Genomic DNA, 144,179 nt, shown 5'->3' on the forward strand with positions numbered 1-144,179 from the left:
TTGACGGGCTTATGGAAGATACAAAATTCAAATTCCATCAGGAACATCATCCAATGTATCAATCTGCCTTGAATAATGACTTTATTGATCAAAAATAATAAGGCCTGATGATCCACATAAAAATGAAATAGCTTGCCCAGCAAATAATGTGTGAATTTGGTAGCATTGAAAACCATCCCTAAGGCTTCTCTTTCAGTAGTTGTAAATCCTTGTTCAGCCTGACTGAACCTGCGACTGGCAAAGTATACTGGATAATCAGTCCTTCCTTTGGGCTGAGCCAGTATTGCTCCCATCGCCACTCCTGAAGCATCGACATGTACATGAAAAATGATGTCCCAATTCGGTTGTTGAAGAACTAGCTTACTGATAATAGCATTCTTAAATTTTGAAAACTCTCCTCACATTCATCAGTCCAGCTGAACCTGCTGGTCTTCTTTGTAAGTTCATACAAAGGTAATGCCTGGAAAGTAAACTTACGCACAAATCTTCAATAAAAATTGATATATCCCAAAAAGGAGCTTAACTCTTTCACATTCCAAGGCGCCTTGGCCTGTTGGACACACTGGATCTTGTCATTGACCATTTCTATACCATTCCTGGATACTACGTGTCCTAGTAGCTTTCCTTTCCAGACTAAGAAAATAGATTTGAATGGGTTCAAACAGATCCTCTTTTTCTGACAGTGTGTTGGCGGATACGCCGCAACGGATGCCAGCACAGCAAGAACTCACCTAACAAGATTTGTCAGCTAAGGACGAAGCTCGACCCACAGGCGCAAGGAAGCAAGCATAGTGTTTGCGGGTACGCCGCAACGGACGATGGAGCACAGCAAGAACACAGACCAACAAACTGTCAATCCGAGGACGTAGCTGACCCGACTAGGGCATGGAGGAAATCTCTGGGTTGTTAACCCTGAGCTAGACACTAACAACACTCTACAGTCACTGATCCTACCACAACACTACCATAAAGCAAAGAAACAGACAACGCATCCTACAAAACACTACAAGCTCGAAACAGTCTCAAATCATATTGGAATGACTCGAAATCGGAGGGCAAGACTCACAAGGACATATCCTATATGGCCAAACACCTAAACCCTGAAAACCATAACTGTAAGACCTCTAATCGCTATCGCGATAGACTCAAAACATTAATTTCCAAAGTGTCCAGAACTGATCTACAAAGACATCAACACGAAGAGCTTCTCACCCTAATTCTAACGACTACTTGATCATTCAGATCGGATGTCGTTTGAGGTACTTACTACCAAATATAGCTCCTAGCAGGCGGGCTCGCGATGTGGTCCTCGGCTTGCATTGCTTGCGTCGACGCGGAGAGCTCCTCGATGCTAACATGCTCCTACTCTCATATCTTCAATGTGATTAGTCTGCGCGATGGTGTGTGTGCGTGAAGCTCACTACCATGTGCTGCAGAACCCACGACTGTATATTATTTGAGATAACGTAATGTGTTCTTTACAAAGCCTTAGGTTTCAGCTTATATACAAAGCCTTCAAACCTAATGTCCGGCCAAATGACTTGAATTGTCCCTAAGCTTCTACATAGCTTAATTACAAGAAACTAAGCTGGCTTTTCTCATTATACAAGCATCTGCGGCCAAAATACAAGTGCCGATTCAAAATATGAGGTTCCCATAAACATTAGAAAAGTGGCCGTAATGGCTCAAAATAATAATAACGGGATATTCAATGACGTCCATGAACTCGTATCTTCATGTTGCAGCATCCATCTTCATCTTCATTACTTCATCACCATCTTCATGTGGAATCTTTACAAAATCTTTGAGGAATCTTTAATGGAATCTTTATGGAAACGTTGTTGAAAGGACTCTCCCCCTCTGAATTCTTGTCATCCCTGACAAGACCCTATGTCTTTGCTGGCCTTGACAAGTTCTTGATGTCTTGGTGTTGGTTGAAGTTGTTGTAGCAGCCTCTTCTGCAGTTGGTTGCTTTGCGTGATGTTAAAGCTGCCTTGAAGTTGTACCTGTAGTGTATCTAAAGCCTAGAACTCTCCCCCTCCGATTGGTTGTTGTATCTTGAATTACATGAGGTTGTATCGACCTGTTGGTGCAGCAGTTCGTTGTCATTGTAGCTCTAGTATGCTTTTCCTGTGGTTTTTATCTGGAAGTCATACGTGTAAGTTGACTTGAAGCTTTGTCAAGCTGTTTTTTGGCCTCTCCCTTTTGACTTGTCAGTAGATTTGCAATTAGTAGTGTGGGGATATCGTGGTTCTTCTTGTTTTTGTTGTTATAAAAAATAAAAGATTAAAAGTAAAATGTAGCGTATATACAAAATGAAGGTCTTGGATACCTGGATAAGACTAAAGGGAAAAACCCAGTGGGAAAAAATGTCTTTAGTCATAATTAAATGTGAGGCTATATGTACTTAGGTTCTGATGTTAGGCCATATGGCTACTAGTATGGGCTTGATATACATGGATAAGTGTTAGTAGCTTGAAGTCAGAGTCATTGTTGTTGAGCAAAGGCTCATAAAACCTGTTTCCGCTTGGTCATCGCCATTTGGTTGTGTAAGTGCATGGGTGGAATAAAAAAGAGTGCCTAATGCATATGTCCAATGATGGGACATCTATATGCGTGCACAGAGTATGCATGTTAAACAAGATGCGGTGCGAGAGAAGAGTATTGATGGGTTCCTCATGGAGTTAGTGTAGCGAGCAAAACACATAGCATGAGTTCTTCAAAAGCTTTCACTACTCACAAGAAGGGTTTTTGCTGTCAAGGTTTCTCCACTCTTCCTCACTGTGTCAAGTGCGTGAGTGTTTTTTTTTTTTTTGGACTACTCTGCCTTCTCCACCTTATGTATTATATGGACTTTGACTGTTATGCTCACCTCTTCCAGCATGAGCGACATGAATTTATGTATGCTCAAGTCTCCATCTTGAGCTTATACCTATTAGCTAGACTCATAGACCACAAAAAAATATTAACTTGAAGCTTGGGTCTGACACTTTGCTCATTTAGTGGCTTAGCTGTCCGACTCTAGACTCTTATGTCATGTAAGTTTAATGGCGTCTTGGACATACTTGATCGCGGCCTGAAATCCAATTCCATATGCTTTTGATGTTTAGGCCTTTCTCGTTAGTTTCTGTTTGAGATGCCATGTTGTCCAATACATTGGAATATATCTTCTCTTCATTCCTTGATAGAAAATTGTGGTCGCTTGATGAGACAGGTATTGATGTTGAAGCAATGGTTGATGAAGTCTTCTTCTTCCAGATAGTGTTCTTCAAAACTATGACCTCTGCATTTACCGTTGCTTTCTTTTGGTTGTTAAGAGACTGTAAGGAGTTGTGTATCTTTCTTGTTGTTGAGCCTCAATCGCGGATTTTGGAACCCACATTGTTCTTGGGCCTGGTGTGATGTCCTTTGCCACTTGCCTTGTTTCTTCTTTGACTTGATGGTACCTTGTCTTTAATTTCCAAATATGGCTGTTACTTTTGTAAAAGCCTTGCTCTTGTAGTAATTCACGAGGGATCCATCTATAGGTTGTAGTACTCTTGGGTATAGTGTGTGGCTGCTCTTGATTTCTTGATGTTTTTTGCTTTTCCTGGGTGATTCCTTGATAAGCTACTACCTTAGGTAACCAGATTTGAAAGTTACCCTCATAGAATCCTTGTGCTTCAAGTAACTCGGCTGGAATGAATCTTTGGACTTTCTTGGAGGTGATCTGCACTTGACTTTGTTGGGTAGTCTGGTAGAATTCTGATTTCATTACCCAGACTTGTCGTATGGTTTGTCCAGTGGAAGACCTTCTCTTTTTCTTTTTGTACCTATCCTTTCTCATGGTTGAGTTATGTGATTGACGTTGACGGCTTTGTTGATTCCTGACTGAGTGGTTGTCATGGGATGGATATCGCCAGGCTGTTATCTTGGGCTTGTTGACCCAAACATCTGAATTTCCTTTCTTGTAGCCTTGTGCAATAATTGACTCGCTTGATGTGACCCATCCTGTTACCTTTGCTTGTTGAGGTTGTTCCTGTGATTGTATCCAAGTTGGATCATTAACTTTAATATGTGCCTTAGATATTAGCACTTGGTTGACCTGTTTTGACTTCCTTTGGAGACTTTCGGGCGATGGAAACTTTGGTTGATAGACTTTTTGCTTGGGTTTCCATTGTTTTGTGATGGTTTGGCTTTTGATGTAGAGGCTTTGTCTTGCACTTGCATTGGCTGGGCTAGAGACTGTTTAGCTTTGCCTTTTTCAATAGCCAAGAATCTTTGAACTGTTGTAGGCTTGACCTCTATTGCCACTTGATAGCTTGTCGTGATGACCATTGTTGAAGATTCAGGCTCGTCTTCAAAGACTTGTGTCCATGGCTTGGAAAAAATCAAGTGTGTTCCCATTTGTCGAGAATCTACCACCAAGAATTTTGTTTTGACATTCTGTGAGTGTAGTTGGAGAGTAGCTTCTGCAATCCCCATACTTATAACATCCACTTCAGGTGAGAGATTTACCTTTATCTGAATATCATAAAGATTTGTCTTACCTAGAAGTAACCACATGCCATATGACATGACATTAGTCGTGCAATTTGTATCAATTTCTGCCATAAAATTCATTTTGACTCTGTCAAAAAGTTGATCTTCTTTGGTACTAGATTGCCTGTGTTCTCTTGAGTGACTTGAGCAATCTTTGGCGTGGACTCCTTGTCGTCTGAGGTTCCAATGGTGAGAGATGCATCATGTGGTGGTGATTTGCATGTATCACTTTGGATAGCTCTCATACCTCCCTCCTTTGTAGCAAGTGTAGCAATACCACCCAATGATATTGTAGACATCATTGAGGTATTCACTTCTTGCCTATCTGACCCTTCATTATATGAATCACAAGCAGGATCACCCATAGAGTCATTTGTCTTGACTTTGAGTTCATCATACTCAGATTCTTCATCTGTCTCACACATAACCCTTAGCATGTAGTAGGGGGCTATGTCATACCCATTCTCATCGCAAAATTTTGTTGGTGTGGTCTCATTAACACAGACATCCAAAGTAGCCAATATCTGAGTCCACTCTAGCGGTTCTAACACCTCTTCCGGAAAAGGTTCTCTTATGTAAGCATCATCTTCTAAGACCCTCTCTAAGGCATTCTCATTTCTCCCAAAGTCACTACACTCCGATGCTCCGCACATCCAGATTTCTTTCTTTTTGCCCATCCACAGATGGTCTGTTGATCCACTTTGTGTTGCAGAATCAAAATCTTCCACAGGCGTTCTAGTTACATCTTGGTAACGATGATTTCTCATATTTACACGTGTTGTGGTTTCAGCATGTCTCAAGTATAGATAATCATAACCCCAATCTTGTACCATCTTAAGTTGTCTCATGAATGGTCTTCCAAGGATGATTTCATAGTTATTTTTCTTGCCAAAGTCAACTATGGCAAAAGTATGCGCATACTCTATACCACAAGAAGACACCACTATCACTTCTAGCAATCCCATGGGTCTTTCCAAATGCCCATCAGCTAACCGTAATTTTATTCTGGTTGTTCTAAAGGCATGCCTACCCCATTTCTCCCATATTCATTTTGTTGCTATGGCAATTCCTGCTCCGCTGTCAAGTATAGCTTTCGTTTCAATCCCATTGTACTCGACAGGAAAAGTGGCATTACCATCTTCTCCTTCATAGTGTTCTCCTACTTTGTTCAGAGGTACCGATCTTACATTTGATCTAGGCTTCTCGATCTCATCTAGCTCTTTTTCCAGAAACCTTAACGGGCTTTTAATCCCAATTTTTTCCAAGCATTTTCCTATATCCGTCAACATACTTGGCCTGATTTTCAAAAGTTCTGCCAACGTAATTGTGCACTTCAGTGGCGTGGATAGCAAGTCAATCAAAATTTTTGTGTCCAATTATTTTGTCCCTCCTAGCCTTCGTGATGGAACTCTCACAATCTCAGACTTTGCCTCAAATTCTCCCATGTACTGTGGCAAAGTTCTTAACGATGCAGGTCTACTATCTTTGGAGGCTATCGATCCTACATCACCATAATATGACCTCGCATCAACACTCATTTGTGGTCTATCTAATGTGATTTCAGAAAATGGTGTTGGTCCAGCATCCTCTTCTCTTTTTCGGGCATCTTGAACAGCCTTCCATAACTTCTCTGTCCACTGCTCCTCAACTATACGAACATAGGGTGGGAAATCCCTCATTGATTCATCTGTTGTATTTTGGACTACCCTTGAGTCTTGTGACCTTGGCAGTGGTTCTTCCCTATGATCCACTTCTTCTCTAGGCAATTCGTCTACTTTAATGCTCTTGTCTTTGTGCACTGGGGTGACTATCCTATCCTTCACTTCTGGTGGAGGTGGTTCTAGCAATGCTTGAGCAGTTTCAATGAGCTGCTTACACATTTCTAGCCTCTGCTTCTCTAGTTCAGGATAAGGATAAGTCATCCATCTTTGTTCTAAGGTCTATCTATTTGCCAATCTAGTCTCATAAGCCTGTAAAATCGCATCTAAAGGCTCATTCACTTTGTCCAGTAGGACAGATCCTCCTGAACTAGCACTCTTGGGTGCTTCAGCTGGTTTAAGGGTTTCAGCTTCCCTTTGCTGTGTCTGTTGCTCTTGAGTTGTTTCCAACTCAGTTGTAACAGCCTTTTCTTCTTCTTTCTCCCTTTCTAGTCTCGCTTTCATTCTAGTCCTTCTTGCTCGTCTAGAGTTTCTACGGCTTTTGGAACTCTTACTAGTCTCTCCATCTGTAGGCTTCTGCTCTTGCACTTTTGCTTGTGCTCTTGTGACAACGTGTACTGGAGCAACTTGCTTACTTTCATCTTCTTGTAGTTTAAGCACCTGTTCTTTTGCAATTGTTTCTTGCTCTATTGTTGTTGTCATCTCTCCTTTTGTTGCGGCTGGTTCTTTCTCCGATTCGCTGGTAGAAGGAAAGGTAACATGTGGTTGCATTTTACCTTTCTTTCTTGGATTCTTAGGACAATCCAAAATCGTATGTGACTGCACACTCATTACAATATACATTTATCATGATATCCTGGTGTGGACAATCCTTAATCAAGTGATCATTACTACCATATCTGTCACATGGACGTAATGGTTGTTGTGGCAATACTTGATATTGACCTTGAAGTGGCCTCTAATCTACCACATTTCTTTCTATTTGAAGCTCATGAATTACATATGCATTTCTAGCAGCTATGGGTATTTCACTTAAGAACACTTGCTCCGCGACAGGATGATATCTAGGCGGTTGAGACATAACATGCTCAAACCCTGGTGGAGTCTTAGGTCTATAGTCAGGACAATGTTGCATCGTATGGTCCCCTCCACATGTCATGCACTTGCATTGTTGAGGAACTCTATAGGCTGGTACTCTGTCAGAGTGGTTGATGCGTTGCATCACATTCTCTATGATTTGCTCCTCAACATTTACTTGGTTTTGTCCTAGATTCCCTCTTTGATCCTCAAGATCAGCGGTTTTCTTTTCATCACTCGCATCATTCATCTTCTTCTGACCATCTTCATAGAATTTGCAATTGTCAACTAGGTCAACTGCAGCTTTGGTCACCTCTTCCAAGGTTTGGTATCTTTTTACGTATAGGTCCTTTTGGAGATTCTCATTCCTAAGCCCTCTGATGAAGCATAGAATCTGACGTTCTGGCGTGGGTAACTCTTGGGTAGGACATCTAGCAACATATTGCTTGAAACGCAGTATTGCATGATGCAATGTTTTTGTTTGGCCTTGTTTAAATTCCTGAATCTTAGGAAGGGTGTTATGTTTTATGCCCCTCTTGGTGAATTCTTGAACAAATTCATCCAACATTTTCTCAATGGTTGTGAACTCTCTCCGGTTCAATAGTTCAAACCATGCTTGTGCATTATCCTCCAATGTAAGTCCAAAACCCTCATACTGCGTGTGGAAGTCCTCTACTCGTTCTGCTCGTAGGACTTGCTTGAAAGCCGAGACATGGGCGTATGGGTCTCCTATGCCATTGTACTTTCTATTTACCCATTTTCTTAGCTGATATGGTCTTATACTTTGGGGTGCAAAGTATGGAACCATAATCCTCTCTAGTATCGTTTCATCTCTCGTTATTGCTCTAGGAGGAAATCCAGGTGGTGGTCCCCTCTTTGGAATTCTCTTAGAGGTTCCTGTGTTCGGTGGATGTATCTGAGGTCCTTCATTGACCAAATATCCACTCATCTCTAATTTGGTTCGCAGATTTGTGCTTTCTACAGCTCTATATCCTCGTCCATACTTGTCAACAAATAAAGATGTCCATTGTCGGTCGACCTCGTATATATAGACATATAAGAGCTTGTATTCTGTTAGCTCATCTCGGTTAGGCTCTAAGCAACTGTAAAGGTTGAATTGATCTCAATTAATATACCTATATAGTCCTTCACTTTCATGGTTATACGTCCAAACTCTCTCCACAAAATTGGTCTTTATGTACTGTAGGTTTGGAAGATCTATTCTGGGCGGGTGCTCATCTATCCGTGCAATCCATGTGCTTGTATAAGCTGAGTCGGAGTCTGATGTAGACATGACTTCTAGGCTGAATAGCTCTAGCTTGCTGTAGTAATACCTCTCTTAGTGTGTTCAAGTGTTTTGGTCAGGGAAAATCCAAAACTATGTCCAAAACCGTGAGCGTTTTCTCACAAGTCTCTCAAATTGTCGGTTTTAGACACCCCTGACTTCTGGATGCATTTTGAGGCCTTAAACAGCGTTTTTTTCAAAATTGACGTATGCTGTTGGCAACCATTTCGGTCAATTTACTCTAAGATCTGTAGTGCTTTTCTCAAGCTATGTTTTGATAAAAAAGTTTTGGAATCGGAGTCCGTATGTGAAAGTTATGACCAAAACAGTGAGATGTAATTTAAGTTGCTCTATCTGATGTTTTTGCAAGTGGTCAGTTTGAGCCCAAAATTGGTGTGTGCACTCCTTAGGCAATGATAAACCTAGTGGTATACTTGGTTTCAAAAAAAATTCTCAAAATTTTTCATGACTTGTCTATCGCGATAGACTCACCAAGTACCCCTTGCAATGTCCAAATGCACTCAAACTTTGTGTACAGGGTATAATGGGCCTTCTGAACCCAAATATGAAGTCAGATTTGAATTTTGATTTTTCTACAGTGAATTTTTGAGTCTATCGCGAGAGACTCACCAGAGTGTTACTGGGATACAGTTTTTCAACTATTTTCACAGATTTGAGTTCCCCCTTCTCTTGAGATACTACTCACCAAGTTTCAACCAAATTGGAATACTTTTCCTTTGTAACTTGCATCAAACAACAGTCTCTTTTCTGATCTTGTGAAGTAATCCTCTTAGATGCACTTACAATACTCCAGATTTACTCAAATTTTAACCATAGGCTCACAAAAACATGTAGAACAAGGCCCTAAGGTCAGTTTTCAAAATTTTCAATTTTTTGTGAAAAAGCCTCAGTCTATCGCGATAGACTCAGCAGATTCTTTAGTTTTGAAAATTTCCCAGATTTCTCTTCACCACTGTGTTCCCTATGCTCTGTACACCTTGCTCACCAATTTCCACTTGTTTTGGACTTTTTCTTAGGTCTCTAACTCCAACTCTAGAATTCTGAGTCTATCTGATCACTAGAAAATAGACTTAGGATGACTTCCCAATGTCCAAAATCCACCAAATTTTGTGTGTAACCTCCTGAGAGGCTAAACAAGCTATTCTCTAGAGGGTTTTGAAAATTTCAATTTCTTTGGCCCTGCTTTGAGTCTATCGCGATAGACTCAACAAGTACCCCTTTTATAGGTCAAACTTGAACTTTGACTATACCACTGTGTTCCAACACCTCTCCTTAGTCCTCCTACCAATTTTCAAGTGGATTGGACTTTTACTTTGTCAGTTAGACCAGATCTGGTGTTTTCTACAAGATGAATCCTCTCAAATGGTCTTAGACCCACTTTCTGATGTCCAAATGACTTCAAAATTTTTATGTGTCCTTGATAGCACCTTTCCCAGCTATGCCACAGAGGTTTTTGAAAAATTCAGTTTCTATCACTGGGTTCTTAGTCTATCGCGATAGACTCACCAAGTATGCCAAAATGACACTTTTTTCAAATTTTCTCTTCACAGATGTGTTCCTTACCCTCTGTAGATAATGTATACCAAGTTTCACAAGGTTTGGAAATTTGGTCAAGTCCCTTTACCCAATTTGACTCTGAACTTAGACTCTAAACACCAGACTTGAGGTTTAGTGGTCAAGCAGGTGTCCAAGTACACTCAATTTTTGGGAGCGGCCTTGTATTGTTGTGTTTTACCTATGGTATGAGGGGTTTTGCCTGATTGTGAGTCTATCTCCAATTCACTAGTCTATCGCGATAGATTGAGCAAAGAGCCACTGGGAAGTGATTTTTTTCTCTGTTTTTGGACAGTTTGGTTCCCAATGCCCTTAGAAGCCTATCCCCAAAGTTTCATTCAATTTGGACTTCTTTTCCTTTGGATTCAAGCATTTCACAGTTCACTTCCTTACACTCAGAAAAAGCAAATTCCCACTTAGATGCACAAGCACTGATGCAAATGCTTTGAAATTTCACATACAAGCTCTAGAGAATATGCAAAACAAGGTCTTGAGGTCAAACTTTTTTTACAATTGCAGATTTGGTTTTAGATTTTTATTTTTTTTGGATTTTTGGGAGTTTTTTTTTTTTTTGGATTGGACCAAATCTGTGTTTTCCCCCTACCTTAAGGTCTCCAATGCAAAAACAAGCACTCAAATCGGCTTTCAAACGACCATTTTAGAGCACTTTTACCATAATCAGCACAATTCCGCCTTTTGTGTTTTCAAGCACATTTTCATGTCAAAATTGCTCTAGATCAACATCAGATGTCCTACACTACCTAAAGTCCTACTTTGGATGGTTGAATGGTTGTTTTTGCTTTCTAGCAAGCAAACAGCCTCCTGCTTATCTTTTGCGTTTTTCTTTGCGTTTTTTTTCTCTTTCAAGTTCTTCACAACCATAAGTCACAACCACACACACAAACCATAAAACCTAATCTAAACACACAACAAAATAATATAACCATACCTCAACCTCATGGTGGACCACCTCGGTGAGACGGAGCTCCCTGGCTATCCCTCAGTCAAGAGATCCGCTCTCTGACTTCCCACTAAGAAGGCAAATGGTGACAACACTCTAGAAAACTCTAGAGAAACGTTATACTATCAAACACGAGTGATGCAGTCTATGCTAGTTTAGGCGCTTCGTCCCCGGCAGCGGCGCCAATGTTTGCCGGTACGTCGCGACGGACGATGGAGCACAGCGAGAACACAGACCAACAAACTGTCAATCCGAGGATGTAGCTGACCCAACTAAGGCATGGAGGCAATCTCTGGGTTGTCAACCCTGAGCTAGACACTAACAACACTCTATAGTCACTGATCCTACCACAACACTATCATAAAGCAAAGAAACAGACAACGCATCCTACAAAACACTACAAGCTCGAAACAATCTCAAATCATATCGGAATGACTCGAAATCGGAGGGCAAGACTCACAAGGACATATCCTATATGGCCAAACACCTAAACCCTGAAAACCATAACTGTAAGACCTCTAATCGCTATCGCGATAGACTCAAAACATTAATTTCCAAAGTGTCCGGAACTGATCTACAAAGACATCAACACAAAGAGCTTCTCGCCCTGATTCTAACGACTACTTGATCATTCAGATCGGATGTCGCTTGAGGTACTTACGACCAAATATAGCTCGTAGCAGGCGGGCTCGCGATGTGGTCCTCGGCTTGCATTGCTTGCGTCGACGTGGAGAGCTCCTCGATGTTAACACGCTCCTACTCTCATATCTGCAATGTGATTAGTGTGCGCGACGGTGTGTGTGCGTGAAGCTCACTACCATGTGCTGCAGAACCCACGACTGTATATTATTTGAGATAACGTAATGTGTTCTTTACAAAGCCTTAGGTTTCAGCTTATATACAAAGCCTTCAAACCTAATGTCCGGCCAAATGACTTGAATTATCCCTAGGCTTCTACAGAGCTTAATTACAAGAAACTGAGCTGGCTTTACTCATTATACAAGCATCTGCGGCCAAAATACAAGTGCCGATTCAAAATATGAGGTTCTCGTAAACATTACAAAAGTGGTCGTAATGGCTCAAAATAATAATAACGGGATATTCGATGACGTCCATGAACTCGTGTCTTCATGTTGCAGCATCCATCTTCATCTTCATTACTTCATCACCATCTTCATGTGGAATCTTTGAGGAATCTTTAATGGAATCTTTATGGAAACGTTGTTGAAAGGGCGTCCTTTCAACACATAGGGTGTCAACCTATACTCAATCGACTATTGACTACTTCCTACATAGGTCTCTACCCAATGTCTAAGTTACAGCCTTCAAGAGTACACAAGAGGAGATTCCCTACAACACTTTCAAGAGCCAAATACCCATCAAACGTTCTCGAAACGCTATGGAACTTGAGGGAAATCCTATTAACACCAATAGGTCGCTCTCCCTAAGGTCCGTGACCAAACCCCAACCCTAAACACCCGGTGCAAAATCACGTAGGATGTCTGACAGGTTGTTGCAGGTCGTCGTTTTCGAAAACTAAAGTGCCTAATGTGTAGCTCTACTCATTGCGAACGCGTGGATATACTGAAATGCAAAAACGAAAAACGTATGCTCACCGAATCACCAGATATAGCTTGTGGATCAATCTCGCGAGGTCGGGCCGTACACACGCAATGTAGGTGTTGGCGCATAGCTCTCTCCGAGGGCAACACGCTTCACTTCTCCGCACTTGATTCTAACCACCAGTGTGCGCGTAGCGTCAAGATAAACTCTCACTCTCTCTCGTACACAAAGTATGCTCAACTCACACAGACAAAACTTATAACAATGACAATAGTTTTTTTTGCATTAAGGTCAAAAGTGGTATAAATACCTTACAATCTCAAACCCTAATGTTCCAATTTAACCATTTACTAAGTTTAAATGTGAAAAATGGGATACAATTTGGAAGCTTCTGCAAGCCCCACTATTTACAAAGGTGAAATAACAGTTTCTTCTCAATTAAGGAATGATTACAAAGGAAATAAGTATCCCATCGGGTAATCATCCTCCGTTGGGTGTGTCCAGCCGCTAACACTCCCCCCCTCCTAGATCATGTCGTCCCCGACATGACAGTAGAGCTGCTTCTTCAATGTAGGCTTTCGTGCATCTTCAGAATAGACTCATACCGTGCATGTTGGGCCAGTAATGTAGGGCCGAATATTTTTGTATCGATGGTGAAGAAACCAGTGTAGAAGGCTTCTTCAAAGGCCTGGAGATGGTACGAGGGCAAAAACATTATTCGCTGGTAGAGGGCATGTATCACCTCATGGGAAGGTTGAGCAGATAGTTCATACGCACATCTATATGTGTCTTGGAAGAAAAATATGTTGTCTGTTTCTTGTCCAGGTCTAAAGATCCTAAAAACTGCCATAAGGGTTTTACAGATCTTCCTGAGCATAATGCAAGAGAGGTCAGGCAAGCCAGTGAACAATTTAATGGCGCCCGTTAGGGTTTTCACCATGTATTGCTCACTCATTCTCTCACCTTCCTTTCATGTCGAACGACATTTGCATCTAATTTTTGAATGGTCATAGACTTCAATACCCTCTGCTCCCACTCCATTGCTTCTTTGGCGGTGTCTTTTATGGCCGCTTCTATTGCCTTTTGTAGATTGTCTTCTTCTTCTTGTGTCAGATCCCGGGGCTCTTGGGATGGTCCCACAAGGATGTCCTCTTGTATTGTTGTGTCCACTGGATCTGACACATTGTCTATATCAATTCCTTCCATAGTTGTTGGCCCTATGCTCAAGTGTGGCTCTTCAGTCTGCTATTGGCCTTTTAGCTCATCAATCTGCTTTTGATATGCTTTCTTTTCCTGTTCAGCTTGATACTCCATGGTCACTCAAAGGTCGTTCAATTCCGCATTGGCTTTTTCAGCCTCTTCTAGCTTCTTCTTGGTGTCTTCATTTTCAGTTTGCATCTTCTTGAGATCCTCGTCCATCTTCTTTTTCAAGGCTGCTAGCTCATCTTTCATGGCCTTGTTCTCATTCTCCAAACGGCTTTGCATTACTAGGGAGCTCTCGGCCAGCATCAATCTTTGTCTCTTCTCTAGTGTCAACTCCTTTTGGAGTTCCTTCATCTGTTCTTCATACATATCCTTCTCTGAAGCAGTGCTAGTTGAGGTAGCGGCTCTGGCTCTGCCCGGAGATGCCCTTAGCCTTTGGATTGTCTGATCTTTCACTTTCATCCGGTTCTAGGCATTTTATAGACCGTGGGTATGAGATATGAAGTGATTTAGATCAAGAAATGTTGTCCATAACCCAAAATTTGGCTTGCAAAGACTTCTTTGCGTTTTTTAACAATTTTACAAGTAAAGGATGGTCATTTTGGCTCATACTTGATTTTTGGCATGTAATAGGTGTGCACACATGATAGGTGAGGTGAGGTGATAATTTTCAAGCAAAACTGATGCAAAAGTAAATGTAAATAGTGACAAAATCGTTGCAAAACCTACCAATTTTGACCTTGACATGTTTCATACACCTAATACAAGTCCTAAATTGAATTTGGTCAAGTTTGGTCATGCCGGTATCACTTTGTGCTCTGTCGACTCTGAAATCGCCGTTTTTGTGACTACACTTCCTGTTGGGTTGGTTGTCAACTTTGAGGCTTTGGACTTGTCTGCAACATAGTCGTGAAGCAACCTGTCCAATTCTGGCTCATTTGGAGTCAGTTTGACCCCATATGTCGAATTTGACGCTTGTAACCTTCGAGCCGTTTTTTGCTTTTCAAGGGCTTTGCTTGATGGATTTCACCAAACCAATCATATACATTGATTCTGGCATTTGCCAAAAACCTAACTTTTCTATTGGGGAACCCCTCGACCCCAGTCGAATGGTCATCTGACGATATAGAAAGGTTCTATTATGTTAGGGCATGCTATGGTTCAAATCCCATCTGATTTGGTCAAGCTGATAGGCCGCTGTGGTCAGTTTTAGGTCGTAGGTCTTCGTATACTACTCGGTTTCTAGGGTTTTTTTAGGGCTTTAGACTAGCTACCAGCCGTAAAAAATGGATTATCATCGAGTAAAGAACTTACCCCTCATGTCTTGTGTGAAACGGCGTTGAAAATGGTCAACTATGGGCTAAGTTGCACGAAAGAAGCTGAAATCTCTCTCTGAAGGCTCCAAGTGGAAATGAGGTGGTTTTAGCCTACCTTGGATATCAATACCAGACTTCCCGGACCAAATTTCCCCAGATTCCCCCGTTAGTCCTACTAGGCCGTGAAATCTATGCTAAAAAATTCCCTGATCGGATTCCTGTAGCTCATTCTGCAAGAATTTTGCAAAAGTAGGCCTAGCCGCCTAATTTAGGCTTCCCGCTTCCATCTTTTGGTTTCATTGAAAATTTTTGTGCTTGTCTACCTTGTCTTTCTGATCACCATCGTGTCTTCCATTTTTCCATATGAGCTTCCCTGCTATTTATTATTAACTTTTGACATGTTTATTTGAAAAAATCAAAGAAAATAGCAAAATGCTCTAAAAAAGTGAAGTAAAAATCCAATAATTAAGAAAATCCCTTGAAAAGCACATCTTTAATGTTTTTGTTGGATTTTTCTCTTTTTAAGCCTCATTATCAACAAAAATGATGAAAAATACCCAAAAAATGACTATTATTGATGATTTTCTGATAGTATATACACTATTTACACTCATTGGGAAGATATTATCAGTGCATTTTTCCTTGATGATGAATTATAAGGGCATTATTAGGTGATTTTACAAAAAATCACACGCTACCATCAAACTTCTTCCACCCTCTTCAAACGTTGCCCTTAATTACTTAATATTTAGTACTTATTGCCCTTCCACCCCTCCTAGATGGCGTACTCCGGGACGACTGTGTGCATGGGTGGAACAATTGTGTCTATGCATAGCCGTGGTTGGATCTACCATGCTATGAAGACTTAGTGCCCTTCCACCCCTCCTAGATGGCGTACTCCGGGACGACTATGTGCATGGGTGGAACAATCGTGTCTATGCATAGCTGTGGTTGGCTCTACCATGCTATGAATATCAATGCAATTCAAACCAATATGCTGTGCAAGAGCGACGTCCTGAGTAATTGACTCAAGAGTTTTCAATGTCGAGGTTTGCTGCTGATGTCTTTTAAAGAGCAAATCTTGTAGCTTGTGTGCTCTCTTTTTTATTGTACCATCTGGATGCTTTAGCACACTGGTTGCTTGAGCTGTTGGTAGCACTTTTGATTGTTGTCGAGATTTTTCTCACCATTGGTAGCTTGGTCAGCTTGGTGCTGCATGGTGTGTTGGAGTATTTTGAGACTTAACCCACCATTGTTTGATTGGTTTTGCGGTTTGTGGAGAAGATAAGTGCTCCTTTTTCTTCCAAACCATTTCCATGTTAGATTCCTTGCTCGGAGATGCTTGTCTCTGTGTTTTAACCCTTGGAACCTTCCTTTGTTTTGTCGGTGAAGTTTTAGGCACCCAGATTTTAATCGGCTTATCCTTAAGTTGTGCTTTTGGTACCCAAATTTGCATGACTCCTTGCATGCTACTTGTAGCATTTGATTGTCGAGGGGATGGAGAAGAGTGACTACTTTGTGGTTTGGTCTACTGATTTCTCCTTTTCCATTCCTCCTTGCTTGGTACAATTGGAACAATGAGTTGCCCTCCTTTAGGTGATAGCTTTAACTGATTCGTATCCCAATCTGGTACTGCTTTGTATGTACGCATCCAAGGAAATCCAAGAATCATCAATTCATTCATGTGTTCATCTGGAAAGCATACCGTACTGATGAGGACATGAACATCCATGTATTATCGCGTTCAAGTTGACTACTCCCCATGTCGGAGTTGGCTTCTTGTTGCATCCTTTGATTGTCGCTAATCCTGTCGTCAATGCTTGACTTGTGTCCTGCTTGTATGTGGAATAACTGACTGCATTTACTCTAGCTTCTGTGTCGACCAAGCATTGGTGCTATGATTGTTGAGTTGTACTTTGATGCACAGGTCCATTCCATCTAACCAGTCAACATCTGTTGAAACTGCGTCTTTAGGTAATTCCCATTGTCGATCATCTATTTCCAACGTGTTGATGGGAATCGATATTCGTTGATTCTTGAGAGTAGCTTTCCGCTTGAGTACCCGAAGCCTAGCTTCCTCTTGGGCTTCATCAATAACCTGCTATCGTCTGATCTTCCTTTGTTTGGTTGCATGCATTCTCTCTAGCAATTCATTGGTTAGTGGCAAATTGTATTTCTTTAAACGACATCCACTAATCCAATTATCCATTGGTTCACCATCTAGGGTGGACAATTTTACTCCTCCACTTGGAGATACATCTTCAATGGTAAATGGTCCGTTTTCCTTTTTCTTAAACTTGGGAATGTGTTGTTTAAGGGAATAGACTAAAACTAAGTCCCCTTTCTTGAAGATCTTTGTGATTAAGTGGGAATCAAAAAACTGTTTTTGTTTCCGCTTTTGTGCATAGATATGAGCTACAACAGTTAGCCTTTGCTCTTCTAACTAACAATTTATGTCCAGTCCACTCAAGATTTTGTGCTACCCTTAATGTCGGCAATAGAAATTCTATTTGAAGTATGGCATCAAGACCATAAACAAGGTTAACGGGTGTAGCATTTAGAGCTGTTTTGAATGAAACTCGATAAGCTCATAGAGCAGCATGGAGATTCATTTCTCAGTCTGTCCTTCTTGAACTAACCACTTTAGCTAGCACCAAGCTAAGAATTTTATTCGTATGCTCAGCTTGTCTGTTTGCTTGTGGGTGATAGGGAGCTGATTTGTTATGGATGACCATAAACTCATTAAGCAAATACTCTACTACCTCATTGAGGAAATGAGTTCCCCGATCACTGATAATTTCTATTGGCAGTCCATATCTCGTGAATACATACTCATATAAGAATGCAGTAGTGGTTCTGGCATCATTCTTTTGAGTTGCTTTAGCCTCGGTCCACTTGGTCAAATAGTCCGTAGCTACATTGATATATTGAGCTTGGGTTCTATAAGCAGGTGGTTGTATTGGTCCAACAAAATCTATACCCCATTTTGCGAATGCAGTTTTATGATGATCTTTTGGGTCAACCAAAAGTTGATGTATCCGGAAAAGCCATCTAAGAAGCTGTAAGCTTCTTTTCTTGCAACTCGTTCTAAAACATGCTCAGTATTTGAAAGAGGAAAGTTGTCTCTAATGGTAGCTGCATTCACCTTTTTGAGATTAACACACTCGTAATTTTCCATTTTTCTTGGGTACTACCACAATTGGAGACACCCAATCTGTGTGTTCAATTTTGTAAATGAATTCGGCTTCCTTTAATTTTTCAATCTCTTCTTTTATCTTCTTGGCAAGTGTTTCATTATACGTGTATGGTCTCTGTCTACTTGGTTTCACATCATCTCTCATGGATATGGTATGTTGACAGATTTTTGGATCAACACCCTTGAGATCCTTGTAAGACCAAGCGAAGATATCTTGGTATTCCTTTAACAAGCTCTGCAAAACCTTTTCTTCTTCTTCTGTTAGGTCATTCGCAATGTAAGTAGGTCTAGACTCTTCTCCTGGTTCAGCCAGGTCTATCCTTTTGGCTTTTTCATGTTGGAAAATATGACGTAGCTAAATAGATATTTGAGTAGATTACTTAATGGAGAGAGATAGATTTCACACACAAGAGATTATAGAGTAGAGAGAGAGAGAGAGAGTACACACGATATACGTGGTTCACCCAATGTGGGCTACGTCCACGAGAAAGCAGCCACTCAATGGCTTTAGTACTTCAAAACAAGAAATAGTTTATACCCTTAATAGAGCTCCCGCCTTGCTTCACTCTCACCACCTCACACCCACCTTATTGCATCAACTTCACACTATGAAATGTGTGTAGAAATGGACTCCTTTTATAGGCCAAAAGGGTTGCCCTCTCTCATGAGAGGCAGCCATGTGTAACCGCCCTTGTGTAGATAAGTCCAAATCGGACCCTCCAATCCACCCATGTTTGGCCGCCCTTGAGAAGACAAGTTCGCTTTTGAATTTGGCCACCGGCCATCGGCCAATCGGCCAACTGATCAATCCTTTTTTGACCACTTTTTGGTCGCTGTCCAACCATAATATTTTGGCAAAAAGGAATATTTCCGTGAAGGGAAAAGGAATATTCCCCTAAAGTTGCCCTTGAATTTTGGCCGTGAAAATTTTGGTTTCCAGCGAGTGATTTTTATTTCCGATGAGTGATTTTCCTTCACGCACGATCGCTTCTTCTCATAATGGGGGCCTTACAAATGTGCACTTTTACCACAAAAAATTAGGAGGGGTAAATCAGGCTCAATACTTAACATTTCAGGCCCTTCGTAAGACTCGCCTTGTTTCCGTAGTTCCCTAACAGGTTGTTCAACTATGATTTTCTGATCTTGGAGAGTATACTTTTTGTAATGGGATGGAACATGCATTACATCCTTACCATCCTCTTCCATGGTTTCCATTTCGGTTGTGTATATCTCCTTTAGAGCTTTTTTCAACTCTTGATATTTCTTTTTCTGCTTGACTTTGGTCATGAGTGGTTTCTTATCCTGTGAGTTTTCTTGAGTAACCTTCCTTGTTTTTCTCGATGTTTGAGACTTTTTTGAATTTTTGTTTGAAGGATAGCTACCAGTTATTTTGTCCTTGACACAATCATTTGTATCTATCTACATCAGGAATTGTGTTTTACTGGAGACCGATGGCATAGGTCCTATTTTCACAATTCCGGTGACTCTTTTTTGTCTACCACTTTTGTCTTCTTGATTTCTGGTTTGGAAAGTCAAAAAACTTTTCCTCCCCTCCTTTTAAGAATAACTTAGCTCTCGTATGCTCTTTTTCAGACCCCGAATCTTCTGAGGTAGCTGAGTGTTCATCTAACTCATCAGTTGCATTGTAATAGAGATCTGAAAAGACTTTTTGAGCTTTAATTAAGTCTTTCGGTTCCTCATTTTTGTTTTCAATGTTGAGGATTGAAATCATTTGGATGGGAATTATTTCATAGCCATCCTCATTGCAAAATTGAGAAGGCATAGACGTAAAATGCTCTGGAAAGGGTTTAGGTACGTAGGCTTCGTCTATGCAATCCCTTTCTAGGATACATTCTTCTCGTCTTAAGCTTCCATTTTCTGAAGCTCCACACATCCAAATAGGAGGGTCTTTGTTTAACCTGGATGGGAGTTTAGTTTCAACCGAAGAGACTGAATCAAACTCTTGGATGGGTGTTTTCAAGACATCTCTATAAGTGTGATCTTTTACATTGACTCTTGTTATAGATCCCACTTGCTTCAAGTACAGATAATTGTTTTCCCAATCTTGGATAAATTGTACCTGTCGCATGAAAGGTCTTCCCAATATGATTTCATAGTTGAGTTTTTTCCCAAAGTCTACTATGGCAAAAGTGTGTTGATATTCAATTCCACAGGAATTGACTATCTGTCATAAAATCTAATATCTGACCAACCCAAATGATTTTCTCATATTAAACTGATCATTTAATGTGGGAGAATAAACGGGAACAAGGGTTAAGATATAGATGATCTTATAGATCTATTTAAGCACGGGGCCAATGGTAAAGGGGCCCATATGAGAAAAGGTCTATCAAAGAGAAAGGTTAACTAATGGAGCAAAAGACCTTAGGGTTGTCTTCATTAAAGCCTCCAAAGGTAAGTGTTAAAAGCTTTAGCACATAGTCTTTAAAATTTTACTCTTTAGTCACTAAAGTCCAAGCAGGCAAGGGGGTAGCTTGCTTAAGCTAGGGCTGTGCTTAAGCAGGGGGGCTGCCTGCTTACCAAGTTCAAAATACTTGCTATTCAAGAGGGGGCGAGCCCTACAAAGGGGGGTGTAGATAGTAAGTGATCACCTCACCAAGGACCCATACCTTTATGAAAGGAAAGGGGCCACTTGTCAAGTGTAGAGACACACTACTCAAGCAGGTAGGGGGTGTGCTTAAGCAGGGGCTGTGCTTAAGCAAGGGGGGTGCTAGCTTAGCCTCACAAAGAGAAAGAAGGACACTTGTCAAGAGGCTACACACCTTGCCCCAATGGGAGCCCAGCTCTCTCTCTCTCTCATTTGAGTCTCCCACAAGCTCTCTCTCATTCATTCTTCCCTTCACACACTCTTGTGAAGCAAGGATTCCATCTCCTTCTCCAAGCTTGAGACGTTGAGTGCCTACTACCACAAGCTCTTGGCTATGGATGCAAATCCACACAAGAGAATGCTTATGCTTGCTTACCAATCTCTCTAATCTCCATTAACTCTATGCTAAGCTATGCTACAAGAGCTATGAGTGATTGTGTGCAAGGGGTTATTTCTTTGTAGTAGAGCTACTTCTACTTCTACTTCTCTCTTCTTCCTCACTCCCTGCTAGTTCTCCTCACCTTTCATGGTGTTTGAGGTCTTGGGATTCAGGCTGGGCATTTTTCAAGATCATGTTAATCATGTTAATGAAGTAATGTGTTAAGTGTTGCTCTTTCTATCCAAGCACTTTCTTTCTCACTATACATCTACACACTAAAGAATACCCAAGGAAATGCTCAATATGTTATTTACTTTCCGCTTCAACTCAAGTTAAAAGGCTAATTCCATTACATTGGTATCAGAGCATTTGGTTTCTCTTTTCTTGCTTAAGAAGAGAGGTCCTTAAGTAGCCTATAAATGGTTGATGTTGTTAATTATAATAGGGTAAGTGGAACTGGGATCTAATATCGGTTTTCTTAAGCCCACTATGTGGGGGATGGTGCACACCTCGGGAGCTTTGGACTTAATAATGGAGTCTTTTTAGACTTGCCTACGGCTTTACCAGTATTGAGCCATAAGAAGTCCGAAAGGAGCTAGCCCTTGGCAATTCTGCTATGTTAGACCTACTCCTCTACTCTCTATAATTAACCACTTTGAGCCGTGGGTGTAGATACTTAAGAGCCGATTTTCAAAGGCTAAGAGGAGTGGCAACTAAGGTTTTGAATCGCCAAAGCATACACTAAGTACATACATAAATTTTTTAACATGGCTGACAATAATCAAGAGGGTAGAATGAACATAGATAGTTTTGATTTTGCACATGAAGGTGCTAATGATGATGCTCCCATGTTTGTGAATTATCTCGTCACTAGGTTACAGCAAGCTATGGGCAACCTTGTTTTGCAAGCCAAAGTTACTCAACAACTTCGTGCTTATGGAATTTCCCTTCCTCTCCAAGAGGAGAGAGAGCTTAGGAGGACTCTTGAAGAGACCCCCAAAAGAAGACTCTCTCCCATTAGAGAGGAGGAACCCAAGAAGCAAGAAAGCAATAAAAGTTTAAGTTCCTCTGAAGATGTGGCTCCACGAAGACGGCGATCTAGACGATCGTCTACTCCTCCCAAGAGGAAAAGAGCAACCCATAGTCCTTCTCCTCATCACTCTGAAAGGCAAGAGAGGAAACAAAGGAAGAAAAGGGCTAGGAAGAGATCACCCTCTTCTCCTTCTTCTTCACCTTCCTCCTCTTCCGATGAAAGTTATGGCTATTCTCCTAGAGAATACAAGAGGGGAGGACATCGCAAATCATTTCCTGCATGGCGAAGGTCACAAAAGCTAAAGAAGTTCAAGGAGGGAGGAAAGAGTATCTCCTTTCTCACCTACGATGGCACCTTTGGCGCTACCGATAAAGTGTTGGCCTTCATCCAGCAATTTGATGCGGCCTTTGGGGATGAGGGCTTCACAGAGTCCTCCAAGCTACGCCATGTAGCTACGCACTTCCAAAAATCAGCTCGTCAATGGTGGGCTAGCCTTCGTGGCAATGGAGAAGCCCCAAAGACATGGAAAACTCTACGAGTTTCCATCATGAAGCAATTTCTTCCAAGAGATACTAAAGATAAAGTTCTTACCGAATGGCGCGGCTTGAAGCTTCTCTCTCATGAGTCTATCAACAAGTATGTAGAAAATTTTTGGGATTTACATCTCAAAGCTACTGTCTTTCAAAAGATAGACTTTGACGAGCAAAGACTGCAATTCTGTGCGGGATTACCTGACGAGATGGCCGAATACATCAACTCTCAACGGCCCGGTACTATTACCGAAGTAATCCACCACACCATGGTTGCTTCACGCATCAATTTCCATCAAGGGGCTAGACGTAATGTCAAACCCATGGAAAACAAAGATAAAAATGATGCAAAGGGGAAAACCAATGCTCAAAACAATTCCCAAGTCACTTCCAACAACAACAACAACAAAAACAATCGGTCCAAGGAGAAGGGAGTTTACAAAGGTAAAAACAAACTCTCTCCTGAAGAGCTTGAAGCTTTTCGCAAGGACCATAAGTGTTTCAAGTGTGGGGAGCAAGGACATGGCTATCGTTCTTGCCCCAAGAAGAATACTCGCAATGAGACTCCTAGGGCTTCCACCATCAAAGCTCCAAAAGAGGATGCTCATTGCAAAGGATCATCACTCTCCTATGCTTGGGGAAAGGTAAGAGAGCATGATGCCTTCATCTTGTTTGACCCTGGCTCTACTCTCAACTTCATATCAATAGAGTTGGCCACCAAGTTGGGCATTCAAGCTTTTGAGATGGGAGATATAGTAGTGGCTGATGCAGCTTTCAAGGGACAATAAGCCTCCGTTACTCCCTTGATTGGGAATTTGAGGCTTCATGTCCAAAGCTATGTCGACAAAGAAGACTTCTTCATCTCTCCTCTCCAACATCAGGATGTTATCCTAGGGGCACCATGGTTTGATCGCATGGCTGCCAACATGAAGTTCCCTAAAAGGAGAATTTACTTCACCTACAGGGGAAAGAACATGTATATAGATGCTAGTGAGTGTGGTTGCACTATTCCACTTGTAAATCCTCTTGCTTTTGATAAGTCAATGAAGAGCTCAGTTTCTGCGTACATGATTTTTGTCAAAGAGTCTCTAAAAGATACTAATGTTTCATCAAATGTAAATGATAGGAATCAAGAAGAGTTAGACTTATCTAATTTTCTAAAAGGATTCCAAGATGTGTTCATCGATGATATCCCTATGGACTTACCTCCAAAACGAGGGAATGATGACCATCGCATTGAGCTCCTTCCTGGAAGCTCACCACCTAACAAGCCTCCTTATCGAGTCTCACAAGCTCAACAAGAGGAGATCATGAGGCAAGTACAAGAGCTGGTAGACAAAGGGATGGTGAGGCCTAGTTCCTCTCCCTTTTGTTCTCCAGTCCTTTTAGTGCAAAAGAAAGATGGTACATACCGTATGTGTGTGGACTATCGAGCACTAAACCATATCACTATCAAAAACAGATTTCCTGTACCTCGGGTAGAAAGTCTGTTTGATAAGCTACAAGGCTCTACCTAATTTAGTAGGATTGACCTTAAGAGTGGCAATCATCAAATAAGGATAGTGGATGAAGATATCTTAAAGACCGCGTTTCGCACAACGTTTGGTCTTTATGAATATCTAGTCATGCCTTTTGGCTTGACTAATGCACCAGCTACATTCAATCGTTTAATGGAGAAAATTTTTAGACCATATCGCAAATTCACTGGAGTGTTCTTTGATGATATCATCATCTACTCCAAGTCTTTGGAGGAACATAAACAACATCTCCAAGTGATTTTTCAAGCATTGAGAGAGAACAAGCTTTATCTCAACCAAAAGAAAAGCGAATTCTTCCTTCAAGAGATTCAATACCTAGGTCATATTATCTCTCACGATGGTATCCGTATGGATCCATCAAAGTTAGAGGTAATAAAATCATGGCCTAACCCAAGAAATCTACATGAGCTAAGAAGCTTTATTGGTATGTACGCATACTATAGACGCTTCATAGCAAAACTCTCTCAAGTAGCAGGACCACTACACGACTTAACTAAGAAGAACGTTAAGTTTGTATGGACTGCTAAGGAGCAAAATGCTTTTGAAAAGCTCAAAGAGAAGCTTACTTCCCAACCAGTCCTCGTGCTTCCGGATCTCTCAAAGCCATTTGAGGTCCAATGTGATGCTTGTGGAGATTGCCTTGGAGCAGTTTTGCTTCAAGAAGAGCATGCCATAGCATATGAGAGCCGAAGGCTCAATACTGATGAACGAGTCTTGGGCATTTATGAGAAAGAGCTTTTAGCTGTTCTACATGCCCTAGACACATGGAAGCACTACCTATTGGGGACTCCATTTATCCTACGAACCGACCACCAAAATCTCAAGTATTTCATGACGCAAACCAAGATTCCCGACAAACAAATGATGTGGGCAAATTTTCTTTCGCAATTTAATTTTCATATTGCTCACATAGCTGGTAAGCACAATCAAGTTGCCGATGCACTTTCACGACGACCAAAAGTTAATGTGGTGTCTATAGCTACTCACAATGATCTATCCTCTATGATAGATGAGTATGCTATTGACCCTGACTTTAGAGACATAATGTCAGCCCTTGCTTTGGGGAAGAAAGAGGAACCATTCACCTTGCAGGATGGTTATCTTCTCCATGGCAATAGGCTATGTGTTACCCATTCCCTTCGTGAGAAAGTTATGTATGAATCCCATGCTCCTCCATATGCGGGGCATAGAGGTATTCAACCTACTCTCCGAGGAGTGGCGACGTACTTCTATTGGCCTACCATGAAAGTGGACATACAAGAGTATGTTTCAAAATGTGTAGTATGCCAAAAAACCAAGTATGATAGAGGAAAGCAACCTGGATTACTCCAGCCATTGCCTATTCCAAATTCACCATGGGAGAGTATATCCATGGATTTCATCTTTGGATTACCCAAGTCTATCCATGGGAATATAGGAATATGGACAATAGTCGACAGGTTTAGCAAGCAAGCGCATTTTATTCCTGTCAAAAAGACTATTAAGGCACATCAAATGGCAACTCTCTTCATATCTCAGATTTTCAAGCACCATGGATTACCCACATCCATCGTGTCAGATAGAGATCCTAGAATGACCATTAATTTTTGGAGAGGTCTCTTTGAAAATCTAGGAACAAGATTGAATTTCTCTTCGGCCTATCACCCACAAACGGATGGCCAAAGTGAAATAGCCAATCTTACGATACTCGATCTACTCAAGACTTATGTTACCGAAGTAGATCAACGCTCACAGTGGGAAAAGTACTTACCTCTTGTAGAGTATGCCTACAATAATACTGTACATACTTCTACGGGAAAAGCACCTTTCGAGATCATTGAGGGAAGACCTAAAAGTCCCTTGCTACTCAAAGTACATGGGAAGATCTTCGCCGCCGATGAGTATAGCCGTGATCTACAAGAATCTTTTCAAAAGATTAGGGAGGCTAAAAAGCTGCTGTTGATAAGCACAGAAGAGCCTTAATGTTCAAAGAAAATGATTGGGTCTTACTCAAGTTTCCTAAGGCTCGACTAAGGCAAACGACGAGCAAAAATCCTACGGGCCATCAAAAGTATTATGCTAAACTAGCAAAAAGATACTATGGTCCTTTCCAAATCTTGAAGACCATCAATGAGACGGCTTATCAACTCAAGTTGCCCAAACATTGGCTTATACACAATGCCTTTCATGTAAGCCTACTTAAGCCCTACAAAGGAGAGCCACCAACTGAACCAATTATTGAAGACCCTCCCGAAGTTGAAGACCAAGAAGAGGTGTTACAACCCGAAGCTGTCCTTCGGCATGAAGACAAGGTACTACGACATGGTAAGATTATCCGACGGTATCTTATTAAGTTCAAAAATTATCCTTTTGAAGATGCTAGATGGATGCAAGGAGTACAGCTTAAGGATAGTATGAACCTTGTCAATGCTTACAATGCTACATTAGAGTAAGCAAATGTACAAATTTCTTTTAAATGAGTCATGTTTTTTGTCTTATAAGACTAGTCCTCTTTTTAATTGTGCACAAAATTAACTAGTATGCATGCTTACAATCATGTTTGTGATGACGACGTCTCTCAAACACCAAGTAGAATTTGTCACTCTACTCTGGGAGAATGAAATGGACTAAAGAGCAGACATGCTTGCGGCAGCTACGTCTTCCAAGCACCAAATGGATTAGTCATCCATCTTGGAAAGATGTCGTAGGGTAAAAAGGGATCCTCTACCCGCTAAGTAAAATTGACTAATGACTAAGGCTTTATCTCTTCTACCTCATAGTCGAGGACGACTATGATTTCAAGAGAGAGGTAATGTCATAAAATCTAATATCTGACCAACCCAAATTATTTTCTCATATTAAACTGATCATTTAATGTGGGAGAATAAACGGGAACAAGGGTTAAGATATAGATGATCTTATAGATCTATTTAAGCACGGGGCCAATGGTAAAGGGGCCCATATGAGAAAAGGTCTATCAAAGAGAAAGGTTAACTAATGGAGCAAAAGACCTTAGGGTTGTCTTCATTAAAGCCTCCAAAGGTAAGTGTTAAAAGCTTTAGCACATAGTCTTTAAATTTTTATTCTTTAGTCACTAAAGTCCAAGCAGGCAAGGGGGTAGCTTGCTTAAGCTAGGGCTGTGCTTAAGCAGGGGGGCTGCCTGCTTACCAAGTTCAAAATACTTGCTATTCAAGAGGGGGCGAGCCCTACAAAGGGGGGTGTAGATAGTAAGTGATCACCTCACCAAGGACCCATACCTTTATGAAAGGAAAGGGGCCACTTGTCAAGTGTAGAGACACACTACTCAAGCAGGTAGGGGGTGTGCTTAAGCAGGGGCTGTGCTTAAGCAAGGGGGGTGCTAGCTTAGCCTCACAAAGAGAAAGAAGGACACTTGTCAAGAGGCTACACACCTTGCCCCAATGGGAGCCCAGCTCTCTCTCTCTCTCATTTGAGTCTCCCACAAGCTCTCTCTCATTCATTCTTCCCTTCACACTGCAACTTCCAATAACAACTCACACTTGATTCTTTCAGAGAGAGCAATGTTTTGAAATCCACCTCAGATCTTACTTACCCTACTCTTAGATTCTCATGCAATGGGGTTGTGGAAAGTGTCCACAAACACTCGTTTTCTCGTGTTTTTTATGTTTTTTAGAGCCTTGATCTTAAGACTTGTCTCGTCTATCAATCATTCTCCAAATCCTAATCTAAATCTACAATTCTACAATCCTAAAGGTACTCAGCAAGTACGATTACTTCCAAGCTACCTCTACACAGCAAAAGACGACAATCTTAAACTATGCGGTTTCTAAAAGAAAGTTTTAAACTCTAGGCAAACCTAGAGGAAGTTAAAGGACAGCTACACAAGACGCTCGTGTTTTTCCCTAGTTTAGGTCTCTTCGATCCCCTGCAGCGGTGCCAAATGTGGGACGCACGTCTAACCTCACCATCCTATCTTATTGCAGTATTAGTGAGAACCACGATTAATTTGTCAAACCATGGGACGAAGCTGACTCAACTAGTGCATAGAGGCTACAAGAGGTTGTCAATCTCTCGAAAAACAACTAGCAACTCGCATCTAACTCAAGTGACTGAAATCACCAAAATCCAATCGCTCATCGGCAAGCAAATCACATTCGTTACAGCATCAAATGACATCCAAACGTAACGAAACTTCTAGGACATGTTTATAGGACCTAAGTACACATGCTTATGGTCTTAAACCCCACTTTAGGTCAAGTTCCAAAATCATGATTATTAACAGCAGTGTATTTTTGACCTAGTTGTTTTCGACCCAGAATGCATCAAAATGCTTAGCAATGATGCCCCAATACCCCGCCTATGCTTAGTTTTTGATTTAAAAGTGTAAATTCTTAGTTATGATGAAATTAGGCCGCGGGTCAGCGACGCCAAAAGCTACGAAATACTGTGAATGGCTTATGTCAATGCGTAGAGCTCTTACCTACGGTTACAATGCAACAAACACAATCGCAATGTGACAACCGGAGAGGGAGTAGGAAGAACGAAAAGGAGAGAATTGAGCGCCGTTAGCTCACGCTGTGTATTTCTTATCCAAAAACTTACAAAAATTGGATTTTATACCTTAGCCAAGGTTTTTGGGTGGTCAAAACTAATAATCCGGAGTTCTACCAAAGCTGAGTAATGACTGGCTGATACAATCTAGAAGCTTGTAGCCCCGGCTCATTAATTACAAAGTTTATCTGAGAAAATAGGAGTTACAATATTCTCGATTTATCAAAATAATAAATGTTTTACAAAGAGAACTCCGAAAAATGGTGTCCGTGTTAGCTTGCTACTAACAATCCTCAACTGCATATTCTTTAGCACTACAATGCAAGGCTTGCTTCATGAAATCCTTGTGGCTAGCCTTACTTGCATATGTTATTGTAGCACTACGTTGTAAGGTTGTGACTCATGAAATCCTTGTGGCTACTACTAAAGGCAAGAGGCTTAAGCTTAAGTTTGAGCTTCACTTAGATATGTTAGTATAGCACTATCATGAAAGTCTAGCTTCATGACGTACTTTTAGGATTCGTGCAAGAATAGAAAAACACTTAGGCTTGAACTTAAGTCTAGCCTCATGACATCCTTCTGGTTACCAATGCCAAGAGGCTCAAACTTAAGTTCAAGCCTCACTTGCATATTCGAGTGTAGCACTAGCATGCAAAGCTAGCTTGATGACATACTTGTGGCTACCAAGGGGATAGAATAGCACCTTTAGGCTTGAGCTTAAGTTCAAGCCTCAAGTGCATAAGGGAATAAAATATCACTTTTGGGCTCAAACTTAAGTTTGAGATTCCTCTCCATATGCTAATGTATCACTAGGGTGCACGCCTAGCCTCATGACATCCTTCTCGCTGGAAAAATCGTAGAGCTTCATTTTTGGGCACAAATTTAATGTAGCACTAACTTGCAAGGCTACCCTCATGACATCCTTAGGGCTAGCAAGGGCACATAACAACACCTTTTGGCTCAAACTTAAGTTTGAGCCTTGCCTACACATGCTAGTATGTACTATTTAACATAAACATGTGCTCCTCTTTTAAATTCTAAAATTGTTCTTTTTTGTTGTTTCAAGAATGGAGGCTTCCATGTACCAAGCATACCAGAGCAGGGTACACAAGTCTTCACACTCGATGTTCTTGGAATGTCCGGTCAAGCCAAAACTACTGCTCCAATAATAAAGGTTTGCAAGATTTTTGAATTAACAAAAGAAGAAGGAGTGAAGTGGTTTGTGGATACCTACGATATAGATGCAAACTACAAAGGTGGCATCCATCAATATTTGCCATAAGGTGACGTGAAATATGGAGACATGGGGATTATTTTGGGTGTGAAAGATGATGTGGATGCAACAACAATGCCATGCTTTGCATGTAATGTGCTACCTATTAAAGTGATCACAAAGGCAAACAAGTTTTGCTTATCATTGGGCACTTTTCATGTAGCAGACATGAATGGTAGCAAGCTAGGAAAAGAAAATTCTATTATAAAATAAGGATTGAAGATCTCCAACTTTCCAAATCAATAAGACTCAAGTGTGGATTGTGTGGAAGACCTAGTGAAGGTAGTGAAACATGCAAAGTGAGACTTAAGCTTACCAAAGAAGACTTTACCTACAAAGAAACCAATAGGGGCACTATCTAAGAAAGTTGTGGAGAAGACATGGAAAGCCATAGATAGGAGTGCACTTGCAACATCAAGAGGTTCCCATGCAAGTGCTCCAACACATGCACAAACCACCATTAATTTAGAGGAGCAAGAAGGCTCACAAGAAAAAGAAAGGCAAAGGATGATTCTACTCTTGAAGAAGATAGACAAAATCTAGCAAAGAGGAAGATGAAAAAGAGTACAAAAGACAAAGATGTTTTTGAAGAGGAGTTGATGGAAATGGAAACTCCATCCGAAGGTACCAAGGCACTTACCTCCTTAGAAATCAAGAAGGGATTCTATCCTTTTGGGATTAATAAAGTCTTTAGCATTGATGTGACAAGGTGTTTTCCTGCTCCATTAAACTATGTGTACAGAAGATTGAATCTAGATTGGGTCAGGATTTTGACTTTAGACTTCATTCAAGAATCAAAGCAAAAAGAGAAGATATTGGCAATTTTGATGCCTTGTGATCCTTCCAAAAAAATCCACTTGACAAACTTGCCAAAGAGGATGTTCACAATGTTGATTATTGGATCATCTTTGGATAGCACTCCATTAGTGTTGCAAAATGTTTGTAGGGTGCAAAAGCTGCAAAGGTTACCCCTCAATTGCACCAACAATTCAAATATAAACAATCAAAGATTAGTCTCAATTGCCCACCGAACATCTCTCGTGAAATCTCCAAAGATGCAAATCTATCTGTTGCAAAGTCAATGCAAAAGGAGCCATTTCTTAACCAACTTATTCAAGCACAAGCACAATGGCATGCACATGGGTGTCCTTCTAAGCCAGCACCTGGTGTCAACCAAACCAAGAAGGACTTTGAGTCTTGGAAGGTACTTGTTTTATATTATTTGAAAACATGAATGTGAGTCTTTTATCAATATTTATTTTTAAACCAGAGTCTATCATAGGCTCAAGCATGCCCTCCATCTACTCTTTTGGAACTTAAAGTGAGGTTTGAACTTAAGCTTTAGTGTCACTTGCATATGAGGCTCTAGCATTAACAAGCGAGGCTCGAACTTAAGTTTGAGCCCCACTTACATATACCATGTATTTTGGACTTTGCATAGATGTATGTGAGCATATTAGTAAACAATTCAATCTGGCCAGGCTTGAACTTATTAAGTTTGCATCTCAACCCCACAAGTTAGTGCCTTGTCAATATTGATGTTGAAATTTTCAATTTTGCAGATCTTTGTTGAGACCACAGAGCACACACTTCAGAAGGGATTTGTCAAGACCGACTTGCACTTTCTTTTATGTGATGAGGATATATGGAAGAATTGGGTCAAGACTAGGAAACAATATGCTTGAGTCTTGCTACCAAATACAAAGGGAGAAACGATCAACGAGGGTTCCAATGAAAATTCTAAATTCTTAACTATGAAGGGTGGTCAGATTTGACAAGCACTTGGCAACAGCAATGCTAGCACCTACATTGTTCAGGTGCATTTTAGGTCTTGAGAGTAGAGAATTTCTTGAACTACAAAATGAAATCCTAGACAGAACCATCTTGCTAAAGAAGGGCAAGTATAACCCTCATAGAATAACCATGGATGAGATGGCTTGGAAGTTAAAAATAGATCGAGTGTTGAAAGAAGAAATAATATCATTCTTCTTTAATCTGAAAAGGGAAAAGTTATATTGGGAGCAAGTTTATGAGAAGTACAAGCTAGGAGAGCAGGAGTATAATAAAGTGAGGAGCTATAGCCATTACTATGTCAAGGACTCCCTCAATAGATCAAAGAAGAACCCACCATCACTTACAAAAAGTGTAGTAACTCTCCTCGATCATCTTTATAGAGCTAATATGGGCATCATATCTCAAGATAAGTCTATTCCTTGGAGAATCAAGGGGGTGGGCTTTGATATGGGGAAGATCAAAGACTTTTGCAATGCAGAGCATGCACCATCAACATCAGCAACACAGTCTCCTTTCACAGAAGACTCAACAATGGCTGCATAATTTGTAGTGGAACCAGCATTTGCAGTGGAACCACCCACTTTCTTCTTAGCCTCTTTGGCCTTCAACTTAGGACACGACTTGATCAAGTGATCATTAGCTTTACAATAATGGCAACGCATTTTCTTTTTGCCCTTATCACCAGAATTTGCAGACGAATTGCTGCCAGCTGAAGCATTAGGAACATACATTTTTTCATTCGCAGCAGAACCATAAGAAGTGGTTGTATTGCTGTTACCACCCTTTCTCTGAGAAGCAATAAAAGCCTATTGAAATGCACGTTGCCTAGTCCTGTTTTTCCTGGAAAGTGACTCTTGCAACAGCAACGTGCATAATGCATCAAACTTGACAACTTCAGGATTTCCTTGGGTCATAAGTCTCCAAGTACTAGCAAAAGTCTAGTAAGGCATCAAGAACAGTCTGCACAAGGGAACTGTCTGAAATGACTTCACTTGCAGAAATAAGTTGCTCATTGATATCCTTGACACTAGCAAGGAAAGTGTCCATATCATCTTCCTCATGCATAATCATCGACTCCAGTTATTTATGTAGCAAAGCAATTTTAGCTCTCATTGCGACTTGCATAAAGACCAGCCAAAATATCCCAACTTCCAAGCCGATTTTGCATATTTTGCTGAACGGATGTGAGGAACAACGGTGTGCTTCACAGACAACGCAATCAATGCATGATCTTGCACATCCTTTACATCCCAACGAGCTTGTTCTGATGTAGGCAAAACAACTCTAATAGCAGCAATCCTTGCAGCAAGACCTGCAACATCCTCAACATCGCCTACATCCTCAGAACCAGGACGTACATCAATGCCCTGCACAATATTCTAGGCACCCTTTGACACAAGAACGTGTTGCATCATATAAGCCCACATATGGTAATTGTCCACATCCAACCTGTCCTCAGCAGCAAACATCTTGAAGACATCTGTGTTGTTGTCAGCCATGGTAAATGTTGCACCTGATGTGAAACCTGCCCAAAAATAGGAGAAACGGAGCGAGAACAACACGTGCTATATAGCACAAACCATAGAAGACTGTAAGGCACCTGTTATGCAAAAATTTGCACTAACAAAAATTCGACACAAAATGACAAAATTGCCTATGCAGACCTGTCTATAGTGGAAACAAAGGCCGAAATGAGCCCGAATCAGAAATTTGAGCAGGCTGAGCTCTACGAGCATACCCAAAATATTTGTCGACCTACGAACGCTTGCCAAACCTCACTATAATCGAAGAAAGTGAGCAGGCATGTGTTGGAGCAGCTGGCAACTAAGCCCGGGAGGATGTAACCTGCTTTGATACCAATTGTGGAATTAGGGTTGCAGAGAAATGCACACAGCTTGGAGAAGATGAAGGAAGCTCAAGGCACACAATAGAGAGTGTGTTACTTAGTGTGCAATGGAAAGATAGATAGCCCTAGAGTGATGGGCGTATATACAATGCTCAGGGGAAAAACCTCCTAAAGAGGGAAAAAATGCCCCGACGGTCCTAGTGTGTTCACACACATCACTACCACATGTATATGGTAACAGCAAGCCGTCTGCACCTGCCACGTGGCATTGGGAGATCCCATATGCGGGTGCACTACGCTAAACGGTGGGGTATATATAATGAAACGCTCGCTCATCTTGGGTATCACAAAGGCGCATGGGCCTTGGGAGCGTGGCTATGGTGTCTGGCCTGTGGCGCTGCGCGCGGTGTCACATTGGGCATTCGTCGGTGGTCGTGGGTGGTGCTGCCTTCGCATAGCATATGGTGACATGGTGCCCTTGTGGCGGTTTGGTTCCCGCACCCATTCGGGCAAAACCCTTTTGAGGACAAGAGTGGGGTGCCTTCGGTGCCCCGCTTGGGAAGGGGTGTTCATGCTAAGCTTGGAGGAGAAGGCAAGCCCGTGAAGGGGTGCATCACATGCAAAAAGGGATGGGCTAAAAATATAGGAGGGGAACGAGTGAAAGGGGACTCCCACACGTCAAAGGGAGGTCAATTTTTTGCATGAGGGAGGACCAGTTTGGGAGATGGAAGAAGAAGGAAGAAGAAGAAGAGGAAGCGCTCCCCGAGCACAGGAGGGAAGGTTTTTTTGGGCATAGGGCTTGCGAAGGAAGCCTCTGACGGTCGTGCAGAGGAATTCTTGAGGACTTTGCAAGCCGACAAAGACCCTTTTGTTTGCGTTCTTAAGAAGGAAACCATGCTGGGGCGACATCAGTGATTTTCTAAACCCCTTGTTGCTCATCGTATCGGAGACGACTAATCCGTGTGATAGCAGAGGATTCTAGGAGTTGTAGTCACTTTTTTTGTCGTTAATAGAAGAAATCCATAGCCGAGTTTGGTGTCATCTCTTTCCCCTATTTCCCCCTTTCGTCTTTGCTCTATCCCTACTGTGTGGTGCCGGTTTGAGAAGTGTGTGCCTCTCCGGACATGTGGTGTGAGTGGGAGAGAAAGAGAGGGTGGTTTGTGTTGTGTTGGAGCTCACAGCAAGTTGTGCTAGTCCAACGGTTGTGTGTGCACGGTTGTGTGCAAGATTTGTAGACAAATTGTCAAGTTTCGAAGGTGAACTTTAGTGGATCAGGGTGCAGTGATTATCCTGTCTATAGAGAGGTTTGCGATTTTGTGCCGGGTGTGTTCCCATTTACTCCCATCCATCGTCATCACAGAGCCACATCTTCCAAAAAAACTTGGAGATACACTTCTTTCTCTTTCATAGGATTCTTTCTCTTCTATCACCAATGAGAGTCTTCTTTTGGAAGTCTCTACAAGAGGCTTCCTAAGCTCTCTCTCTTCTTGGGAAATGTTCAGAAGAGCACGTTGAAGTGCCAAAGAAAATTGAGGAGGATAATGGTGGTGACCATGATGATGGGAGTTACGGTCGGAAGTGTCTTTGTGGTGCACATGGTTCGAAGCTATGGGGAAAACGGCAACGTTGCACTTGCGGATAGCCAAGGTTGCCTACCAAGTCGACATGAGGATGATGATGAAGTGGAAACCAAAGAGGTTGGGAATTTTCCTGGTGCTCATGATGTGCTAGATGTTGATCAAAGGGAGGAACAACTACCATTGCCGATGGATTGCCATGGTGAAGCCATGGATATAGGTTGTTTGGACTAGGTATGCCTTGAAAGCGAAGTTGATTGGGGATTTGATGATGTCAAGGATGCCATGGGTGAAGGTATGCAGATACTTGTGGATAGAGCTTTGACCAGGATACAGGTGATACAAGGGTTATCCCCTCCAAAAGAGGAGATTTTGCTAGTGAATAAGCAATGTGCTATGGATGTGCCGGTAGGGAGGTTCAGGTACATCCATTTTGAAGGATGGTGTGTTTGGTGATGCTTGGTTTGAGGATGCTTGTTTGCCATGGATGCATGGAGTGTTGAAGGTAAGCCATGGGAGGCCTATATGCATGACGGTCTATGTGTTGGGGTGCAGCACTATGGAAAGCTGCTACAAGTGGATTGAAGAGAGAAGTGCCAGGTTTTTTACCCAGGTGAAAGACATGATGTGATGCACGGGGTGGGGCAACCCACTTAAGTTTTGACAGTAGGATACAAGATAAGACTATATATATGGTTTTGGTTTTGTGATAGTGTGTGCCAGTGATTGTAGTTGGTAGAAGAATAAAACAATTTTTTGGTTGAGCATGAACGTCCAACAGGGGTTTGGGCAATGATGGTGCAGCCAAAGTGTGTCAATCCTAGCAGAGGGCACAAGCATTGATATGTATGCCAACAAGTGCAGGGCAGAGTGCTAAAACACATGGGAAGAGCCTGGGCAGGCAAGTGGCAGCGGAGATGTATGCTTTATGTGGTTTTCTAGACTTTCTGGGCTCCAGAGAGGGCATGACAGGATAATAAGTGAAAGATTTCCAAAGTTCTAGATTTTGGCTCGAATATGTAGAGCTTGAAGTGTTGAGTGATTTGGTCCAGACAGCTTGTCAAACGGAGCTACAGAGTGCAAGATATTTGAGTTTGAAGGTGCAGTGCATTGTAGATCTGAGGCAGACAAGGCAGGTGGAGATGGGTGGTCAGAGCTAGTTTTAACATATGGATGTGAAGAGCTCATCATGTGGAGCATGTTGATCTTTTTAGATCGGCAATCGGAGTCTCAATGGCCAAGTTACGAGTGTTTGAGGTTTTGCTAGGGACCAGGTCTGTGTCAATTTTCCCGCTTTGGAAAGCGTGCCATTAGAGGTTTTTTGAAGCTTGATGAGATTTTCAGGGGTAGTGGACACTACATGGAGCTAGCAAGAAGAAGTGATGTGTCAATTGGAGCTGTGGATGCCATAATACGGCCCGCTGAAGTTTGGATCAATTGGCGATTGAGATGGACCTGATGTTTTTTTTTTTTTTGCCAAGTTGGGGCGCTCGGTTTGAGGTCATCATGAAGTCAAAGCGTGACCGAGCTGGTGGAGCTTGTCAATGAAGGGGTGAAGTTTCCGTGCAAATTTGTAGATCGGCAATCGAAGCACCATGCAAGTAGTGACTGTAGTAGAAAGAGAGGAGAAAAAAGGATTTAGTTTTAAGGTTCTATGATTTCATATGAATTTGGGAGGCCTTGGAGGTGGGATCCACGAGGAAGTGCCACATGGCCCCATAAAGGTCCCACATGTGCCGTGAGCAGGGCTGGACACGGGCTTTATGACCTGGAGGGGGTCTCCTCATTCAGCAACGTGCTAGGAGAGAGAGAGCTTTGTGCTCTTGGCGATGGAGATGTTGTCTCGAGTGCTGCTAGACTGCAGTCGTTGGCGGGTTTTTTTGGATGGAGATGGCAATGGGCGGTGCTGCCGCCTGTCGGCAATATTGGCTGGAACTATTCATTGATGCTGCAACAGTGGTTGTTAGCCATTGAGAACGGGTGCTGATGTGTCAATCGTAGCAAACACTCCCGTGCGGCCCGAGTTTTTATATTGAAGGCAAGGGTGGTTTCTCCCTTGTCACGGCACTGTGACAAGGGGACCCTTTCCACGAGAATTAGGGATCAAGCCAAGTGCCAAGAATAGGAGGGTGGCTTCACTTGCAGGCAAAGTCATCAGAGAATAGCAACAAGGGGTTGGACATGTAAGCTAAAAATAGGGGAGATCTCCCACGCTTAAAAGAGGCCAATTTTTTTGCATTCGGGGGGTCTCTCTTTGGAAAAAGACAGAAGCAAGCTCAAAGAGGAGCCCTCAAGATGAATTTTAGGACAACAAAGAGGAGCTCTTGGAAGGGAGTTTGTGGAATGCTTTGGAGCCAACAAGGGTGCCCGATAAGGATATTTTTTCTTGCCGCTCTCAGTGAGGAGAGCCGTGCGGAGGCGGAGCCATTGATTGCCAAGCTTTTGCGCTTGTCATTCGATGTTGTGTCGACGGATTCAATTGTAGCGAGTGTTGCATGGTGTTTCTAGAAGGTTTTTTTATCATAATTGAAGCAAATCATAGCCAAATTGTTGACGTTTCTTCTCCTTTTCCCCTTCTCTGTTCCAACCATTTGGTATCCGTGTGTGAAATGTGTGTGCCTCCCGGGGCCACTGTGGGTGTGAGCAAGAAAGAAAGATTGGTGTGCATTGTTTGATCACTATAAATGATGGGTGAAATCAGTGTGGTGTATTTTCAATTGATTGTGCAAAGCATGTGTGTGTTGGTATAAGTGCAGACGTTGATCTGTATGCGGATTGTGTGAGTTTTGAAGGTGAAATCTAGTGGATTGGGGTACATTGATTATCCTGAGCTAAAGAGAGGTAGATTGTTTAGGTTCTAGGTGTGTTCCCCTTTCCCCCTATTCAATGCTTTCTTGTTATCATGCTCGCATGTATCTATGCACACTTTATGTCTATCATGTTTGCCTGTATCTATGCATAGTTTTTTTCTATCACTTTTTCCTCTAGCTATGGCACAATCTTTCTATTACTTTTGGCTCTTGGATTCTTCAAAGCATAGGAATATCAAGCATGTGAATGCACAAAACCCTCATCTATACACATTGAAGAGCAAAGGCGTCTTGTGCCGGTACTTCTATTTTCAGCCTCTTGATTATCTATGATAAGAAAAAGTAGAAATATATTACTAAATATGTAGAACAAACTTTTTGAAATAGTTTACAACTTCTTGATGCAATGAAATAAGAGACATGTCATTAACAAATTCCAACAATTGAATCAACAAGGGGCATGGATACAATATGGGTGCAATGGAATGCACTAACCTTTTAAAGGCATCTTCTAGATGCATGGACCTATGACTAAGATACAATTAGTGCTTTGTATTTGGTTTCTTCCTCTTCCCAAATGAGTCAAGGGGTATTTCCATTATGGTACTTCCACCTAGTTTCTTGGGAGTCAATCTCGTGTGCCTTGGTGTTGGCTTCTTTGGTTCAGGAGGTGGCAATACTTTCTCTGCATTTGCAACTACCTCATCTGATGCTTCACCCTTACTGTCCACCCTTGGGGATGCTTTCGCACTTAGTAGAGAATGCAACAACCTTCTTAAAGTTAGTTGTTGCCTAGATGATTTGACTGCAGTAGACTTTGCAATCACAATGTCTTCAATTACTTCAAGTACTGCATCTCCTAAGGTAGACTCTGCTTCCTTGCCCTATGCATCCTTGGTGTAATCCGGTCATCCTTCCTTATGATCCTCTTGATAGAGAAAGCATGCGATGATTGCTCTGCATAGCAAGTTATTTACTCAATCTCAATTGGAATATCCCAAAATACACACATAAATAATTATTTTGGACCTACCAATGGCTTGCATGGAGACTCTCTCTCCTGTTGTCCTCATTGATTCTTTTAGAAAGCTCTTTGTTAGGGTGTCTGTTCTTGCAAACCATTTCATTAAATGCAAGAGATTAAATTTCCAATGGAAAGAGAACCTTCAATAGTGCTAGTTTAAATGACTCATATTCAGTTCTTACTTGCACTTAATTCTTTCATCTCACTCTTCACCTTCAGACCAATCATACGATTTTCTCTAGGGGGAAAAAACAAGTTGCAAGCTAGTGCAACACAGTAGCCATAATCCCTACAAACATGAGCAAAGCATATCATATGGTACACATGGGTGCAAGGAAGGGAGAATACATCTAAGCTTCGAGCATCGAAGGGGAATCCACATCCTGCACAGTGGTAGAATCCTCCAATTGCCACCTGGCTATTCCTATCATCAAAATCTTTGGATGGAGGGAAAGGCTTCATCAAACTGGTCCCCATATTAAGCGAAGCCCTCTCCAACCTAACACAAAATTGAAGGTGCCCAAATTTCTCTGTTTTTGCAAGCAGAGTCTATGAAACAAAGAGGAAAAAATATTAATTTAATTCTAAATAGCCCAACAAAAGCAGAATGATAAAGTAAAATTTCATACACCTATGTTGTAATTAGTGATAGCATTTTTTCAATTTTGTGTTGTATAGCACATTGGATTGGGGTGTTGTGTATACCCTAGACTATAGAGAGGCAATATGTTTGTGTGTCAGGTGTGTTCCCCCATTCCCCCTCTCCAAAGTACTCAAGAGTACAAAGGAAATCACGTGCATCAAATATTTGGGAGCACTAGAATTACTCACTCAAATCACTTACCATGCCAAGGGGATGACAGATAATCTACCACCTATCCCAACCAGAATACTAGCTGATCACAAGAGTGAAAAATGAGGAGGAGGAAGGAGCATCAGATGCCTCGACAGCTCAACTAAGATGATCAACAAGAAGAAATGTTTACCTTCAAAAGGGGAGAGTGAAGCCAGTGGACGAAGAGCAAAGCAGTGAATCAAAAGATATCAAAGTTTTAGAAAGTGCATCATAGCCCTCAGAGACTGAAGAAGAGAAGAAGAGGAAGGAAAAGGGAAAACAAGAAGTGGAAGAACGTGTATCTTAAAAAGGGAAAGTGCCAGCACCATTCAAAATTGAAGAACCAACACAAAGAGCAGCTTGACTTGAAAGAGAAAGAGAAGCCTTTGAAAGGGAAAGGGGCTTGGCCGGTGACTTTGAAGAATTTTGGAAGCCAAAGCCATCCAAGATTCAAACAAAGAATCCTATGTACCTTTTGGGCCAAGATCCCCACACATACCTTGAACAACTCTACACTAAGGAAGAAAAAGTACAAGAGGAAGGGCTAGCAGGAGCCACCACTGCTCCTTCACTTCCTTCGGAAGCTCAAGAAATTGCAAGGTGCCCCTCACCCATCAATGAGACACAAACACATGATGAAACCCCAACTGAGAAGAATCAAGAACATGAATAAGCAACTCAAGAAGGAACACTCAAACAAAGACAACACAAGAGAGGCAAGTCAACAGCCAAAAGTAGAATCGAGAAATCAACAAGTTGAAGAACTCGAAAGGTGATGATGCAGCCACCACAGGAAGTTGAAATAGAAGCTGGACCAAGTAGCTAGCCAACTACAGAGGAGCCACTAGAGGGAATGGAATAGATAAAGATGAAAACAAGAAGAAGCGCTTAGAATATATTGACAAGTACACACAATACGCACATCAAATATTAGAAAAGCTAAAGAGCATCAAGAAATTTCCTAAGCTTAAGGCTTAAGAGACTCTTAAAAAAGACGCAAATACAACCATTATAAATGCTTCTTTTAATGTAGATTGGACAAATGCAGTGCTAGATGTAGAATGGGGCATTTAGTGCACAGTGTTAGTATGACCCATCTATTCATGATTTGTGTATTGCAAAACTATGGCTAATGTGAGGTACCTTGATAGTGGTGCAATTAAGCATACTATATCTCAACATATTTTTTTCACTTCTCTTCAGAATGGCCCTAACGGGAATATTGTCATGCATGCCAACAAGGCTTCTCCAAGGCTTGTTATCCAAATAAGGGAGTTAGAAAGATTATGCCAATTGCTAGATGTGGAACTTCTTTAACACTTTCTGATAATTTGTACATACCTAGGATCAAGAAGATCCTTTTGTCTATATATACACTTGCAAAGCTTCGTCTTATAGTTAAGTTTGTTGGTAATACTATTGTGACACTTGACAATTTGTTTCATGCGCTATATAAGAATAAATATGTGGAAGATTTAGCATGCACAGTTTCTAATTCAAATGCAAAAATTTGGCATGCAAATTTTAGTCATCTCAATTTTGTCAATTTGCAGTGTTTGCCAAAATATGATACGGTTGCTTCTTTTCCACCTCTTGATGTACCATTGAAACATGTATATGAAGAGTGTATTTTGGGAAAAATATAACATTCTAAGTTTCCTAAGGATAAATTTGTGAGGGCTACTCAAATGTTGCAGCTTGTTCGTGGTGATGTTTGTGGACCAATGCTTACTCTATTTTTGGTAATCATTTGCTTTTCAGGAATTTTATCGATGAATATTCCACGTATGCATGGATGTATCTACGGAAGGAAATTTTAGAAGTGTTTATGTGCTTCAAGTAGTTTTTTCTTATGGTTGAAAATGTATCTAGTTCTGTCGTGAATTGCAATTGGAGTCGAGTGTATTTGACAATTAATGAGAAATGTTAAGTATTGGAAGTGTCTAATACAAGCTTGTATTCTGATCAAGCGGACGAGTATATGTCTAAAGAATCAATGAATGTTAAGTGTTGTAAGTGCTCAATACAAGCTTCTATTCTATTCAAGCGGACAAGTATATGTTTAAGAATTCAATAAATTTATGGTGAGCTATGGGATAAAACACTGATGTACAATGCCCCTCAACAAAATGGAGTTGTTGAGAGGAAAAATAGGTCACTTATGGAGATGGCAAGATGTATGGTAAAAAAGTCAAGCTTTGCCACATGCGTTTTAGCTTGAGACAACCATATGTGTTGCATTTGTACTAAATAAGTGTTCTACTGAAGGATTGCAGTCTATCCCTCCATATGAGGCTGGAGATGGCAAGAATCCGTATTTTTTTCTTGATTCATGCTTTATAGTGTGAGAAACAATGCAAAAAATTGGATGATAAGACTATGAAATGTATTTATGATAGTTATATTTTAGAATTAAAATGTTACATGCGACATTTTGTGAAATATGAGCTCACAAAATGTACCATGTAAGTCCTAATGTGGCATAAGTGTAGTCTATGTAGGTTTCAAATGAAGCTACATATCAACCATTGTCTGATGTAGATTTTCAAGATACAATTTTTCCTCATTCATAACTCTTGTAGGTTTCAAATGAAGCTACACATCAACCATTGTTTGATGTAGATTTGCAAGATGCAATTGGTCCGCATTCATAACTCTTTTTGCCTTGATACCACAAGAAGATACTAGATTTTGTTCATCTTTGGACCACCTTGCACAAGATTATATTTGTAGTAGGGCCCTCACAAAGTCCACTGGTATCCCCTATCTTCTACCATCTAGACATTAAGCTCCCACTCCCTTCATATTGCAAATAGTGCCATCAATATCCAAGTGAGTGGAGTTGTCTGTTCCTATGTGGTATTTTTGCATAATGCCTACCCAATTTCTATGGGAGATATTTTCAAAGTCAGTGCAGAGGCTAAGCAAAGAAAAAAAGAGCTATCCTTGCTTGTTGTGTTGGCATATTTTGTCTTTCAATTTCATTGATTCAAATCAAGCATTCCTATCTTGTTACATGTCTTGATCTCCTAAAAGCTTATGTAAATTATGATCACCTCTAAAAGAAGGTATCATTAAGCATAGCTTGCTTTATCAAAAAAAATAGAATCTGGGAGAAACATAGTGGGTTGGATTGAGCAGACATAAGAAGTTATCATCATTTACAAGATCCACATATAATGTAGTGGGCATAGTTGGAGGTGGATCTTCTTGATTCTCATGTTGGCCACTCCAACATGCAAAACTAGACAAGCCACTATCTTCAACATTTGATTCATAAGAGATGCATTCACCCCCATTCAAAGATTGGCATCCAATGTCATCTACCTCAAGTGCATCCATCCATCTTGTTCCCCAACACTTTGATTGATTGTAGCATTAGAGCCATGGGCTAAGAAAACATTTTCTATATCTTGTCAATGATGGCATCACAAGGAGTTGATGACTATGCTTGATGAATATGCATTGGATATAATTCCCACACTCGCCCACACTAGCTCACACACATGATCATTTCATATTCACATTGTTGAGCACCCGAGGGATTCACCGTGGAAACCTTACCACACCACGTAAGTGCAAGGGAGGGGGGGGTTTTTACAAGTTACATAAGCGTATAAGTTAGGGGTAGGCCCTCTATAATTTATCTCCCAAGCTTAAAAATAAGGGAGGGGGGTATCATTTTATTTTATTGTTTATTTTTTTTGGGGGAGAGTGAGAAAAGGGGAAAATAACAGGAATCTTTTGTGTTTCAAAATCATGGCTTTGGGTCTCAACCTCAAAAGTTCGTACATGAGTGTCTCGAACATTGAAAAAATATGTGCAACCTCGACTAACTTGTCCCTGTCAACCGCCTCGCACTATATGAAACACATGCACCATCAAGACTAGAGACAAATGGATGTGATGAATCAGAGATGCTCAACACTACGACCATCCTTGTATCTATCATACCATGCTCTACGTGTCATGGCATAGCCATGTCAGCATCTAGCATAAGCATATCAAAGAACTCCATGTTGTCAATATATGTATGTTTCTCTAAGGAGCAGACTCTGTCCGCACAAACTTTGACAAGACCTGCTGTGTTGCACTAGAGCAATGCTACTCTAACTGTGTATCGGCAGTCACGTCCTACACAACACTGATCTCAACCGCAAAAGACACATGTCTCATCTCTCGCTAAGTACATGTCTGCAAAGTCACTGAGAGTGAACCATCTCACACATGTGACTTACTACTCTGCTATGTGGTTGGCAAAGTATCAAAATCTGTCACCACCACTTGTGACTGCTCTAGTTGTGCACTCAAAGATCTGTGCTACATGTCTGTTCTCAAACCCTGTACGTATAATGAGCAAAGTGTCACGCTGCTCATCAGCAAAGTATACTCGCCTAGACTACAAATTTTTGCATGGCAATGGACTCACCCAGATTGACACCTCTAACACCAAGAATGTAGAGAAGAGTCAAATAAGCCCGACAATGGCCTTGCACTATCACAAGCAAACCTCTCCTTCTCAAATAAGACTCATCAATCAATTGAACATGGCACCCATGATCTTTGAGCTACAGGATGGAGATCAAACTCCTACCAGCATCAAGCACACAGTGAACATCATGGAGCACAAGCATACTCCCTCTGGAAAGTGCAAATGAATGTCACCACCACCATGAACACCATCCTGTCTCAGAGTAGAAAACCTACCAAATCACTCCATGTAAGGAGTAACATGGCATAAAGCTCTATTGTCCATCTCCCAATCATGAGACAAAGTCCATGCATGTCTGGGTAAACCTACAAAAGTAGGAGTGTCTACCACACTCGTACTCTCAAAAAAAACGAATGGAATCCTTCACTATCTCCAATGCCTAAACAGCATCTCCTCATGTGCCCTGGTTTGCCACAATTTTATGCTTGCACTATCACAAGCGAACCTCTCTTCATCAAGTAAGACTCATTAGCTAGTTGAACGTGACACCCATGATCTTTGAGCTACAATAGATGGAGATCAAACTTCTACCAACATTAGGTACATATTGAACATCATGCAGCACAAGAATACTCCCACTGACAAAGTGCAAATGAATGTCATCCATACCATGAACACCATCCTGTTTCAAAGCAAAAAACATGCCAAACCATGTGAGGAATAACATGGTGTAAAGCATTGTTGTCCAGCTGCCAATTGTGAAACAAACTCCACACATGTCTAGGTGAACCTACAAAAGTAGAAGTGTTTACCACACTCTTACTCTCAGCAAAAACCAATGGAATCCTCCTCTATCTTCAATGCATGAAATAAAATCTCATCATGTGCCTTCGTCTTCCACAATGCTAGCAAACCACATGTTTGCGCCTTTGAGACCTACCTGATACACCAACCTATGTATCCAATGACAAACTGCCACTGCAAGATGCCATAACAGAGCGCAAAATGAGTCTATATATCATCCCACACAAAGTGTAAATGCACTATCCGCAAGAGTATAACTAATCAACACAACACACAAAAAAAATCAGTTGATCAAACGCATGCCCCCAAAACTATAGAAAATATCTCATAAAGCACATAACCCTCTACCAAGTTTGTCCACTCGTGTACAATTGACCTTGATGTAGTCATTTACTTGCAAGGTTCCACGAGCTAGAGTACCTCAATTTTCCAAAGCTCCTATATATCACCAAATATATGTGCACCATTGGCTTCTCCTCATATGGGGGCCTTAAAAATTGTGCAGCATATATTGTGGTGGCAAGACTGAGAGAGGTGGGCATTGCAAGTATACCAACATTATGGAGTTATATAAATTCTATTATATGTTATATGTAGGAAATTTATGTATCTCGTGATACTCCACTATCTCTATCCACACTATTATGTGCATTATAATCTATAAGTGTGTGTAATAATAGCCCAATGAATGAATGTATGCAATTATGTGTGCCATGTAAAAGGACTTTATTATAGTATGAGAGAAACATGTGTGCTTGGAGTACACGTGTGTGTGATAATAACATAATATCCATATCTATGCTATTACATTTGCTATGTAAAAGAATTGTATTATAGTATGAAAGCACTATGTGTGATATATAGCAAATGTGTGTGTAATAATAACCCAATGTTCTTGTCTATACGAATGCGTATGCCATGTAAAAGGACTTTCATTATAGTATGAGAGCATCATGCTTGCTATATAGCAGGCACATGTGTAATAATAGCACAATATCCTTGTCTCTGCTATTTTGTGTGCTATGTAAAAGAGCTATATTACACTATGGCAGGAATATTTGTGCTATATAGCATCATTTTGTGTAATAATATCTCGATGTCCATGTCTATGCTATTATGTGTGCCATTATAAAATGAGATCATCATGTGTGCTATGTCCATGTCTATGCTATTATGTGTGCCATTATAAAATGAGATCATCATGTGTGCTATTTCCTTGTCTATGCTTTGTTGTGTGCTATGTACAAGGAACTATGTGTGTTATATAGCAGAGGTGTGTATAACAATAGCCCAATGTCCTTGTCTTTGCAATTATGTGTGCAAGGTAAAAGAGCTATATTATAGTATGAGCGCACTATGTGTGCTATATAGCAAAGGTGTGTGTGAGAATAGGCCAATGTCCCTGCCTATGCAATTATGCGTGCCATGTAAAAGGACTTTTGTTATAGTATGAGAGCATCATGCCTGCTATATAGCATGAGTGTGTGTAATAATAGCACAAGATCCCTGTCAATGCTAAAGGTCTGTGCAAAGGATGGCCGTGGTGACCTGACCATCATTCTCAATTGACTCTCTGGTTGGATAGACCTTTGAGGTCTCGACGTTCAAATTCTCTTCTTCTTCCATCAACCACCACAAAACCCTCTTACTCATTTCACAAACCCTCCTCCTTATCTGGCTTTTCCAACTATGGTTGTCAACCTCCAAAAAATAGTAGGTCTTGCCCTTGTCCCTCCCAACAGGCTTGGCCTCCCTTTCCTTTTCTTTCTCACGCTCTCCATCACTCCCTTCCACTCTGCGCCTTTGTGCCTTGCGCTCCCTCTCTAATGTCAACCACCCCAAACATAGTGCTAAAGTAGTTTTCTATTAGCACCCTTGGAAGCTAAGTGATGCTCCAAGACTAGGTAATCACAGGGCATGTTTGGCTTGATCATTCTTTTGGCCACATATAATTGCACCAAGTGTAGTCGCCTTCACACTCGTAGCATACTCGATCTTAGTTCTATAAAGGTTCTTATTCGCAACCAAAGCACTACTCCCTCTCACACCCGCACATAGAGCCTCTGTCTCTACAATTTGAATTTTCTTGGCTATGTGGTTTAGTGCTTGAAATTTTTCGATTGTGAGGAGCTCCATTGTCCCTGTGTAGGTCCCTTGCTAGCTCCCATGCACTTCATACTTAGAACTCTTATCAATAATCTGTGTAGATAATCTAAGTGTAGAGAGAAAACAGAGAACCTCTAACCTCTACATACACAAGCCCAAGTTGCACTCAATGAGAGTAACAGGGTTTTCTGTTTTGACTGAAAATGTACGGTTGTACAATGGGTACCCTCCGTTCTGATCGAGGGGAGAGATATATGCCAAAAGAATTTGATGCATTTCTAGCTGGTCGTGCGACAAAACACCAATGCATAGTGTCCTATACACCTCAACAAATTGGTATTGCTGAAAGGAAAAACAAATCACTTATGCAAATGGCAAGAGGTATGGTCGAAAGAGAAGCTTTGCCACATGTTTTTTGAATTGACGCTATCATGTGTGTCGCCTACATACTTAATAGGTATCCTAGCAAAGCTTTGCAGTCTATGAATCCATATGAGCCATGGCATGATAAGAAGCCATCTATTGTTCACTTACATGTTTTTGATTGCTTAGTTTATGCTCTAGCGCCTGCTTTTCTTTATAGTAAATTGGATGAACCTCTGTCTAGTCGTACTCATCCGGGTTCTCATCATGCTTCTTGTGTATCAAGTCCTTATGCTTTGGATGTGCCAAGTATGTGTGACTAGGTTGAACCTCTTACGTTTGATGAAGCACAAAATTTAGAGAATTGGATGGCTGCTATGCAAGATGAATATGATGCTTTTGTTAGAAGAACAATACTTGGTCTTTATGTGACTTGCCTCCTAGCAAGAAGGCCATTGGTACAAAGTGGGTTTATAAGCTGAAATGTAAGCTGAATGGTATGCTGATCGCTACAAGTTAAGGCTTGTTGCAAACGGTTATGCTCAACAAAAGGCATTGATCATGAACAAGGTTTTGGTCTTTCTTGTCGACTACTATCTGTTTCATTTGTGCATTGGCAACTTATTTTGGATGGAATGTACGTCCACTTTCTTGAATGGTGACTTGTATGAAGAAGCGTATGTAATGCATCCTCATGGTTTTGTCAAGGGCAAGAAAAGAAAGTGTGCAAATGTAATAAAGCATGGTATGGTTCAAACAATTTTCTCGTGCTTGGTGTTAGGGTAAGCCCAACTCGTGGTTCATATGGGAAAGCTCTCTAGCAACCTAAGAAACGATAGATGATGAGATGGTCCAATAGCAAAAGGATGCAACCTCTCTAGCCAATGAATGTAAAGCAAATAGCCTATTAAAGAGGCTATTCTCTAATAATCAATTGCACTTTGAGCTTCATCATTTGTGTCTATGCTCTACACTAATGCTCTTGTTCTTGGCATAACCCTAACCCTACTCTCTATTGCTCTAACCCTCACCCTAACACCATGGTGAGCTTAAGGCTTACCCACCATAGCCTACTAGCTCATTGATGGTGTTTAAGGTTAATCACATGCTCCAACAAGTGGTATCAAAGCCTATGGTTCATACCTAGGCCTATTAATCTCTCTACTTGAGCATCATTAATAGCCTTGATCGATTGCATTCGCATATTAGATTATTAATAAACTTTCCCCCTAATCACCACTTTGGGATATGAGTATGCTCCACTACCCATGGTGATTACGCAAGAGATAGAGTTGATTTCTTGGGCATTCTTTTGATGATTTTTGCATTTGCATTAACTAGATTGCATTGTTTTGCATTTATTCTTGAAACACCTTTTCTTTGCATTGATTAGTTTTAAAAGAATCTCTTCAGTTCTAGCTTTCCATAGCCTCCTTAATCATTGCATTTGGGTGAGATTGCACCCCCTAATCACCACCTAAAATTAGGTGTGTGTGTGTGTGTGTGTGTGTGTGTGCGCGCGCACTTTCTGTGTATGCATACAATACAAAGCTGGCATAATATTGTCTATTTTCGATTCTCTCATGTGGAAATCCACAAGGGCTTATTGGCTTAGCACACTAAGTTTAGTGTCTTAACCTGAAGGTCACGTGCTCAAAGCTTGTGGAGCTTTTGGAAATAAGGGTGGATCCGGGCACCAAATTGCAGTGAAGGTGGTTTTTCGAGTCCACAAGCCATGTTCACGCACAAAACATTTTGAAGAGTTGCTAAATGTTATTGCACGATTAAAACCACTTCACAAGGCCCATTTCAAGTCCCTAAGCAGTCATACCCACACTCACAGCCGAACACGATGCCAAATTAGTGTGGTGCTTTGGATTTTCTTCCAAGTCCGCAAGGGGTCAAGTCCCGCGTGAAGTACCCAAATGCACCGAAAGCCCCAAGCCAGCTAAGCAGGCCATGCCACAAACGTTAATTCCTGCGAATAGACGGGGTGCTATTCCACAACCCCAAGTATAAACCTCGAGCATCCTTACTAGGGGCAATTCCTGCGAGTAGGTTTTTAACACAAGCCTCTTGCAAGCCGTAAGCATACCCCAATTGCCTTGTAAGCCATGGTAGAAATGTAAGAGATCTATGTGTATGAAAGCACCACACACACACACACACACACACACACGAACACGATGTGCATCATTATTTACATTTATCTTTAAGGGTACGATTATGCCATTGTAACGGACTTTCATCATGTGGTTTTCTTTTATTGTGTGAGCATTGATGAAAGAGATAGTCGGCAAACCTTAGTGCAGCAATGCAGGGCAGTGCATTTTAAGATTGAAGCTGGATTTGATCATTGTTCCCGTGTGCTAATGATCTAACGATAACACAGGAAAATTGAGCTTCTTAAGCATGTCTTTCCCCATGCAGAGTTTTCTTGGTGTGAGCTTAGTCCTCATGCCATTGCTAAACCAAGTACAAATTGGCATTCATTTTTCATCGCACAGCAGTGACAGCGGTCCATCTTGAGCAGCATGAGTTTCCAATTAATCAACAGGCAAAGGATGCAAAATATTTCATAGATCAGGTCCCCCTCAGAATACATGGGGACTTAAAAGACTGCCATGTTACAAGACAAGTACATGCACAAGAGCATCACACACTATTGCACAACCAGCAAATTATTTACAGTCAGCCCTTCTCCTACCGATGGAAGGTCAGGTGAAACTTGCCACTCGCCATCAATTAGGTACTTTATTTGATATCTGCATTGACCAATGCCACAACTCAGCTGCATAAAAGTACTCTTCCAGCTCCTAGGAAAGAAGTTTGACACAATTACCGTCCGGGTCGCAATTTGACTGTGGCCGAGAACTTCACAAAAGAGCCGGTGAATTCAGCAGACAACTGGAAACCTTGAGTCCAACCATCGAAAGAACCCATAACCTTTACATCCTGCACAACAAAGGCATTACAGCCCTTTGAATGCCGTGTCTTTAAAGCCCAAATAGTCACCTCAGTTTCAGCCCAATCAACAAAAATGTACACCCTAAAGCTTTTGCGTCGGTTTGACGAGCTTTTGAATCACTGACATAAATAAATGATACGAGTCACTCCGATCACCTTGCAAGTCACACCACCATGTGCACAGCAAAAAGCAAGAGCAAGGTTTTTCTTTATGTTGTTCCATAATAGGGTTACTGTCATGACGTAACTCATAGAAAAGCATGATAGCCAGTGCTGAATTACATATGACTGGGAGTTGAATTCAAATTACAATTAGCTCAAACTGCTGGCAAGTTGAGCTAATAGTAATCCAAAATGAATCCCAACTCCTAAAACCAAGTTCTGTAAATTTACAAGAAATGCATTCTTTTCCTGTCGATAAACGACTGAAAAGCCCCACCAGACATTTGTTTGCACAGGACAAATACATGAACAAAGTAGTCGTGAATATATGGACCAACCTCAGCCACTCCATACCAAACAAGAGGTATGTCACGATAGCAGGCTGCTTCTATATTTTGGGATTGTGCAAGCAAACGCTCTTGCAGCTCTGCAAAAGTTTGAACACACAGAACAATTGCAAATCGGTTCTGCAAATACATGCTGAGTTCTCACAAGAAAAGCTGAGAGCGCTCACCCTCCAGCTTTAAAGCGACGTGAGACTGGATGTACTTTCCATCAATTTGCCTTGTGCCTGGCTTTACACCATCTTTTGCAATTTCTTGAGCCAACCTTGCAAGGATCTGAGTAAACTCGACAGTACCATTGGTTTCTCATTTTAATCATTAAACACCAAAGCAAAAACACTTTGCAATTTGATCAAGAAGACAAATGATGAAAATTCTTGAACACACATAACGGGCAAGATTTTGCAACTTACAATCTGGGCACACCCAACACTAAACAAATGCCTCTCTATAACCCAGGAATCTGCAATACCCCAATCCGCTTGGAAATACACACCTAATCACAAAAAATTTCGCCAATACCTCGACCACACACTCCGAAGTACAAACCCGTTCACAAACGCACAGCTTTTACATCCCAGCCCGCACAATCTCCTTCGTGGTCTCTCCTGCACTCACACTCTCTTTCTCTCTTTGTACACACACAATCAATCCTAAGGGCTCACACATACACACAGCCCAGCAAACTTGCACAAAAAATGAGAAGGCTGAAGAATAGAGGAAGACGACACAAGAAACACGGCCAAAATCCGGCTAGAGTAGCTTGCTTTGGGGCCTTCCAATGAATGCTCGTTGCCCAGCGCACTCTTTCTCCTTTAACAAAAAAACTCCTCCCATAAAGGGTCGCCCCTTTTCCCTTTTTTACTTCACCTCTTTCCAGCCACACATTACATTCACTTCGCATAGTAAGGCTATGGTCACACAAGGCTTAGTTATTAGTTATTTGAACAAATAACTAAGCCTCGTTCTTGGTCACACGCAAAAAGGAGTATTAAATGAATAACTATGCCCACCCTTTGTAACTATCCCGATTTTGGCATAGTTGTCAAGTTCAAGGCTTGGTTCGGAGGATGAATGAATAACTAAGCCTCGTGTAACCATGCAAGAGACTTAGTTATTCATTTAATGCTCTGCCTAGGCATAGTTAGCTTAGTTATCTATAACTGATAACTAAGCCTCGCGTGACCATAGCCTAAGTTGCATGAGAACTACCCTTCCACCACCTCTCCACATGTGTGCCATTCCCCTCCCCTTGGAACAGTCACAGAACCGTGACTATTCCCTTTGAGGGGTATTACATTGCCTTCAATAAAAGAATCTGCCCCTTTTCTTGCACCACAGGGTGGGAACGCTCCCCTCAACACAATGTCCACCTGCACCAAGAACGGCAGCGACAAGCGTCGGAAGCCACCGCCTCCAACACCATCTACATTACAGCATCGAGCGCACAGCAGCACGAGCACCCGTCATACCTCCACGCTAGCAGCTCAAAAGAGAAGCTCTCTCTCTCTCTCTCTCTCTCTCTCTCTCTCTCTCTCTCTCTCTCTCTCTCTCTCCCCCCCGTCATACCTCCACGCTAGCAGCTCAAAAGAGAAGCTCTCTCTCTCTCTCTCTCTCTCTCTCTCTCTCTCTCTCTCTCTCTCTCTCCCCCCCCCCCCCTTGGTTGACAGTGAAAGAGCTCTCAAAGCTTTATATATATGGTAAATTTTTTACTCCTGCTTTCCCCATGTGGGTTTGATACTATGCCACGTGGGCAGCCAGTGGGGGACTTCCTTTTTGAAACTCAAAAATGACCAAAGTTTCTCCAAAAAATTTGATTCACTGCTGACTTCAACTGGCAATTTCTCCGTGCATATACTCGGATTGGCAAGTAGTAACTTCCAGCTTGCATCTTACTTTTGAGTACCACCTCCAGAAACCCTGGCGAGCTAAGAGATTTACCAAGTGCAGCCATTCTAAAGCGGGTAAAAGTAATGCAAAACCAAGATCTGGGAAAAATTCTGGCGGTCATGACTTCAACATTTAAGCTCCAATTCGGGATCTGTAAAGCTCGGCATAGAGAGCAACTTCAGTACTTCAACCCTACGACTTCGGACCTCATTCAAGCCCTCTTTGCTTCAGCACCATCTAGTACAGATTTGCAACACACTCCAACCTTCATCTTGCCATAACTTAGTCACCATGGCTCTGTTTGATGAGCCGTCTAGACTAAGGTCAGAAAGGCACGGTGAAGCAAAACAAGAGAATTATACGAAAGAGGAAAGCTGGCAAGAGACAGCAAACAAGGAAAAACAAAACACCCAAACTTACCTAGCAGAGGTAACAAGCTTTACTTGCCAAGCACTTCTACTGAAACGAGCTTCATACATGGCCCTTTTGTTTAAATTTTATAGCTTGAAGTATAAAGCCAATTCCAAATAGTTGCCATGAGATTTTGGTGGCATGAAGAGTAATCTGACTACCTTCTTGGAGATAAGAACCAAGCTAAAGGACTTTGTTAATAAATTTACTGCTGTAAGGAATTACTTGCCTGTGTCATATAATCAACCTTATTGCTTTTAACCAAACAAACAGCCTTTCTGTTATGCTATGTGACCGGGTTTCAGAAACAGAGGCAAGATGTTCCAAGTTGAAAGAATCAAAGTAAAAACATAAAACTGACCACAATTCCCAAAATGGAAACGTAGTGTAGCTGTACCTGGATATCAGACTCCATGGTTTCCAGTTCACTTTTGCACTTCAATAAGGCATCTTCCTTTTCACGTAACTGACAAGTTGTAATTCAAATGCTTTAGAGTTGAAATCGACTCCAAATCTCCTTATTATAAGCTACCACTTGACCTAAGAGACTGCTTGAATAGCCATACTGAGGCCCCACCACATTCAGAAAGAGTATGAAGACAGGTAACGTAGGCAAATGCCATGCATGAGCAATTGAGGAAAAAATCTAAACAAACCTGTCTTTGCAGATGGCGCCCATAAAGATTGATGTCACTTAGCTTCTTCATAAGACTTGCTCGTACAGCACTTTCACGTATAGCGATCACCTGTGAGACACCAATAATATCATCATTCTGAGAATCTTATAAAAAACCAGTAACCCAAGCCATTATACCCTCAGCAACAGGAGGGACATACTTTAGAAGCACAAAGACATGAAGTTATGATAACACTTGTGAAAGCCCCAACCTGCCTAAGAGTTAGATTAAGGTTTTCTTTATAGGATAATCATGCCATATGATCAAATGCTGTTGCAGATTCAAGGGCTATTTCAGATGCAAAACTTTGGCATGCACGTTTTGGTCATCTGAATTTTGCCAGTTTGCTGCGTTTGCAGAAATCTGATATGGTTGCTTCTTTGCCACCTCTTGAAGCACCTGTCAAAGATGTTTGTGAAGGCTGTATTTTGGGTAAGATTGAACTGCTCAAAGTTTCCAAAGGATGGTTCAGCTAGGGCCACATGCAGGTTGCAGCTTGTGCATAGTGATGTTTGTGGGCCCATGCAAACTCCGTCCTTGGGCAATTACCTGTACTTCGTGACTTTCATTGATGATTACTCCAGGCATGCATGGGTATTTCCGCTTAAAGCGAAGTCGATCTACAAGAACATGTGAGGAAGACAGCCCGTTCATATTCATACCTAGGTGTATATGGATTAACACACAAACAAACACATGCATACATGAATACATGTATGTATATGTGCATGCATACATATGAACATGTGTATACAGGCATGCACGTGCCTGGGCACATGTAACTAGGTGCATATGTAATGTGCATGTGGGTGTGTGTAAGAATCAAAAGATGTAGCTGCTCATGCTATTTAATAAGAATCTAAATTCACATGTGCAATCAAATAATGTTTAGGCTATCTTGTCTTGATATGCCTTTTTTGAAAATGACATGCCACACAAATGTACTGTCAAACGCAAATCATTCAAGAGTGACCACATTGTTTACTAGATTACCTTACCTCCTCCTTTTGTGTTGGCTGCCCAAAATACAACCCCGAGGCACCTTCTTTGGGCTGGTTCTCCAGATATTCCGTATTTGCAGAGTCCTCAGCAGATGATACACTAGCTACTGACCTCATTATACCTTTACTTTTCCTTAAAGAGGTCCTTGGAGAATCTTTTAAATGCCTCAGATGCATACTCTTTGACAAAGGCAGTCTATAAGAATCATCATCCCTTGATTTTGCAAGTATGAATCTGCCTCCATGACTACGACCAGCTCCTTGAAGAAGAGCATCTGGAAGTGTTATGTTACATCTGTTAAAAAACTCCGCAGAATACATTCTTTGACTCTAGACTCCTGCCAAAGAAAAGAAACAGTATGAAGTCCCTTCATGGGCAGCTGGAGCCTCACACTCGTACAACATACAAAACAGGCCAAAATTTCTCTTGAGCAGCGCAATCCATCCATCCCCCCGCCCCTCCCCCCAAAACCCTGAAACCACCAAGGGCCCAACACCACTACCTTATTTTTCCTACTGCTAATTCATTAGATCTTTCACAGTCAATTTCTAGTTTCAAACCAGATCCTTATGTAATACTTGCAACAGAAGACTTCAAAAAGCAAAGTGCTGGGTTCGATATTCAACAATTCCTAAATCATAAACCTCCATTGATGTCCTTCCTGACGCTGATAAAATCACAGCCAAATGGCTATTGACTTTGGGAAACAAGTCCAAAGTGGTGTTTATAAAGAACCGTATGTTTGCCAACAACCAGCCAACTAGTCGCATTAGGTTTTACAGGGGTCACCATCTAACTCTAGCTGCTGAAAAAAAAATCAATTAGGATTAGAATCCTAACCCCCAACAACTTATGGGACCCCAGCCGATGGGGCCTAAGTTACTGAAGACAACCACACACACATAGTAATGCGCACAACCTGATGATGTGGCAGCTATACGGACTCCTACAAAACGCACTGACATGCTGAAATGGCAGTTGTACGGATGCCCGCAAATTACAGAAACTGATGACATGGCGCTGTTGTACGGACCGCCCCTGAGGGTGCTAGCTTTTGGGGACCAGATGCTTTTAGAGCTTGATGCTTTTTATGTAACTGCTCTTGGTAGGCCAAGGGCATTTAAATCATAGTTAAAGAGGACGGAGGGGCGGGGCCTAGGGCCGCCTAACGGCCGAAAACGGGCCGGGGACGGACGGGAACAGTCGGAAATTCATCCGACCGGCGAGGTCGCAAGCTGCCGGACCGGGGACGGACGGGGACGGCTGGGAATGGACCGGGACGGCGGGCAGAAATTTGAAATTTGAAAAAATGGACCGTTTTTAACGGTCGCTGGTTCACTTCTTTGGGGGGGGGTTTGGCCCTTGGGAGGCTATAAAAGCACCCTTGGCCCTCATATTCTCTCAAGCTCTCCTCTCTACGGTCTACCGTCTACTCTCTACACTCTAGTACTCTACGCCGTCTATAGTCTACCTACAAGCGCTCAAGCTCTACCCTTGGAGTCTCTCTACCCACTCTCTCCCTCTTCTACTCTCTCAACTTTGAAGCTCTCCTCTACTCTCTCTCCACACAAGCTCTCCTCTAAGCTCTTAGCTCTACTCTCTCTCCGCCATCATGTCATCTCAAGCTAACGACAATATGGAGATTCAGCAGGCGAGCACTTCTTGAGTTTGATGATCATTGATCACTCTCGAGTCTAGAGTCTACTAAGCTACTCCTCTAGAGTCTACCTAGCCCTTTGTACTTTTTGTTATCCTTGAGGCTTGTCTTAAGTCCTTTCTGAGCCCTTGTGGCATGCACTTTTCATTTTGTATCCATCGATGTTTTATTAGCACATTTGCGCCTATATGACTCGTGCTCTTTGGTCTATTTAGTGTAAATTTGTGGTCAAAGTGATGCTCTATGTGTGTGGCATGTGTGTAGGTCAAAAAATGCCAAAAAAACTCTCTTCTTTTTTTTGCCATTCCGACCCCCGTCCCCGTTTCTTGACTTTTGTCGTCCCGTCCCCCTCCCCGTTCCCGACCCCGACCCGCCATCCCATGTAACTATGATTTAAATATGTGCTAAGGGCCCATTCTCCGGATCCTTCCTATGAGAGATGCAAAGCAGTGTTGCCAATGTTGTACCGAGTTGAAGCAATATAAAGAAATACCTAAAGGGGCACCACAGTTTGGGTCCAGTACTCTCTAAGTCTCTGGGGGTGGATCTATGCCATTCCGTGACTCGTGTGAAGTGTTTCTCTCTCAGTTCACCTATTTTGAAGTATCTAAAGTCTGTTCAGTCTGTTCTTTTTCGTTGGCGCGTGGTGCTGACCCATTACAGTTTGTACTTTGCGGGCTAGTAGGCTGGAAAAGAATTCAGTGCGTGATCTCATCACCACCTTGGCAGTGCGATCCGATCCACCATCTTCGGAGCCCGATTATGACAAGCTTGCCAAGACCATCGCGGAGGCGACCAAGGCTACACGATCGGCCAATGACCCACTTTCTTAGAAGATCACGTTCAATAAGTATGACGGTAAGATGGATGCTATTGTCATTTACTCTTGGTTGCATCAATTTACATCCTATTTTGCGATTGTTAAAAAGTCTAATAATGACTAGGTTCTCTTGGCGGTGTCTCACTACTGCAGTACGCTATACCCCCCTCCCCGCCATCGCTGCACACCCTCCTTTCGCCCTCGCGCTGCCGCTGCCCTGCACGCTGCCGCTGCCTACTCTTGCGTGCGGCCTGCCTCTCCCATCTCCCCTGCTTGCTCATCTACCCTCACACGCTAGCCCCCCCACCCCCCACTCGCTCATTTGCCCTCGCCACCCCCCGCTCACTGCCTTCAGCTCCGCCTTCCCGCTTCTCTCCCACACAACCCCCCCCCCTTGTGCCGTCGGTTTTTCCTTGCGCCTCGACCTTGAGGGCTTGTCCTTCGCAATTGAAGCTCCTCGGAAGTCGTCTGGTTCTTGTCATTGGCCCCACCCACAGGAGTAGACACAGATGAAGGCTCATGCTCCGCCCCAGAGGGACTCTTTAGAAGCCCCTTGCCGGACCCTGCAGAGCCCACCATCCAACTTGCTCTCTCGCCAACAGAGCAAGCGAGCCTAGCCGCAGAGGTAGACGTTCTTGTTGAGGAAGCAAACCTGCCTATCTCACTGCTTCCCAGGCTTGAGGAGGGAGTACCGTCCGCTCCTTTCCAGGGTAGGCTCAGATATTGGGACTGTCTTGGAGACACCTCGCACGGCAGCCTCTGTAGCTGCCAAGGCGGCCGGCATTCCTACATTACGTGTTCTGGTTCGGGACACCCGCACTCTCCCGAAGGTCATCCTACTACCTCGGGTGAGTGGTTGTTGGTTTCGTTAGAGCGTGAAGGATTCGGGCCTCTCGAATTAGTGTTTTATTTGTCGTCAGATAGGCCATCTTGCGAAGGCCTGTCCACGGAGGAGACCCCGACCTTCACCTCAGGCTCAGTCCCAACCTTCAATGGCTGGCCAGCAGCAGCAGACAGAGTCACAGCGTACGCAGGCAGAGCCACCCTCCGAGCCTGGGACTCAAGCGAATGAGGGCTGGCAGTAGGTTCGTGGTCGGCGTCAGCAGGGGCCACCATGCCAACCTAGCACTCAGAGTGGTCCCCAGGCTCAAGTCCAGCAGCAGTGGGTTCCCACAGGGAACCGTTTCGACCCTCTTCACTAGGACGAGGTCCCTGCTCCACCCTCCACATCAGCCTCACCTCCGACAACCCCTCCCCCCGAGTTCCCCTCCACCCCTCCCCCCCGCCTCCTTCCTCTACCTCCCCACCTCTCCCTTCTCCCTCTGCCGTTCCCCATCCCCCCACTCCTCCCTCTCCCACTAGCCCCCCTGCTTCCACAGCTCTTCCTACTCCTACCCCGCAACCGACCCAGGGGACACGACCATTCTCGGCTCCTAGGAGATCTCTTGGCAGCGCTTTTGCCATGAGTCGCTTGGCGAGAGAGCGACAGTCTTTCTTGCGAAACCCCCTTTTGGTGCAAACGTCTCCTTTTGCAGCAATTCCTTGTGGACTGATGAGCTTCGACATTCGTCGTCGGTGGGACTTCTTTGCCTACGACTTCACACGTTTTCTCGACGACCCTTCCCCGGACTTTGAGGCACCTTGCTTCAGAGTTCATGTTTTGTTCCTTGCAGCTAGAGGGATAGAGGCTCTGGACTCAACGCTTGGCTTCTCTTTTCCCCTATGTGGCACGGACCAGCCTAATTGAACTTTGGACTCAGTGTTGGAGTGGCTGAAGACACAGGTCCTCGAGTTCTCTCACCACATGGGAGGCCTAGGGGTTACTGACTTGGTTCAGACTCTGTGGCCGTTGGCCAAGTTCTCAGTGACACCTCCAAACTCGACAGGATGTAGACACATTGTGGTACAGTTCTTTGCTGACACGTAGAGCCCACCATGCTATGTACACATACATGAGGACTCCTAGATAGAGGAGGTTGCCTTGCGCAGGCTCATTCTTCTTGGGCTTGGGCTAGATACTCTTTGCAGTCACGCTGTCATAAAAACTAATATCTCATTCTCCCAAATGATTTTCTCATATTAAACTGATCATTTAAAATGGGGAGGTACCAGGGGAGTAAAAGCTAGAATATTGGTAAGACTGTCATACCGGTCTCTGCAGGGATCCAAAGGAGGGAAAATAGAGATCCAAAGGGGGACAGTTTGTAAAAGAGCAATGTGTATCAATGGAGCTTAAAATACCTAAGGTTCAGCTCCATAAAGACTTCCATAGGCTAAAGTTCCTAAATTTAATGCAATTGTCCAATGGCCAAAGTGGAGGAAAATTGGATGGTTATGGGAACACTAAAAAGTCTTCCGACATCCCTAGGAAGGAGGGGGCAAGCCCTAATGATAGGGGATGAGAGAGAAACACACATACACTCCCAAGCTCTCCCCAAAGGAAAGAATGGACACATGGAAGGCTCCTAGCCCAGTTGCCCCCAATCTCCCCTCAAATCCTATCGGATGGCCAAAGAGGTGGACCAATGAGAATTAGGCTAGAGTAAAATTAGTCTAATCATGTAAGGTGCACCGGAAGTGATTGTTGAACTTTGCTCAAGATGAGTGCTCCGAACTGTGCTCAAGGTTCCTTTTACTTACGGAAGGGAGACCCTTTCATTCCTTTAGCGAGAGAGTGCAAATGATCACAAACAAAGTGGTAAACACTATGAATGAAGGTGCTGAGACTGAGAGATAGAGAGAGAGAAGAATACAACACTAGAATGTTGTCAAACCCTCCTCCGAAGGCCCCACTCTCTATGGCGAGAGCGATCTACTATTGATTGCACAAATCTCTGCTATGGACTTGCCGACGATGAGGACAACGACGAGACAAGGTGAAATCTGAAAACGCTAAGGGCTGAATTCTGCAAATTTGTATCTGCTGAATTCTGACTCTATGTCGGTGACGACGGCAGCGACGATGATGCGCTGAAAACGCAGATGCTGAAATCTGCGATTTCTGGGCTGAATCTGTAGACGCTGGCTAATCTGACCGTATACGGCGAGGATCTGCTGCGGGAAGGTGAGATCTGCGAGGTTTGGGACTGGTTCTGCAGAGTCTAAGTGCTGAAAACTGAAAACGTTGATGCAAAGGCTGAATCAGTCGCGGGGAGTTTGCAAAACGCTAGGTGTTCTACTGATCCAAAAACACTAGGGCTGATATGGTGTCTTGCTACAAAAACGCTAGGAAATCTGCTAGGTCCTGTTGTCGTCAAGCTGATCTACAAATGCAAAACGCTGGGGCTGATCTGCAATGCTGAAAAACGCTGGTTCTTGGTGGCTTGAAAACGCTAGGTCCTCTTGCCATCTTGTTGAGAAGGTGCACTTCAGGTCGTGGTCTGCTGCCTCTTCTGCCAGAGAATGCTAGCGCTAGCTTTTCTTATATATGTTCATAGCCAATTTGCCCTACCCAGTTTCCCAACAAAAGTCACTTAATAATAATAAGCGAAAAATGACTAAAATAGGGAAAATAAGTATGTGCACTGTAAAAATGCTCCTGATGAGTTCAGATGGTAATCTGATGATCATGTTGTGTGCAACCAGAGGATATGCATCTACTCTAAGTGTTTGGACATGCACGGTCTGCGAATAGACTCACAGAAGTGCCACAACACTTCCTAAGCTAGGCTAACTGAACTGAATTGAACCCTTGTCATGAAGTAGCTTGTCCACGTACACATAGGGTTAGATGTGCGCGTGACATCCCCTCCTTTTTAAAGTGAGGTACTGGTACCGAACTGTATGGCGTCGAGGGAGATTGCAAACAGCATTTGGAATCCTGGAAAGGACTCTTCGCCGGCCCACTCTGATGCGTGGGTCATACGATACTTGAACTTTAAAAGGTCTGCCATGCTTGCTTCTTTGGGCCGCCCGAAAGCAACACAAAGTCATCTTTGGCTCCTTCAATGCTTCAACTTCGTCTATAGTCATGCGTCTACCTTCTTCAAGAATCTCCGTGGATGAAAATTCTGAAATCACTTTCAACACAAAAACATGAATATACCTATTCCATGTAAAGTGACTGAAAAAATTCTAGTCTTCTTTGAAGACTGCATGCAATGTAAATGAACATAGAAACGGAGTGTCAAACCATTCATCAAACGCATGCAAACAATGGATTCGAAACTTGTCTTTCTGATCTAAATCTATCAACTGTGGCAAATCACAATGGAAATGCCAATGCTTGATACTCCATCCTTCTTGTGCTCTTTCGGATACTATGTCATACCAAGAAAGAGACATGGAATGTAAATTCCTTGGATGCAAACATTTCATCATTTCATGAGTAATCCGCATACATCCGTGCTCATTCATGAGTGAATCGTGTTCATCATACCATATGGCATGCCTGTGAGAAGGGATCACATAAGGACAGTGACTGAAATACAGGAAAGCATCACGAATGAAACACTCGAACAATGCGTACTAACTAATCATTCGAACACAAAATACTTCCTGTGGGGGTTCTTAGGACCTCCACTCGAGAGCCAAGGTTCGGTTCTTCGTGATCGATCGAATCTGCAATGAGGTTAGCTTCACTAGACAAAGTATCAACTAAACCATCATCCTTGTGAACAATCACATCTTTATCCTGCAAATCATCATGCTTATCATTATCATGCAATTAATCATGCTCGTGAATAATCACATCTTGATCATGCAATTCATGTCTATCGTGCTTTGGAGAAGACAAGACTGAGAGAGTCTCCTTCTCCTTATTCTTTGCAATCTGTGCCTGCACATTAGAAAATAGTAGGACCAATTCGGCTTTCCTTTCGTTGTACTCACGCTCTATGGCTGCCATTCTTTCTTCGTGTTCACGTGCTATGGCTGCCATTCTTTCTTTGTGTTCACGATCAAATGATGACTTTCTTTCTGCTTTTCTTTCTTCGCGCAATTGAGTGCTCCATCATTGTCCATCATCTGACTCGTCAAGATCCACGTTTTCAGCCCTTCATTCCTCTCACATAGGGTGCGAGTCTCACCTCCAAATCTTCCCCTTTGTGGCCATCGGCAATCCCACATTGAGACAGTTTCAAAGGTGCATCAAATCAGCCCTGAAGGTGCCTCATCTTGAGGAGTTACCGTGGCGACATTCCCTAATTGAGTCGGTAAAGTCTGCATTGAGGTATTGCATCCTGTGTACATTCCATTTACGCAATCTAAAGCAGATACCACATTGGCAACGGTGTGGGGGACCCTTGAGAGGGTTGGTTGGGACCCCATCGGTGTCACTCTCTCTCCTTCTCTCTCTTTCTCTCTCCCTCTACACAACTCTATTGCATTCTCTCAACCCCTCTCTTCAGGGGAAAGTAAAAAGAACAATCATTCAAGCACAAAGCATTCACTAACATAAGGAAAGAAGGAAAGGATTTTGTGAAAGTGTAAAACTAGATCTTCACCATTTCAATTCCACTGCACCTGACACAAAAGTTAACAGGGTTGCTACAACCATTACCTACCAGATAAGCCATGGGATAGTATTGCTATGGATTTTATCTTTGATCTTCCAAGAACGCAGACAAGGAAAGATGGTATATGGACCATTATTTGCAGGTCCAACAAACAAACCCACTTAATTCATGTCAGGAAGAAGATAAAATCTGATCAGATGGCACGATTGTTCATGTACAATGTGTTTAAGTACCATGGTATGCCAGAGTCAATTGTCAATGATCGTAATCCTCGCATGACAAGTTTGTTTTTGAAGGCTTGTTTCAAAAACATAGGCACAAAAAAGCATTTGAGTTGTGATCAAGGTCATGCTAGCTGCTGCTCTGCATCGCCCGCCACATAGCCCCCTCGCGCTGCCCCCCGCCCCCCCTCTCCCTTCGCGTTGCTTCCCCCTACACTCCCGTTCGCTGTCCGCCTATCCTCAGCCCGTCCCTCCCCTTGCAACATGCAGCCCTTGCTAGTTGTTTTCCCCCACGCAGCCCCCTCGCCCGACCCCACGGAGCCGACCCTTCGACTTGCTCTTTTGCCACAAGAGCAAATGAGCTTGATGGCTGAGGTGGAACGCTTGCAAGCCTCCTCAATTATCTGCAAGATTATTGGCACTCAACCCAGCCAAGGCGAGGTTCAGGATCTACTTCAGGTCGGACTCCTCTCTAATGTGGGCAAGATCACCGATGTCCAGATCCTCGGAAGAGGGTATTATCAAATAGAATTCGAGTCTCCAAAGATGCCGGCCAATGTGATATCGATGAGTCCACTTGGTATCCGAGCAGCTCGAGCTTACTTCAGACGATGGCATCATGGTTTCGACCCTACTACAGATGTGCTCGAGGAGCAGGCCGACTTGCCTATCTCGGTCTGCTTCCCAGTCCTGAGGAGAGAGTACCTCCCTCTTCTTCCTAGGATTGGTTCCATGTTCGGGGCAGTTTTGGAGTCACCGTGCCACTGCAGCTTCCGTTGTGGCCAAGGCCACAGGTTTACCTACTGTGCGGGTTCTTGTTCGAGACGCACACTCCCTCCCGAAGGGGTGATACTGTTGCCTCGTGTGAGCGGGGGTTGGATCAGACAGAGTGTGGAGTATTCGCGTCTCCCGAATCAGTGCTTCATTTGCAGGCAGATGGGCCACTTAGCAAAGGCCTATCCTTGCAGGAGATCTCGACCCACAGCGCATGCGCAGCCTCCCAAGGCTGAGCATGCCCAGCAGACAGATACCCAGGACTGTTAGAGTTACACCACTGTTGCTTCACGATTTTGTACAGCTAGTGATTGTCCCGGGTTGGCCACCCATTGCACACCATGTAGGTTGCACAGGCGAACACTTTATCACGTGTCCAGCCAATCATTTTTTCGCTTGGCTGGGTGCACACACATTTTTAGCCATTTTTGGGCTTTTATGTTTTTTGCAACGGTTAGACATTTTTGCCCTACCTCAACCCAACATTATATAAAAGCAATGCGGGGTCTTGTAGTCGTTCATTGTGTTATTAAGAGCATTTGTGCATCTAGCGTTTTCTCTCTCTCTCCCTCCAACGTTTTCAGCGCGCGTGGCTCTCACCCTCTTCGCTGCTCACTAACACACAGTATCAGTCGCCAGCACGAGAAGAAATCTGCGATCTCCTTCTGCCAGGCCATGCGCTTGCTTTCTGCAGATTTTCGTCGCGGGAAAAGTGCAAATTGCCTAGCGTTCTTCAGCACCATCAACGTTTTTGGTTCAGGCTGAGTTTTTTGGCCTTGTTTGCTGCAATATGTTGCTCCCTCTCTTGGCGCCCCCTCCTTGCACAGAAACGCACCCCACAACATCAGATCAGCCCTGCGTTTTCCCAAGGCAAATCTGCATTTTTTGTGCAACTTTTACGTTTTTGCCTTGAGCTGCGTTTTCAGCAAAACGCTGAGCACTTGCACACACGGGAGCGACCAAAACCTCCAGGGGAGTCTCCTACACCACCTGGCACCTACAGATCCACACCCACAGTCGGGTATGTACACGACATCGGCACTTTTCTGGCATTGACTACTTGCTGTTTTTTCTCTGTTTTCAGTCCCTCGACAGCTGAGAAAAGGGAGGACCCCTTCACTACAACCTCTATGACGCTCCCGTATAGTTCGGTGGCATACAAGCGCGATGAATTCTCTGTTACAGCAGCATTTTCAGCCCCTAAGCAAGTGGTTTTTGGGCGGACAGCAAGCTGAATTTTTGCCTATTACGTGGTTGATCACTCCATTGCTCATCAGGACACCATCCGGTGGTTATCCGAGCGGTTATAGTAGACTGCTACAACTTTGGAGACGGTACCTTCCACAGCAACATGAGATCTTATCTCTTGATCCTTGGGAATATTCTTTGAGCATGTGACATATCGACTCCGAAGCAGAAAGGACAACAACAACAATCCCAGAAGGGGGCCACCACGTCCACTGCAACAACGGTCACTTTCACTTCTACGACTCCAACGTCATCTGCCAACGCAACATCCAACAATCATGCCCTCACCCAGTTTGTTGAGGAGAAGTGTCACGGGACACATCCAACCCTATGTGTCCGTGGACAAGCTACAACATGACCAGGGTTCAGTTCAGTCAAGTCAATCTAGAATAGGAAGTGATCTGGCACTTTTGTGAGTCTATTTGCAGACCGTGCATGCCCAAACACTTAGATGCATATCCTCCCGTTGCACACAGCATGATCATCAGCATTCCCATCAGATTCGATCAAGATCATTTTACAAAGCAGAAAACCTATTTTCCCTATTTTTGACATTTTTCACTTATTATTTTTAAGTGATTTTTGTTGGAAACTAGGTAGGGCAAATTTACTAAGTTTGTATATATAGAAACCTAGCGCTAGCACTTTCTGGCAGAAGAGGCAGTAGGAGCGCTTGCTCACAGGCAACTTCTCAGCAGGACCTCAAGTTTCTCTAGCGTTTTTGCATCACAGCAAAAGAGCTAGCGTTTTTGGACAAGAACCCAAATCAGCCAGCGTTTTTGCATCTGCATCAGCCTGGCGACAGCAAAGGACAGATCAGCACTAGCGTTAGTGGTTTGCATCGGCAGATCCACAACGTGTTTGCAGCAAGACCCATTTTCAGCCCTAGCGTTTCTGGTTTGCCATGGCGATTTTCCTCAACCAAGCCTAGCGTTTTTGGTTCTCATCGCCTAGCCTTCTCCCACTTGGCGTTTTCAGCAATCGTCACCGCATGGCAATCATTTGACATAGCGTTTCCACCAGAAGCTTCAACAAAGCCTAGCGATTTTCATCCCAGCAAGAAGCGCTACAGTTTTCAGCCCTTGGCGATATTTCAGCAGGTCAATTTCAGCCTTTTCCCACAGCCAATTCAGCCCACAATAGCCGCAGATTTTCAGCCCTAAAGACCAGCAAAATCAACGTTTTTCATAGCGTTTTCAGCCATAGCAGAATTCAGCCAGCAACGTTTTTGGACAGCAGATATAGAGTAGCAGAGTTTCAGCCATAGAGTCAGTCTCGCCATCTCCGTCGTCGACATCGACCTAGCCTAGACTTGCATCGGTTTCATGCACACACTTTGTACCAATTTGTGCAATCAATCACAGATCACTCTCGCCAACGAGAGTGGGGCCTTCGGAGGAGGGTTTTAGGTCGTCTCTGGTGTCGTATCTCTCTTCTCTCTCTATCTCTCAGTCTCATACACTTGCACGCACAGTGTCCACTCACTTTGTTCGTGATCATTGCACTCTCTCATTAAAGACAGAAGGCTCTCCCTTTCATAAGAACAAAAAGGAACCTTGAGCACATTATGGAGCACTCATCTTGAGAAAGAACAACATTCATTCCGCTGCACCTAACAGGAGCACTCATCTTGAGCAAAGTTCAACATTCATTCCGTTGCACCTTACATTGGTATCAGAGCTTTGGCAGTGTTCTGTATCCAAGGTGGTACCAAACGTACTGTACGTGGCGTATATGTACGTACTGTACGTTGTTCCGTACAGAAAAAAATTTTACGTACGTAAAAATACGTACTCTTGTAAATTACCGCAAAGTACTAAATTTTCTAGGACATTTCCAATAAAAAACAAGAGAGAAGCCAACTTATAGACATTCACAGACACGTTTTACAAGGCAACCATATACTGTGTAACTATTGCAAGAGATTTGGATTTTTATTTTAAATCAGCACTGTACGGACTTCCCACACCCCCCCCCAAAAAAAAAGACAAGACAAAAAGGACGTACGGATCGTTCCGTACATAACGTCCATACGGTACGGAACAGATCAGTACGTACGTTTTGATCCAACCTTGTCTGTATCACTCAAGGAAAGAACCACAAGAACCACACAATTTTTTGCTTGTTGCGATCGCATGTAACCCAAGTCCTCTTGGGCGTGTCGATTCCTAATCATGTTTTTGAAGAGTGACAGGTAACCTGTAAGGTGCAGCGGAAGTGAATGTTGAACTTTGCTCAAGATGAGTGCTCCGAACTGCGCTCACGGTTCCTTTTACTTAGGGAAGGGAGAGCCTTCGTTCTTTAATGAGAGAGTGCAATGGACACAAACAAAGTGAATGGACACTATGAGTGAACATGCTGAGACTGAGAGATAGAGAGAGAAGAGAATACGACACCAGAATGTTGTCAAACCCTCCTCCGAAGGCCCCACTCTCTATGGCGAGAGCGGTCTACTTATAATTGCACAAATCTCTACAATGCTTGGACGACGACGAGACGGGCTGAAAACTGAAATCATTAAGGGCTGAAATCTGCAAATCTTTATCTATTGAATTCTGACTCTAAGTCGGTGACGATGTCGATGGCGACGATGCGAGACGACGCACTGAAAACGCAGATGCTGAAATCTGCATTTTCCGGGCTGAATCTGCAAACTACGCTAGATCTAACCGTGCAACGAGGAACTGCTGCGGGAAGGTGAGATCTGCGAGGTTCGGAGGTTCTAGTGCGGAGTCTGACTGCTGGAAATTGAAAACGCTGATGCTTCTTGGGGTACGTCGCGGTGAATCTGCAAAACACTGAAGTGTTATGCTGATGCAAAAACTGTCTGCTGCGGTGGAAAATTGCTAACGCTATGGCTGATCTGTGGTCTTGATGCCAAAAACGCTAGGAAGTCATGCTATCTTGCTGCTGCCGAGGCTGATCTGCAAACCAAATCGCCAGGGCTGATCTGAGTGAAAAACGCTAGGTCTTTTGTCTTGGGGGGGGTCTTGCTGTGAAGTTGCCTGATGAACACAGGGTTCCTGATGCCTCTTCTACCAGAAAGTGCTAGCGCTAGGTTTCTATATATACAAACTTAGTAAATTTGCCCTACCTAGTTTCCAACAAAAGTCACTTAAAAATAATAAGTGAAAAATGTCAAAAATAGGGAAAATAGATCTATGCACTATAAAAATGCTCCTGATGGGTTTCGATGGTAATCTAATGATCATGTTGTGTGCAACCAGAGGATATGCATCTAATCTAAGTGTCTGGACATGCACGGTCTGCGAATAGACTCACAAAAGTGCCAGAGCACTTCTTATTCTAGACTGACTGAGCTGAACTGAACCCTGGTCATGCTGTAGCTTGTCCACGGACACATAGGGTTGGATGTGTCATGTGACATCCCCTTCTTTTCAAAGTGAGGTACTGGTACCGAACTGTATGGCGTCGAGGAAGATCGCCAATAACATCCGGAATCCTGGAAAGGACTCTTCGCCGGCCCACTCTGATGTGTGGGTCGTGCGATACTTGAACTTCATAAAGGTCTGCAATGCCTACTTCTTTGGGCCATGCCGAAAGCGACACAAAGTCTTCCGTGGCTCCTTCAATGCTTCAACTTCGTCTAGAGTCATCTTTCTTCCTTCTTCAAGAATCTCCGAGGCTAAAAATTCCTGAAACCACTTCCAACACAAAAACATGAACATACCCATGCCATGTAAAGTGACTGGAAAAATACTATTCTTTCGAAAAAAACTGTGCATGCAAAGCACATGAACATATAGAGTGCCAAACCGTTCATCAAACACACGTAAACAATGGGGTCGAATCTCGACTTTCTGATCTACATCGATCAACTGTGGCAAAACAAAATGGAAATGCCCATGCTTGATGCTCAATCCTTCTTGTGCCTATGTCATGCCAAGGAAGAGACATGGAATGTGACTCAATGTAACAGGGAACGGGGGGAACGCAGCCCAAACGTCGAGTCACGTTCCCAAAAAGGAGATGGGAATGGAACGCCGTTCCGGAACGGGGTGTAACCGGAACGGTGTTCCGGAAGGGGGGAAAAGAGGCGGAACGGGCAAAAGTAGGCATTTGGGGACAAAAAAGTGGACTTTGGGTTGTTTGAGGAACATATTTGGTGCAGTTTGAGGGCCGGTTAGGGGGCAGATTTGAGGCTGTTTAGGAGTTTATTTAGGACTAAGTTGAATGGAGGTAATTCAAGCCTTACTATAGTGGACCGTTCCGGCCCCGTTCCCGTTCCGGCCCACTCTCCTCCTCCCCGTTCCCGTCCCGTTCCAAACCCTCCCGTTCCCATTCTCTGATACCAATGTAAGGTGCAACGGAAGTGAATGTTGAATTCTGCTCAAGATGAGTGCTCCGAACTGTGCTCAAGGTTTCTTTTACTTAGGGAAGGGAGAGCCTTCCGTTCTTTACTGAGAGAGTGCAATGGACACAAACAAAGTGAATGGTGTTACAAGACGTGCACCACATGCCAATAGAAAAGAACAGACTGAACAGACTTTTAGAACTTCATTAACAATTGAACCAAGAGAGAGATACGACATGCCACACGGAGTGGCGGAATTCCACCCCAGAGAGTATTGGCCCCAAACATTGGTGCCCCTTCCGGTATTTCTTTATATTGCATCAACACAGTACAAGCCGGTACTCAAGACTCTGCACCTTCGACAAGAAGCATGCCAGAGAATGAGCCCTAACCTCATATTTAAAGGCCCTAGCCAAAAGCAGTTTACAATAAAAAGCCTTCAAACTCAAAAGCATCTGGTCCAAAAGCAAAGCCAAAAAGCTGTCAGCGTAAATTACGAAAATCCGTACAGCTGCCACGTCATCAGCCAGGGCAAAACGCGGAAATCCGTACAGGATGCCACGTTACCATGCCAGCGACATTTTTGAAAATCTGCCAGCTTTTTCTTGTGTGTGGATCCTTGTTAGGTGCAACGGAATGAATGTTTGCACTTTGCTCAAGATGAGTGCTCCGAACTGTGCTCAAGGTTCCTTTTTGTTCTTATGGAAGGGAGAGCCTTCCGATGGACACTGTGCGTGCAAGTGTATGAAACTGAGAGATAGAGAGAGAAGAGAGATACGACACCAGAGACGTTGTAAAACCCTCCTCCGAAGGCCCCACTCTCGTCGGCGAGAGTGGTCTACTTATGATTGCACAATCTGGTACAAATGGTATGCATGAGACTGATGCAAGTCTAGGCTATGTCGACGATGACAACGGTGATGACGAAGTCGACCTAAGGGCTGAAATCTGCAATCTTCCTACTGCTGTCCAAAAACGCTATGGGCTGAAATCTGCGAATGTTCTATCTGCTGAATTCTGACTCTATGTCAATGACGATGTCGATGGAGACGATGCGACGACGACGCTCTAAAAACGCAGATGCTGAAATCTGCGTTTTCTGGGCTGAAACTGTAAACCTTGCGGAAACTGACCATGCGGCGAGGAACTGTTGCGGGAAGGTGAGATCTGCGAGGTTCGGGACTTGATCTGCGGGTATTAACTGCTGAAAACTGAAAACGCTAATGTTCCTTGACTTTCCGTCGCGGTAAAGGTGCAAAACGCCGGGGCTGATTTGCAACCAAAAACGCTAGGGCTGAATTTTGGTTTTACTGCTGCCATGGTTCTACAAAATGCAAAACGCTAGGCTGATCTGCTGATCTCTTGGAAAAGCGCTAGGGCTCTTGCTGTCTGCGGTAGCCGAGGCTGATCTGATGGGGAAAAACGCTAGGTGATGCTGGATTTGCAAAACGCTAGGTCTCCTATGGGTGTTTGCTAAGAAGTTGCCTGTTGAGCGTGGAGCTCCTACTGCCTCTTCTGCCAAACAATGCTAACTTTGGTTTGCTTATATATTTTCTTAGCAAAATTGCCCTACCTACTTTTGTTGGGAAGTCGCTTAAATTAATAAGTGAAAAATATCAAAAATAGGGAAACTAGGCTAAAATCACTGGAAAAATCCCCTAACTGATTCTAATGGATTCTGATGAGAATACGAATGATCATGTTGTGTGCAACCAGAGAATATACATCTATGCTAAGTGACTGGGCATGCACGGTCTACGAATAGACTCACAAAAGTGCCAGATCACTTCTAAATCTAATGTGACTGGACTGACTGAACCCTGATCATGTTGTAGCTTGTCCACGGACACATAGGGTTGGATGTGTCACGTGACATCCCCTCCTTTTCAAAGTGAGGTACTGGTACCGGACTGTATGGCGTCGAGGGAGATCGCCAATAGCATCCGGAATCTTGGAAGGGACTCTTCGTCGGCCCACTCTGTTGTGTGGGTCGTGCGGTACTTGAACTTCATAAAGGTCTGCAACGCTTGCTTCTTTGGGCCGCGCCGAAAGCGACACAAAGTCTTCTGTGGCTCCTTCGATGCTTCAACTTCGTCTAGAGTCATGCTTCTTTCTTCTTCAAGAATCTCTATGGCTGAATTCCTGAAACCATTTCCAACACAAAACCATGAACATACCCATTCCATGTAAAGTGAGTGGAAAAAATCTTGTCTTCGCTAAAGACTGTGTATGCAATGTAGATGAACATAGAGACGGAGTGACAACCCGTTCACCAAACATATGCAAACAATGAGATCGAATCTTTCTGTTATGATCTAGAGCAATCAACTATGGCAAAACACAATGGAAATGCCCACGCTTGGTGCTCATACTTTCATGTGCTCGTTCGGAAACTGTCATGCCAAGGAAGAGACATGGAATGTGACTTCCTGACATACATACTTTTCAGCTTTTCACTAAAAATCCGCATACATTCGTGCTCATCCATGAGAGAAACGTGCTCAACATACAATATGTCATGCCTAGTAAAAGGGATCACATAAAGACGCTGACTAAAATACAGGAAACGATCACGAATAAAACACTTGAACAATGCGTGCGTATCAATCATGCAAACACACAATACTTCCTATGAGGGTTCTAGAGACCTAGGCTCGAGAGCCAAGATCGGTTCTTCCTGGTTGATCGAATCTGCAATGAGGTTAGCTTCGCTAAAAAAAGCTTCAACTAACTTATCATCCTTGTGAACAATCACATCATCTTCATGCAACTCATCATGCTTGTGAGAAATCACATCTTGATCATGCAAATCATCATGCTTATCCTTATCATCCAAATCATCATGCAAGTCATTGTCAATCAAATCATCATTATGCTTCACACAATCATGCAAATCCTGTGTATCATGCTTTGGAGAAGAAGAGACTGAGAGAGTCTCCTTTTCCTCATCGTGTTGCATATGTGCCTGCATTTGAGAAAAGAGTCGCAACATCTCTTGCATTCTTGCTTTGGTCTCACGATCAAATTTTGTTTGTCTTGCTTTGTTCTCGCAATCAAATTTGGCTTCACTTTCTTTTTCTTCCAAGTTCAACTGACGCTCCTATGGCTTCCATTCTTGCATCAAGTTCACGATCTATGGCTACCCTTCTTTCTTCGTAGTCACGATCTATGGGCTCCCATTTCTTCTTCGTAGGCCTTTCTTTCTGCTTCTCTTTCTTCGCGTTCTAGCTTTCTTTCCAGAAACAACTGGTCCAACTCCTCCATAGGAGTTAGCGCAATCCTGGACGTAGCTAGGGAAGGGGGAAGGTCGGAAAAACCTCCTGGTGGGGAAAATTCTTCTTCGCCTCTCTCATGCTCATCACCTCCAAGCGAAGTATCCATTCCGCTTCGAGTGATGACCATTCTGAAGTCGTGGGTTCTCGTGGTCTTGGGTTCGTAAGTTCACGAGGAACTTGGGTTCTTGGGAGTCTTGGTTCTTAAGTTCACGAGGAACTTGGATTCTTGAGGTTCTTGCAGGTTTTCTTTCGCTTGCAAACCGTGTTGGAGAAGGATCTTCTCTTCACCCGAGTTCTACTCCTTTCCGTGGGCGCACCCCTTAGCGGCCTTGCGCTCACACCAAGGTTGCTTTTTCCCACCTCACATCGATTGGCCAGCCGCTAAGTGCACGGTTCGCTCTCAATGAGTGAAAAGAGACATAAGGGGAGGCTGGACAAGCCCTTCTTTCTTGGGATTCCTTTCACTCTTCAAAAACACGATTAGAAATCGACACGCCCAAGCGAACTTGGATTCGTGTGACCTCAACAAGCAAAAAAACATTCTTGTGATTCTTGTGGTTCTTTCCTTGAGTGATACAGAACACTGCCAAAGCTCTGATACCAACGTTAGGTGCAGCGGTGAAAGGGCGGTGGTAATGCGTGTGCTAGTCTCCATCTAACCGTGCTATCTTATAGCCTCCCCCTAGCGTACACACTGTCCGGCCGTGCCGGTGGCCTTGCCCATAGGACCCATGGCCTTACATTACCCCCCCTTGGAGAATCGTTTTCGTCCTCGAAAACGAACGTAGGAATACGTTTCTTAAGTGCGGAGACATTCTCCCATGTGGAACCTTCTTCAGGTCTATCTAGCCATTTTACCAACACCTGTCGTCTGACATGATGTCTGGTGCGAAGCTCATGAGAATCCAAAATCTCTTCGGGCTCATGAGGAATGCTTGGCGGTTCGATAAGGTCAACTAGCACACCTGTGTCAATGACATTATCATTCTGTCCTAGTTGTTTTCGTAAACGGCTAACATGGAAAACAGGATGAACTCGTGAGTGCTCTGGAAGAGCTAACTTATAGGCCACTTGACCTATACGTTTGAGAATGGTAAACGGTCCACAATAGCGTGGTGAAAGTTTAGCAACTTTTCCCGTCTTCAGACTTTCTGAATGCTCCGGATCTTTGAGGAAAACCTTGTCTTCTTCTTGGAAAGTAGCAAGACGTCGATGCTCATCTACGTACTTCTTATATCGATCTTGAGCTTGCTTAACATTCTGTCGAGCAACTCGAAGCATGTCAAAATGGTCTTGGAGAAAATCCTTCGCTTGTTGTATCTTCTCCTTAGCCAACCCCACCGTAACGCGTAACCTAGGTTGAAATCCATACAAAAGCATAAATGGACTAAACCCTGTAGTCACATGCTTTGAACTATTATAAGCAAATTCCAATATAGGTAAGTAGTCTTCCCAATTGGTTTGCTTCTTGCTAACGTATGCTCGTAGCATATCCTCTAGCACTTGATTAACTCTTTCTGTTTGACAATCCGTTTCTGGATGATCAATCGTACTTAGATTAAGTTTAGTTTCCAACTTTTGGAACACAGCTCTCCATAAGTGATTATCGAACTTTTGATCTATGTCACTAATGATACTAGCTGGAAGACCATAGAGTTTATATATATGCTCTACAAATAGCCGTGCTAATTCCGGTGTCTTAACCGTAGTCTTAGTGGAAATAAATCGACCCATCTTTGTGAGACGGTCTACAATTACCTAAATGGCATCATGGCCACGATTCGTAGTAGATAGTCCTACTACAAAATCCATAGAGATACTCTCCCACTTACCTTGTGGAATCTCTAAAAGATGTAAAAGGCCACCTATCTTGAGGCGCTCTGCCTTATTAACTTGGCATTGTTGGCAGTTTAGTACGTACTCTTGAACATCATGATGTAAGCCCGGCCAATAAAATTGCCGTCGAACTAAGGCATACGTCTTACGGATACCTGGATGACCAGCACTTGGACTATCGTGACACTCAAATAAGATTTAGCGCCTAGTGTCTGAGTCCTTTGGCACACATACTCTATCTTTGTGGAGTAAGTAGCCATCATCAATGGAAAAATTCTTCCATCGCTTAAGCTCTTCCTGAGTAGGGGTGGAGTTGGAGCTCTGTGTGTTGGAGTTTCTATCTACGCGTGCAGAGACATGTTGATATGGCTGTTCAGAGACATGTGAGTGTGAGGGATCCCTTTTTAAAACTGCACTCCACACTTTAGCATACGAGTGATCTTGTGCACACTTGCCACGTAATGACTCCAAAAATCCACTCTTTAGTTCCGTGAAAGCAAGTGAATTAATCTGAGACATCCGACTTAGTGCATCCGCTACTACATTATATCGCCCCTTGCAATATCGTAGCTTACAATCATAATCTTCAAGGGTTTCTGCCCATCTAGCTTTACGGCTGTTAGGTGCAGCGGAATAAATGTTGTATTTTCTCAAGATTAGTGATCCTTATTGCTCAAGTTTCCTTTTAGTTCTTAGGGAAAGAGAGCTTTCCGTCTTATGGAGAGTGCTATGATCACGAACAAAGTGAGTGGATATTGTGCGTGCAAGTGAATGAGACTGAGAGAAGGAGAGAGAAGAGATACGACACCCGAGAGGTTGTAAAACCCTCCTCCGAAGGCCCCACTCTCGTCGGCGAGAGTGGTCTACTTTGATTGCACAAAGGTGTACAATGCGAATGCAATGGACTGATGCAATGGGACTACGACGATGACGACGACGACGACTTAATGGCTGAAATCTGGGATCTTCTATGTGCTGAATTCTTGGACTGTTTCGGGCTGAATTGGTCTACTTCTATCTGTTGTCCAAAGGGGGAAAACTGCTGAGGTTCTGAGTGGTCTTGGGGTTGCTGACTAAATACAGGAAACCTTCACGAATGAAACACTCAAACAATGCGTGCGTATCAATCATGCGAACACATAATACTTCCTGTGATGGCTCTTTGGACCAAGGCTCGAGAGCCAAGATCGCTTCTTCGAGATCTATCGAATCTTCTTGTGGGGGATCTGTGGACCTCGACTCGAAAGCCAAGATCGATTCTTGGTGATTGATCGAATCTTCAAAAAGGTTAGCTTCGCTAGAAAAAGCATCAACTAACACATCATCCTTGTGAACAATCACATCTTGTTCATGCAATTCATCATGCTTGTCTTTATCATCCAAATCATCATGCAAATCATTATCCTGCAAATCATCATGCTTCTCATAATCATGCAAATCCTGTGTGTCATGCTGCGGAGAAAAAGAGATTGAGAGAATCTCCTTATCCCGAATCCTTTCAACCTTGTCCTGCATATTAGCAATGAGAGATGGAGAAGAAGCAGTGTCCACTCCATGAAAGACAGTAGGAGAATCACTTTTGGCATTGAGAGTTAAAGTGCTAGCCTCCCAATCAACGAGAGGGTTTATTTCACGAAACCATTTCATGCCTAAAATCATATCATATCCTGAGAGAGGAGAGACAACAAATCTTCTAGTGAAGGCAGTCTGTTGAATTGCAAACAACACATCAAGGCACTCCTCCGTGATGAGAGCGTCCATACCGGGACGAAAGCCAGAGACCTCGATAGGAGATCTCGGACTAACTTCGAGGCGGGCTCTCTCAACAAGAGAGGAACTGATCACATCATGCATACTACCTGGGTCAAACAATATGACAAAACGGTGCCCCGACGTACGACCATAACATTTAATGAGAGAATCATCAATGGAAGGGTCCTGAGAAACTTTGGGCACAATCGTGTTATCATTCATTGCATTGGCAGATGTAGTGGGTACTGTGGGTTCTTTAGATTCATTCGATTCAAGCTTAGGACATGTTCTTTTAATGTGACCCTTAATGTGACAATGAAAACAACGACCTTCCTTAGAATACGTGCTTTGTTCTTCCGAAGTGATGTAACCTCCTACAATTCCTTGTGCTACCTTTTCATCTGGAGTAAGCTTAGGTTTAGCAGTTGTGTTAGCCTTACCCTTAGATTCATTGGAAGAATTCTTTGATGAGAGACTGTTGGAAGATTGGTTAGAAGAGTTATCATTCTTACCATTCTTACCGTTCTGCGGGTTCTGAGAAGTCTGCGAGGTACTTGTGGAAATCTTGTTCTCCTTAGGCTTTCCCTTGTTGTGCTTCATCTCCTATGCGAGAGCAATCGTTACCGCCTTGTTGAGATCGATTGGATCGAGTACCTCGACATCGTACTTGATATACTCGTCCAATCCAAAGAGAAAAGCCTCTTTGCGCTCATCATCCGACATGCGTAATTGGGTACCTAGCTGCAAAACACGATTAGAAAAAGACATAGCCGGCATACCATTTTGCTTGAGAGCGGCCAATCGTCCTTCAATCGTGCAAGGTACTGAGGTGGCATAAACCGCGCCTTGAGCTTGTGTTGGAAATCAGCCCAACTAAAAGAGGGGCGTGAAATCGTCGGCTGCCTCTAGGTGCACGGCTAGCTGTGCCTCTTGCCATGCATGGTACCAATTGATGGCATCACCGGCAAGGTACATAGCTGCCGTCAAAACTTTGCTATTTCCTGTCTTCTTAGTTGTCGCAAAATAAGCATTAAATTGATGCAACCAAGAATGAATAACTGTAGCATCCATCTTACCGTCATACTTACTGAAAGTCAACTTTTCTGTAACTGGATGGTTGGAATCCGCGTCGTGGCTTGCGCCACTTGACGAACTCCCACGATCTTCGGGTGGTTCGGTCTTCGAGGCTAGGATGTGGGAAATAAATTCGTGATGACGAATCTCCCTTTGAGCCTCTCGTTCATCGCACTCGCGTTCGAAAGCAAGTCGATGTTCTTCTTGTTTTGCGGCAAGAGCAATGCGCTCACGTTCCTGAGCAAGGCTCACGGTCCTAAGCAAGTCGATTTTCTTCTTGTTTTGCGGCCAGTGTGGCGTTTCTTTCATCGCGCTCGCGGTCCTTGGCTTCTTGTGCATGGTCCTTTGCTGCTTGTTCTTCTGCTTTGCTTGCGAGTTGTGCCAATGCAACTCGATTCGTTTCTTGTTGTTGTGCCATCATGTCCAACATCGACTTGACCATCATCTCCATAGGAGTGAGGACAACTCGTGGCGTAGATGGCGAAGAGGGAGGGTTGGAAAAATATCCTGGTGGGGAGAATCCTTCGTCGCCTCTCTCATGCTCATCACCTGAATGCGAGTATCCATTCCGCTTCGGGTGACGACCATGCACTATGATCTTGGGTTCTTAAGCTCGTGAGGAACTTGAGTTCTTGAGGGTCTTGAGGTCCTTGATTCGTGAGAATCTTGGGTTCTTGAGGTTCTTGAGTCTTGAGGGTCTTGGGTTCTTGGGATCTTGAGGTTTTCTTTCGCTTGCAAATCGCGTTGGAGAAGGATCTTCTCTTCACCCGAGTTCTACCCTTTTTTGCGGGCGCACCCCTTGGCGGCCTTGCGCTCACACCAAGGTTGCTTTTTCCCACCTCACGTCGATTGGCCGGCCGCTAAGTGCACGGTCCGCTCTCAATGAGTGAAAAGAGACACAAGGGGAGGCTGGACAAGCCCTTCTTTCTTGGGATTCCTGTCACTCTTCAACAAAACAAGATTAGGAATCGCCACGCCCAAGTAAACTTGGGTTCGTGCGATCACAACAAGCAAAAAAATTCTTGTGGTTCTTTCCTTGAGTAATGCACAACACTTCCAAAGCTCTGATACCAATGTTAGGTGCACCGGAATGAATGTTGTATTTTCTCAAGATTAGTGATCCTTATTGCTCAAGGTTCCTTTTAGTTCTTAGGGAAAGAGAGCTTTCCGTCTTATGGAGAGTGCTATGATCACGAACAAAGTGAGTGGATATTGTGCGTGCAAGCGAATGAGACTAAGAGAAGGAGAGATAAGAGATACGACACCCGAGAGGTTGTAAAACCCTCCTCCGAAGGCCCCACTCTCGTCAACGAGAGTGGTCTACTTTGATTGCACAAAGGTGTACAATGCGAATGCAATGGGACTATGCCGATGACGACGACAGTGGTGACGACGACGACTTAATGGCTGAAATCTGGAATCTTCTATATGCTGAATTCTTGGACTGTTTCGGGCTAAATTGGTCTACTTCTCTCTGCTGTCCAAAGGGGGAAAACTGCTGAGGTTCTGAGTGGTCTTGGGGTTGCTTCACACGGCTGAAAATCCCTGTTCTGGCGAGGGACTTAGGGCTGAATAAAAACGCTGGAACAACCAGGTTCAAGGCTGCATTTTTATGGGCTGTTTTTGCAGGCTAAAAACGCTGAGGATCTGAGGTCAAGGCTGCGTTTTTATGGGCTGAATCCTCTGCTGTAAAACCTGTTATGGCTGAATACCAAAACGCTGACGCTTCTACTACAGAGGGGCTGAAAACATTGAGGTTATGATGCGGTAAAACTGAGAATCAAAAACGCTTCCTAGCGTTAGTAGTTACTGCTGGTCTGCTGTGCATGGCGATGATGCATAGGTGAAAACGCTAGGGCTGCTGTGTTGATGGCGATGAAGCATTTGCTGAAACGCCAAGTGCTGGGAGAGGATGGGAATCTGCTTGAAAACGCTAGGGTGTCATGAGGGGGGGGTACTGCTGAGAAGTTGCCTGTTTAGCGGGAAGCTCCTGCTACCTCTTCTGCCAATTACTGCTAACTTGGGTTTGCTTATATATTAATTTAGCAAAATTGCCCTACCTACTTTTGTTGGAAAGTCACTTAAAAATAATAAGTGAAAATAACCAAAAATAGGAAAATAGGCTAAATGCACTGGAAAATTCCCCTAACTGATGCTAATGGATTCTGATGGGAATTCCGATGATCATGCTGTGTGCAACCGGAGGATATGCATCTATGCTAAGTGACTGGGCATGCACGGTCTACGAATAGACTCACAAAAGTGCCAGATCACTGCTACTCTAAACTGATTGAACTGACTGAACCCTGCTGTGGTGTAGCTTGTCCACGGACACATAGGGTTGGGATGTCTCATGTGACAACGGCCCTTCAAGTCTGTTTGAGTAGTAAACCATTTGATACTCTCATGGTCAAAAACTACTTCGAACTCGGCACCATATAAATAGTGTCGCCACTTTCGTAAATCGTGAATTATGGCATAGAGCTCTCTCTCAGAGACAGAATAATTCTGTTGAGCTCTATCTAACTTTTTACTTTCAAAGGCTATAGGTCTTCCCTCCTGAAGAAGTACCACACCAATGGCTTTATCACTAGCATCAGTCTCTACCACGAACGGCTTAAGTGGGTCGACGATTGCTAGGATGGGTGTAGTGGCTATAGCTACCTTGAGCTGTTCGAAACTGCGTTTTTGGGCTTCTTCCCAAGAAAAGGTCTTACCTTTTGATTTAAGTTGATCCGTCATAGGAACAGTGATTTTGGCATAGTCACGGATGTACTGTCAATAAAATCCAGCCATACCTAAAAATATTTGAAGCTCCTCAACCGCGTTGGGATGTGGCCATCGAAGAATGGCAGCGACCTTGTCAGTGTCCATCTTGATGCCAAAATAAGAGATCACATGACCGAGGTAATGTATCTCTGTTTTAAAGAAATCGCACTTGCTTTGCTTAGCATACAGCGCGTGAGCTCGTAGCTGTTCAAACACTAATCGTAAGTGTTCTATGTGTTCATCTTCAGTCTTACTGTAAATGAGAATATCATCAAGAAAAACCACAACAAATTTTCCAAGATAGGGACGTAAGACACTATCCATGAGTGTCATAAATGTAGCTGGAGCATTGGTTAGACCAAACGACATAACCAAAAATTCAAAATGCCCAAACCGTGTTCTAAAGGCAGTTTTGGAGATATCTTGCAGTAGGATACGTACCTGGTGGTATCCTGAACGAAGATCTATCTTTGTATAGTATCTTGTCCCGTGGAGTTGATCAAACAACTCATCCACTCGAGGCAGAGGATACTTGTTCTTGATGGTTATCGCATTTAATCCGTGATAATCTACGCATATGCGCATAGTACCATCTTTCTTTTTTACCAATAGAATTGGTGATGCCCAAGGCAAAGTGCTAGGTCTAATGAAACCACGAGCGAAGTAGTTAACCAACTGACTCTCAACCTCCTTGGCTTCTTTAGCACTCATACGATAAGGTGGTTTACTCACCGGTTTAGTGCCTGGCAAGACATCTATGCCATGCTGCACATCACGTGTAGGGGGTAAACCCGATGGTAAATCACTTGAGAACACATCACTATACTCCGTGAGTAAGTGAGTCAGCTTTTGCCGTGCAAAAGGAGAAAGTAAACTAGAGTTATGCTGGGATGGAGAATCTTGTAATTCTTCTAATGTTTGTTTTACAACAGTTGCACGTTGCTCTATAGAATTAAAATTGAGAGCACTTTGCTTGTTAGATTTGTTAACACTTGGTTTATCAGTAAAATTCATTCCACTTTGCATACCATTACTAGAATTCACCGCGCTTTGCTCTTGAGAATTCACAAGATTTGGAAACAAGCAGTAACACAAAAAGACTTCATCTATTAAATTTGCTTTCTGCAAAATAGAAAGCTTGGTTGTACATATAAGAGGTGCAGATGGTATATTTTTCTCACCAAGCAAAAGCACATGTTTACCATTGGCCATAAAGGATAAGGAGTTGTGTTCATAACTACTATGCAATGTGTTTCCTAAACCATGCAACCACTCCCGTCCTAAAACTACATCAGCACGGTCCATGTTCATAACTTGGAAGTCAAGGGTCATCGTATGATCTTGAACAATAAGCTCAACCCCTTGAACTACCGTGTCCCATACTTCTTTATCATTCCCAGACATCTGCTCCACCACATACTTGTGAGAGCAGGGAGTCTGTGTAAGCTTCAATTTCTTGACTAGCCTATAATTCAAGAAGTTATGAGTTGCACCATCATCCACTAAAATACGAACACGTTGTTCATTAATAGTGCCATGCATGCGAATCAAATCATGGGGACCAAAGATGGGCTGCCACATTGAAGCAGGTACACAACACTTATGCTTTTCTTCCATATGAAGAACCTCTACAGCACAATATTTAGGAGACGAATCTAATGTGAGACGTTGCACCGTATGCATGGCCTTTTCTTTGCCTTGCAAAAGAGGATAATCTTTCTTGTTATGTTGGTCCGAAAGACATCTAAAACACAAATTGTGTTTCTTTGCACGCTCAAAATCAGGAGTGCTGAGAGACCCACGCGGAGTATCTCGTGATTGCTTAGGCTTTTAGCCTCTTGTGGGCGTGGAGAGGTAGATTGTCTCTTGTTCCTCTTGGAACGTGTTAGAGATCTACCTCGCCATTTGCTCTTAGCAAAAGTATTCTTAGAGTAGGGAACATTTCCTTTCCTCTCTTGGTCATCATCATATTTTTGTGCATGACTAATGGCTTCTTCCAAAGTTTTTGGATGTTGGGTCTTGACATGAAGACGATAGTCTTTGTCAAGACCCCTATTAAAACCATAGTTACCCGGAACGTGGAACGGGAACGGCAACGGGATCCCCGCGGAACGGGGGAACGGCTAGGCGTCCGGAACGGGAACATCGCGGAACGGGAGGTATAAAAAACACCCAAATAGTGCAATTTTTAGCTCCTTGTGTTTAAATACAAGGAGTATTAGAGTGCTTTGACTCTAATACTCACAAAAAACTCGTTTTGAAGACCATTCAACCTTGCTATGACTAGATGATGTGAGAGAGAGAGAGAGAGAGGGGGAGAGGGAGAGATTTGAGAGAGTGGGAGGGAGAGGAAGAGAGCTTGAAGGCTTGAAGCCTTGAGCCTTGAGAGAGTGAGTCTTGAGAGGGAGAGATCTTGAGAGTGAGAGGGAGAGCTTGAGCCTTGAGGATTAGCTTGTGAAGAGAAAGGGGAAGGGGGATGCATTTTATGAGTCCTTGAGGCCTTGCATACTTTCAAAAGAAGCCCAAACATTTACTTCAATTTTTTCAATTTTTGCCAAATTTGTTTGTAACCATTGGCCGTTCCAGGGGCATTCCGGAACGGTCCGGGGGCGTTTCGGAACGTTCCGGAACGGCCGTTCCGGTTTGCATTGGCCACCCGGAATGTCAGACATTCCGGGACGTTCCGGAACGTTCGGGAAGAGAATTGCCCCCCGAAACGCCGGAACGGGGGCTAGGGGGCGTTCCCTGGTAACTATGATTAAAACCCCGTATCTTTTGGAATTCATCTAGACCTTCTAGTTTTAATATGATTTCCCGATACTTTGAAAGGTACTGTGTGAGAGAGTGGCCAGTCATGCGCCATGCATCCCATGCTAACCAATTCTTATCTTCTTCATTGGAGTCCAAAAACTCTTTGGAGAAAGAAGCTTGAAACGCAGCCCAAGACGGAGGACGAGCATCTATTGGAAATATCATCCACCACTTATAGGCCTTGCCTTTAAGAGATAGACTTGCTTCCACAGCCGTCTTTATATCCGGGATGTGTCTCAATCTATGAATATCACTCCATTTGTGTAAGAACGTATTGACCGCATCCTTGTTGCGATCACGCTCTTCCCCGTGAAACTCAGGAATGTTGATATTCTTAAGTAATGCATTGCTACCTTCTGCATCTTCTGCAGCACTTGTCTCTTGGACTCCTTGAGTCGTGCGAGCTTGGTTCCCTTGAACCGTGCTACTTGTGGCTCCTTGAGTTGTCTGTGAATTCATAAATTTCACAAGTAACTCTGTAAGATTGGTAACATTTGCATTGAGTGCAGAGAGGTTTCTTTCAAGTACGCTTTGGCGATGTTCCAAAGTCTTGAAAGAAGCCATATCTACAAGCCCATGATCTCCTAGATCATCATCATCATGCATATTAGTGTCAGCAGCACCCATGGTGCCCTGATTTTGATCTACGTGCTCAAAATCAAACGTGTGTGTAGGTGGGATATCCTCACTGGCCATAGTAAACACACACTAATGCAAAGAGAGAAAAAGAAACAACAACTTGTACCTTGAGAAATTGAAGTCTTTGTGTTTTGTATGCTCCACGATTTGAGCTGCATGCAAACCTCGCCTTGCGGGAAGTTGAGCGCTTCACTTGTCCTTCCTTGTAAGAACACCGTTGATGATTCTTCACAAAAACTCGTTGTTTGTGTGAAGGCTTTTCTTCACTTTGAAGCTACCTCCTTGAGGAAAAAAGAATTTTTGGAGGAAAACTTGCCTTCCTCCAAGAAGTGAAAAGAAGGGTAAAGCTACTTCCTTGAAGTTTGAAGCTTTCCCTTTCCTTCTAGTTTTCCTTTCAACACAAGTAGACTATCTTTCCTTGTTATACACAACAAGGGCCAATAGCTTGATGGTAAAGTGTTGGCCTCTTACCCTCATGGGGTGGGTTCAACCCTCCTTCATGCAAGGGTCAAGCGGGCCTTCCTACGCGCGCAGCCAACGGCGCCAAGGGAAGCCTTCGGAGCCAGAGCCTCGCTGCCGTCGAGTTGCGGTCGAGTTTGCCTTGGTCGTCCGCCTTAGTCACCCGCTGTGGAGGGCGTGGATGGGGCGGCCGCGGTCGGCTGTCACTATTTGTCCACGCGCTGCTTACACAGAATACTGCACCTGTCTTCTTTTTGCTGCACAGCGGAGACGTCGCTGTCTGCGGAACGTGTGGGAGAAGCAGGGCGTCGCACGCACATGCAAGCCGCTTTTAGCCTCTTCCCAAAAATAGCTCTGATACCAGTGAAAGAGCGGTGGTAATGCGTGTGCTAGTCTCCACCTAACCGTGCTATCTTATAGCCTCCCCCTAGCGTACACACTGTGCGGCCCTGCCGGCGGCCTTGTCCATAGGACCCATGTCCTTACAAGCGGAATGAATGTTTGCGCTTTGCTCAAGATGAGTGCTCCAAACTGTGCTCAAGGTTCCTTTTTGTTGTTATGGAAGGGAGAGCCTTCCGTTCTTAATGAGAGAATGCTATGATCACAAACAAAGTGAATGGACACTGTGCATGCAAGTGTATGAGACTGAGAGATAGAGAGAGAAGAGAGATACGACACCAGAGACGTTGTAAAACCCTCCTTCGAAGGCCCCACTCTCGTCGGCGAGAGTGGTCTACTTATGATTGCACAATCTGGTACAAATGGTATGCATGAGACTAATGCAAGTCTAGGCTATGTCGATGATGACAACGGTGATGACGAAGTCGACCTAAGGGCTGAAATCTGCAATCTTCCTACTGCTGTCCAAAGATGCTATGGGCTGAATTCTGCGAATGTTCTATCTGCTGAAGTCTGACTCTATGTCGGTGACGATGTCGATGGAGACGATGCGACGACGACGCTCTAAAAACGCAGATGCTGAAATCTGTGTTTTCCGGGCTGAAACTGTAAACCTTGCGGAAACCGACTGTGCGGCGAGGAACTGCTGCGGGAAGGTGAGATCTGCGAGGTTCGAGACTTGATCTGCGGATACTAATTGCTGAAAACTGAAAACGCTGATGTTCCTTGACTTTCCGTCGCGGTAAAGGTGCAAAACGCCGGGGCTGATCTGCAACCAAAAAAGCTAGGGCTGAATTTTGGTTCTGCTGCTGCCGTGGTTCTGCAAAATGCAAAACGCTAGGCTGATCTGCTGATCTCTTGCAAAAGTGCTGGGGCTCTTGCTGTCTGCGGTAGCCGAGACTGATCTCATGGGTAAAAACGCTAGGTGATGCTTGATCTGCAAAACTCTAGGTCTCCTGGGGGTGTCTGCTGAGAAGTTGCCTGTTGAGCGTGGAGCTCCTGCTGCCTCTTCTGCCAAATAGTGCTAACTTTGGTTTGTTTATATATTTTCTTAGCAAAATTGCCCTACCTACTTTTGTTGGGAAGTCACTTAAATTAATAAGTGAAAAATGTCAAAAATAGGGAAAATAGGCTAAAATCACTGGAAAAATCTCCTAATTGATTCTAATGGATTCTGATGAGAATATTGATGATCATGTTGTGTGCAACCAAAGGATATGCATCTATGCTAAGTGACTGGGCATGCACGGTCTACGAATAGACTCACAAAAGTACCAGATCACTTCTAAATGTAGACTAACTGGACTGACTGAACCCTGATCATGTTGTAGCTTGTCCACGAACACATAGCGTTGGTTGTGTCATGTGACAGTCCTGCTTTATTTTGATCCTTTATGTCACTTGGGGCCCCGTCCCCATAAGTTGGTAGGACTTCCTCTTCTATTACTTGTTCTTCTTAGGGTTTAGGCCCCTCGACCGGCATTTGCCAGTTGGCTCCATTCTTTAGGCTTTGACACGTCAGCAGTTTGTGACATCTCCCCTTCTTAAAAGAGAGTAATCGTCCGCGATTACAACATATCTGCAAAACAACTCAAGTTAGCTCAAAAATATTTTCCGAGGGTCATTCCGAGGGACAATTAGTTTGCTCTTTTTGTTAAGAAGTTAGCTTCTCCTTTCGGCTTTTTTGATCAAGGAGTTAGCTTCTCCTTTCGTCCAGATCGGAACTCTTGATATTCCGGCGTAGTAAAATTACCCATCACACCCAAACCGCACTGATCTTCCACGAGTGTCTTGATACACTAAAATTACATACCCAAGCAATCTCATCCAATTAGGAATATCCAGTAGTTGGCACATCACAATGCAACACAAATACTCACATATGCATGTTACAAGACATAGAAACATAAAGTCGCCGATGAACACTCCTCCTGCATAACCTAACAAGGTTCGGGCCGGGAGATATTCAACGACTCCCTCATCACTCCTTTCGCATAACCTAAAAAGGTACAAGCCGGGAGATATAGAGGCCTTTTACAACCAAACGCCCCACAAACCGCAACCTGTGTCGTTTGGAGGTGCTGAGAGTAACCACTGCTCAAACTTCTTTAATACTCCTCCCGCATAACCATCCAGGTCCGGGCCCAGAGTCACAACAACAATTATTTTACGAGCATACAACCAAACGCTCCCCAGGCATCGGCCTAAATCGTTCCGAGATTCAAACAATACCAAAACAATATTTCTCACTTCTCCACCCAAGAGTAAAATCACCAATCATTGAAACCGGTATTAAAACAAGAATCAAACAATTCAAATTGGCACCAAGATAGGTTTAAAACAGATAGCATCCATTTCAAACAAATTTCAAACAATATTCAAAAGTATCTAACTAGAAAACAACTAGAGAGGTCATTCAGGGTTTTGTTCGGACAACCGAACTTTGAGGACAACGGGCTTGCCCTTCTACATCACGGTGATGGTTCGGTTCCGGACCTACAGAGTTGCATCATTCTTGTCGTGCCAGGGCATGCCCAAGAGAACGTCGCAATTACCCAACTTCATAATATGGAATCGGCTTTTCCATGATAATCTTGTATGGTCACTGGAAGTGCACCAATGAGCGGTACCACTTTCTGAGTTTGCCCTGTGGCTAGCTCAGCTTCAATTTCTCCACCCTCTGCATCATAATCAAAATGCATCTGCTTTAAGCATTCTGGATGAATGAAGTTCTCTGTAGCTCCGGGGTCAAAGAAAATAAGGGCTTTGAAGCCATTGGCTTTGCCATATGCTCGGCATAAATATCAAGAACTAGTCCAATAGCGGGTCTAGCTCTCTTAGCGCGAGGTGGCACTGGGGTTCTCTCGACCGTTGGTGCGGACGTCGGCTCCTCTGGTCTATCAGTGCGTTTGGGACAATTAGAATGTGTTAGGTGCTGCGGAATGAATGTTTGAACTTTGCTCAAGATGAGTGCTCCGAACTGTGCTCAAGGTTTTTTTTACCTACGGAAGGGAGAGCCTTCCGTTCCTTTAGTGAGAGAGTGCAATGAACACAAACAAAGTGAATGGACACTGTGAATGGAATTGCATGAGACTGAGAGATAGAGAAGAGAATACGACACCAGAGATGTTGTAAAACCCTCCTCCGAAGGCCCCACTCTTTATGGCGAGAGAAGTCTACTTATGATTGCACAAATCTCTACAATGCTTGGACTTGCCGACGATGTCAGCGACGATGAGGACGACGACGAGACGGGCTGAAATCTGCAAATCTTTATCTGCTGAATTCTGACTCTATGTCGGTGACGATGTCGATGGCGACGATGCGACGACAACGCACTGAAAATGCAGATGCTGAAATCTGCGTTTTCCGGGCTGAATCTGCAAACTTCGTGGGATCTGACCGTGCAGCGAGGATCTGCTGCAGGAAGGTGAGATCTGCGAGGTTCGGGACTTCTTTTGCGATGTCTGACTGCTGAAAACTGAAAGCGTTGGTTCTAGCGCTAAATCTGTTGCGAAGATCTGCAAAAACGCTGAGGTTGATTTGCAAACCAAAAACGCTCGGGCTGAAATTTGTCCTGCTGTCGCCGGTGGTTCTGTAAAGGCAAAACGCTAGGCTGATCTGCTGTGTCTTGACGACGCCGGGGCTGATCTGCTGTGCACAAATCGCCAAGGCTGATCTGATGCAAAAACGCTAGGTCATCTATGGAGAAAATGCCAGAGTAGTCGCGGGGGTTGGTCTTGCTGAGAAGTTGCCTGTTGAGCAAGGTGCTCCTGCTGCCTCTTCTGCCAATTACTGCTAGTCTAGGTTTGCTTATATACAAACTTACTCAATTTGCCCTACCTACTTTCCAACAAAAGTCACTTAAAAATAATAAGTGAAAAATGTCAAAAATAGAGAAAATAGGCTAAATTCACTGAAAAATTCCCCTGAAGGATTTTGATAGATTCTGATGGGAATGCTTATGATCATGCTGTGTGCAACCAGAGGCTATGCATCTAATATAAGTGTCTAGACATGCACGGTCTGCGAACAGATTCACAAAAGTGCCAGATCACTTCCTATTCTAGACTGACTTGACTGACTGAACCCTGGTCATGTTGTAGCTTGTCCACGGACACATAGGGTTGGATGTGTCACGTGACATCCCCTCCTTTTCAAAGTGAGGTACTAGTACCGATCTATATGGCGTCGAGGGAGATCGCCAGTAGCATCCGGAATCCTAAAAAGGACTCTTCGCCGGCCCACTCTGATGTGTGGGTCGTGCGATACTTGAACTTCATAAAGGTCTGCAATGCTTGCTTCTTTGAGCCGCGCCGAACACACAAAGTCTTCTGTGGCTTCTTCGATGCTTCAACTTCATCTAGAGTCCTGCTTCTTTCTTCTTCAAGAATCTCCAGGGCTGAAAAATCCTGAAACCCTTCCAATACAAAACTATGAACATACCTATTCTATGTAAAGTGAGTGGAAAAAATATTGTCTTCCTCAAAGACTGTGCATGCAATGTAGATGAACAAAGAGACGGAGTGCCAACCCGTGCACCACACACACGCAAACAATGAGATCAAATCTCTCTTCTGATCTAAAGCAATCAACTGTGGCAATTCACAACGGAAATGCGCTTGCTTGGTGCGCATACTTTCATGTGCTCATTCTACAACTGTGTCATGCTAAGGAAGAGACATGGAATGTGACGTCCTTGAATGCATACTTTTCAGCTTTTCATGAACATCCGCATACATTCGTGCTCATTCATGAGTGAAACATGCTTAAAGTACAATATGTCATGCCTAGGAAAAGGGATCACATAAAGACGCTGACTAAAATACAAGAAACGATCACGAATGAAACACTCGTACAATGCGTGCATACTAATCATGCGAACACATAATACTTCCGGTGAGGCTTCTATGGACCTAGGCTCGAGAGCCAAGATCGATTCTTCCTGAAGGGGTTCTTTGGACCTAGGCTCGAGAGCCAAGATCAATCCTTCCTGATTGATCGAATCTGCAATGAGGTTAGCTTTGCTAGAAAAAGCATCAACTAACTCATCATCCTTGTGAACAATCACATCATCTTCATGCATATCATCATGCTTGTGAGAAATCACATCTTGATCATGCAAATCGTCATACTTGTGAGAAATCACATCTTGATCATGCAAATCATTATGCTTATCATTGTCAACCAAATCATCATGCTTATCATTATCATTCAAATCATCATGCAAATCATGTGTGTCATGCTTTGGAGAAGAAGAGACTGAGAGAGTCTCCTTTTCCTGATTCTCTTGCATCTGTGCCTGAACTTGAGAAAAGAGTCGCAAGAACTCTTTCATGTGGCGGTCGCTCTGTTCTTGTCTTGCTTTGGCTTCGCGATGTATGGCTGCCACTCTTTCTTCGTGTTCACGCTCTATTTTTGCTTTTCTTTCTGCGTGTCTTGCTTTGCGTTCTAACCTCCTCTCCATAAACATCTGCTCCAAGTTAGTGCAGTCCTTAGCGTAAATGGGGAAGAGGGAGGGTTGAAAAAACCTCCTAGTGCGGAAAATTCTTCTTCGTCTCTCTCATGCTCATCACCTCCAAGCAAAGTATCCATTCCACTTCGAGTGATGACCATCCACTGAAGTCGTGGGTTCTTGTGGTCTTGGGTTCTTAAGCTCACGAGAAACTTGGGTTCTTGTGGGTCTTGAGTTCTTGACGTTCTTGAGGGTCTTGAGGTTCTTGAGGTTCTTCTTTCGCTTGCAATCTGTGTTCGAGAAGGATCTTCTCTTCACCTGAGTTCTGCTCTTTTCCGTGAGCGAACCCTTTGGCGGCCTTGCGCTCACACCAAGGTTGCTTTTTCCCACCTCACGTCGATTGGCCGGCCGCTAAGTGCACGGTCCGCTCTCAATGAGTGAAAAGAGGCACAAGGGGAGGTTGGACAAGCCCTTCTTTCCTGGGATTCCTGTCACTCTTCAAAAACACGACTAGGAATCGACACGCCTAAGCGAACTTGGGTTCATGCGACCGCAACAAGCAAAAAAAATTCTTGTGGTTCTTTCCCTGAGTGATACAGAACACTGCCAAAGCTCTGATACCAATGTTAGGTGCAGCAGAATGAATGTTTGAACTTTGCTCAAGATGAGTGCTCTGAACTGTGCTCAAGGTTCTTTTTACCTACGGAAGGGAGAGCCTTCCGTTCCTTTAGTGAGAGAGTGCAATGGACACAAACAAATTGAATGGACACTGTGAATGGAAGTGCATGAGACTGAGAGATAGAGAAGCGAATACGACACCAGAGACGTTGTAAAACCCTCCTCCAAAGGCCCCACTCTCTATGGCGAGAGCAATCTACTTATGATTACACAAATCTCTACAATGCTTGGACTTGCCGCCAATGTCGACGACGATGAGGACGACGACGAGACGGGCTGAAATTTGAAAACTCTTAAGGGCTGAAATCTGCAAATCTTTATGTGCTGAATTTTGACTCTATGTCGGTGACGATGTCGATGGCGACGATGCGACGACGACGCACTGAAAATGCAGATGCTGAAATCTGAGTTTTCCGGGCTGAATCTGCAAACTTCGTGGGATCTGACCGTGCGGCGAGGATCTGCTGCGGGAAGGTGAGATCTGCGAGGTTCGGGACTTCTTCTGCAATGTCTGACTGCTGAAAAATGAAAACGCTGGTTCTAGGGCTGAATTTGTTTCGAAGATCTACAAAAACACTGAGGTTGATTTGCAAACCAAAAACGCTAGGGCTGAAATTTGTCCTGCTGTCGCTGGTGGTTCTGCAAAGGCAAAACGCTGGCTGATCTGTTGTGTCTTGATGACGTCGGGGCTGATCTGCTGTGCACAAATCGCCAAGGCTGATCTGATGCAAAAACGCTAGGTCTTCTATGGAGAAAACGCAAGAGTAGTCGCGAGGGTTGGTCTTGCTGAGAAGTTGCCTGTTGAGCAAGGTGCTGCTGCTGCCTCTTCTGCCAATTACTGCTAGTCTAGGTTTGCTTATATACAAACTACTTTCCAACAAAAGTCACTTAAAAATAATAAGTGAAAAATGTCAAAAATAGGGAAAATAGGCTAAATTCACTGGAAAATTCCCCTGAAGGATTCTGATGGATTCTTATGGGAATGCTTATGATCATGCTGTGTGCAACCAGAGGATATGCATCTAATCTAAGTGTCTGGACATGCACGGTCTGCGAACAGACTCACAAAAGTGTCAGATCACTTTATATTCTAGACTGACTTGACTGAGTGAACCCTAGTCATGCTGTAGCTTGTCCACGGACAGATAGGGTTGGATGCGTCACGTGACAGAATGATTATGCCTTGTTTGAAAGCATCCAAAGCATCGGCCTTCTTGTAGTAAGGTGTCTCGTTGTTGAGGCGTCAAACGAGGCCTTTGTGGTTGACTTTCACGAGACTCTCGAAAATTTGTTCTTTGTTGGCAAGAGTTGTGCTTCGTGGCCGGAGATTCTTCTTTGGTAAACTCTAGCTTTCCCTTCATCAATTTGTAGCCGACCGCGGCATGGTCCATAAGTTCTTGCATGGTAGAGACTTGCTTGGATAGACAATATTCCTGCAATGGTGATGGTAGTCCAATGGTGTATTGCTCACATTGGGCCTCCAAGGGAACAGATCTAAAGGACACCAGAAGGTACACATCGAGAAACCTTTGGTTATATTCGTCCATGGTTTCGGTGGCAAGCATTTTCAAGTTGCCCCACTCTACGAAAATCCGGACTTCAAACATAGAAGTCATGTAACTACGTGCAAAAACTGTCTTGCAAGCTTGCCAGGTCCTTGGAGCATGCGGTTGTGTCGCGATTGAACTCCACCATTGTAAGGTGCAGCGGAATGAATGTTGTATTTTCTCAAGATTAGTGATCTTTATTGCTCAAGGTTCCTTTTAGTTCTTAGGGAAAGAGAGAGCTTTCCGTCTTATGGAGAGTGCTATGATCACGATATTGTGCGTGCAAGTGAATGAGACTGAGAGAAGGAGAGAGAAGAGATACGACACCGAGAGGTTGTAAAACCCTCCTCCGAAGGCCCCACTCTCGTCGGCGAGAGTGGTCTACTTATTGATTGCACAATCTGGTACAAATGGTATGCATGAGAGTGATGCAAGTCTAGGCTATGTCGACGATGACGACGGTGATGACGGAGTCGACCTAAGGGCTGAAATCTGCAATCTTTCTACTGCTGTCCAAAAACGCTATGGGCTGAAATCTGCGAATCTTCTATCTGCTAATTCTGAATCTATGTCGGTGACGATGTCGATGACGACGACAGGCTGAAAACGCAGATGCTGAAACCTACGTTTTCCGGGCTGAAACTGTAAACCTTGCGGAAACTGACCGTGCGGCGAGGAACTGCTGCGGGAAGGTGAGATCTACGAGGTTCGGGACTTGATCTGCGGGTACTAAGGGCTGAAAACTGAAAGCGTTGATGTTCTTTGACCTTCCGTCGCAAAGAATCTGCAAAACGCTAGGGTTTGTAAAAAAACGCTAGGGCTGAAAATCTGTAAATTTGACGCCGATTGTCTGCAAAGGCAAAACGCTAGGCTGATCTACTATTTGCTGTAGTCGCCGGGGCTGATCTGCAGTGCAAAACGCCAAGGCTGGTTCTTCATGCAAAAACGCTAGGCCTCTTGGGGGGGTTCTGCTGAGAAGTTGCCTGTTGAGCATGTGCTCCTACTGCCTCTTCTGCCAGAAAGTGTGAACTTGGGTTTGCTTATATATTAACTTAGCAAAATTGCCCTACCTACTTTTGTAGGAAAGTCACTTAAAAATAATAAGTGAAAATAACCAAAAATAAGAAAATAAGCTAAATGCACTAGAAAATTCCCCTAACTGATGCTAATGGATTCTGATGGGAATTTCGATGATCATGTTGTGTGCAACCGGAGGATATGCATCTATGCTAAGTGACTGGGCATGCACGGTCTACGAATAGACTCACAAAAGTGCCAGATCACTGCTAATCTAAACTGACTTGACTGACGGGAACCCTGCTATGGTGTAGCTTGTCCACGGACACATAGGGTTGGGATGTGTCACGTGACACTCCCTCCTTTTCAAAGTGAGGTACTGGTACCGAACTGTATGGCGTCGAGGGAGATTGCCAACAGCATCCGGAATTCTGGAAGGGACTCTTCGCCGGCCCACTCTGATGTGCGGGTCGTGCGGTACTTGAACTTCATAAAGGTCTGCAACGCTTGCTTCTTTGGGCCGCGCCGAGAGTGACACAAAGTCTTCTGAATCTCCTTTCTTACTTCAACTTCGTCTAGAGTCCTGCTTCTTTCGTCTTCAAGAATCTCCATGGCTGAAAATTCCTGAAACAATCTCCAACACAAAACCATGAACATACCCATTCCATGTAAAGTGAAGGAAAAAAATCTTGTCTTCTTTAAAGATTGTGTATGCAATGTAGACGAACATAGAGACGGAGTGACAACCCGTTCATCAAACACATGCAAACAATGCGCTCGAATCTTTTCTGTTTGATCGAAATCAATCAACTGTGGCAAATCACAATGAAAATGCCCATGCTTGGTGCTCATACTATCATGTGCTCGTTCGGAAACTGTGTCATGCCAAGGAAGAGACATGAACTACGACTTCCTTACATACAAACTTTTCAGCTTTTCATGAACAATCCGCATACATTCGTGCTCATCCATGAGAGAAACGTGCTCAACATACAATATGTCATGCCTAGGAAAAGGGATCACATAACGATGCTGACCAAAATGCAGGAAACCTTCACGAATGAAACACTCGAACAATGCGTACGTATCAATCATGTGAACACATAATACTTCCTGTGATGGTTCTTTGGACCAACGCTGGAGAGCCAACATCGGTTCGTCTTGAATGATCGAATCGTCCTGTGGGGGTTCTTTGGACCTCGACTCGAAAGCCAAGATCAGATCTTCGTGATTGATCGAATCTACAACGAGGTTAGCTTTGCTAGGAAAAGCATCCACTAACACATCATCCTTGTGAACAATCACATCATCTTCATGCAATTTATCATGCTTGTCTTTGTCATCCAAATCATCATGCTTATCATTGTGCTTCAAATCATCACCATGCTTCACATAATCATGCAAATCCTGGGTATCATGCTGTGAAGAAGAAGAGACTGAGAGAGTCTCCTTTTTCCGATTTTGTTGCATCTGTGCCTGAGCTTGAGAGAAGAGTCACAATAACTCTTGCATTTGTGCTTTGTTCTCGCGATAAAATTTTGCTTCTATGGTTGCCCTTCTTTCTTGGTACTTACGCTCGATGGCTGCCATATCTTCTTTGTAGGTTTTTCTTTCTGCTTCTCTTGCTTGGTCCAACTCCTCCATAGGAATTAGTGCAATCTTTGTCGTAGATGGGAAAGGGTCGGAAAAACCTCCTGGTGGGGAAAATTCTTCTTCGTCTCTCTCATGCTCATCACCTCCAAGTGAAGTATCCATTCCGCTACGGGTGACGACCATTCTGCAATCGTGGGTTCTTGTGGGTTCTTGGGGGTCTTGGGTTCTTAAGTTCACGAGGAACTTGGGTTCTTGAGGTTCTTGAGGTTTTCTTTCGCTTGCAAATCGCGTTGGAGAAGGATCTTCTCTTCACCCGAGTTCTACTCCTTTCTGCGGGCGCACCCCTTGGCGGCCTTGCGCTCACACCAAGGTTGCTTTTTCCCACCTCACGCCGATTGGCCAGCCGCTAAGTGCACGGTCCGCTCTCAATGAGTGAAAAGAGACACAAGGGGAGGCTGGACAAGCCCTTCTTTCTTGGGATTCCTGTCACTCTTCAACCAAACACGATTAGGAATCGCCACGCCCAAGTTAACTTGGGTTCATGCGATCGCAACAAGCAAAAAAATTATTGTGGTTCTTCCCTTGAGTAATGCAGAACACTTCCAAAGCTCTGATACCAATGTTAGGTGCAACGGAATGAATGTTGTATTTTCTCAAGATTAGTGATCTTTATTGCTCAAGGTTCCTTTTAGTTCTTAGGGAAAGAGAGAGCTTTCTGTCTTATAGAGAGTGCTATGATCACGAACAAAGTGAGTGAATATTGTGCGTGCAAGTGAATGAGACTGAGAGAAGGAGAGAGAAGAGATACAACACCGAGAGGTTGTAAAACCCTCCTCCGAAGGCCCCACTCTCGTCGGCGAGAGTGGTCTACTTATTGATTGCACAATCTGGTACAAATGGTATGCATGAGACTGATGCAAGTCTAGGCTACGTCGACGATGACGACGGTGATGACGGAGTCGACCTAAGGGCTGAAATCTGCAATCTTTCTACTGCTGTCCAAAAACGCTATGGGCTAAAATCTGCGAATCTTCTATCTGCTGAATTCTGACTCTATGTCGGTGACGATGTCGATGACAACGACGGGCTGAAAACGCAGATGCTGAAATCTGTGTTTTCCGGGCTGAAACTGTAAACCTTGCGGCAACTGACCGTGCGGCGAGGAACTGCTGCGAGAAGGTGAGATCTACGAGGTTCGGGACTTGATCTGTGGGTAGTAAGGGCTGAAAACTGAAAACGCTGATGTTCTTTGACCTTCCGTCGCAGAGAATCTGCAAAACGCTAGGGTTTGTAAAAAACGCTAGGGCTGAAAATCTGTAAATCTGACGCCGATTGTCTGCAAAGGCAAAACGCTAGGCTGATCTACTGTCTGCTGTAGTCGCCGGGGCTGATTTGCTGTGCAAACGCTAGGGCTGGTTCTTCATGCAAAAACGCTAGGCCTCTTGGGGGGGTTCTGCTGAGAAGTTGCCTGTTGAGCATGTGCTCCTACTGCCTCTTCTGCCAGAAAGTGTGAACTTGGGTTTGCTTATATATTAACTTAGCAAAATTGCCCTACCTACTTTTGTAGGAAAGTCACTTAAAAATAATAAGTGAAAATAACCAAAAATAGAAAAATAGGCTAAATGCACTGGAAAATTCCCTAACTGATGCTAATGGATTCTGATGGGAATTCCGATGATCATGCTGTGTGCAACCGGAGGATATGCATCTATGCTAAGTGACTGGGCATGCACGGTCTACGAATAGACTCATAAAAGTGCCAGATCACTGCTAATCTAAACTGACTTGACTGACGGGAACCCTGCTATGGTGTAGCTTGTCCACGGACACATAGGGTTGGGATGTGTCATGTGACAACCATTGCATAGCATTATCTTTAAGAAATCCCACTGCTCGAGAAATCTCGGATTCTTTTGTATAGTTCCCTAAAGCATAGATGTTGTCAAATTGCTGTAGAAACTGCAATGCTTTCTTGCGATCTTTCACCCCAGATAAAGTGAAAAATATGACTGTCGTGCCGCCATCTTTGAAATCTTTGGGTTGGTTAGGCGCATATCCCGGGTATGAATAATAAGGGTATCCATATGGGCTCCAACCATTGTAGCCTAGTGGAGGTGGTGGTGGTGGAGGTGGGAGCAATGGCAGTGGCAAAGGCAGTTGCACTGGATCAGGGCAGATGGCTGCAGAAGATTCCCCCAATCGGAAAAGACGGCTGAGAAGTCTGCCAGTTGGAAGCTCTCGTACTTTCTGTTGCCAAAGGAGGAGGTACCACCTGGGGCATCAGAGGGGGTAACATGTAGTTCAAAAATTGTTGAAAACTTTGCAACATCGAAAGATTCTGTTGAGGATGCCGTGAAAGAATGTCATGGTGTTCGTTGAGCAAAAACTACAAATATTCTGCTGAATCCATGAATACTAAGTCTTGGGTTCTTTATGGCTTATGCCCTATAAGACACAGCGATGAAGACGGGAGCGCGCCCGATGCGCGATGCAGTAAGGGTGGGAGTGGCTGACAGGTCCGGGTTGGAGGGCGGAGATACCTCAAATAAAGCTCTGTCTCCTCTTTTGTGGGACCGGTATGCTTTCAAAAAAGCACACGTCTGATGCTCTGATACCACTGTCACAAGACGGGCACCAAGTGCCAATAGAAAAGAACAGATTGAACAGACTTTTAGCACTTCATTAACAACTGAACTGAGAGAGAGAGAGAGAGAGACGACACGCAACACGGAGTGGCGGAATTTCACCCCAAAGAGTATTGGTTCCAAACGTTGGTGCCCCTTTCGGTATTTCTTTATATTGCATCAACACAGTAAATGCCGATACTCGAGACTCTGCACCTTCGCCAGGAAGCATGCGAGAGAATGAGCCCTAACCTCATATTTGAAGGCCCTAGGCCCCAAAAGCAGTTTACAGTAAAAAGCCTTCAAATTCAAAAGCATCTGGTCCAAAAGCAAAGGCAAAAAGCTGCCAACGTAAATCACGGAAATCCGTACAGTTGCCACGTCATCAATTGGCGCAAAACGCAGAAATCCGTATAGCCTGCCACATCATCATGCCAATGCAATTTTCATAAATCTATCAGCTTTTTCCTGTGTGTGTGGGTCCTGCTTTATTTTAATCCTTTATGTCACTTGGGACGAGGTCCCCATAAGTTGGTAGGACTTCTTCTTCTGTTACTTGTTCTTCTTAGGGTTTAGGCCCCTCGACCGGCATCTGTCGGTTGGCTCCATTCTTTACGCTTTGACACGTCAGCAGTTTGTGACAAATGGACACTGTGAGTGAAGGTGCTGAGACTAAGAAATAGAGAAAGAAGAGAATACAATACCAAAATGTTGTCAAACCCTCCTCCGAAGGCCCCACTCTCTGTGGCGAGAGCGGTCTACTTATGATTGCACAAATCTCTACAATGCTTGGACTTGCCGACGATGTCGACGACGATGAGGAGGACGACGAGACGGGCTGAAAACTGAAATCACTAAGGGCTGAAATCTGCAAATCTTTATCTGTTGAATTCTGACTCTAAGCCGGTGACGATGTCAATCGTGACGATGCGACGAGGATGCGCTGAAAATGCAGATGCTGAAATCTGCGTTTTCCGGGCTGAATCTGCAAACTACGCTGCATCAGACCGTGCGGCGAGGAACTGCTGCGGGAAGGTGGGATCTGCGAGGTTCGGGGATTCTAGTGCGGGCTCTGACTGCTGGAAACTGAAAACGCTGATGCTTCTTGGGGTTCCGTCGCGGTGAATCTACAATTCCGTCGCGGTGAATCTACAAAATGCTTAAGTGTTATGCTGATGCAAAAACGCTAGGCTGAAAACTGTCTGCTGCGGTGGAAAACTGCAAACGCTAGGAAGTCATGCTGTCTTGTTGCTGCCGAGGCTGATCTGCAAACCAAATCGCCAAGGCTGATCTGAGTGAAAAACGCTAGGTCTTGCAAGGGCAAAAACGCTAGGTCTTCTGTCTTGGGGGGGTCTTGCTAAGAAGTTGCCTCATGAACACAGGGTTCCTCATGCCTCTTCTGCCAGAAAGTGCTAGCGCTAGGTTTCTATATATACAAACTTAGTAAATTTGTCCTACCTAGTTTCCAACAAAAGTCACTTAAAGATAATAAGTGAAAAATGTCAAAAATAGGGAAAATAGGTCTATGCACCGTAAAAATGCTCCTGATGGGTTCCGATGGTAATCTGATGATCATGCTGTGTGCAACCAGAGGATATGCATCGAATCTAAGTGTCAACGAACAAACTCACAAGATCACTTCCTATTCTAGACTGACTGAACTGAACCCAACCCTGGTCATGCTGTAGCTTGTCCACGGACACAAGGTTGGATGTGTCACGTGACATAACCCAAGAAAGAAGGGCTTGTCCAGCCTCCCCTTGTGCCTCTTTTCACTCATTGAGAGCGGACCGTGCACTTAGCGGTCGGCCACTCAACGTGAGGTGGGAAAAAGCAACCTTGGTGTGAACGCAAGGCCACCAAGGGGTGCGCCCGCGGAAAAGAGAAGAACTCGGGTGAAGAGAAGATCCTTCTCTAGCACAGATTGCAAGCGAAAGAAGAACCGCAAGAACCTCAAGACCCTCAAGAACCCCAAGAACAAAGACCCCCAGGAACCCAAGTTCCTCGTGAAATTAAGAACCCAATACCACAAGAACCCACGACTTCAATGGATGGTCATCACTCGAAGCAGAATGGATACTTCGCTTGGAGGTGATGAGCATGAGAGAGGCGAAGAAGAATTTCCCCACCAGGAGGTTTTTCCGACCCTCCTCCTTCCCCATCTACGCCAAGGATTGCACTAACTCCTACGGAGGAGTTGAAGCAGTTGTTTATGGAAAGGACGTTAGAACGGGAAGCAAGAAAAGAAGAAAGAATGGCCGACTTTGAGCGTGAGCGCGAGCAAGCACGCTTGGAGGCCGCCGAAAGCAAAGCAAATAGAGCGTGAACACGGAGAAATAAAAGCAGGAATAGAGCGTGAACACGAAGAAAGAATGGCAGCCATAGAGCATGAGACGAGCAAGCACGCTTGGAAGCCAAAGCACAAGAAGTTGGACCACGAGAACAAAGAAAGACAAGTATCATTTGATCGCGAGAATAAAGCAAGACAAGCAATGAACGACCGACACATGCAAGAGTTGTTGCGACTCTTTTCTCATGTGCAGGCACAGATGCAAGAGGATCAGGAGAAGGAGACTCTTTCAATCTTTTCTTCTCCAAAGCATGACACACATGATTTGCATGATTATGATAAGCATGATGATTTGAATGATAATGACAAGCATGATGATTTGCGTGATCAAGATGTGATTTCTCACGAGCATGATGATTTGTATGACCACGATGTGATTGTTCACAAGGACGATGGTTTGGTTGATACTTTTTCTAGTAAAGCTAACCTCATTGCAGATTCGATCAATCAGGAAGAACCGATCTTGGCTCTCGAGTTGAGGTCCAAAGAATCCCCTAGGAAGTTTCGATCCCTCACGGAGAACCAATCTTGGCTCTCGAGCCTAGGTCCAAAGAACCCTCACAAGAAGTACTATGTGTTCGCATGATTAGTCGGCACGCATTGTTCGAGTGTTACATTCGTGATCGTTTTTTGTATTTTCGTCTGCGTCGTTATGTGATCCCTTTTCATAGGCATGACATATTGTACGTTGAGCACGATTCACTCATGAATGAGCACGGATGTATGCGGATTACTCATGAAAAGCTGAAAAATACGCATTCAAGGAAGTCACATTCCATGTCTCTTCCTTGGCATGACACAGTCGTAAAAAGAGCACAAGAAAGATTGAGCATCAAGCATCGGCATTTCCATTGTGATTTGCCACAGTCAATTGATTTAGATCAACAGATGCACTTTGATTATGATGCAGTGGATGGAGAAATTGAAGCTAAGCTAGCCACGGGGCAAACTCAGAAAGTGGTACCGCTCATTGGTGCTCTTCCAGTGACTATCCAAGGTTATCATGGAAAAGCCGATTTCCACATTATGAAGTTGGGCAATTGCGACGTTCGCTTGGGCATGCCTTGGCACGACAAGAATGATGGGACTCTCCACATTCGGAACCGAACCATCACCATGACACAGAAGGGCAAGCCAGTCATCCTCAAAGTTCGGTTTGTCCGAACAAAGCCCTGAATGAGCTCTCTAATTGTTTTATAGTTAGATACTTTTGAACATTGTTTGAGAATGTCACGTGACACATCCAACCCTATATGTCCGTGGACAAGCTACACCATGATCAGGGTTCAGTCAATCAAGTCAGTCTAGAATAGAAGTGATTTGGCACTTTTGTGAGTCTATTCGTAGACCGTGCATGCCCAGTCACTTAGCATAGATGCATATCCTCTGGTTGCACACAGCATGATCATCAGTATTCCCTTCAGAATCCATCAGATTCAGTCAAGGGGATTTTCTAGTGCATTTAGCCTATTTTCCCTATTTTTTGTATTTTTCACTTATTATTTTTAAGTGACTTCCCAACAAAAGTAGGTAGGGCAATTTTGCTAAGTTAATATATAAGCAAACCCAAGTTAGCACTTTCTGGCAAAAGAGGCAGCAGGAGCTTCCCGCTCAACAGGCACCTTCTCAGCAAGAACCCCGCAGGACTCTAGCGTTTGCAGATTCCCTCCATCGCCAGACTTTTCCCCCACTTGGCGTTTTAAGCCCTACTTGATCGCCATCAACAGTTAGCCCTAGCGTTTTCCAGTTTGGCATTGCCATCACCCCCAGAACCTCAGCATTTCACTAACGCTAGGAAGGCAGGCAGCGTTTTCTATTTTCAGCCCTATCTGCAGCAGGAGGCCAGCGTTTTGCTAAAGCTACAATCAACCAAAACAGTCATTTTCAGCCACCGAAACAGCCCCGAAATTCAGCAGATAGAAGACCACAGATTTCAGCCCTAAAGTCGTCGTCGTCGTCGGCATAGTCCCAAGTTGCATCAGTCCATTGCATACGCATTGTACCACTTTGTGCAATCAAAAAGTAGACCACTCTCGCCGATATTAACTTAGCAAAATTGCCCTACCTACTTTTGTTGGGAAGTCACTTAAAAATAATAAATGAAAAATACCAAAAATAGGAAAAATAGGCTAAATGCACTAGAAAATTCCCCTGACTAAATCTGATGGATTCTGAAGGGAATACTGATGATCATGTTGTGTGCAACCAGAGGATATGCATCTATGCTAAGTGACTGGGCATGCATGGTCTACGAATAGACTCACAAAAGTGCCAGATCACTTCTATTCTAGACTGACTTGACTGACTGAACCATGATCATGGTGTAGCTTGTCCACGGACACATAGGGTTGGATGTGTCACGTGACATCCCCTCCTTTTCAAAGTGAGGTACTGGTACCGATCTGTATGGCATCGAGGGAGATCGCCAATAGCATCCGGAATCCTGGAAGGGACTCTTCGCCGGCCAACTCCGATGTGTGGGTCGTGCCGTACTTGAACTTCATAAAGGTCTGCAATGCTTGCTTCTTTGGGCCGCGCCGAAAGCGACACAAAGTCTTCTGTGGCTCCTTCGATGCTTCAACTTCGTCTAAAGTCATGCTTCTTTCTTCTTCAAGAATCTCCATGGTTGAAAATTCATGAAACCATCTCCAACACAAAACCATGAACATACCTATTCCATGTAAAGTGAGTGGAAAAAATCTTGTCTTCGCTAAAGGCTGTGTATGCAATGTAGATGAACATAGAGACGGAGTGACAACCCGTTTATCAAACACATGCAAACAATGAGATCGAATCTTTCTCTTATGATCCAAAGCCATCAACTGTGGCAAAACACAATGGAAATGCCGACGCTTGGTGCTCATACTTTTATGTGCTCGTTCGGAAACTGTGTCATGCCAAGGAAGAGACATAGAATGTGACTTCCTGACATACAAACTTTTCAACTTTGCATGAAAATTCCGCATACATTCGTGCTCATCCATGAGAGAAACGTGCTCAACATACAATATGTCCTGCCTAGGAAAAGGGATCACATAACGATGCTGACTAAAATACAGGAAACGGTCACGAATGAAACACCCAAACAATGCGTGCGTATCAATCATACGAACATATAATACTTCCTGTGAGGGTTCTTTGGACCTAGGCTCAAGAGTCAAGAGCCAAGATCGGTTCTTCCTGAATGATCGAATCGTCCTGTGGGGGTTCTTTGGACCTCGACTCGAAAGCCAAGATCGGTTCTTCGTGATTGATCGAATCTACAACGAGGTTAGCTTCGCTAGAAAAAGCATCCACTAACACATTATCCTTGTGAACAATCACATCATCTTCATGCAACTCATCATACTTGTGAAAAATCACATCTTGATCATGTAAATCATCATGCTTGTCTTTGGCATCCAAATCATCATGCTTAGCAATATCAGTCAAATCATCATGCGTATCTTTATCATCCAAATCATCATGCTTGTCATTCAAATCATCATGCTTATCATTGTCAATCAAATCATCATCATGCTTCACACAATCATGCAAATCCTGTGTGTCGTGCTTTGGAGAAGAAGAGACTGAGAGAGTCTCCTTTTCCTGATCCTATTGAATCTGTGCCTGCATTTGAGAAAAGAGTCGCAACATATCTTGCACTATTGCTTTGTTCTCGCGATCAAATCTGGCTTGACTTTCTTTTTCTTGCAAGTCGTACTTACGTTCTATGGCTGCCATGTCTTCTTTGTAGGCCTTTCTTTCTGCTTCTCTTTCTTGGTCCAACTCCTCCATAGGAGTTAGTGCAATCTTTGTCGTAGATGGGAAAGGGTGAGGGTTGGAAAAACCTCCTGGTAGGGAAACTTCTTCGCCTCTCTCATGCTCATCACCTCCAAGCGAAGTATCCGTTCCCCTTCGAGTGATGACCATTCTGCACTCGTGGGTTCTTGTGGGTTCTTGTGTTCTTAAGTCCACGAGGAACTTGGGTTCTTGAGGGTCTAGGTTCTTGAGGGTCTTGGTTCTTGAGGTTCTTGAGGTTTTCTTTCGCTTGCAAACCGCGTTTGAGAAGGATCTTCTCTTCACCCAAGTTCTACACTTTTCCGCAGGCGCACCCCTTGGCGGCCTTGCGCTCACACCAAGGTTGCTTTTTCCCACCTCATGTCGATTGGCCGGCCGCTAAGTGCACGGTCCGCTCTCAATGAGTGAAAAGAGACACAAGGGGAGGCTGGACAAGCCCTTCTTTCTTGGGACTCCTGTCACTCTTCAACAAAACACGATTAGGAATCAACACGCACAAGCGAACTTGGGTTCGTGCGACCTCAACAAGCAAAAAAAAATTCTTGTGATTCTTGTGGTTCTTTCCTTAAGTGATACAGAACACTGTCAAAGCTCTGATACCAACGTTAGGTGCAGCGGAATGATTGTTTGCGCTTTGCTCAAGATGAGTGCTCTGAACTGCTCAAGATGAGTGCTCCGAACTGTGCTCAAGGCTCCTTTTAGTTCTTATGGAAGGTAGAGCCTTCCGTTCTTAGTGAGAGAATGCTATGATCACAAACAAAGTGAATGGACACTGTGCGTGCAAGTGTATGAGACTGAGAGATAGAGAGAGAAGAGAGATACGACACCAGTAACGTTGTAAAACCCTCCTCCGAAGGCCGGCCCACTCTCGTCGGCGAGAGTGGTCTACTTTTTGATTGCACAAAGTGGTACAATGCGTATGCAATGGACTGATGCAACTTGGGACTATGCCGATGACGATGACGACGACGACTTTAGGGCTGAAATTTGTGGTCTTCTATCTGCTGAATTTCGGGGCTGTTTCGGTGGCTGAAAATGACTGTTTTGGCTGATTGTAGCTTTAGCAAAACGTTGGCCTCCTGCTGCAGATAGGGCTGAAAATACAAAACGCTGGCCTCCTACTGCAGATAGGGCTGAAAATAGAAGAAGCTGCCTGTCTTCCTAGCGTTAGTGAAATGCTGAGGTTCTGGGGGTGATGGCGATGCCAAACTGGAAAACGCTAGGGCTAACTGTTGATGGCGATCAAGTAGGGCTGAAAACGCCAAGTGGGGGAAAAGTCTGGCGATGGAGGGAATCTGCAAATGCTAGGGTCCTGCGGGGGTTCTTGCTGAGAAGGTCTGTTGAGCGGGAAGTTCCTACTGCCTCTTCTGCCAGAAAGTGCTAACTTGGGTTTGCTTATATATTAACTTAGCAAAATTGCCCTATCTACTTTGTTGGGAAGTCACTTAAAAATAATAAGTGAAAAATACCAAAAATAGGGAAAATAGGCTAAATGCACTGGAAAATTCCCCTGACTGAATTTGATGGATTCTGAAGGGAATACTGATGATCATGCTGTGTGCAACCAGAGGATATGCATCTATGCTAAGTGACTGGGCATGCACGGTCTACAAATAGACTCACAAAAGTGCCAAATCACTTCTATTCTAGACTGACTTACTGACTGAACCCTGATCATGGTGTAGCTTGTCCACGGACACATAGGGTTGGATGTGTCACGTGACATCCTTCCAAGATTCCAGATGCTATTGGCGATCTCCCACGACGCCATACAGTTCGGTACCAGTACCTCACTTTGAAAAGGAGGGGATGTCACGTGACACATCCAACCCATGTGTCCGTGGACAAGCTACACCATGATCAGGGTTCAGTCAGTCAAGTCAGTCTAGAATAGAAGTGATCTGGCACTTTTGTGAGTCTATTCATAGACCGTGCATGCCCAGTCACTTAGCATAGATGCATATCCTCTGGTTGCACACAGCATGATCATCAGTATTCCCTTCAAAATCCATCAGATTCAATCAGGGGAATTTTCCAGTGCATTTAGCCTATTTTCCCTATTTTTGGTATTTTTCACTTATTATTTTTAAGTGACTTCCCAACAAAAGTAGGTAGGGCAATTTTGCTAAGTTAATATATAAGCAAACCCAAGTTAGCACTTTCTGGCAGAAGAGGCAGCAGGAGCTTCCCGCTCAACAGACCTTCTCAGCAAGAACCCCCGCGGGCAGCAGGAGCTTCCCGCTCAACAGACCTTCTCAGCAAGAACCCCCGCAGGACCCTGTCATTTGCAGATTCCCTCCATCGCCAGACTTTTCCCCCACTTCGCGTTTTCAGCCCTACTTGATCGCCATCAACAGTTAGCCCTAGCGTTTTCAGTTTGGCATCGCCATCACCTCCAGAACCTCAGCATTTCACTAACACTAGGAAGGCAGGCAGCGTTTTCTGCTTTCAATGATTGGTGATTTTACTGTCGGGTGGAGTAGTGAGAAATGCTGTTTTTGTATTGTTTGAACCTCGGAGCGGCGCAGATGGGATGTCTGAGGAGAGTTTCGCTGTATGCTAGAAAACCTCCGAACGACGCAGACTGGATATCTAGGGAGCGTTTGGTTGTATGCTTGAACCTCCAACCGATGCAGGCTACGATCAGGGGAGCGTTTGGTTGTACAGTCCTCTAAGCTCATGGAGCGGACCTTTTTAGGTTATTTGCAGGGGGAATGACGAGGTAGTCGTTGAGTAGCTTCATACCGCAGACCGTTTGTCTCAAGGGAGTGCTCAGCGGCGCTGTTTGTTGTGTCTGTAACATGCATATGTGAGCATTTGTGTTGCATTGTGATGTGCCAACCACTAAATATTCCTAATTGGATAAGATTGCCTGGTTATGTAATTTTAGTGCATCAAGACACCCGTGGAAGATCAGTGCGGTCTGGGTGTGATGGCTAATTTTACTACGCCGGAATATCAAGAGTTCCGACCTAGACGAAAGGAGAAGCCAACTTCTTGCTCAAAAGAGCCGAAAGGAAAAGCCAACTCCTTAACAAAAAGAGCAAATTGATTGTCCCTCAGAATGACCCTCGGAAATTTTAGAGATAACTTGAGTTGTTTTGCAGATATGCTGTAATCGCGGACAATTACCCTCTTTCAAGAAGGGGGGATGTCACAAACTGCTGACGTGTCAAGTTAGTGAAGAGCAAAGCCAACCTTCAAATCTCGGCCAAGGGGCCAAAACCCTAAGAAGAAGCAGCAGAAGAAGAAGTTTTAGAGACTTACAAACTCTTGACGAGTGGCCTATTTTTTTTAAAGAAGAGTTCCCAACAACTTACGGGGCCCCGTCTGATGGGGCCAAAGTGACATAATGGCATTAAAAATAAGGCAAAACACACTCAAAAGACTTTGCACAACAAAATATGATGACGTGGCACCTGTACGAACGTTCCGCAATTGGCGGCGGATTTTTAGAAAAATCCCAAAATTTTAGGAAAGTGTCATATTTGATGCTTTTAGGCTTTGGGCCTTTAAATGTGAGCCTTGGGGGGCCTCTCTGGCACTCTTCAGCATACAAATTGCAAAGGAGATGCTCCCCGGTTGTTGTACTTTGCGAATCAGTAATAATAAAGAAATACCGAAAGGGGCGCCAGCGTTCAGGACCAGTGCTCTCTGGGGGTGGAACTTCGCCACTCCCTGTCTCGTGTCGTGCATCTCTTTCAGTCCAGTTGTTATTTGTTTGAAGTGCTTAAAGTTGTTCAGTTTGTTCTTTTCTATTGGCACATGGTGCCCATCTTGTGACAGTGGTATAAGAGCCAAATTGCTGACGTGTCAAGTCAGTGAAGAGTAGAGTCAACCTTCAAATCACGACCGAGGGGCCTAAACCCTAAGAAGAACAAGCAACAACAGAAGAAAAAGTCCTACCAACTTAAGGGACCTCGTTCAATGGGGCCCAAGAGACAAAGGAATTAAAATAAAGCATGACACACACACACACACACAAAGGCTTGCTTGCGCAACAGCTGATGACATGGCAACCGTATGGACGCTCCGGAAATTGCGCTGACATGCTAAAGCGACAGCCAGTACGGATTTCTACGATTTGTGTTGTTGACGTGGCAGTTGTACGGATTTCTATGATTTATGCTGGCAACTTTTGGACATTGCTTTTGGACCAGATGCTTTTGAGTTTGAAGGCTTTTCATGTAAACTGCTTTTGGGGCCTAGGGCCTTTAAATATGAGGCCATGGATTCATTCTCTGGCATGCTTCCTGGAGAAGGTGCAGAGTCTGGAGTACCGGCTTGTATTGTGTTAATGCAATATAAAGAATTACCGAAAGGGGCGCTAACGTTTGGGGCCAATACTCTGGGGGGTGGAATTCCGCCACTCCGTGCCGCGTGTCGTCTCTCTCTCTCTCTCAGTTCAGTTGTTATTGAAGTGTTAAAAGTCTGTTCAGTCTGTTCTTTTCTATTGGCACGTGGTGCCCGTCTTGTGACACTCAATCTCACACTTTCGAGTTTTTGGGTTTCCGGCCTTTCTCTATGTGCCAAAGGAGAAGCGACAGAAGTTAGATTTCAAGTCGAAGAAGCTCATTCTGGGCTATTCACCGGAGTTTGACGAATACCGGCTTTATGATCCTGACGCCAAGGCCACCACAGTTAGCCGTGATGTGACTTTCATGGGTCTTTCAACACACCTGCATAGGAGGGCAGTATATACCCTTCCCTAACTCCTCCACCTCCCTCACCTGATCCTGACCCTCCACCTGTCCATGTACCCTCTACACTGCAGCCAGTTACTTCACTCGATCATGCCATGTCACATTCCGATTCTGATGTGGATGATGGTTTTCCTCCGGTGGAGGCGGTCCCACCTCGCAAGGAGAAGTTAGTACCTGGTTGGCTCTACTCTACGGTTTCTTCCTCTAGAGTTACAAAGTTACCAGACTCGCCAAAATCTGGATAGCCTTGACGTTCTGCACGCCTCAAGGAGAGGCAAGTTTATGACGGCGTAGAGTTCGTGAACTTTGCACTCATGTCCCAAATTCAGGCTTCACCAATTGAGCCTTCCTTGGTGGAGGAAGCAATCCAGTATGATTGTTGGAAGCGTGCCATGCATACGGAGCTGGACGCTATCGAGTGGAATAGAACCTAGACCTTGGTTCCCACGCCCAACAAGCGGAAGGTGGTTTCTACGAAATGGATTTTCAAGACAAAGTACAAGGCCAATGGTTCCCTCGACAAACACAAGGCCAGACTTGTTGCTCGGGGCTTCACACAAAGACCAGGCGTGGACTTTTGACGAGACCTTTGCTCCCACCGCTCGCATGACTACCATATGCACAGTGTTTGCCCTTGCAGCCAACTTTGGTTGGCCTATCTTCCAGATGGATGTCCAAAGTGCTTTTCTGAACGGAGATTTGGATAAAGAAGTTTATGTGGAGCAAAATCCTGGGTTTCGTATACCAGGCAAGGAGAACTGGGTTTATCAGTTGTGGAAAGCATTGTATGGATTGAAGCAGGCTCAACGACAATGGTACCTCACCCTTGACCAGTTTCTTGTGAAGTTGGGGTTACAAAATACCTCATCAGATTCCAACTGTTATGTTGACTGTGATGGCTCTTTGGTTGCGATAGTGATTGTCTATGTTGACGATCTCATTTTCACAAGCTCATGGACCAACAAGATCGAGTCGATCATGCAAGCTATGGAGACATGTTTTGAGATGACTGATCTTTGGTTTCTTCACTATTTTCTTGGATTCGAGATCTTTCAGACACTAAATAGCATCTTTTTTTCTCAACGGAAGTATGCAAAAGCTATCCTGGAGAGATTCCAAATGACAGGCTGCAAACTGATTGGCACTCCTCTTGAGCCCAGCAAGAACATATCACTTCATGATCCTTCCCCACGGAATGACTTGGAGCAGTATCGGAATGTTGTTGACTGCCTCGCTTGGCTAACTTATTCCCGACCAGACATCTGCTACACAGTTTCTGTTCTCAATTCCTTCAACACCCGACCTCGTCAGTAACATTGGCAATGTGCTCATTGTACTTTGCGGTACATCAGCGGCACCTTGGACCATGGTGTGTTCTATGGTCGCTCGAAGGGTTGCACCCTACTTGGTTGGTGCAATTCAGATTAGGCAGGAAATCCACACACTTGGCGCTCTACTACAGGAGTAGTTTTCACACTCGGCTCGGGACCCATATCATGGAGCAGTAAGCGACAACCCTTTGTTGTGCTATCTTCTACAGAGGCGGAGTACAGAGCAGCTTGCTATGCTCCTTGTGAGGCCATATGCCTACGGAGAGTTGTGTTTTCCCCAGACTGCTACTACACGTCTTTTATGCCACAATCAGAGTTGCATTCCTATTGCCAAGAACCCTACCTTTCATGATCGGACAAAGCACATTGAGGTGCAGTACCACTATGTTCGGGAGCGGGTTTTGACTGGAGATCTTCATTTGGAGTACACTAGATGATCTTTTGCTTTTATATCACTTTTGAACAAAAATGTACAAGTCGGGAAAATGTGCAAATGTGCACACATGGGAGTTTTCTGATGATAACTCACTATTATGTGACCCATTTGACGAATCAATTGGACCGACACGTTACTCTAACCTAGACCTACATGCTCGTCATGTCAGATGCCCATCGAATTGTCATAACATCTGTCAAAACGCTTATACAATCTATTTATGTAGGAGGGTTCCAAAACTGGAAAACCTATCTAATGGACTCGTCCAGACATGCAAGTCCTATGAACAAGCTCACAAAATTGTTGGCACTAATCGTCCTAGAATTCTAGACACTCCTATTTAGGGATAGGTGCAAAATCCTCCTAGGATTCTAGACACTCCTATCTAGGGATAGGTGCAAAATTGGCTTTGGAAGTCGATGAAGCATGTCCCCACGGCACATAGAGCCATGAGCACGTGACAAAGGTCAACCTCCCAAGTCGGAGCAAGATAGTTAAGCAGCTGTCGATAGGCGTTTCATTTCCATATCCTCTTGTTCTTGTTTTCCCATTTCCCAGAATCATGCTCAGAAGAGATCATTAAAGGGATTGGTAGCATCTCTTGGTTGGTGCAAGTAGAAAAAGTGTAATTGACAAGCTTTTTTCATAGGTCTAGATCAAAAACTGGACATAGAACATCTATTGATGTGAGCAACGGATGCAATTGAAAGATGAGTCCATCGGTGCATTACTTGATTTGACATATTCATAGGGGGATCTTCTAAACTCCGATGTGCATCAACAAGAACCTCCTCTGAATCAGCCGGTACAATAGGCTGCTCTTTGCATAAGCGTAGCACCCTTAGGGCGACCCGATCTTGCCTAAAATCTGCAACGAACAGAAAACGCAGCAAGAGAGAAAGTGGGCAATGAGAGAGGACAGGGATTGCATTCATTGGGCACAGCCACAAGACAATCCTCACTCCCTGATCTGCTTCTGGGAGATACCGGAGCCGCCACTAGATAAGAGGTGAAGCTCGCATCATGCCGAAATAATCCTCCGGCATGCAACCTTGGGGCAAGTCTTGAAACACCCAACTTTAGATCCAAGACCAGAAATCTTGAAATTTAGGTGTGTCATCTGGATGAAGTAACCATCCGAACATGCGTAATGTTGAGGGTTTGATATGAACATTTGAGGCCCAGCTTCCAGGTGGAAATATGACACAATTATAACACCAAGCCCACCAACACTATGGTGAATTTGCAGGTACTTTTAAATGATAGATTTAAAGCCAATGGTCACTTGGAGGTACTACAATCTCCTTCAAGGATTCTCAGGCTGAAAGCAACTTCATGGGGCGATTTAATAGCAATAATTCTTGAGATGGTGGCAACGTGGTGCCAAGTAATGTGACCTTGAGCACAAACGTACCTTGGGGGAAGCTGCGAACTTCAGATTCCAAACGATGTTATCCTTACATTTGGGTGTGTCGTCGTGACGGAGGTTTTGGGCAGATGAAATCCTGGAGATTCTATTTAAAGGTCACAAATCAAACCCCCAACTTCAGGTTTAATAAGACAACACACCAGGCTCATCCAATCTTCAGAAAAAGCAACCTAAGGCCATGGCAGGCAATTCGAAGTGTGACATTACTAGGGGAGACTGATCCTTCCCATTGATTCCTGTGTGGCGGCTACTTGCAGGTGCGGGAGTGCATTGTCTTCCGGGAGAGTATACAGTCAAAAAACCACTACTACTGTTAGGCTAGATCCTTGCTCCTTCACACCTACATTATGTCTATCTTCTTTTTCACAGACGTTTTCTGCCAGAAGTCCTCTCTCTCTCTCTCTCTCTCTCTCTCTCTCTCTCTCTCTCTCTCTCTCTCTCTCTCTCTCTCTCTATAAACAGCCAGAGAAACTCAGTACCTGCTAGCCGTCGCTCGTCAAGATGTAGAGGCGGGAGTGCCTTCGCTGCTCACGGACTGGCGACAACACCAGCTAGGTAATGGCGAGTGACTCTTTTGTCTTTGAATTGTCCTAAAAGGATCGTGACATTAAATTCACACCACACACACTTAAGGATCACAAACCAACACCAGGATCCGTTCCCACGAAAGCACCACTTGTATGCTCTTCACATGAAGCATTGTGGTGTATAACTGTATAATAATTGCATTTGTTGAAATAGACCTACTTAATCTCCTTAGCACTGAAGGAGACGTGTCTTCATTATGTAGGTTGAAGCAAAGTGTTGGAAGCATTTGTGGTTGCTCAAAAGAAGAATGATAATGTTTCCACCTCTAATCTTCGGGCTAGCTAGTATGTCTTCAAGTAGGAGCCACTTATTCTTCAAAACATGATCAATTTGAGCAGTCTAATGTTGATAAAGACAAAAAGAATCTAAAATACAATTATTGTAAGGCAATTGATCGTTTCATCAAGCAATGTCGTAAGCTTAAGGCTAAAGAGGGGTGCAAGGAAGAGGCAATGCAAAATGGCTTTTAGTGCACACCATCAATATTGTTAGGGAATAAAGGCCTAAGTGCCTTGTACTAATTAACTTATAAGTTAAAAGACTTATAAGTGAGGGGGCCCAAGTGTGAATGGCCCCCTAGTCACTTACTCATATACTCAAAGGTCAAGCCCAAAATGACTATCGAGACTTTTCCAAAACTTCTACGAGTTCTCTCTCTCTCTCACGTATTTTCTCTGTGTGTGCTTCTTCTGCGCCACTCTCCTCTTCTCCTTCACTCTCATTGCATAGAGTAGCAAGTGGGCTCTCTCTCCTGCTCCCCCACACATGGTATCAGAGCTTTAGGGTTTCCAAGAGAGCCATTTTCGCAACACAGATCAGAATTCTGTTTTTGCTCGCTGCGGGAAGGATATTCAACCGTTTTCGATCAACTCTGTCGCGAAGGGATCCTCTCACCGTGTAGAATCGACCTCTGGTGACAGTTTCCCCAAATTAGGGTTTCAAAAACTGGCGAACAGCAGCCTATTTCTGCTGAAATTGACCAATTTCGGGGTCAATTTGATGCAATTTCATTAGGACAAGTCTCACAGGTCAATCTTACAGGTGTTTCCACCAGCGAGGTTCTGAAAATTCAGCAAAACAGGTGTTTACAGGTCTGATTTTTGCCCTAAAACAGGGAATTTCAGCAAGCAAATGATGTATACACCTTGTGGAAACCTTTGGTAAGGGTTTGGCAGTGAATGTACTCCGTTTTGGGGTGATTTCGCGTGAAATTTGCTCGCTGTTTTTCTGTAACAGCAAGCTGTTTTTTGCCCGATTGCGCACATTTGGGCGTGTTTAGGTCGGCAAAACAGAGTTTCAGTGTTTGCAATCACTCAGAATGGCTTCTAGCAGTGAAAGTGGCAATTTGTTGCACATTCGCAAGCTTGAAGGGGCCCATAACTTTGCTATATGGAAGAAGCAATGTTATAATGTGATGTTGCAGAAGAAACAGGCGAAACCTATTAAGTTACAGGGTGTGAAACCGGATGATATGGAGGTTGAAGAATGGGAAGAAGTGGACGAGTTGGCTCGCTCCACGATCATGCTTTCGGTGTCTGACAATTTACTCTTCAATGTAGAGAATGAGCAGACAGCATGGGGCATGTGGAAGCGTTTAGACGAGCTGTATGCACAGCAGAGTGCTGCCAGTAAAGTGTATTGGCTTAAGAAGCTTATGGATTTCCGCATGAAGGAGGGCACGCACATGTCAGTGCACCTCAATGAATTCAATTCTATTTTCAGCCAACTGACAGAGCTGAAATTCACGATTGATGAGGAGTTCAAAGCTACTTTTCTGCTATGCACATTGCCCGAGAGTTGGGATGTATTCCGGACAGCTCTTAGTAACTCAAGTGCGTCACTTAAGTATGCAGATGTAGAGAGTTCTCTCTTGATGGAAGAGATGAACAGGAAGAACACCACAGGTGGGTCTTCTAATGCATTGCACTTGAGAGGCAGGTCTCAATAGAGGGAGAAATCTGACAGTAAGGACAGGGCACGCAGCAAATCTCGTAGGAAAGATGTTGTGTGTCATCATTGTGGAAAGAAAGGGCATTATAAACGGGAATGCTATGAGTGGAAGAAAGAGAAGAACAAGGGTGCTGAAACTGATGCAAAGGACAAGGGAAATGCCAAGAAGAGCACTGTGTTGATTGAGGAAATCAATGTTGCTAGTAGTTGTGACAGTGACAGCAGCACTGATGTACTCAATGCCTCTTCTGTGGATGCACATACCCTTGCTATGGGTTCTAATGTGGACATGCATACTTGGATTCTTGATTCAGGTGCCTCCTTTCATGTAACACCTCATAGGGATTGGTTTACACAGTACTCAGGTGAGGTGCAGGGCACTGTTTATTTGGGAGACAACTATGCATGTGACATTGCAGGTATTGGCAGTGTCCAGTTTTCCTTTGCTGATGGTATGACTTTTGTTTTGCACAAAGTGCGCCATGTGCCACAACTCAAGAAGAGTTTGATTAGTACAGGGCAGCTAGATGATGCAGGCTATCACACCACTTTTGGTGATAGCAAGTGGAAAATTTGTAAAGGGGCCCGGATTGTAGCCAAGGATTGTAAATCGGACACTTTGTATCCTTTGCATGTATCTAGTGTGCGTGACCATGTTGTCGCCGTAACCGAGCAGCCAAGTGTTTCTTTGTGGCATGGCCGGTTGGGACACATGAGTAAAAGAGGAATGGAAACTCTGTCTCGTTGTGGTTATTTGCCGTGTTTGAGGTATGCTGATTTTTCTCATTGTGAGCACTGTATTTATGGTAAGCACAGTCAAACACCGCACAAAAGGTCTCTTTCTTTGAAGTCTGACAGGTTAGACTTAGTGCATTCCGATGTATGTGAAATGCCACAGTTGTCCTTAGGGGGAAAGAAATATTTTGTCTCATTTATCGATGATGCTACACGTAAGGTGTGGGTGTATCCAATACGTGCTAAAAGCGATGTTTTGGATACTTTCAAGAAGTTTCTTGCGTTTGTTGAGAATCAAACTGCCAAGAAGCTTAGGTCTTTGCGCTCAGACAATGGGGGGGAGTATGTATCAAAAGCATTTATTGACTTTTGTGCTACTAAAGGTATTAAAAGAGAGCTCACGGCTCCTTTTAATCCCTCGCAGAAGGGAGTTGCAAAGAGGTTGAACCGGACTATCCAAGAGAAAGTTCGGAGTATGCTGTCACATGCTGCATTACCTCATGGTTTTTGGGCAGAAGCTGTGCAAACAGCTATTCACTTGATTAATCGCTCACCTAGCAAGGCTTTGGGTGGAAAGGTGCCTGAGGAGGTGTGGTATGGCAAGCCACCCTCATATGCACATTTAAGAGTGTTTGGTTGTGAGGCCTATGTTCACATCCGGAGTGAACTGCGCACCAAACTAGAACCAAAGTCTCATAAATGCATTTTCCTAGGATATGGTGAGGATGGTGAAATGGGGTATAGATTATGGGATCCCGCATTACGGAAAATCATACGCAGCAATGATGTCATCTTCAATGAGAATTGCATGCACAAACAACCCACAAAGGTCGAGGAAGTGCGCCGGGTTGTTTTTCGTGAAGATGTTACATATGGACAGCCAAGAAGGCCCAACGTTCAGCAGCCTTTACATGCTGAAAATGGTGCTGAAAATCAGCCATTAGCTGCTGAAAATCAGCCCCAACAAGTTGCCATTGATGCACCACAGGTAGGGGAACAGGTTGATGCTCCTAGACCGCCCGTTGTTGCGATGCAACCGGCTAAACAGCCTGCTGTTTTTGATGGTTTACAGGCTGAAAATCCACCTGTTGTGGATCATTGGGTGCGTAGGTCTACTCGGGTGACAAGGCCCCCCGATAGATATGAACCGTCTTTGGACTATGTCATGCTTACTGATTGTGGTGAGCCGTCTTGCTATAAAGAGGCTATGCAACGGGAAGACAGTAAGAAATGGTTCAAAGCAATGGTTTCGGAAATGCAGTCTTTGGAGAAAAACCATACATGGGACTTGGTTGATTTGCCTAAAGGGCATAAGGCTCTGCCATGTAAATGGGTTTACAAGACCAAGGTCACATCTGATGCTTCTTCTAAGTACAAGGCACGTTTGGTTGCTAAAGGGTACAAGCAAAAGCATGGTGTTGATTTTGATGAGATTTTTTCTCCTGTTGTAAAGCTTGCCACATTACGTCTTGTTTTAGGCCTAGTTGCTTCTGAATAAATGGAGTTAAAGCAAATGGATGTCAAAACAGCGTTTTTGCATGGCGATTTGCTTGAGATGATCTATATGATGTAGCCAGAAGGTTTTGTGTCAAAGGGGCAAGAGAAGAAAGTATGTAGACTCTTGAAGAGCTTGTATGGTTTGAAACAGTCTCCCCGTGCATGGTATCACAAGTTTGATACATTCATGAGGTCTCAAGGATACAAAAGAAGTAATTCTGATCACTGTTTGTATATCAAAACGGCAAGTGATGGATCTCTTCTATTGCTGATTTTGTATGTTGATGACATGCTTATTGCGGGTAAAAATGTCACGGAGTTGGATGCATTACAGCAAAGCTTAAAGAATCGCTTTGACATGAAGGATCTTGGTGATGCTAATCATATTTTGGGCATGCGTATCTCTCGAGATAGACCCAACGGGCGTTTGTATCTATCTCAACGAGATTATGTTAATAAGGTGCTACATCGTTTTCATATGGATGGGGGAAAGGCACTTGGTACTCCGCTGCCTCCATATGTAAAACTGACTGCACATGACTGCCCAAACACAAATGATATGCGGGCTGAAATGGCCAAGATTCCTTATGCATCAGCCGTTGGCAGTTTGATGTATGCTATGGTTGCTACACGTCCGGACATTGCATTTGCGGTGGGAGTGGTAAGCAGGTACATGAGCAATCCTGGCAAAAAGCATTGGGAAGCAGTGAAGTGTATCTTGAGATACTTGAAAGGCACTAAAGACTTGTGCATTTGTTTTGGGAAGAGTGAGACATCTGTGCATGGCTTTACAGATGCAGATTTTGCTGGACATCCAGATTGCAGGAAGTCTACCTCTGGATATGTGTTTACATTCACAGGAGGTGCAGTTTCTTGGATTTCTAGACTGCAAAAATGTGTTGCTTTGTCTACCACTGAGGCTGAGTATGTGGCTGCCACCGAGGCATGCAAAGAAGCTTTGTGGCTCATGCGTTTGGTAGAAGAGCTTGGCATTAAGTCACCGGTTCCTGTGCTACACTGTGATAGTCAGAGTGCTATTATGCTTGCAAGGAATCCTGTTTTTCATGCCAAGACAAAGCACATAGAGGTGAAGTATCATTTTATCAGGAGTGTGCTTGATGACAAGAGCATTACACTTGTCAAGGTGCACACAGATGACAATCCTGCAGATCTTTTGACCAAGAGTCTTCCAGCAGAGCGGTTTGCATATTGCCGTCAGATGATGGGTGTTGGATGAGTAAGTGCATGATCAGCTGATGTATCATAGTTAGCTGATTCTTTGATCTCCCAAGGTACATTGCCTTTAGGTGGGAGGTTGTTAGGGAATAAAGGCCTAAGTGCCTTGTACTAATTAACTTATAAGTTAAAAGACTTATAAGTGAGGGGGCCCAAGTGTGAATGGCCCCCTAGTCACTTACTCATATACTCAAAGGTCAAGCCCAAAATGACTATCGAGACTTTTCCAAAACTTCTACGAGTTCTCTCTCTCTCTCACGTATTTTCTCTGCGTGTGCTTCTTCTGGGCCACTCTCCTCTTCTCCTTCACTCTCATTGCATAGAGTAGCAAGTGGGCTCTCTCTCCTGCTCCCCCACAAATATGACGCATATGTTAATGATGTATGTATTGCAAATTTTTTCGATCGTGTTTAGTACTTTGACCTGGGGAAACCAGGCGCATTATGTTGGGATTATGTCTCATTGTGAATTATTCACTTCTCTTGAGATTGTACTTAGGGGTAATATTATCACGTGTGTCAACAATGACTCTTATCCTGCTAAAAAAGACGATAAGATTGTCTTTACCATTGAAAGTGACAATTCTTTAATACTTGATGATCCAGTATAATCATGGAGGATCAAGAAGAACCTTTGAAACAAGTATGACAACTAACACTTTCAACAATAAATGTTTGGGAGATTCATTTGCACAATTTTTTATTCAAGAAAATCGTATTAGGGAAAGTGGAAAAAATCATATTCCCAAGTTGAACGATCATCTGCACAATTTTTTATTCAAAACATTGTATTAGGGAAAGTGAAAAAAATCCCATTCCCAAGCTTAACGATCAGTTTTGTCTAACCATTAACAATGAAGAAAAATTGAATTTTATTTTAGGATATCACAATCAAATGTCCTTCACTTAGTTATTTTAGAGATTTATAGAGCTAAATCAAGAAGTGTTAAGATCCTATATTTTATATTTTAGAACACTACTTGAGACGCCACTTTATGCACACAGTTGTATTCTTATGAGCATGTTCAAAAGGATAATAGGTTGTTACATCATAAAGAGTTCTCTCTTGTGATTTTGACATTATGTTTTAAATGAATGGGTTATAGTTGCAAATTATTGAAAACTATATTTCTAAAAAACATTCAACTAAACAATTAGTTTTTTATGTGTGTATGTGTGTACATAGGTGCTTATGACTCCCCATGCCAATATGACAGCAACATGTGCATATGTGCATATAACTCTCCATGCCAACATAACAAAATTATTCAATGAATTTTTTTTAATATAAAAAAGAAGACTTTCATATGATACCACTTATACAAAGTACAAAACAATCTCTTTACCATCCAATAACTAGAAATATCCAACATAAGAAGAGTCCTTAAAGTAAGATACTCTCCATTAATAAAGAAATCCCCTTACAATAGAGTGCACTCCATGTCAAAACCCATTAGAATGAGCCTTAGATTTCGCTACAATCGGGAGCCTATCGTGCCTGCAAAATACATAAAACAACATGCTACAAGCAATGAAATCAATAGATCTGCAAACCTGGTGAATAACACAAGCACATAATTGAAGCTACGCATAATTTGTTTCTGTGTGTGTGTGTGTGTGTGAGGAGAGAGAGAGAGAGAGAGAACAAGAGCACATGCAAGTGCACCTCCTGTTAGGTAAAGGCGGTGTGCCTCACCGTGATTTGCCCGTGTCTGTCGGCTAGTGTCCTACCGCCCACATTTATCTCCTTATTCTTTATACATACGAAGAATAAGGAGCTCTCACTCATTCTCACATTGTGCTCATATAGTGAGATTTAGGAGCTCCACCCACATTCTGTGTTCTCTCTCTCTCTCTCTCTCTCTCTCTCTCTCTCTCTCTCTCACACACACACACACACACACACACACACACACACACACACTCTTCGCATACACACCGCATTCGCGCACTCACAATTGGTATCAGAGCTTTGGCAACGCACATGCGACGGCTTCCCGGCGAGACGGAAGCGACAGAGCTTGGCTATGGCGGCTTGAGCTCGCGATGGTGGATACGATTGGACGGTGTCAGATCTCAGCTTAGGTATGTACATTCAGCTTGTGTAGAGCTTGTGTAACAAGCCATTGCTGAATTTTACAGAAAAAGATAAGAAACAAGAAGTGTTGCAGCTCATTTTTTTGCATATCTCCGTCACATGGAGTCGGATGGATATGATCCAGGAGTTTAGGTTTGGGTTTTGGCACATTCCATATGCGATGGTGATGTCTATTTTTTGAAATTCTTCTCTAAATTACAGCAAGCGCAACAACAGCAAGTTTATGCTGCGTTTTTGGGCCGAAACGGAGGTTTTTGGCATATCTCTCACACCCGAACTTGGATACATGTGATCCATGAGTCTAACCTGAGGTCTTGGCACATTCCAAACGTCCTAGTTGTATCAGAATCTTGAAATTCTAAGCGCTGAATTTTTTGCAGCAGCCTGTCAATAATCTCGACATATCGAGGTTGTGCAGTTTGATTCCTACAGTGTAGAGAGTGATGCGGTTTGCATCTTTGGCTATGTATGGCACACTATGGTGCTATTTAAGAGAGAATTCACCTGATTTTTGCGTATGCAAGTGATACTTTGGGATGTGACTTTTGGATCGTTACACTTTTGGATGTGGTTTCATGCGCATTGTTTGATTGTGTGGGGCATTTCAGAGAGCTTTTTTAGCACGGTTTTGTGCAGTTTCATGCTATGTATGCATTATGCGGATACAATTTGAGCTAGCCATAGCTCGTTGGTAGGGTTTACACAATTTTTGGACAAGTACACGTCCATAGAGCTACTCGATCAGGAGTGAGCTAGTTTGCCAGGCTTTTGGCATTGCATGTAGACCATTTGTGGATTTTGCTACTGAGATAGTGTCTATTGTCATGCGTATTTGGTGAGATTTTTGGAGTTTTTGCTCAGTTTCCAAGGGAAACTCTGCCGAATTTTTTCCATGATTTCTCGCCATGGTTTATGTGTATTCGCAATTTACTCTCTAATGGTTTAGTGGTTGACTTGACTCCCACTCTGGAAGTTATCTACAGTTTTTTGACTTGCGGTTTGCGTTGAGTTTTTACCCATTCTGTAAAGGAAATTCTGTTCGTTTTTCCTCGTCTTCGTGCCATAAAAGTTTGCAGTGTTATGACATCTTGTACAATGGGCAATATATTCCCACTTTGATAGTGATCGAGTATTTACTCCACTTTGACAGATTTTGACAGGTTTTGTCAGTTTAGACACGGTTTGGTGTTCTTGTACACACTCTCATAGGAGTGAGGATTGCGTATGCTTGTGTGGCTACAGACTTTGCTAGTCACATGTTTCACCGGTTTTTGCAGATTTTTGCAGGCAGTTTCTCTTGTGGGACGTGTTTTTAAGCTAGTTTGCTCTCTACTTGCGTATATGGTTATGCGCTTTACGCTCGATTCAGTAGTTTGTCCCAGTTTATGCTTGCAAAGTTTGTAGATTGTGGAGTTGTTTTATACATATGTGAGCATCGATTTTGATGCGATTGATCGTGCTTTTGAGCATTGTGTAGTGGTCGAGTTACCTCCCACTTTGTTGCCAGTTTGGCATGGTTTATGGTTGAGATTGTACTTGAGGTTTTGCTCAGTTTACAAGGGAGATTTTGCCAGATTTTTCCCAAAGTTCTCACTGAAGTGCACGAGTGGGAGCGTGTGTGAGTGTGTGCAGCGATGGAGAAGAGAGGAGAAAAAGGAGACCTTGTGTTTGCAGAGGCTAAAACTCACTCTCTACATGTGAGCCCCCTTATTCTATTATGTACATAATAAATAAGTATAGTGGGCGGGCACCTGGCCTAACCGGCCACATGGGGCTTTACCCCAACAACCTCCCACGTAAAGGCCAATGTGGCCATGAGAGAGAAAAGAAAACCATACAAAACATGTACAAGGCCATCACAAGTATGACCTCAGCCAGCACCCACTGGCTCACTCAATCTGTGCACATCCAGCTCTAATCGTAGAGAAAGTATAGAGCGATCGACACCATACTCCTCATCAAAGCCGCACACATCCTGCAGGTATCTCACCATACGCTGCAAAGTACCCCTATGTTCAAGGCCAACGTCAGTCACTGCACGACTAACTGCTCCCACTGCAAATGCACCTACTGCAAATGCAATCTCGGGTCTTGAGATCAGTATCTCATACATGAGACTCCCAAATGCTGATGCAATCCTAGCAATATCTGCCAATCTGACCATCTCAATCAAATCTGGCTCAGAACTCCACTCATGGAAATCACCCTGACACCCGAACTCCCATCGCATGTCACATGCACACCAAGAGCATCTGTCTGTCATGAACCCTGTGTGGCAAGAGCAATACCTGTCTCTAACTCACATGCATCAGCCACTGGCCTAAGCATATCCATGAATGACTGAATCACGGCTGAATCCTCAGCACTCAAGCCATCCATATCCGTCATCATATCCACAAATGACATGCCCTGTTGCACAAGTGTTTGCACAACTGGATCAACATGCTCACAAACTGGAGCATCAAGCAACCTATCCGCAAAGGAGACATGCCTCGTCTCTCTGCATGGTTGCGTACTCACGAAAACTGTGTCGTCTCGTACATGACGTACTCGCATCGCATGAATCATGCCAACACTAGCACCTCTTGCTATGACTAGTTGCCCACGATGCAATCTGAAACTGTGCTCGTCCAACACTACCTGGCATTCGTTGTCTTGTAACTGACTCACAGAGATCAAGCTCTGCGTCAAACCTAGCACATGGCGTACATCTCGCGACACGTATGATGCACCACTCGGCAACGATAGTCTGACATCTCCTGCACCAACTATGTCATGCACTGAACCATCAACTAGACACACACGTCCAAGCATACCACTAGCATATGTGCTAAACCACTCACGACTCGGCGTGACATGAAATCTAGCATTCACATCTAGTATCCAATGTGAAGGTAATGTGTCGTCAAAAACCGACATAAGAAAGTCAAGAGTAAACATGGAAGCAAAGGCGACATCTCCGTCATGCATAGCCACATACGCTACATCTGCTTCCACATCATCCAAAGTGATAGCATCCCTTTTGTGTTGTCTCATCCGTCAAAAACAACGCCTACGTACATGCGCTGTATGACCACAATGCCAACACACAACATCTCTATTTCTGCGAGATCGTCCTTTGATTGTAGGCATCTCTCTAGAATCATTTGTATACAGTGACGTTGATGTCATGCTTGCTTTGAGTGTACCTCTTGCAGATTTGTCTATGGGTAGCACACTTTCTCCACGGTGGTTACTAGATAGCGATGCTGCTTTCCATGTCACACCATGTAGTGAGTGGTTTAGCACTTTTTCTAGTGGGAGACTTGGTTGTGTGCGACTTACTGATGGTTCGGCATTTGACATGGAGGGTGCAAGAGACGTTTGTTTGTCTTTGTCCAATGGTGCGTCATACACTCTATGTCATGTGCGCTATATTCCTCAGTTGAAATAGAGCTTGATCTCAATGAGACAGTTGGTAGCTTTTGGTTGTCATGTACTGCTTAGAGAGCAGCCTTTCTAGATGCATTTTCGTTCATTAGTGATTGCCAAAGGAGCCCATAGCGGCTTGGTATATCTTATCATGTGTCTAAGGTTTGAGACGGTGTAGTCTCGATTTTTTTGCAACCATGTTTGGAGCTAAAGACAAGGCGTGTCTCTTTTGTGACGGATGTGCTGCATGAAGAGCAGGTTGTGTATTTTTCTTGTGGTGACGTTCATGCAGACAATGTTATCTCTAGGGATGCACAGCTTTGTCAATCATCAGTTGAGGTGACATCAGTTGAGCCAGAGACCGATGCATTGTCCAATGATGCGTCTGATACGTTTGAGGACGACAGTGTCCTTCAGACAATTTTGTGTGATGGCAGTGGTGCTGAATTTTTAGTTTTGCAGTCATTCTCAACAGATATGCCTTTGCCAGACAATGCTGACATGGTGATGCATAGTCAGGTGGTTCCTGATGAGGATGCACATGGCACTAAGGTTGCTAACAGGGATAGGTTGGCACACATAGTGCATGTTTTATCGGCTTTCGGGTCTCTCATGTCTGACCTTTTGGTCTTGAGACCTGATCTTGCTTATGCGGTTGGTGCATTTGCAATGGGAGTTGTCAATCGTGTGATGACTGACACTGGCATTGTGCATTGTGGAGCCATGCAGGTCGTCACTCTACGTGCATCAGGAGTGTCATCATAGCTCTAGCCCTAGTGATATGCATGTTGCATCTACACTAGAGCGGTTACAGAGTGAGCCAGTGGGCATAGGTTGAGAGCCGTCTTCTCTCACCTCTTGTATATACTAGCTGTAGGCTAGTCTTCTCGCCACTTATTGGCACACAACCTTTAGTGGGAGATTGTTAGGTAAAGGCGGTGTGCCTCACCGTGCTTTGCCCGTGTCTATTGGCCAGTGTCCGACCGTCCAGATTTATCTCCTTAAATAAGGAGCTCTCACTCATTTTCACATTGTGCTCATACAGTCAGACTTGGGAGCTCCACCCACATCATGTGTTCTCTCTCTCTCTCTCCCCTTCTCACTCTCCGCACACGCACCGCATTCGCGCACTCACACCTCCTAGAGAGGAGTGCTACACAAGCATGGAGAGAGGAGAGGTGAGAGAAGAGAAGAAGAACATAGAGCAGTCGGTGTAATCTCCTCCGTGAAAGAGTGAGCATTTTCCTCTTACACATATTTACTTATAGATTTCTTGAATTCTCAAGATCACAAATTGTCCGCTTGGATATAAAGTGACCATATCACATAAAGAGCACTTTAATAATGAAATATCCATAATATTGTTATCCTTTCGCATAGTCCATATTTTACTTATGCTTTTGCTACCTATCAACTACAATAAATAAATAAGTGTCAATTTTTGTTACATACCTCTCTGCTAGGAACACAACTGTCCTCAGTTGTTAAGTTAAGAATCTGCGAATCAAAATAAAAACTCATAAACTTAAACAAAAAAATTTGCTATGCCTATTGTTATCCATATATGTGTCAAAAATTATATGTCAAAAATATCATGTATTAAACTTAAACAAACAAATTTTCTTATGCTTGCCATCATCCATATACTAAAATTCCAGTGTCCCATACCATAGAGGCGGTATATGTCATATCTTGATTAGAGTATCAAGATATCATTGGTCACAATCATCGTCTAATAATCAAAATCCCATGAATTCCAATCCATGGAGATTGTGTTTATGGAAAACAAAAGAGGGTAAAATTTCAAAAATCAAGAAATGAAAGAAAAAATAAAAAACTTCACTTGGTTCATTATGATGTTTGGGGTCCTACAAGTACACCATCACTTGGTGGCTCATTGTACTATATAACATTCATAGACGATGCAACTAGAAAAACATGGGTTTGTGTCATGAAGAATAAATTCGACGTGTTTTTTAAATTTCAAAGGTGGAAAGCCTTTGTGGAGAATGAAGTAGGTACCAAGGTTTAATGCCTCAGATCCGACAATGGAGGCAAATATTGCAGCCAAGCTTTTGTGCTAGCAATGGCATACGGAGGCAAAGGAAAACCCAAGGACACCTCAATAAAATGGAATTTTTGAAATGATGAATAAAACAATCATGGAGCGTCGAGCACGAAACATGCGGCTACATGCAGGCCTGCCGCTTGAGCTTTGGACGGAAGCAGTAAGTACGTCTGTGTATTTAACCAACCGGTCACTCCTCAATGGCATTGGATGGGGGAGTTCCAGAGGAGGCATGGACAAGTAAACCGGTGAACTATTCATTTCTTAAAGTGTTTGGGTGTGAGGCTTTCATGCACATAGATAGAGCCTAAGGTCAAAGCTAGATGCAAAGTCCAAAATGTGTTTCTTCATTGGCTATGGAATGGATAAAGATCATGCAAGTGAAGATGGACTCATTACATTGCAACCAAACATGGGAGTTGGTTGAGTTGCCTAAAGGTATGTGGGCACTTCAAAACAAATGGGGGTACAAGTTAAAGGAAGAAGAAGGTGGGAAGAAAAGGTACAAGTCTAGGCTTGTGGTAAAAGGGTTTTCTCAAAAGAAAGGTATTGACTTCAATGAGATATTTTCTCATGTTGTAAAAATGAACTCAATTAGGCTTGTCTTAAGACTTATGGCTGCTCATGATTTAAATCTTGAGCAAATGGATGTAAATACGGCATTCCCTCATGGTGACTTGGAAGAGGAAATTTACATGCTTCAACCAAAGGGGTATGAAGTAAGGGGTAAGGAGAAAATGGTTTGTAGATTAAAGAAGAGCTTGTATGGTTTAAAGAAAGCATCAAGACAATGGTACTTGAAGTTCGATCAATGGATGTTGGATCATGGATTTAAAAGATGCAACTCATATCATTGCGTCTACACAAAGAATTTGGGAGATGAAAAGTTCATGAATTTAATGTTGTATGCTGATGACATGCTGATTGAAAGTGCTAACATGCAGGACATCAAAGACCTAAAAGAGGAGTTCTGTAAATCTTTTTCAATGAAAGATTTAGGTGCTGCAAAGAGGATACTTTGTATAAAGTTATTAAGGGACATGATAAAGAAGACAATAAAGTTATCTCAATAGGATTACATCAAGAAGATACCAGAAAGGTTTGCAATGCAAAATGCAAAAATGGTTTCTACACCTTTGGTTGGTCACTTTAAACTAACCAAGGATATGTGTCCAAAGACACAAGAGGAGATAGCCTATATGTATAAAGTTCCATATGCTGCAGCGGTAGGTTGTCTTATGTATGGTATGGTATGGACAAGGCCAGACATTGCACATGCAGTGTGAGTTGTAAGTAGGTTCATGGACAACCCAGGTAAAGAGAATTGGCAAGATGTGAAGTGGATACTTAGGTATCTGAAAGGGACAACAACAAATGCTTTGTACTTTGGAGGAACTGATATTTTTCTTCAAGGGTATGCTGATGCAGATATGGCAGGTGACAAAGATACTCGAAAGAGCGCTACTAGCTATGTCTGCACGGTTGGAGGCACAACAATAAGCTCGGCTTCAAAGCTGTAGAAAGTGCTCTCACTTTCTACCACAGAAGCAGAGTATGTAGCAATGACAGAGGCAAGCAAAGAAATTATGTGGCTTCCCAGATTTTTAGAAGAGCTTGGATTCAAACAAGACAATTGTGTCTTGTACAGTGATAGCAAGAGTGCTATCCATCTTGCAAAGAACTCAGCCTCTCATTCAAGGACAAAGCACATTAAGGTGAGATATCACTTCATTTGCACTCTTTTGGAAGAGGGACAACTAAAGCTACGAAAGGTGCATACAAGTGAAAATCCTGCAGACATGTTTACAAAGGTGGTCAACAAGGAGAAGTTGAGCTTTTGCTCATCTTCAATTGGCATTCAAGAACAAGAAGGCAGGATGGAAAGTAGTCATAGGTTTGGTTTGGTGGTCAATCTCCAAGTGGGGGATTATTAAGTATGGAGCTTGATTTACCCCTTGTAATTTTTTGTGTTAAAAACGCACATTTGTAAGGACCTCTTTATGAGGAGAAGCCATCATGCGTGAAGAAAAATCACTCATCAAAAACCAAAACTTTCACGTCGAAATATTCCTTTTCGTCGAATATTATGGCCGGCTGACGATCGAAAAGTGATCGAAAAACGGCCGGTCGTTTGGTCGGTTGGCCGGTGGCCGGTAGTTAGTGGCCGGTGGCCAGTGGTAAGTCAATGGCTGGTGGCCGATTTCAAAGGTGGAATTGTCTCAAGGGCAGCCACACATGGGCGGATTGGAGGGTCCGAATTGGACTTGTCAACACAAGGGCGGCTACACACGACTGCCTCTCATGAGAGAGGACATACCTTTTTGCCTATAAAAGGAGGTCTCTTCTACACACACAAACAGATAGTGAAGCATTGTGGTGCATTGTGAAGTTGATGTGAGGTGGTCAGAGTGAAGCAAGGCGGGAGCTCCAAAAGGGTATAATCCCTTTGTAATCTACTTCTTGTTTTGAAGTATTAAATCCATTGAGTGGCTGCTTTCCCGTGAACGTAGCCCGCATTGGGTGAGCCACGTATCTCTCTCTCTCTCTCTCTCTCTCTCTCTCTCTCTCTCTCTCTCTCTCTCTCTCTCTCCCCCCTCTATCATCTCTCGTGTGTGAAAATTATCTCTCTCCATTAAGTAAACTACTCATTCATCTACTTAGCTACGTCTTATTTTCTAACAGATCCATCCCAAAAAATGTATATAAAACTGACACAGAACTACACGAAAAGGTTACCCTTAAGCATAGAAACTCTCTTCCAAGGTCAAAACATTAAAAGACAACCATTTAAGACCTCAAATCAATGCATTTAGCTCACAAACAAGATATCCTGAACCACTACAGAATTGAGAATGATTACACTTACATTGAAGAGTCAGAGACAAGGAACACAATGTGTTATTCGAAATTGAATTTTGATTACCACACAAGGAGAAATATTGATTACAACTTGTAGGAGCAAGGCAGCTCTCAGTCAACGTCCAATTACTTTCCAAGATAATGATAATGTTCTTTACAAAACTAAGGGTTTTCACTTAAAAACTTGGGACTCTTTCCCACGGTCATTTGGCCACTTACATGGTTTGTAGGCTCAGAGAGATCAAGAGGGAATGATAGATTATATTACAATTTGAGAATCATCATTAGCAGAATTACACCGCTTCTTTTGAAAAAATGATTGAGTACAACAAATTTGTCTTTTGAGTGACATTCCAATGTGTCCACCAAACATTCCCCCCTTCCTATTCATTGCATGTCCTCATGCAATCTGTCTTAGACTGTCGCCTTAGTAGTTGATCAACCTCTTTTCCAGTGTCCCAGTGAGTCGCCTGAATTTTTGTGCCCTTGCTTCAATCTCCATCTTTGTTGCCAGCTCTCTGAAAGGATTATTGCTTAGAGTGCTCTGATACGCTATATGTCGAGCTGGTAAATCTTTGGTCAAGGGATTAAAGATGGAGGAGTCAACTTCAAAGAATCCTGTCATGAATGCCTCCTCAAAAGTTTGCATGTAGTGGGAGGGCAAGAACAAGACTCTTGCATAAAATCCCATGATGATGTTTTTACTGGGAATTTCTGTTTCCATATTCCAGCACAGCCCTCTTGTGCCTTCCACAAAAACTTGCCAAGGATGCTCTACTGCTTCTATGTCATTGAATGCCGTAATGCAGGTGATTAACATCTTTGCAATCTTCACTAGAATTTGGCATGCAAGATCTGGTATTTCTTGCATCATGTTGATGTCTCCCTTGAGCGTCTAAACCATATACTTTTTTGATGGGAGAATGTTATTGCTTAGCTTCGTTATAATTGGTTAATTCAGAACTATTGGTCTTTTGCTTTGCCATGAATAAAATCTTTCCCAGGATCGCCGTCTATTGATGGGACAATAAGTTGGGTCAATCTTGAGATGCTACAGAGCATTTCTATAATATGTTTCATCAGTTGGGCACTGCTCAAACCATTTCCTTCGCCAGATTGGTTGATTGTTGATGATAGTCTGAATCTGTATGGCAGTGACAGGAACATCCCTGTAATCTTCTCTTTGGTTTGGCTCAAGGACATGTAGCATTTTTCATTTCCATAAGAGAGCCTCCTGCCTCATCAGTGGTAGTGCAATCATCTCATGCCCAAGGTTTTATACCACTTTGTCGGGAGTGATCATGAGAAGGGCCGCTGACTCCAACACCTTGAGCTCATATTGCAAATACTCCTTGTGTGAAGGGTCTTTGACTTTTGAGATCCACCACTGAATTTCTTCTTTTGCAGTATCCGAGATGGACGTCATGGCTAGATCTTCAGATTCATGCATTCCCATTCCTGTGCTTGTCCCTCGCATATCTATGTGGTGCGCTTCGAAGGTGAATTGTTCCAGTCCTTCTGTCTGCTCAACTTCCAGAGGGACTGTTCGTACTGGCTTCACCTGTGTTGCCTTAGAGCATCCAAATCTTCCTTTGCCTCTGCCAGTTGCTTTCTCATATTTTCAATTTCTTTGTCTTTAGCGTTTTGCAAAACTCTATGCCTTGCTTTCATAATTTTCCTGTCATACTTCTCTTGAGCAAGGGCCTCCTTTAGATCCTGGAGCTCTTTGGTCAGCAAGGTCAATTTAGTTGTCATGCTTGTGGAGCTTGGTGTCTCTTGCAAGGCTAAAAGTTGAGTCAGAGTCTTGTTGTCCACCGCATAAGACTCTTGCAGCTTCTCATTTTGTTCCCTCTCCCTGACTAGCTCTTCCTCTAGTCTTTGTTGCTCAGCCTGCAGAGTAGTGTTGGATTCATTAAAATGCTGGACTTCCTTGTAGTAATATGCAGCATTCTCCTGTTCCCTTTGTAATTCTGATTGGAGTTGCAGTTGGACTTTTTGCAACTCCTCGATTTTGTTTTGTAGCTTTAGTGTGCTTTCGGTTGCTTTCATGGCCTCTTTCCTTGTGTTCTCCAACTCTAGTTCACGCAAGTTGTAGAGAGCTCTTTGGCATTGAAACTGGAGCTTGATCTAGTCTAAATGTGTGTCAATGTCAAACAACGTGATCATTTGTGCTCCCTCCTTTGCAACAGCTTGCGAACAAGGAAATCTTGGTTGTTTTTTACTTCTTTGGCCCTGGTCAGAGGTACCAACATCATCCGTCGTTCTTTCTTCTGTTTTTTGTACTTCATGAGCAACCGGAGATGTAGTGATTTCTGGCAGTGCTGTCTCTTTTTCTTGAACTGACTACTTTGGTGACAGCACTTTGTCTACCATTTGTTCTGGAAGATCTAAGGCTTCTTCTCTTCTTTTTGTTTCAGCCTCTGAAGGTAGGTTTTTGTTCTTTCGTGATTCAAAGTTATATTAGAGTTGGTCAAGGGTGTCATGATCACCTTTCTCTTCTTGGTTTTTTGCATTCTCCCCTGCCTTGGTAGATTTGTCGGATGATTTGAGATCAACGATGCATGGCCGTTTTGCATCCTCTCTTTCTCTTTGCGACATTTTATGCTTAAGCTCATTTTGAATCCGTGGCCGCATTTTGCTGGCAGTGTTCAAATTCTCCTCTGCTTCCTTTCTTTTGTGTTGTTTGATCCTTTCTAGAGCTTCTGATTTTTTGTGTTGTAGAGGCACATCTTCTTCTTCTTCTCTTTCATAATCCGCTTCCGTTCCCTGACTTCTCTTTTCTTCGTGTTTCTATTGGCGGAGTCTTTCCCTTTGTGCCTATGCTTCTTCCATTGTTCTTCGGGCTTGGGTGATGGGAATTGCCTTCGCCACCGAAGTTGGCCTCTTCTTTAGTCTTATGTGTCTAAGTGGAAATTCACTTGTAGGTTCCTCATTAGAAGACTGATATTCTGAAGGAGTTTCTCTTTCTCTTGACCCAGCTTCTTTGCTGATTGGTGCATCAGATTTCATCTTTTCGCTGTCAGTGTCGTGTCTCCTTGAGCTCTGCCTCATTAGTTTGATCTTCGGTTGTGGCCTTGTTGATAGTCTTGCTACTGGCTTTACTGCTCTTTTAGATTTGTGGATCAAATCCAGTTGTGCTTCCACAGGTGGTAGTTCAAAAATCATTCCCAATGCTTGGTAAGCAATTTGAGTCAGCATTGGTCCAACATTCATGTAAGTCTTGCTCTTTTGGCTACCCTTGATATTTGCTTCCACTATGTTGTCAAGTAGCTAGTTGCCAAAGTCACACATCTGACTACTCTTCTTTTTGCTAACCCCATAGCCATCACCACTACCATGTGCAAAAGTGGTTTAGTGTATCGTGGTGGCTTTTGTACCTTAAAATGTTGCGATATGAGGCGCAATGACAGTATTGTCTCTGAGTATATTAAGTCTTGATAGGTTAATCTGTGTCCTCTTTGCTTTAGAAATGCTTTGTCATTATCTATTGATTTGGTCTTTTGCAATAGATTGTGTGCTCCATGATGTAGGTGGAGAGCTTCATTGATTATCTCCGCAGTTATTTTAACCTTGACCGTAGCTCCATCTTTGTCTATAAGGGTGGCTTCTCCATTGTACTGAATAGAGCTGATGATTTCATGTGCTCTTTTGAAGCCTGTTCCCCATGGAGGTAGTCGTAGAAAATTGTCTAGCTGTAGACACCTGGCCCCTGCTAGCACTTTGGACCTCTCGTGTAATGCCCACAATTCCCTTGGAAAAAGGGTGGCCTTTACTATCTCTCCGTCTACTGCTTGAAACTTTTCGATGAATATGTTTGCAGGTATTGTTTCTAGCACCTGTTCTGTGATATGAGATTTCTCATTTGAGGATATGTCTGTGATCTTGTTTGGAGCCGCTTCTCACTCCCTTTGTGCTTTTCTTCGGGGCATCCTGAGGCCAGTTTTAGATTGAAATTAGGGTTTAGCAAATGATCAGAAACTATCGGAAAGTTGAAGAAAACCCAAACTTGACCATAAAATGAAAAATGATTATAGCCTTTTCAAAACTACCCGAAATTTGATCAAATTTCACCAGTGCATCTAGGATTATTATAGTCACAAGGGCATGAGGTCACATATGACATATGGCACTAAGGTACATGGATCACGATCCATGTTGGGACACATTTTGGAGATCTGGTGATACCACCTGGTAGAGCTCATCAAGGTGATGCCTTGGTCCAAAAAATTTGGGATTTGGATCATTGGTTTGGTATTTAGGTCGATTCTTGCTAATTATCCTCAAACTTAGAGAAATTTGGCATTTTGATTTGGATTTTGGAATCCAAATGAATTGATACTTCATGGCTAGACCTTGTTTGGTGTTCTAAGCTAGATTATGTAAATTTTTCTTTGATTGGGCAGAAAGGTACATGGATCGTGATCCATGTTGGGAAGGATAAATAGGTAGCCTTTTGCACACATGTTCTTGTAGGTCTTCCTAGCACACTGGTGAATTTTTTTTCAAATTTGGACTTGTTTTCCTTGTGTTTACTCAATTTCCCAGTTTATGGTCATGCGTTCCCCGTCTTGACCATATTGGTTTTTTGGAACCACTTTTGGGCACTTCCTTTGACCGACATCTAATAATGCCTTGACTCTGGATGATTTGTGCCTGAAAACCACGGTTTTTCCTATGTCCCCTCCAACTTTCATCAGTTTATGAACTCATCTGAAGGGGAAAATTGATCCAGGCAATTTGCATGACTTTGTAGGTACTGTTTTGCTTTGCTTTGCCCCTAATTAGACCTTTAGTGTTACCTCTCCCTGATGCTTGTGTTTCACCCTCTTCCGGACTCCCTCTTGTTTTAGGTTGCTTTGGAATAAGGCCTCGTAATGTTTCAATTGCTGCTCTGGCTTGTGGGGTAGCTTCATGTTCTTCTCCTAACCCTATTCCATAATGTTTTTGCTGGAAATTGACACTTTTTTTTGTGACTATTTTGCCTGGTCAGTTATCCTTTTGCATCCTCCACCCAGTGATCAACTTTTGCCCTGATTTTGTCATCAAGGTACATGGATCGCGATCCATGTTGGGAAGTATATCGGGGTTCCAATTAGTGGAAGTTGTTCCTGGGTTTATGGGGAACTCACTTTGCAAGTTTCTCTGATTTTAGGGTTTGGGGGACATGGATCATGGTTTGGGGAACATGGATCATGATCCATGTCCCAACCCCTTTTGCAATTTTTTTTGCATGCAGTGATTCTGCCAGTTTTTAGGGGTCTAATGAAGAAAAGGTTTTTGTTTTGGGCAAGGTTTGAACTCCCCCATTGGCTTTGGCAACTTGCAGAAATTCTAACTTTGATTTGCTTTGATCTGTTGTTTTAGTAATGCTGGTACAGTGTGGAGCATAAACAAGTGTTCTTGTAAGGTTAATGACCATACCTGTCAAATTTGGTGGAGTAAGATCTATCGAGGTGGTCGCAATAGGCCAGAGACAAAGCTAAAAACTCTATGCTTCTCTCTCTCTCTCTATGTGTGTGTATATGTGTGTGTGTGAATGCAAATGAGCTTATGTTGCCCCATTTGACTATATGTTCTTTATCTACTTGGAATGCCCCATTCATACTTACCTCCATTGATCATATCTTGCTTTTCATATCACTTGCAGTTCGAACCGTTCTTCATTCTGATATTTGGTCGACAATTGGCCTTTAATCTACAGTTTTGATCCTTAGAAGTTGGCTGAAAATCCGTCTTGTGCCAAACCTTTTCATATTTTCCACGTTCAAAGCCCTTGCTTTGAAATTTCAGCCTTTGCTTTTAGAAGTCAGTTCCGACTTTCCTGGCTCAACTTATGATTATTTGTCCTTTTTAGCTTTTTAATACTAGAATTAAAGAAAAATTACCCACAATTATTGTTAATTGACCAAAATTTTGCCAAAATTATTGTAATTACTCATACATACATATTCTTAACCTGGCATTTAGATGGTGTCAATAAGGCTCATGATTATGCCTGCTAAGAGTTAAAAGGCTTTAAAAAACTGTTAAAGGAAAAGAAAAAGAAAAGAAAATAATATATACAAAATGATGAGTATCTTGTTGCGTTTCCCCCCCCTTCCTATAGTGAGTCATCCCAGACGAACATGTGTCAAAGTGCATGGGTATGGAGTAAGTGTCTATGCATAGCCGTATATTGTGGCACTATGATGTGAATTAAAGATATGCATGGAGTAACAAAGTGCTGTGCAAGATATGGGTTCTGAACAACAAGTTCAGGGGCTTTTGATGATGAGGTTAGGTTGAAGCTGCGTGGTCCAAACAAAAGTATTTGTAGAAAACGCGTTCGTTGTTTGACAGTGGCACTTAGAAGTTGTGACACTGCATTGTCTTTTGATTAAGGGCTCTGTTTTGGAGGCCACTAAAATTGCTCTGATGTTAACTTTAGGTTCGAGTCATCCAGTGAGTGAGTCGATTTTTGTTTCCATATCCAAATGACGTCTTTTAGTTTTCGATGGTGTGATTGGATAGACCGGGTTTGCTTGACAAAAGCCTTGGGTGGTTTGTTGAGGGTTGGGTTTGGTTGATGCTGCATAGGTGGACTTGTAGTACCATTTGGGTATCCATAATTTCTTTGGATGGTTTTGCATAATGAACTTTTTTACCTAGATTTTCCTGACCATTGTTTGAGAACATCGCTGTATGGGAGCAGGTGTTGATTTGAGAGGTTCCCATATGTAGTCTGATTGTACAAATGGTGTGGCGAAAGATTTGTCATGTAGCATGAGTTGTAAGGTATTATCCTGACAATTTGGTGTGGCTTGATAGGTGCGCAGCCACGGCACTCCCAGAATAATTGCTTCGTTAAGGTCTGTATCCTCAACCACACGAAATTGACGAGGATAAACTGTTCCATCAACATTTATTGGTAAATTTACATGTCCCAGGCTGTTCATTGTTCCTTTGTTGGCCACTTTGAACCCAATAGTATTTGGTGTCAAAAGTCGTTTTGTTAATTTCATAAAGATGAAGTAGTTGACAACATTTTCTCTTGTCCCAGTGTCTACTAATGCGCGCTCGGTCATACCATCATCAAGTTGCAACACAATTCGTAGATCTATGCCACCTAACCATGTAGACTCCGTTTGTATGGATGTGATTGGAGGGGAATTGATACAATTTTTTTGTTGGCCATTTCTCTGAAGGTTTGCTCGCTCCTTTTGCTTTAATATTTTGATCTTGGCTTATTGTTGTGCTTGTTCTTCCTGAATATCATGGGCTCGACTTCTTCGCGGATCTGCTGCATGTATTGTTTGGAGATTTTTTGGTGTCAGCGGAAGAAGATATTTCTTTAACTGCAGCCACTCATCCAATTAGGCATCTCCTCACCGGCCAATGCTGCAAGCTTGATGGCGCCACTTTGTGATATATCATGTATTACAAAATGCCCATACCTCGCTTTTTGAGTTTTTTGGAGTGAAGTAAGTAGAGGTTGGGAGCCTACACCAACACTCTTGGCTATGGACTGCAAATCCAACCAAGAGACATGCTTCAATGCTTAAGCTTGCCATATTCTCCATCTTCATTACTATGCTATTATGTATGATAGCAAGAAGAGTGATGATAAGTGAGGAACTAATTCTTTCTTCTATGAAATGTTTCTTCTTCCTCTTCCCTACCCTCATTCCCTGCTAGCTCTCTCCACCTTCGAAGGTGTTTGAGGTCTTGGGACTGAGGCTTGGGATAGATAAAGCTTTCTTCAAAGTTTATGTTATGCTTGTGATGCATGAAGCTTTTCATCTTCATTGCATCATCTAGGTCACAAGGAACACAAAGATTGTATTGTAACAAGTCTCTCTCAATGGGAGAAATCATAATACAAATGCCTATTGGAGGGGGGACCGGCTCCACATAAATCCGGTCCTCAACTGTTGTCATGTTCTCTAAATTCTCTCTCTTGTAAAAGTATTGTTCATGCCAAGTTAACTAATTGCTATGTTTATGTTGTTATCTTCAACTATGTTCACCCGCTATGCTCACAAAGTAATTTCTCAAAACTACTCTCATTAATTTCCACGACTCTCAAGTTAATAGGCCAATTCCATTACATTGGTATCAGAGCATTTGGTTTCTCTTTTCTTGCTTAAGAGGAGAGGTCCTTAAGTAGCCTACAAATGGTTGATTTTGTTAGTTATATTAGGGTAAGTGGAACTTGGATCTATTATCGGTTTTGTTGAGCCCACTATGTGGGATATGGTGCACACCTCGGGAGCTTTGGACTTAGTAATGGAGTCTTTTTAGACTTTCCTAGGGTGGCTTTACCATTATTGAGCCATAAGAAGTCCGAAAGGAGCTAGCCCTCGGCAACTCTGCTATGTTAGACCTACTCCACTACTCTCTATAATTAACCACTTCGAGCCGTGTTGTAGATACTTAAGAGTCAATTTTCAAAGGCTAAGAGGAGTGGCAACTAAGGTTTTGAATCGCCAAAGCATACAATAAGTACACACATTAATTTTGTTAACATGGCTGACAATAATCAAGAGAGTAGAATGAACATTGATAGCTTTGATTTTGAGCATGAAGGTGCGAATGATGATGCCCCCATGTTTGTGAATTATCTCGTTACTAGGTTGCAGCAAGCTACGGGTAAGGTAACCTTGCTTTGCAAGCCGAAGTTACTCAACAACTTCGTGCTTATGGAATTTCCCTTCCTCTCCAAGAGGAGAGAGAGATTAGGAGGCCTCTTGAAGAGACCCCCAAAAGAAGACTCTCTCCCATTCGAGAGGAGGAATCCAAAGAGCAAGAAAGCACTGAAACTTTAAGTTCCTCTGAAGATGTGGCTCCACGAAGACGGCAGTCTAGAAGATCGCCCACTCCTCCCAAGAGGAAAACATCAACACACAGTCCTTCTCCTCGTCATTCCAAAAGGGAAGAGAGGAAACGAAGGAAGAAAAGGGCTAGAAAGAGGTCACCCTCTTCTCCTTCTTCTTCACCTTCCTCAAAAGCTATGGCTATTCTCCTAGAGAATACAAGAGGGGAGGACATTGCAAATCATACCTTGCATGGTGAAGTTCCCAAAAGCTAAAGAAGTTGAAGGAGGGAGGAAAGAGTATATCTTTTCTCACCTATGATGGAACCTTTGGTGCTACCGACAAAGTGTTGGCCTTCATCCAGCAATTTCATGCAACCTTTGGAGACGAGGGCTTCACGAAGTCCTCCAAGCTACGCCATGTAGCTATGCACTTCCAAAAATCAGCTCGAAATGGTGGGCTAGCCTTCATGGCAACAGTGAAGCCCCAAAGACATGGAAAACTCTACGAGTTTCGATCATGAAGCAATTCCTTGTTGCAAGCGACGCAAAGGATAAAGTGCTTACTGAATGGCGTAGCTTGAAGCTTCTCTCTCATGAGTCTATCCACAAGTATATAGACAAGTTTTGGGATTTACATCTCAAGGCTATTGTCTTTCAAAAGATAGACTTTTCCGAGCAAAGACAACAATTTTGTGCGGGATTACCTGAACAGATGGCTGAATACATCAACTCTCAACGGCCTGGTTCTATTAGCGAAGAAATCCATCACACCATGGTTGCTTCAAGCATCAATTTCCATCAAGGGTCTAGACGGAATGTCAAGCCCATGGAAAAAAAAGACAAAAATGATGCAAAGGGGAAAACCGATGCTCAAAATTCTTCCCAAGGCACTTCCAACAACAACAACAACAATCGGTCCAAGCAGAAGGGAGTTTACAAAGGCAAAAACAAACTCTCTTCTGAAGAGCTTGAAGATTTTTGCAAGGACCATAAGTGTTTCCAGTGTGGGGAGCAAGGACATGGTTATCGTTCTTGCCCCAAAAAGAATGCTCACACTGAGACTCCTAGGGATTCCACCATCAAAGCTCCAAAAGAGGATGGTCATTGCAAAGGATCATCACTTTCCTATGCTTGGGGAAAGGTAAGAGAGCATGATGCCTTCATCTTGTTTGACTCTGGCTCTATTCACAACTTCATATCAATGGAGTTGGCCACCAAGTTAGGCATTCAAGCTTTCGAGATGGGAGATATGGTAATGGTTGACACAGCTTTCAAGGGACAGCAAGCCTCTGTTATTCCGTTGATTGGGAAGTTGAGGCTTCATGTCAAACGCTATGTCGACAAAGAAGAGTTTTTCATCTCTTCTCTCCAACATGAGGATGCTATCGTAGGGGCACCATGGTTTGATCGCATGGCTGCCAATATGAAGTTCCCTAAAAGGAGAATTTACTTCACCTATAGGGGAAAGAACATGTATATAGATGCTAGTGAGCATGGTCGCACTTTTCCACTTGTAAATCCTCCTGCTTTTGATAAGTCAAAGAGTGAAAGGATTCCAAGATGTGTTCAATGATGATATCCCTATGGTCTTACCTCCAAAACGAGGGGATGATGACCATTGCATTGAGCTCCTTCCAGGAAGCTCACCTCCTAACAAGCCTCCTTATCGCATCTCACAAGCTCAACAAGAGGAGATCATGAGGCAAGTACAGGAATTGGTAGACAAAGGGATGCTAAGGCCTAGTTCCCCTCCCTTTTGTTTTCCAGTCCTTTTAGTGCAAAAGAAAGATGGTACATACCGTATGTGTGTAGACTATCAAGCACTAAACCATATCACTATCAAAAACAGATTTCCTGTGCCTCGGGTAGAAGATCAGTTTGATAAGCTACAAGGCTCTACCTACTTCAGTAGGATTGACCTTAAAAGTGGCTATCATCAAATAAGGATAGTGGATGAAGGTATCCTAAAGACCGTGTTTCGCACAACGTTTGGTCTTTATGAATATCTAGTCATGCCTTTTGGCTTTTGACTAATGCACCAGCTACGTTCAATCATCTGATGGAGAAAATTTTTAGACCTTACCACAAATTCAATGGAATGTTCTTTGATGATATCATCATCTACTCCAAGTCTTTGGAGGAACATACACAACATCTCCAATTGATTTTTCAAGCATTTAGGGAGAATAAGCTTTTTCTCAACCAAAAGAAAAATGATTTTTTCCTTCAAGACATTCAATACCTAGGTCATATTATCTCTCAAGATGGTATCCGCATGGATCCATCAAAGTTAGAGGTAATAAAAGCATGGCCTAACCCAAGGAATCTACATGATCTAAGAAGCTTTATTGGTATGTGCACATACTATAGATGCTTCATAGCAAAATTCTCTCAAGTAGCAAGACCGCTACACGACTTAACTAAGAAGAACGTTAAGTATGTATGGACTGCTAAGGAGCAAAATGCTTTTGATAAGCTCAAAGAGAAGCTTACTTCCCAACCAGTCTTAATGCTTCCAAATCTCTCAAAGCCATTTGAGGTCCAATGTGATGCTTGTGGTGATTGCTTTGGAGCAGTTTTGCTTCAAGAAGGGTACGCCATAGCATATGAGACCCGAAGGCTCAATACGAATGAACGAGTCTTGGGAATTTATGAGAAAGAGCTTTTAGCTATTCTACATGTCCTAGACACATGGAAGCACTACCTACTGGGGACTCCATTTATTCTACGAACCGACCACCAAAGTCTCAAGTATTTCATGACGCAAACCAAGCTTTCCGACAAACAAATGAGGTGGGCAAATTTTCTTTTGCAATTTAATTTTCCTATTGCTCACATTGTTGGTACGCACAATCAAGTGGCCGATGCACTTTCATGACGACCAAAAGTTAATGCGATGTCTATAGCTACTCACAATGATCTATCTTCTATGATAGATGAGTATGCTACTAACCCTAACTTTAGAAACATAATGTCAACCCTTGCTTTGGGTAAGAAAGAGGAACCATTCACCTTGCAGGATGGTTATCTTCTCCATGACAATAGGCTATGTGTTACCCATTCCCTTCGTGAGAAAGTTATGTATGAATCCCATGCTCCTCCCTATTCGGGGCATAGAGGAATTCAACCTACTCTTTGAGGAGTAGAGACTTATTTCTGTTGGCCTATCATGAAAATGGACATACAAGAGTATGTTTCAAAATGCGTAGTATGCCAAAAGACCGAATATGATAGAGGGAAGCAACCTGGATTACTCCACCCATTGCCTATCCCAAATTCACCATGGGAGAGTATATGCATGGATTTCATCTTTGGATTGCCCAAGTCTATCCATGGGAATATGGGAATATGGACAATAGTCGACAGGTTTAGCAAGCAAGAACACTTTATTTCTGTCAAAAAGATCATTAAGGCACACCAAATGACAACTCTCTTCATGTCTCAGATTTTCAAACACCATGGATTACCAACATCCATCATGTTAGATAGAGATCCTAGAATGACCATTAATTTTTGGAAAGGACTCTTTGAAAATGTAGGAACAAGATTGAATTTCTCTTCGGCCTATCACCCTCAAACGGATGGCCAAAGTGAGATAGCCAATCTTATAATACTTAATCTACTCAAGACTTGTGTTACTGAAGTAGATCAACGCTCACAATGGAAAAAGTACTTACCTCTTGTAGAGTATGCCTACAATAATACTGTACATACTTCTACGGGAAAAGCACCTTTTGAGATCATTGAGGGAAGACCTAAAAGTCCCTTGCTACTCAAAGTACATGGGAAGATCTTTTCTGCCAACGAGTATAGCCGTGACCTACAAGAATCTTTTCAAAAGATTAAGGAGGCTATATCCATCTCTCAACAATGGCAAAAAGCTGCTACTGACTGGCATAGAAGGGTCTTAACATTAAAAGAAAATGATTGGGTCTTACTTAAGTTTCCTAAGGCTTGATTAAGGCAAACGATGGGTAAAAATCCTACAGGCCATCAAAAGTGTTATGCTAAGCTAGCAAAAAGATATCATGGTCCTTTCCAAATTTTAAAGCCTATCAATGAGATGGCCTACCAACTCAAGTTGCCCAACCATTGGCTCATACACAATGCTTTTCATGTGAGCCTACTCAAGCCCTACAAAAGAGAGCCACCAAGTGAACCGGTTATTGAAGACCCTCCAAAAGTTGAAGAGCAAGAAGAGGTGCTACAACTCAAAGCTATCCTTCGGCATGAAGACAAGGTACTTCGACATGGTAAGATTATCCGACGGTATCTTATTAAGTTCAAAAATTATCTTTTTGAAGATGCTAGATGGATGCACAGAATAAAGCTTAAGGATAGTATGAACCTTGTCAATGCTTACAATGCTACATTACAATAAGCAAATGTACAAATTTCTTTTAAATGACCCATGTTTTTGTCTTATAAGACTAGTTCTCTTTTTGAATGTGCACAAATTTAAATAGTATGCATGCTTAGAATCATGTTTGTGATGACGAAGTCTCTCAAACACCAAGTAGAATTTGTCACTCTACTTTGGGAGAATGAAATAGACTAAAGAGCAGACATGATTGCGGCAGCTATGTCTCCCAAGCACCAAATGGATTAGTCATCCATCTTGGAAAGATGTCGTAGGGTAAAAAGGGGATCCTCTACCCACTAAGTAAGATTGACTGATGACTAAGGCTTTATCTCTTCTACCTCATAGTCGAGGATGACTATGATTTCAAGAGAGACATGATGTTATAAAATCTAATATTTAACCAACACAAATGATTTTCGCATATTAAACTGATCATTTAATGTGGGAGAATAAACGGGAACAAGGGTTAAGATATAGACATGTGCTTATATATCTATCTCAACATGGGGCCAATGGTAAAGGGATCGAAATGAGAGAAGTTCTATACAAAGAGTAAGGCTAACCAATGGAGCATAAGAACTTAGGGTTAGCTTCATTGAAGACCTCCAATAATGAGTGTAAAAGTTCCTTGACGTTAGGTAAGCTAGGGCTGTGCTTGAGGTGGGAACCCGGCCCAAGCTTGAGGTGCTTGTCGTGCTTGATGGCGAAGGTGCTTGAGGTGCTTGATGATTGAGGTGCTTGATGATTGGGATGCTTGAGGTGCTTGTCATGCTTGAGATGCTAGGGTTGTACTTGAGGTGGGAACCCGGCCCAAGCTTGAGCGGCTTTAGGGCCAAGCTTGTGGTGGGAACCAAGCCCAAGTTGAGCGGATTGAGGTGTACAAAAGGTCAATGCCAATCCCTACAAGGAGGGGTCGAGCCCTACATGAGGGGGGATGAGAGAGAACACACACACACACACACACACACACACTCACACTCACACAAGGCATGCCTAGTACAAAGAAAGCAAAGGGGACACTTGTCAAGTTCCTCCTCATGTTTCCCTCATGGTGTGCCTGAAGCCTATTAGTTGGCCACCCAAGGTATCCAATGATAATTTAGGAGATTTAATTGATTGTCTTTGCATTTATCAAGTCCTCTCTCTCAAAGGGGAAAGGGGGACACTTGTCCCAAGATTACCCTTGTTGCTTGTAATGCCTCCTGCTTGTGATTAACTAGGCCTGGAGGGGTCCAATGAGCTTCAAGCATGAGCTACAAGGGGGGGTCGACCAAAGCAAGCTAGGGGTTGCTTAGGGGGTATACTCTCCCACACACACTCACACACACTCTCATTATGCATTGTGCAAAAGTGCAAGAGCTCCCTCTCCTTCTCCAAGCAAGTAGAGGTTGGGAGCCTACACCGACACTCTTGGCTATGGAGTGCAAATCCAACCAAAAGCCATGCTTCAATGATTAATCTTTCCATATTCTCCATCTTCATTACTATGCTATTATGTATGCTAGCAAGAAGAGTGATGATAAGTGAGGAACTAATTCTTTCTCCTATGAAATGTTTCTTCTTCCTCTTCCCTACCCTCATTCCCTGCTAGCTCTCTCCACCTTCGAAGGGTTTGAGGTCTTGGGACTGAGGCTTGGGATATTTAAAGCTTTCTTCAAAGTTTATGCTATGCTTGTGATGCATCATGTAGGTCACAAGGACCACAAATATTGTATTGTAACAAGTCTCTCTTAATGGGAGAAATCATAATACAAATGCCTACTGGAGGGGGGACCGGCTCCACATAAATTCAGTCCTCAACTGTTGTCATGTTCTCTAAATTCTCTCTCTTGCAAAAGTATTGTTCATGCCAAGTTAACTAATCGCTATGTTTATGTTGTTATCTTCAACTATGTCTACCCTCTATGCTCACAAAGTAATTTCTTAAAAGTACTCTCATTAATTTCCACTACTCTCAAGTTAATAGGCCAATTCCATTACACCGCATCCCTAAACAACATTGGCCACCATATTCCTACGTCAAGTACTAGCTTTGCAATTTTATCAGCATAAAAATGTCCCCCTGGTTGGCCTGAGTATGCTTGTTCTAGGATAAATAAATATTGGCTTTCAGTAGCACACAATCGTTATTGTTCGTCCTTTCCCCGCGTATACAGTTGGTTTGGGATTAGCAAATAATGATTTGCATATATCACATGATTTTACATAAGTATGGACCCCTAGTCTCTTTAGTCTTTGGTATGTTTGCGTTTCTCCATTGTGAAACCCCATATGTTGCATATGAGCCTATTTGAGGTAGTATTCGTATTCATCCAGCTGTACACATAGTCTTAAAATCCCATCCTTACCTTGCTTGTACAGTCGTCCGGCTAAAAGCTGGAAATTTCTTGTTCGATGTATGATTGATGGTTGTCTTTCTACCTGTGATGATCCGATTGTAAGTAGAGGGATGACCTCTTCACTCCACCTTGGAACCATTTCAATGTTAAACATGTACAAATCTGGAAGATCATCATCAATTTCTTCAGGTGCTTCCCCATGAAACAATCTCGAAAGATGATCTGCTCGTGTGTATGTAGTTCTCTTTTTTACAACTACTGTGAAATCAAACTCTAGCAATAGGATAAACCAGCGAACAATCCTTCCAGTGTTGCAAGGTTTGTTTACAAAATATAACAGTGCTTGGTGATCTACGAAGGGTCTACGAAGAAAACAGACTTGTTTGCAAGAAGGTAATGTCTAATTTTTCTGACATCATATATCATTCCTAGACCTTCTCTCTTTGTATTGGTATAATTTTTCTCCGCGTTGTTTAACTGCCTACTAGAGTAGCAAATGGGAAAATCCCTTTCTTTTCTCCTGAC

At 43.2% G+C, this 144,179-nt stretch overlaps 1 protein-coding gene across 1 annotated transcript; it reads right to left on the reverse strand.

Annotated features, from left to right (window-relative positions):
* Positions 1-50,339: 50,339 nt before the first annotated feature.
* On the reverse strand, positions 50,340-112,354 carry LOC147436495 (PROTEIN TARGETING TO STARCH (PTST)). Its single transcript, XM_086489371.1, has 8 exons — positions 112,197-112,354; positions 55,266-55,606; positions 54,247-54,336; positions 53,988-54,056; positions 51,460-51,565; positions 51,284-51,372; positions 50,659-50,771; positions 50,340-50,581 (listed from the first exon to the last, which is right to left on the reverse strand). Exons 2-8 carry the CDS (start codon positions 55,587-55,589, stop codon positions 50,479-50,481), a joined length of 894 nt encoding a protein of 297 aa, XP_086345497.1. The 5' UTR covers positions 55,590-55,606; positions 112,197-112,354; the 3' UTR covers positions 50,340-50,478.
* Positions 112,355-144,179: the final 31,825 nt, after the last annotated feature.

This window comes from Adiantum capillus-veneris, chromosome 18, assembly GCF_014529385.1.
Source record: "Adiantum capillus-veneris isolate H3 chromosome 18, ASM1452938v2, whole genome shotgun sequence".
Taxonomy (NCBI): domain Eukaryota; kingdom Viridiplantae; phylum Streptophyta; class Polypodiopsida; order Polypodiales; family Pteridaceae; genus Adiantum; species Adiantum capillus-veneris.

Excerpts from the sequence above, each read along its gene's own strand:
- LOC147436495 (XM_086489371.1), bottom strand. The coding sequence starts at position 55,589 with ATGTATTCTGCGGAGTTTTTTAACAGATGTAACATAACACTTCCAGAT. Across the intron at positions 51,566-53,987 it reads CCATGGAGTCTGATATCCAG|ATCCTTGCAAGGTTGGCTCA; the intron begins GTACAGCTACAC and ends GAGTTTACTCAG. Across the intron at positions 51,373-51,459 it reads CGTCGCTTTAAAGCTGGAGG|AGCTGCAAGAGCGTTTGCTT; the intron begins GTGAGCGCTCTC and ends AAACTTTTGCAG.